Here is a 105,144-nt window from a genome sequence, read left to right on the forward strand (position 1 = left end):
GCTCCATCATCCTCTCATGCCTCCATCTAGCACAACCTCATGAAAGCTGCCTCCCTTCTGCCGCTACAGCTAAGGTGTTGTCCCCAACCTGGGGCTGTGGCCTCGGCCTCACATCCTCAGGATGGAAGAGAGAAGAGGAGGGAAAAGGAGAGACAGGGGTGGGAGGGTGGGGGTGGGGTGGGGGTTGTGGCTGAGACTTTGAGTGACAGAAACTGAGAGACAGGTGAGGTAACAGGTGAGGCAAGTTCTGGACCACCCTCTAACACTTCTGTGTGCTTTGCCTTTCTCCATCCTCCCCAGATTATAAAATCAACACTTGGGAATAACAAGAGGGCCTCGCGGCAGGAGAGCTGAACTGTGGCTGGTATGGGATCAGCTCTCCTTCTAAAAGCATATGAGGCACTGTCCTTCTCCTGGCCTGGCCTCGCAGCTGGACCTGGGGAGGATGGGAGTTAGCTAGGTAATGGACCCACTGTTTCCCATGGGCCACAGGGAGTCGCAGACATTGTAGGAGCTAAGCGACCCATGTTTCAGAAGCCTCTCTCGGGCTGCTGTGCTGATTTCACTGGGAGCCAGGAGATTTAAGGGTGAAGATTTTAGTTTGAGCCTGGCCTTCCTCGCCAAACTTACCGAAGGCCCTGTGACCCCTGGGGTCTCAGCCCCTCTCAAGAACTGGCTATCTAACAGATTTACCCACAGGTAACCCTTTGCCAAGTTCCTCCATGGCATTCCAATACCTTGAGTGAATCCTAAACCTGTGCACAGGATGCCAGAACCTCCTAGAGAAGCCCCACTGCCTGCAGAGCCCAGCTCCCATGTGCCCATGGGCCCCAGCCTGAGATCTTCAGTGACAGGAATAAAGGGCCTGAAGGCAGAAGGGGATGCTGTAGACAGGGGACCCTCTTTCCCATCCTCATGGTGAGTCCTCCATGGGCACCCTTTCAACACCTGGCAAGGCTAGGGGGCTGCAGCCAGACACCAGCCCCAGGAAGACCTCAGTGCTTACATCACAAGATCCCAGCTGCCAAGGGCATCATGTATCCACCAGCAGTGGCCCCTGAGCTAGCACAATGAGGTTGCCTCCCTCTGCTTAGGAGACAGAAAGTATCCTTGTGGATCAGGAGGACGTGCTTGGCACGGAACTCCGCCGATAAGCAGTGGCCTTCAGGCCTGCTCACTTACTCCTTCCATCCCGTGCCCTTCAGAGCTGGGGAGGGGTGTGAGTGTACGAGGGGAGCTGCAGCTGTCTTCACATAGTACCAGGCTGCAGTCTCCAAGGCAATCCATCCTTAACCTTGTTGGATTCCCCGGCTGCAGTTCCCAAGGAAAGGGCCTGCCCCCCTGCCTCAGTGGAGACCTCCATCCCTGCACTGGCCACAGTGTAAGGCTGAGCTCCTCCTCCAGTCTCTCCTGCATGCCAACATGCTTTGCACACTAGCATTTCTGGCAAACTAACAGGACCCTTAACCCAGGATGCTCTATGACTCAACAAACCCCATACTCCAGCATACTACACAGCCCAACATTTCCCAAATTCAAGTATGCTTCACAGCCCACATGCCCCATAGCCCTACATCTACCATAGCCCAACATTCCTACACCTAAGTATGCCCCCACAGACCAACAGGCACCATAGCCTAACATGGCTCACACACCAGAATACTCCACACCCAAGTATGCCTCACACTATATGTAGCATGTTCTATGGCCCAACATTCCCTATGCCCCAGCATAACCACATATCAGTATGCCTTGCACCCCAACATGCCTCTCCTCCCTCCTTGGGACTAACTTCCTGAGAGTGACTGTGTTTCACCCCCAGGACACACTAGACTGACTGCCAGCTGTACCATACAACAGTAGCTCACCACAGCCATCTCTTCTGGCCTCAGTGTCCCCACCCACCAGACTAAGTGCTGGAAATGACACAATCCCCTGGGAGTCTTATAAACTTGCTGCACCCAATAGCCTAGCAATTTTACCCAAGATGTGTGCCCAAGAGCATTTGAAATTGATGATCCCAAGCGGAACCCCACTGTGGTGGTATTGTGTTCCCCCAAATATTGTGTACCCTAATAAACTCATCTGGGGTCAGAGACAGAACAGCCACAATATTAAACATGAGTATAGGCAGTGGTAGCACATGTCTTTAATCCTAGCATTCCAGAGGCAGAAATCCATCTGTTCAAGGATACAGCCAAGCATGGTGACTCACGCCTTAAATCCCAGGGAGTGATGGTATAAATCAGAAAGGTATATAAGGCATGAGGGCCAGAAACTAGAAGCATTTAGCTGGTTAAGCATTTGGTGGTGAAGCTTTCAGGCTTTTGTGCAACAGTTCAGCTGAGATTCATTCTGGATGAGGACTGAGAGGCTTCCAGTCTGAGGAAACAGGATCAGCTGAGGAACTGGCAAGGTAAAGAAGCTGTGACCTGTTCTGCTTCTTTGATCTTCCAGCATTCACTCCAATAACTGGCCTCAGGTTTGATTTTATTAATAAGTACCTTTAAGATTCATGCTATACCCTACCCCCCAGACCATGGAGAAAACCACAGAGAGAGGATCGGTAGGTGGAAGTCACATGCATCATGTGGAAGTCACATGCATCATGCGGGATGACAGACTGCCCGGGAAGCTGTGTCCCAAAAGGGACAGCTGCATGCCTTTGTCACCTCCCAGGATAGTGAATTTGAGAGGTATGTTTGTTTGGGCATTCTAGGGGATTGAACCTAGGGCAGCACACAGGCAAGGCAGACATCCTGCCACCGAGCCCCAGCTATTGGGGGTTGGTGGGTCACACCATGTGTAAACAGGTCTCAAAATCAAGTAGAAATACAATGGAAGCTGCCCAGCTAAGTGGGGGAGGTGTCCCCATTCTGAGACAGTTGAACAGCTGATTCCATAAGGCCTTCCCCAATCAACGTGAGACAGATGAGGGAGAAGGCGCAGTGGGGAGAAGCACTTGTTGTGAGAGCAAGAGGACCCGAGTTCAAATCCTCGACACCTACTATTGAGAAAAAGCCCGGCCTGGGTGTATGCTCTTGCAACCCCAGCACTGGCAGAGACAGGCAGATCCTGGGAACTCTCTGGCCAGCCAGCCTAGCGGAAACCTGTCTAACTTCTGGTTCAGTGGGAGATCATCTCTAGGGAACAAGGCAGAAAGTGATAGAAGACACCCAACATCTTCATGTGTGCCCACAGGTGCAGGGGCTGGTGAGCACAGACACAAGCATGGGACATGTTTGGGAGCCCTAGTCAGATTTGAGTCTCAGAAAACACACTTTTTTTCCTTTTTGTTATTATATAAATTGGCCCATATACTGCAGAGTAGGGATGTGTCAAGTGGTAGCACGTCTCCTGGTCCTTCGTTCTTTCAGTATTCTGATTGCAAACTTGACTGTGACAGCAGAAGTGGAGGTGTAGGCCCAAGCCCCACCAGCTGTTCATTCAGGAAGCACAGTGCCAGGTGCCCACGGCCCATTTCTTCATCTTGCTTTTGTTGTGGAAGAAGCTGATTTCAACCCACCATTTCCTGAAGGAATACACCATAACTGGTCCCATTTTTTTAAACTTTACTTTTTGTGTATGTACGTATGTGCACCATATGCATTCCTGGTGTCCACGGAGGTCAGAAAAGGGTGGTAGATTTCCTGCAACTGGAGTTACAGATGGTTGTGAGCCACCATATGGGTGCTGGGAGTCAAGCCTGGGTCCTCTGCAAGAGCAGCAAATGCTCTTACCTGAGCTGTTTTAGCCCCAGCTGTTCCTGTCTTTACTAATAATCCTGACCTTCTTAGTTCATTTAGCCATGCCATCATGGCCTAGGCCTGAGCCTGGAAAGCAGTATGGACAATTTCTTAACATAAGTACTTCCCAATCCAGGATACCAAACCCAAAAATTACCCTTTCCTCTGAAATTTGAATTCAACTGGATGTCCTGGATTTTCAACTGCTAAATTTAGTGGCTTTAAATCCAGTTTACAGAAAGAAGATAAATTTGAGGCCAGGAGCTAGATCTAGGTCTACACTCTCAGCTGGGAAAGATGAGGTATGTGTGTGTGTGGGGGGGGGGGGGGGCTATGAGAAGTCTTCAGGGTTTGGGGGTGTTTTGTGGCTAGTGATGCCCAGGCTTTTCCTGGTCCTGGAGGTGGGGGGCCCACAGACAGACCTGGACTTTGGATCCAGCTGGCCCCTGCCCCAGGGCTTCATTTCAAGGCTGAGCCTGTCACTCCCTGCAGGGAGATAATAACAGCTTCTTGAAGTTTCTTCCCCTCTCCCCTGCCCACACCAACAAATCAGGAACACTCGGGCTGTGGGAACTCCTGCTGGCCCTCCAAGGCCACCAAGCAAACAACTCGCCAAGTTCCACCCTGGAAGAACTGATTGCTTTGTCCAGTGTGCTCACCTGACTGCCCACCGCAGGGGACCCTGGTGCATCTGGCTGGATTTGAACACAAATGCATGTGCATGCCACCCACAAGAAGACACATCATACATGTACCTGGGAATACACCACATATATGGGCAAGCCCCTCACATGTGCACACACCACACATATACGCTTATGTGTACACATGTCAGCCTGCATATTTAGTTGACTTCTTTTCTGTCCACATGGATCTGGACACCAAACTCAAAGCATATTGAGTCCCAGGACTCCAGCTCAGCATGGTCACTTCCATCGATTCCTGGAACTCGGAAGTCTCTTGGAAAAGAGTTAAGTTTCCCCATGGTCTGAGTCCCAGGACTCCAGCTCAGCATGGTCACTTCCATCGATTCCTGGAACTCGGAAGTCTCTTGGAAAAGAGTTAAGTTTCCCCATGGTCGGAAGGGGTCACCACTTTAGGTCCTACCAAACTCCACCCTTGTCTTCTTAACCAGCTGGGCAGGGAGGGGCTCTAGGCTGATGGTGGCAGGTTCGCACATCCTTGGCTCTTGTCTCAGGCCTGGGTCCCTCAGCATTGCATGGGCCTGTGGACCCTAGTCCTGGCTCCTTGCCCATTTGCTGAGAGAAGTTTGAGGAAAAGTTAGGTGCTAGTGCCACCACAATCAGCACCCATGTCTCCTGGCTCCAGCATCCAGAGTATCTCAAAAGACCTGTCCCTGTTGATCAAGGGAGAGGCCACCTGACTTGACCTGGCTGGGCTGAGAGCTGTCATCTCTCCAGGGAGCTCCCAGGCCATGCAGCAGATGGGACTCATACCCTGGGCCTTGGTATCACTGGAAAGGCTGTGTGCCTCCTGAATCTGGAACAGTCTGGGGATGGTCTGGGTCTTCTGTTGTTGGACTCAGGGATGCTGTCCTTGAACAAGGAAGGGCAGCCACAGACCTCAGTAGACAGGTCCTCTATCTCCAGGTCAGGCCTAGGTTGACCCCAGCTCTGGGATCACATACTGTTCAGTGGGGTCAGAGGGACTGGTGAGCGTGGAGGGTGGTACAGCCTGCACATGGGTGAACTTGTCTGATGGGAGCATGCCTGTGAGTGAATGGAGACTCAGGCTTAAATCTGGGATGTGGGAAATGACAAGAAACCCAGATGTGGGCAGCTTCAGGCTGGGCGGTGTGGAGGGTGAAGGGTGTTCCAGGGCCTTACTGTCCCTCAGCCCTCCACAGCTCAGTCTTGGAGTCATGGCAGAACAATATAGAAAGACCAAGCTTATGGTGTAATTAATACACCTGGCCAAAGTGAGGGGTGGCTGGGTCGGGGCCCAAGGTTGGGGGACTACCAGGATACTGGGGCAATGGAATGGAAGAGAGTCATTACGTTTAAAGAATAATTCAGAAATAAATAAAGGCATGTGCCACCACCTCCTGACAAAAAATAAATTTTTTAAAGAGTGGGGGAAAGCATTCAGAGAGAGTCTGTTCCTGGCAAGCTTCAGCTGGGCACACGAAACAGGCACAGGCAGGACCTGCTGCCATCTGGCCTATGACCCATTTTCATACATTGCTCTAGGATCCCAGGTTGGGTAGAGGTGACTCATTGCTGCCCACACTGTCCTCTGAGGCTGCTGTCTTGGATGGTATCTTCAGGTCAAGGTGGCACTGTGGAGATCAGCACCCACGGGCCACCCTGTCTTTACCCTGCCCAGCCTCCTTTCACTTGGCCAGTTGAAGGGATGAAGCGAAGGTGCTTAGCAGGGGTGGTTAACAAATATCCCCTGGAAACAGGTCAAGCTCCTCACCACGGCATTCTGGCTTCAGCTCCCCCTTCCATCTATGTGTCCCCATTTTTCATGGTGAGAGTATGATGAGAACAAGGGGGCCATAGGAGGTCATCGTCCTCAGCTGGCCACACCCACGGCTCCTCCAGGGCTCTTCTTTTATAAACGCAGATGTCCTTTTCAGTTTGTAAAATGTGATGCTCTTTCACAGGCCGTTAAGGAATCATTATTTCCACTTTCCCGAATTGTAAAACAGTGCGTTATTGTGGGAGAGTCTGAATTGTACAGAAAAGAGGTAATTATTTTCAGCAGTGTTGGGTTTTTTTGTCCATCCACAGTGTGTGTGTGTGTGTGTGTGTGTGTGTGTGTGTGTGTGTGTGAAGACCAGAGATTAATGTTGGCTGTCTTTCTCAAACACTTTGCACCTTTTTTTTTTTTTTTTTTTGAGAAGGGATTTCTCTCTGACCTGGAGCTTGCCCATCAGACTAGATTAGATGGCCTGAAAGCTCTAGAAACCCTTTGTGGTCCTCCCACTCCGACCCCATCCCTGCCTCCCAGAGCTGAGATCACAGGCATGCACCACCACACTGGGCTTCTCTGTAGGTGCTGGGTTCTTGAACTTGTGTGGCAAACACTTTATTGATTAAGCCATCTCTTCAGCCCCCTTTCACTGACTTCCTATACATGTGACCTGCCTTTCTTGGATGCCGACCATGGGGTGGGGTCATGGTAGGTCCTGCTGGTAATTGCTTTCTGTTTATCAAGGCGCCACAGGAACATCCCCAGACACTTTGAGCATCAGAATCCCCCCAAGAGTACTCTGGGTCATGGTTCCCTCCACCCCAGAACACAAACTCATGGGCATCCTTCACTCCAAACAAGCTGTCCACTATGGCAGAGGACCCTGTCCTATGTGTACTAACATCTGCTTCTGATCTCCTTCCATTTGTTTATTAGATCTTCTGGCACGATCTCTGGTTGACCTAAAGCAGTTTAAGTGAAATTTTCAGGTTCTAAGTGATTTGTTTGTTTGGTTGTTGTTTTTTGGAGGGGTTGTTGTTGTTTTGCTTAATATGATACCACACCCAGACCTAAGTTTTAAAATTATTATTTTTAATTGTGTACTTGAGGAGATCAGATCTCCTGGAGTTACAGGCAGTCGTAACTTGGGTCCTCTGTGAGCACTTCATTGCCCAGCCACCTCTCCAGCTCCCTAAGTGAGCTTTAAAGGAAACTTTGTGATAACGGGTTATTGCAGCAATGGCTATCAGTTCACATTTCACAACTTCTGTGCAGTTATTTTCTCTAGAAGCTGTTCGTTGCAGAGGTTAACCCATGCAGAACCATACACCCAGTGATTAAAGAGTACTGTCATGCCATACCTACCTCTCTCTGCTGAGAAAGTCCAGTCTGCACCCAGGACCTGCTGACCACACTCCCAGTCAGTCCCACCCCTTTTAAGGTTTCCCATCTTCAGTCAGAACTCACTCTGAGGCTTCTCATTTCCTGGTCAAGCATCTTATCATCTCCCTTGCTCATTACTCTCCCTCTTCAGGGACAAGCCATACAAGTGCAGTGGCACTCCAGGGTGCCGAGAGGGTCCTTTAACTTGTCTAGGGTTGAGGAGAGCACTGGTTTCCTTGATGGCTCCATGGGAAATGGCTTCTCTGTTCTTACAAAGCATCAGAGGCACCTCATGAGCAGGCCCAGCAGAGACAGACTGCATTGTCTGTAGCTTTGTACATATTGGGGACTCCACATCCCACATCCAGGGGACCTTGCAAATGGTTGATGTGAATATCAACATGAGCCCCTCAAACCCTCGATTTTTCACTGTGCACGCCAAACTTCCTGGAGCGGAGATGCCCAGACTGGCCACATGGGGTCATCCTGAGACTGAAGAGCTAACCCTTGCTGAACACTCAGCATCAGAAGTCTTAACTACTTTCAAGCACTAGTCTAACCCACACCCTGCTGGTATCACCCCGGGGAGCTAGTGCTTCTAGGGACTTATGGAGTCAGTGTTTCTCACTTGCAAATGAGGAAACAGCTTAGCTGGGCCCCCAGGTCTCTGCCGAGGGTTTTAGGACAAAAGCAACATGGAACAAGCTCAGTGACTCCCCCAATATGCCAATCAAATCAGTAATGGTGAAGGATAAAGGGAGTTTCATCAGAGTGGACACATTGGGAAGAAGAGACTTTTAAAGGGGTTCTGTGACCCAAGTCCATCTCAAGGAGCAAGTGAAAACTAAGATGTCACAGAAAAGGGAAACAAAAGAGGGATTAGGGAATACATAGCTGATGGAGCATGTGGTCCTGGTCAGTGGTCTGTTTAGTCAATATCTCAGTTCTGGTTCTGCAGAAGGCTTCACTGTCATCAATTTAGGGAAATGGTTCCTAGGGGCTCATTCCATTTCGGGTGCAGGCCTGCCATCATGAAAACCATTCTTTCGGGGAAGTGTGACAAGTCCTACAAGATTTGATCCCATGGGCTTCATTTTGTTCCTTTTTATGATGATGTTTAGTGAGAGCTAACACCCCTAGAATGCAGTGTAACCAGAGTGATGCCAGAGGGAAACATTAGAGGTGACAAGAGCCAAGAGGGGACAATGGAGTCAGTGACGCAGTGAGGTGTTTTTCCTAAAGCTCCCCAAATGTCTATAAGACAGACATGGAGGCTCAACGCCTGAGTGTCGGAGCAGGAGTCCTGCAGAGGCTGAGGCCATCTGAATGGGATTGTTTCCAGTCTGAGGCCAGTCTGGGTTATATAACAAGACCCTCTTAAAACAGGCACACACACACACACACACACACACACACACACACACACACACACACAGCCAAACCAAATCAAAACAAAAAAATGCCTTTAATCCCAGCATTTGGGAGGCAGAATCAGGTGGATCTCTTTTAGTTTGAGGCCAGCCTGGTCTACATAGTAAATTCCAGGACAGCCAGAGCTATTATACAGAGAAATCCTGTTTCCAAAACAAAAACAAAACAAAGTGAATAACCTGCTTGGTGTTGTGGCCTATGCATTTAATTCAAGCACTCAGGAGCAGAGGTGGGTGGATCTCTATAAGTTCAAGACCAGCCTGGTTTACATGAGACCATATTTAAAAAAAAAAAAAGAAAAAGAAAGAAAAGGAATTAGGATTACAAGTGTGTCCACTACGTCTGGAGTGAATCCTTTGTTTTTTTCTCTCTCTTTTTTTTTTTTTGAGCTGAGGATCGAACCCAGGGCCTTGCAAGCCCTCTACCACTGAGCTAAATCCGCAACCCGATTCCTTTCTTATGACTGTAAGTGTGTGTTGTACCCATTTTGTGAAACCCCCAGAGACCACCAAGGAGCCCATTTCCAATGCAAGCACATAAGGGTCCTTTTATTCATGTTCAACCTGAGCCACCGCATGGCAGATGGAAGGAAATGTGGTGATGGCCATGAGCCCAGGTGTAGAGAGTTTTTACAGTGAAAAACCACAAGCTGGAACTTGGCAATTTGGGATTGGGTAGAAGGGATATGGGGCAAAGTAATTTTTTGAAACTATTGGTCTAGACTTTGGGTGCAAAACCACATTTTAAATCATTGGGTTAGAATTTAGGTGGGGAACCACAACCCACTGAACAGGATCTGGACTGCTTAGCAGGACTATCTAGATATCTTCAAGGGCCATAAACAGCAGACAGGATGTCTGCAGGAGGATACTGTTCTGTATCCGTTTGAGATGTCATGGCAAATTCCTGAGGTCTTCCTGAGGTCCTTCCTGGAACTGAGTACAGCTGGTGGTCTGAGTACAGCAGGTGGTCTGAGATGGTGGCCCTTTCCCTAAGATGGAGCCTGTAAAGTCAAGTCTAGGCCTTCACAGCATATACCACCACATCTGGAGTGAATCCTTTCTTGTGACTAAAAATGTGTACCACCACATCTGGAGTAAATCCTTTTAAAAAAAAAGATTTATTATGTATACAGTGTTCTGTCTGCATATATTCCTACACCCAAGAAGACGGCACCAGATCTCATTAGAGATGGCTGTGAGCCACCAAGTGGTTGCTGGGAATTGAACTCAGGACCTCTGGAAGAGTTCTGGTGCTCTTAACCTCTGAGCCATCTCTCCAGCCACATGTGAACCCTTTCCTATGGGCACTTAATTTATTCTGGTATTTTCATATTCTTTTATAGTTGCAGGAACAACTATAGAATGAGTTTTGAAAAGCAAATGAAGCAAGGACTGAGGCCCGGGGCTCCATTCTCTGTAGCCATCTTTTCATGGGCTCAGCTCCTAGCCTAAGTTAATGCATGGAGACATTTCCACCAAATGGGGGAAGTGATAGCTGGTTCCTTGTACCTCACCAGAAAGTCTCTAGTTTCTCTGAACTGGGGCTGAAACTGGTTGAAACTGGGTATTTCCACAAGCAACCACTGAAAGCGAAGAGAAAATCTAGCCACAGTATCAGTCTCCACTCACTTCCTGGAGGTTCGGAGACCGCGTTGCAGGCTGACCTCCAGCAACCACCTCTGCTTAGTTCTGAGGAAACCAGGCATCTCTGGCCCAGCTGTGGGAGGTGAAGGCCTCAGCTGCCCTCCAAGGACATCTTTATTTGGTTCCAGGAGGATATCCCTAAGGATCTCAAACTCTAAAGTTCTTGGGGTCCTGCTGCATGCCTTTAATCTAAGCACTTGGGAGGCAGAGGCAAGTGGATCTCTATGAGTTTGGGAATGGCTTGGTCTACATAACGAGTTCCAGAACAGCCAGGGCTACATAGAGAGACCCTGTCTCAAAACAAACAAATAGCGACATCAACTCAGGGTCAAGACGTCTTGACATACTAGGTCAAGTCCTTGAGGGAAGAGACCCTGAGACCAAGGTAGAGATTGTCAATTAGATTATTCCCTCTCCAGAGAATGCCCCAGGAGTCTTCCTGGAACCATGCCACCAGGTCTTGTAATGAATTTTCTATCCAAAGATACTGGTAAATGGGGGGGAGGGCTCTGTGATGGGGGCTTCCAGTCTTCTGTCCTCAACTTTTTTTTTTTTTGAGACAGGGTCTCTATTATGTAACTTTGGCTGTTCTGAAACTCGCTATGTAGATCAGGCTGGCCTCGAACTCACAGAAATCTGCTTGCCTCTGCCACCCGAGTGGTGGAATTAAAGGCATGCGCCATCACACCAGGTTTGTCCTTGGTTAGGTAAAGTCCTCAGGAGACCTCCAGCTCCGTAGCCTGGGTTACTCCTGTGCTTGCAGCTCCACAACTCTCCTCCAGGTGGCACCCTAGGTTCTCAGTCTCTCTCTCTCTCTCTCTCTCTCTCTCTCTCTCTCTCTCTCTCTCTCTCTGTCTCTCTCTCTCTCTGTCTCTCTCTCTCTCTCCTCTCTCTCTCTCTCTCTCTCTCTCTCTCTCTCTCTGTCTCTCTCTCTCTCTCTCCCTCTCTCCCTCCCTCCCTCCCTCTCTCCTCATCCACTTAAGGAAACCAGGTGCCCCTTGCCAGGACAAACATATGAGGCCAGCAGCCTGGTGTATTTGGGTGGCTCCAGCCACCCTATCCCCCCAATTGTAGTTCATAATTGTTAATTTTGACAACTTAAATCTGGACTCACTTGGGAGGAGTCTCGATGGAGGGCTGTCTAGATCAGGTAGGCCAGTGAGTATGTCTGTGCGGATTATCTTGATTACATTAATTGAGGTGGGAAGACCAGACCATCCCTGGGTTTGGATCCTGGACTGTACAACAAAGCAAGCAAGCCGAGCACAAGCACGTATGCATTCTCTTCTCTGTTTCTGATTACCAGGCCACAGGACCAGCTCCCTCAAGCTTCTGCTGCTCTGGCGTCTCCACTATTGAAATAGACCCTTTCTCCCCTAAGTTGTCTTATCAGGGTATTTTTGTCACAGTAACCAGAAATTTAACTAAGACACAGTCCCTCATGGAGACTCGAGACATACTGATAGCATGGGTGGTGCTTCTGAGAGGACGCTGGCTACGAAAAGGGAGTCAAATGACATCATGGTTCAGGATGGAAAAAAAGAGGAACCCCGGAGCTGTGGGGAACCACCAGGGTTAAGTTCTCAGTCCTGGTCTTGGCTGGTCCAGGGCAGAGCCAGCCGAAGTAAAGAGAAGCAGACGATTGCCAGCATATCCCAGAGCCCTCAGGCATGGCAGCCAAGGGTTCAGCATCTTGTGGGGCTGGCACCACTAAGCCACCACTGTGGTCCTGACTCATGCTCTAGCATGACGAGTATGTGGCTTCTTTCAGGTCACCTCAGAGTGAGTCTCCTAGTTCCTCAGGCCTGGGGAACTCCAGCCCCAGTCAGGCTCCTGCCCTGCCCGTTCTTCTCCGGGTGCTTCCTGGGGTGCTGGCTTTGGGTGGGCAAGCCAGAGCTTGCCTCTGAAACACCTGTGGTACCAGTTACCTAGGCCCCACTTGTTTACCTCTGTTTGTCCTTGGCACAACACACACTCCAGTGTTGAGTGAGTCCCGCCCCAGGGAGTGATATGATCACCCTGAAGCCTTGTTTTCTGTTTTCCCAGTTACACCTTCTGCCCTAAACCCCATCAGTTGGTCCAGGCCCAGCCCGTGAGGCCTAGTAGGCAGTGCTGGACCAGAGAGGAACAGCCAGTGCAGGGCACATTCCTTGTTCTGCCAGCATGGGAACCACAGCCTCTCAGCCTCCTGGACTGCATCTCTGTCATCCATCTTGAGGCTACCATCGTGACACCTCTGCTGGCCATCACACCGTATATATTGTCACATCCATAATCTCACAGTTTCACAGTCCCAAGGTATCACATAGTCAAATACACAGCCACACACCGCCACATACTCTCCCAATGCCACACTGTTATATACAATCACACTTTGTCACATCAGCAGGTACAGAGTGTTACCTATAATCATACACAGTATCACACTGTCACATACACAGTCATACGTATTGTTACATATGTAGTGACACTAAAGCCCACAACACTGGCCTCCACTTCCTAAAGCCCTAATGCTGCTGGGGGCAGTCTTCCTACTCATCACAGAGGCAGCCTCCATGTGTGTGCAACAGTGTTTGTGTGTGCTGCATGTCTGTTCATGCAAGCCTGTACACATACATGTGCATGCACTTGACCCCGAGAAGCTGGCCTGTACCCTCACTGCATGAGGGGACTTGGAGGGCTGGCCCGGTCTAGAGCTGCCTGGGCCTGTGCTGACTGAGTACCTTAGCCCTTCTCCATTCTTTCTGCCTCCCTGAGGTACAAGCATGGCTTTATAGATAGTGCTGTGGGAGCCCCATCTGGGGGGTTCTACAGTGATTTAGGGATGATTTCCCTGCTTGGACACTAGGAACCTAAACATGCCACAGGCACCAGAGGTGTCCCCCTCCACGGTGTGCTTCGGCTAGGATTATGGGAAGACAGTAGGAGCCACTCTCCTGAGGTCCCCTGCCTCAACTTGGAACAAGGCTCCGAGCACTAAGCTTTCCCAGTCAGCTGACCAGAGGTGACTAGTGCTGACAGAGCTAGTCACTGAGATACTGTCTTCCTGACTAGTCTGAAAAATGACTCAGTGGAGAGGATGATAGGGCCTGTAGCTAGTGACATGCTTCTGACTCAGGAAAGAAACCGTGCTTGGATCTCCAGCGGAAGCTGTAAAACCATGACATCAGTCTGAGACCTCTGCTACTACTTCCCGAGATCCTTCAGGGGCCAGCCATGGCCTAACGGGCTAGAGAAGGCTAGTTATGCCCACTCCCCTGGGATGTGGCTGCTGTCCAGGAAGGTGAGGATGTTCCAGAGGCCAGAGGTACCAGCCAGGTCTTGAAACCAAAGAGTAGCACAGCTTGCCCTGGCCATCTAGGCCCAGGGTTCAGGCCCACCTGGCTCCCCAAACCTTCAGGACAAAGTAGGTAACAGCCTACTTTAGAAGGGGTGTAGCATCCTCCCTCTCCCCTAGCCCCTCCTCCTGCCATGCCCTGCGACCTTCCCCTCTGTGTCCCCCTGCAGTGGAAAAGCCCAGCAGGCTCAAGCCTGAAAAATCTCTCCCAGGGGTCCCATTGGCGGACTCTCCCAGAAAACTCTAGAGTGGCTGTCACCCTGGCAATATGGTTAACACTTCCCACCCACCCCGGAAGGCAACTCCGAGACATTGCACGTGCCAGGACCTTGTGAGCTCACCAATGCAGCAATCAATAATGAGGACAAGACACTGGGGCATTGGGAGAACCAAACTCAAATCTGTCCAAATATGTCTCCAGCCCCAGGGTGCTCTGGCCTCTACAGCTGCCCACATTCACATGTCTCACTCTGAAGCTGCCTGGTCAGTGAGAGGCTCCAGTTGGGTTCAGGGTCAAGGTCTGAATGGCTCTGGATGGGGTCCCCTCCAGATTTGACGCTCCTCAGGTCTCATCAACTCCCAGATCCGTTGGTCTTTCAGCTGTACCAGATGCTCCAATCTCATCACCTTCATCTGCAAAATCTTCAGAAAGCATACAAGTTTGAAAGTATCCAAAGATGCCCCCTACCTGCCAATTAGGCCATGGGCAGTTCCATCCTTTAGAAATGAATGTCCAACCCCAGGTCTCATGGCTGGGGGCTGGACCAAAGGCCCTTTGTGAGGGCACTGAGAAAGATGAACACCAGGATCCTTGGGGAAACTTCTACAGCCAAGGAGCCTGAGGAGCTTAGGGGGCTGGCAGACCAAGGAGGGCTGGGTTTTCCTTCTGCTCCCTGCAGGGATCTCCCTGACATCTCTGCCTGTTTCCCCTGTATTAGCCAGAAGGGCTAGACACAGGGCAGGGCAGGGCAGGGCCTGAGCTTTCTGTGTTGTGAGCCCAGCCCCTAGTTGGGAAGATCTCCAGGGCACATATGCCAAATCAGTAGCGGGCTAATAGGTGTGTAGCTGTTGGACTCCGTTCAGCGTGTACTTTCAAATGTTGATGACTCAAGAGTAAGTGAAGGAGGGCTGTAGATAGGCCAGTGGTTAAGGTTAATAGTGCATATTCTTGCTGGATTTGGTGGTGCAAGCCTTTCATCCCAGTACTTGGTGGGTGGGGAGGTGGTAGAGGCAGGTGGATCTTTGTGAGTTTGAGGCCAGCATGATCTACAAAGAGAGTTCAAGGACAGCCAGAGCTATGTAGAGAGATCCTGTCTTAAAAAAAAAGAAAAGAGTATGTACATATTGGTAACCTCTTGGAGGGGATCAGAGTTCTAGTCCTACTACCCACATCAGGCAGCTCACAAACACCTATAACTCCAGCTGCAGGAGGGTCTGATGCACCTGGCCTCCATGGGTATCTGCACTTAGGTACACATACCCACACATACACAAAATTCTAATTTTTTTTTTTTGAGACTGCATCTCTCTATGTAGTCCTGGTTGTTCTGGAACTTGCTATGTAGACTAAGCTGGCCTTGAACTCATGGAGATCCTCCTGCCTCTGCCTCTTGAGTGCTGGGATTAAGGGCATGTATCACCATGCCCAGTTATAGACAATTTCTAAAAAAACTAAATAAAAAAGAATCAGTGAATGAAGATGGGGCTGTAAAAGCCAAGGATGGTAGCACACACCTATAATCCTAGCCCTGGGGAAGCAGGGACAGGGCATCACTGAAAGTTCAAAGTCACTCTGACTCTTTAGCAAGATTCAGTCTTACAACACTGAAAAGAAAAAAAAAAAAAATGAGTCTTCAGAAAGAGCAGTCAGAGACTCCCCACACTGTTCTGCCTTGGGCACAGTGGCTACAGGCTTACAGGCTGGGGTGTCTGTGGCCTCTCCATGCCTGCTTCAAGGATGACCTTGTCTCCAACCTTTTCCCGTCAGAAACAGAGACCCCACCATGTTCCTTGGGCAGAAAAACTGGATCTGTCTCATCTCCATGTAGTGTGAAGGAAGGCATATGTGGAGTAAGGTGGGGTTCCAGCAGACAATGGAAGACAAGGCCCCTCCTTGGACCCATGGGGTGTGACACTGTGTTCATAGCCAGTACATAAAGCCTATTTTCTGGACACCTTCCCATTACTCTTCATTTGGTGACAAACTGAAAAGCCAGGGAGCTGTGGCTAGGTCCAGCAATGGATTCCACCCCATGTGGCCCAGCCACAGGCTTGATACATAACATCCTGTCTATCACCATATATTTCTCCTATGACTCCTGGTGTCTCTTCAACTCCAAAGTTGTGTATCTCACTTAGCGACAACTTATAGGTAGTACTCAACCCTTTAATGGCAAGTTGAGTGTCAACCCTTAAATGGCAAGTTGAGTGTCAACCCTTAAATGGCAAGTTGAGTGTCAACCCTTAAATGGCAAGTTGGTGTGTTTCCGCTCTGGGTCTCCAATGAAGAGGTACAGTTCCCTTGGTCAGCAGATGAGCCTGGGCGGCAGTGGGCAGAGCTGGGCTATGAACAAGCAGGGCAGACAGAGGCAGCAGCTTCAGTTCTCCTCACTGCTTCCTCTCTACTTTTGCTCACAATTCCAAAGCCACAGTGATAACACATCACATTTCCTGTTTCACAAGATAACTTGTCAAATGTTTGGTACATACACAGGAACTGAGGTGATACTGCAATTTCCGACAGGCCCTGTGACCCTGGGGTCCATTGGCCCAGACTGTCCACTCTCCTCTACTGCCTCAGCTCTTGTGCTCCCGGGATACCAGGAGAGGTAAAAAATAGTAAGGGGCACTGGAAGTTTCTGGTGAAAAAGTAGCAGAAGAGATGTGTGCGTGCAGAACCAAATGTACATCAGAGAGCAAGGTATGCACCATACAACTGGACATATACTGTAGGACTAGGTGTGCGCTCACAGAGCCAGGAGCACATCCACAGAACTGGATGTGCATGCACAGTACCAGGCATTAGCCCACACAACCAAGTATACACCACAAAACCAGGTGTGCACTGCAGGACTAGATATGCACTACAGAAAAAGCCATGTATCATAGAGCTAGATGTATACTGCAGAGCTAAGTGTGTTCCATAGAACCAGATGTGCACCAAAGCCAGGTGTGCATTGCACATCTAAATGCTCACAAGGATCCCCAGGTGAGTTGTTTCCAGGGCCCGGGCCTTTGGAGATGGGGAGAAAGATGAGGCCCATTTCAGGCTCGTTATGGGAGGGGGCAGGGAGGCAAGAGCCTCTCAGCCAGCATCCCACTCTATCTGCTTTCCAGATGTTCACTCAGCACCTGCTTCCTGAGATGGGCCTTGGTCCATGCAGCCATCCTGTCCCCTGTGCTGTACTTGGGTATGGTGTGGACAGACCAGTAAAGCTGATGTTGAGTATATTAGGGAGTCACCATATCTTTCCTGCCTCTGAGAAGGACTAAAATGTTTCAGTGACTGTTTTTTCTTTTCTTTTCTTTTTTTCCCGAGACAGAGTTTCTCTGTGTAGTTTTGGTGCCTGTCCTGAATCTCACTCTGTAGACCAGGCTGGCCTTGAACTCAGAGATCTGCCTGGCTCTGCCTCCCAAGTGCTGGGATTAAAGGTGTGCGCCACAACCGTCCGGTCCATAGACTGTTTTCTAAATAGTACAAAGAATGTGAATTTGCTCTGGTCAGGGCCCTGCACACTCCATATGCCCTTCATTGGGTCAGTGCCAGCTCTGCAGTAACTCAGCCAAGGAGTCTGAAACTGGGGCAATGGGTCCCTCTGCATCCTTGTTGGGCAGCAAGGATGTCCAACAGGACCATACCTTGACTGTCTCCTGCAGAATGGCTAGTGCTTGCTCCTTATCCTCCAGCTGCTGCTGGATGCTGGCCAGGTGATCCCAGAGCCCTTCAACTGGGTCCCTGAAAGGTAAACACTGACCTTTAATCCAGGATAGGGCTCATAAGGAGGTGGGCAGGGAGAATATGAGAGATAAGGGTCCACCCTCTGCAAGCACAGCAGCCCATTTTCTCCAGATCCCTTTGATTCTGAAGGGTCTTCATGCTGAAGGGGGTTGGAGGGCTCTGTAGGCCTGTATGACAAATAGACACCATCAGCTCAGGACCCTGCTTCTGACAGGCACCTACTAGTGAGAGTAAACGTGGATGAGTGTGTGTGTGTGTGTGTGTGTGTGTGTGTGTGTGTGTGTGGTGGTGATGGTGGTGGGGGATAAAGGACTTGGTCCTAGCTTGCTGTCAGGGCCCTTTGCATAACCCTGTAAAGCTCAGAAATGGCTTCCCTGCATGGTTCACAGGCTCCCCCCTTGGATGGTTGCTCTCTGGGTATTGATAGAACCAGGACCTTAAGTACTCTGCCTGCGTAAGTGAGGGTGCCTTCCTCAGAGGCCTACTAGCTCCTCTAGGCCCAGGAGGCACTTGAGCATACCTGCCCTCTTTTGAAAGGTTGTGAGCTCATGGTTGTCATGTGTCCAGCCTTTAGGAATGTAGTGATGTTCTCCACAGGAGTCCCAGAGGGGCTCTGACAGGCTACAATTACCCACATTAGGATCTTGAGTCCTAGTGGTATATGGGTGGGTAGTAAGCCCTACCCAAGGTCGAACAGCATCCACATTGGAGAGTCCTGGATCCTGCAGAGTACAAAAGTTGGGAAGTAAGGTGTAGCAGGGATGGATATGTCTGGTCTCCACTCTAGGTGGGGTCAGTGGGTAAACTGGGAAAGGCTTGAGGTGGTTGTAGTTGGAACAATTCTTTTAAGTGTTTTCACTGCCCCAGGATAGATGGTTCAGGATGGGAAGGAGATGGGGACCTGGGAAGATCCCAGGCAGCAGGAAAGTCAGGAGTGACTGTAAGTGGGTATATAACCTCATGTATTTTGTCTTTTTTTTTTTTTTTTTTTTTTTTTTCCCAGAGCTGAGGACCGAACCCAGGGCCTTGCGCTTGCTAGGCAAGCACTCTACCACTGAGCTAAATCCCCAACCCCATAACCTCATGTATGGACTTCATTTCATTCTGGACCACAGGGACATTCATTTCTGTTTCATTCTCACACAGACAGATTATCTGACTGTGCACCAAGGGCAACAGACACTGCCGACTTGCAGGCTGAACTGATGTGCAGACACTTACAGCTGCACTAGCTGAGCCTACTTGATGAACAGTGCCAGTCTCCATTTTCTTCCTCAGTGCACACAAGACAGACTCGATAACCCCAGGCCTGTTGGACACCACTTTTTGGATATCAGCCTCTGAGATACAGAAGTGCAGCTTTCGAAAGACTTTCCTGCAAAGAAAGTGGGGGTGCACTCTCAAAGCAGTGCCGCCGAGGGCTAGGAGGTGAGCCCTCCTGCAGTCCCATCCTCGTGCTCATGGGCCATGCCTTCCAGCTACTGGAGAGCATCCAGCTTCCTCGGAGAGGGGAGGCTAACAAGGTCTCCTTTTTGTTCTACAGCCCAGGGGCCCATGGCTATCTCCTTCCTGGCCTAGTGGGCCTATGTCTCAGGAGGTCACAGAACTCCTGATGCACTCTGCTACGTCAGGCCATCCTTGTCTTCCTGACTGCTTGACCTCTGCTAAGTCCTGCTTTTTGTTTTCTTCCTTCCTTCCTTCCTTCCTTCCTTCCTTCCTTCCTTCCTTCCTTTCTTTTTCTGACTCTCTCTCTCTCTCTCTCTCTCTCTCTCTCTCTCTCTCTCTCTCTCTCTCGGTTTGTTTTGTTTTTTGTTTTCAAGACAGGGTTTCTCTGTGTAGTTTTGGTGCCTGTCCTGGATCACACTCCGTAGACCAGGCTGAACTCACAGAGATCTGCGCGGCTCTGCCTCCTGAGTGCTGGGATTAAAGGCATGTGCCACCACCACCCAGCCTGTAAGTCCTATTGATACAGCCCAACAGTCCCTGAACTCTGCAGCTGGGCCCTTTCAGGCACGATCACCTTCCTTGAGGTTTCATTTCAACTCTACCCTCTCAAACATGAGCCCATGGGACTGTGCCCAGGTCTGAGTCCTACAATGCCCCTAATCCAATCTGAGCCAGTCCTGAGGGTTCTGACTTCCTCCATACAGCATCCTGGGTACCCACACATGTTCCCCACCTTGCTCTGCTCAGTCACTTCCTCGTGGCCCTCTTGATTTGACCACATCTGACATGTCATTTTGTCCTACTCCAGTTGTTCTTGGTATCAAGTAGCACAACAAACATACAGGCAGGGGCTTGTCTGAGGACAGTTTGGGGGTGGAGTGAAATGTACCTCCACTAATCTGTAAGAGAACATGGCTACCTGGTGGGCTGTAAGAGAACCATGGCTAGCAGGGGGTCCCCAGAAACCCTGGTTGTGGTACAGTTCTGTAGGCAAGGACCCACAGTAATGTCAGAGACCCACAACGAGAAACTTGTCCCAAAGGGGCATTAGAGAGTATCTCTGGGTCAACCTAGGTGGGCTGAGCTCCCAGGCCTTGCCTGTTGAGAAGGCTCCAGTTGCTCAGCTTCTGGTCTGTACTGCAGGCGGGCACGTAGCTGTGCAAGTCCACCAGCCGAGGGTGGAAGTACTTCACAATCTCGGCCACCAGCACTGTGGGAATGCAAGGTGAGCTTGGCTTCCCTGGCTAAGACCCTGGGTTGCAGTTGTAATCCCTGATTACATGAGATGTACAGAGAGAAAGGGGAAGGGCACAAGCTCGTCCTGGGGAGCCCGTGATTGTCCCTGAGAGTCCTCGATACCACACCTAGACTCCAGGACAGAACAAGTAGTAGGATGGTCTGGGGAGCTACCTCGGGGTGAGAGCCCTGGAGGAGCTGGAAGAGCATAGGAGGCCACAACTGCCACTACCTTTCCTAAGGAACTAGGTGTGTGGACTCAGACACCGCCCCCCTCTCCTCCCGTGCCCTGGTACTATGGGGCTGGAGTCAAGGGAGGCCCTCAGCTATGAGCCCTCTTCATCATAGGCCCCATTGCGCCTCGCCCTCTCTCGCACCACCATCACTGAAGTCCCGAGCCAGGTGGCGCTTGGGGCGGCTGAGTGGGAGCCGGTCCAGCCAGGCGCAGAGGTTGTGAATTTCCTCGGGCGGTGGCAGGAGCGCAGCAGAGCTCTGCTTGGAAGCATTGAGCATGGTAAAGGTGTGGGTCTGCAGCAGCGAAAAGCAGCAGAAGAAACCAGAAGGCATAGGACCGTTGCTGGGAGACGAGGCACAGCCGGAAGAGGCGGGGCCCGCACCGCACCGGCCCTCCTCTATCCCAGGTAGGATTGGTCCTCCTACATGTCAGGCAGAGGACGGGACTAAATTACGGTGGATGGTTAAAATTACGGGAGAAGGTAGGTGAAATCGTTTGATCCGGTGTAATAAAAGCAATCTGCTTTTTAGAAAATGGTCTGTAATCTACTGATAAAATCTTTATTAATGAATAGTGTTTAGCAGTAAGTTACACAACCATTCTGTCCCAACCCCGAAATGATGGTGACTTTTGTCCCATCACCCCACCCCACCTCCAGAAGATAGGCTTTTTCTCAGTAAGTCTCATTGGCCAGCGGGATGTAGGAGATACAGGAACTGTGCAGAGCTGCCCCGGACTTGGGGAGGAGTCACTGGGTGAGGGCGGGTGCGGAGGTTGCTGGGAGGGGTCTCCTGGCATCCTGTCTACACCAGAAGACAGGCACACCTGCTCACTGCAGGTGATGCTCCCCAGCCTAGCAATTGCAGACATGTGGCCTAAACTGGCCAAGGCCAGGGAGAGGACACTGGTTCAAGAGGGCAGCTGGATAGCAAGAGCCACATAGAAATTATTTCTGAGGAATAATCACTTGTAGGACCAGTGATTGCAGGTGTTATGCCCAGAGACCGCCAAAAGACCACCATGGAGACCGAATCCCATATATAAAAGCAAAGAGCCTTTATTTCAAGCTCGAGCGTGGTCTCTCTGTGTGTCTGAGAGCAGCCCAGGCAGGGTACGGTTTTATCATAGTAGAGGTTGGGTGAGGGGATTTCCAGGGTTCAGGACCCTAATTGGCTGACATTTGTCTAGGGGTATATTGGTAAAAAGAAAAAAATAGGTATGTGCTAGGCTCAGGGACATTTGTCCATCTTATCTAATCTTATTTAAGGGTTGGAATATTTGGGATGCCAGGTACTTCCCCTTAGATGCTGGCCCATTACTGGGTGGATCCCTGGGTAGTATCAGCTTATGGCTTTTCCTGGATCTGGGTGTTGCCTGCCTGTAAGCTTGTCATGGCAGCTGTGTGGTCAAGCTGTTTTGGGCACCCCCTACCCCAGCAGGTCCAGCCTGAGTAGGGGCTGTTGCTGAAAGAGCAGGTCCACAGGAGCACTGGTATCTCCAAACTTCTACAAGCCTACAGTGGTCCTGGGGTGCCCTCACTGGTCACCTCTTCTGGACAGGGACCTTCAGAGCAACCTTTGGACCACCAGCTCTCTGCCAGGAAAAAAGGGAAATTGATGTTAAAAGCATCTGGTATGCCACAAGAGGTACAGCTAAATATTCCCATTTATAATTCTTTAAACTTAGAGTCTCACTTCCCCAACAGCAGAATTAATGACCTCGTCCACACAAGATGATTGCATTAATACTTCACATATAGTGTAGACTTCTCATTGCCATATGAAAAGGAAACACCGACAACCCCTCATAGTCCCAAGCACTGAAAAGTTCTTGCAGACTACAAGGCAGACATTAAGCCTGTTACTGAGGGCTTTCCCCACTTTCTTTTCAGATGTCAACAAAACTTACCAGTCAACAACAACAACAACAACCCACCCCAGCCTCCAGAACAATGCCAGTCAGCAGGATGGTCCCAGCAAGACAGACCCCTCCTGATGGGGGCTCACCTGAGTCACTCCAGGCATGGGCCCTTCAGTCCCAGGCTTGACTGGTGGTGTTGGGGGTGCAGAGTTTGGCTTGACCTAGGAGGAACCAAACACAGCTGATGGAGGGCATCTCCCAAGCAGGCCAAGTACTGCTCTCAGCTTTATCCTCCCAAGGCTGTCCTGCTCATCTCCAGCCTAGCTCTGAGGCTCCTGTCTTCACACAGCTCTGTAGGAAACCCCTCTGTGGCTGCACCACTCAGAAGATAAAAACTGAACTTGTCAGCGCTCTTCTTCCTGGCTAGCTGTCCTAACCCATCTCACAGTCTCCACAGTACCCTACAACGTTACCAGAAGCTCAAGATAAGGAATTAACTACTAAAACACACTTCTTTGCATGTCCACATTCCTAGAGAGGATGGTAACCTGCATTGGTAGGTGTCAGGATATCTTGAAGGCTCTGCTGAGCTGTCCTCCTGGGTGAGGTACTCCTCATCTAGTTTCCCTAATCCTTGCTCAGAAATTCCTGTGCACTGCCTGCATTTTGCCTTTAGGACTTCTCCTAGGGTTCTCTTTTCCTTCCTTGCTTCCTCCCTCCCTCCCTCCTTTCCTTCCTTCCTTCCTTCCTTCTTCCAACTCCTCCTCTTCCTCCTCCTCCTCCTTGTCTTTCTTTCATTGTTATTGTTTTGTTTTTTGAGGCAGGGTTTTTCTGTGTAGCCCTGGCTGTCCTAGACTCACTCTGTAGGCCAGGTTGGCCTTGAACTCAGTGATCTACCTGTCTCTGCTTCCTGAGTGCTAGGATTAAAGGTGTGCACCACCACCACCTAGCTAGAGTTTTTCAGCTGTTTTGTAAGTATAAAATTAGTCCTTGGCCAGACACAGAGAGGCACATTTTCAATCCCAGCACTGAAGAGGCTGAGGCAAGTAGATCACTGTTTGAGGCCAGCCTGGTCTACATAGAGTTTCAGGCCAGCCAAGGTTACATAGTGAGACCCTGACTCAAAAAAATATACAGACTCCCTCTCCTCAAAGAATGTGAAAAGAAAAACAGAAAATCACACCTACTTATACTTAAGAGGCTGAAGCAGGAGGACGTTTAAGGACCAGCCTGGACTACATAGTGAGTTCCATACCAACCTGGGCTACATAGTGAAACCCAATTTAGCAGTCCATCGCCTTAACCACTCGGCCACCTTGTCCCATGCCAATTTAAAAATCAAAACAAACAAACACAAACCAGGGGCCTATGAGATGGCTCACTGGGTAAAGGCACTTGCTGTGCAAGCCTGGCCATTTGAGTTCAATCTCTGCAACATGTAAAAGTGGAAGGAATGAACCAATTCCACAAAGTTGTCCTCTGATCCTGATTGCATGCTGTGGCATGCATGCACACACCACAGCATACCACACACACATAGTAATAATAATAACAATAATGATAATAATAACGAGCAGCAGCAGCAGCAAGGGTCACTGACTGATCATCCAGTAAAGGAGCTTGCAGCACAAGCCTGCTGACCAAATCGTTTTTTGATTCAGAGCTGAGGACCAAACCCAGGGCCTTGCGCTTGCTAGGCAAGCGCTCTCTACCACTGAGCTAAATCCCCAACCCCTGACATAATCTTGATCCCCCAAAGCAAGTAAATGTCAGCTTCACAAAGCAGTCCTCTGACCTCCACATGTGCACCATGCTATACATACCCACCCACATATACACACAATAATAAACACGTGAAAGGAAGAAAACATATAACCACTATAGCAGGACATAGTGACGGATTGTTAAAGGCCAAGTGTCCAAGTTTCCAGAGCTGTGGAGTTCTAAGAGGCTCCAGATGATCTCCTAAGCACTCATTCATTTCTTTCCCTAGGCATTAGTTCACAAAGATAGCTCCCAGCAGAGATCTCATTGACATTCAGACCCCCATTCCATCTTGGTTACTTTCCATGTTCTTCTCGCTAAAAGTGTATCACCTACATCTACTTACAATAAGAAAATAAGAAGTAGGCAAACTGAGGGACCCTCAGAAAACTGTGAACTAGCACTTTCAACATGGGAAATGTAGACTGAAAGCCACATGAGAGCCACAAGTGCCCAGAAGAGCAGAGATGGTACTCAACAAGGCCTTGGGTGGAGCAAGGAACAAATACTCTTCAGGTCTTACAGGTCAGGTGGGCAGCTGCCCGTGCAGTTAAGGCCTGTGTCAGAGCTCAGGGGCCAGTTGGTGGCAGTCCTGCTGCCACCCTGCATTTGCTCCCTGGGACAGGCAAACCCACACACCCACACACAGGTTCTCCACCAGTCCAGCCATAGTTCCAGAGTAGCCCCCTAGGGCTGGGGCTAGGGCAGTGTCCCATGGGTTCCAAGTTGGGGAACCTGCCCAGGAGTTCTGGATTCTCTGCCTGGAAGTGACTACATCATTGCTTGTCTCTTTTTCTCCCCAGGAGTGTGGCACCCAAGCCCACCACAGGGCTCTCCAACCCTCTATTCTAGATGGGGGACAGCAGCCTGCCAGGTAAGAGCAGGCCTCCAGGCCCTCCAGAAGTGGTTTCTACCAACCAGCAACCAAACCCACAGTGACACCAAAGAGGCTGCCCCTTTTAGGGCTAAGAAAAGGAGCCCTGCTGGGAATGACTTCAAAAATGCAGGGTGGGGAGAACTGGAATGAATCTCTACTTTCAAAGCTTTGGTCAGTTGCATTTTGAGACCTTCCAAATCCTTATAGCTTCCTCCCAAGCGAAAGTGTGGGGTGGCTTGTCCCTGGAGCAAAGGGCCACAGGCTTGCAGGAGGAGAGGGTCTCCTCAGAGTTAAGGCTGTCCCCTTACCTGCTTGGGTTTCAGCGTTGGGAGGGGCTTGGTGGGAGGAACAGGTTTAAGCTGCTGGGAAAAAGACAGAGTTAGGATCCACAAACTTGGACCAGTTCAGTGCTGGGGGATAGAGCATTACCTCCTCCCTCCTAGGCTACCTGAATCTACCCTTAGGTTCAATTTAGGCAGGGCTAATTTCTCGAGGGCCCCAGGCCCACAGAGTCAGCCACTAGATACCACCTCCCAGGAGATTTCCATCTCCTCAGAACACGAATGGCTGTTTCCCAAGGCTTACCAGATCTGGCACCTGCTGGGCATAAACTGGAACTGGGAGTGGTGGACAGGACACAGCAGCTGGAGGCTTCAAGGGACAGAGATGTGAGCCTGGGCCCAAGCAGTGCTAAAGCCTCAACCCATGCCCACCAGGTCCCCTGTTCTAGGACCCAAGGCTCTTACACTTCCCGAACGGTGCCCTCCCTGCCCCCACTGCACCCTTTCCTGCTCATCCTAGCTAGATGCATGGCCATCCCATTCCCCAGCTGTGTTGTCACACTTCATGATTAGGGAGGAGCAAGGGCTTTCTCCTCCTCTCGCAGCTCAGGTCTGCGAGCCCTCCAACCCACAAGTCCAAACTCAAAGTGTAGATCCTTAGGACCAGGTCTTGACTTAGTCCCTCTCACTCCCTTAGGGTGATTGAAATTCTTATTAGGATTCAGGCTATTGCAGAGCTCATGGGTTAATTTGCACAAAAAGGCTTCATATCCCTAATAGATCTCTTCACTATCCTTAATGGGCTGCACCTTGAGGCAGAGGGATGGAGAGCCTGAGTTCCCTGTGGTGATATTTTGTGTACTTGCAGGGCATGAATTCATGAAAAAGCTGCTTGCCTGTGGCTTTGCAGCCACCGGCTCAGGCCAGAGCTACACTCAGCCAGAGTCCCTACCCTGCCCAGCTAGGTTTTCCTTTTCTTCCCCAAGCCCTCTGAGGGAGTCTGGGTTTTTTTCTGTTGTAGCCTCTCTGCAGCAGACTCCCCAGGCTTTTGGGCTCCAAAAACTGTAGGAGTTAGCCACTTTTGCACACATTGCACACCCCCCCCACACACACACACACTGTGCAGACATCTGGCTCTTTAGCTTCTTCCCTCTCCTGGTTGTGGGCTGTCCCTGGCAAACTACGTAGCAGCCTTGGAAAGCAGCTCAGGCTTCTACAGTTCTACACAAATCAGTCAGCCTCATATCTTCACCGTCATCTGAATCATCATCAGCAGCAGATGTAGTAAGACAACTGGGAATTATTAGAGGCAGAAATTAGTTAAAAGAGAGAGTTTTTTCCCACGTTAAAAGAATAGGAAACACTATTACAATGGAAGGAGTTGGGTTTCTGTATGATAATATGCTGGACAATTTGAAAATGGAACAATTAAATGAGGATAATTAATTTAAATAGGATTTATGTAATGTCAATTATAAATATTATTGTTTGATCATTAAGAAAGTTGGTTAATATGAGTGCCAAAATAAGAGTTTTAGAAAAACTTACTAAAACAGATATTAGAGATATTCAGACTCAGACAGAAATTTAAAGAAGAACCAATCTCAACATTGTATTATAAGGTTAGAGAGGAAAAGCCTAAGGTTTCCAAACACCCAACTTTAATTTATCCTTACAGGAACTGCCAAATGATAGATATCCCCAAGGCTGTGTAAGAGCTGAATGGATTTCTATGCAAATGTTAGATTTGAGGAGATTCAAGAAAGTGATAGTCTCATATGGCATGCATTCACCTTTTGTGAAGCAGATGTTATACTTGTAGTCAACTTGTAATAGAATTACCCCTCAAGACTGGAGAGACTTCGTCACAGCAGTCTTGGAGCCTGGTCCTCAGTTACAGTGGAGGACCTGGTGGAAAGATGAGGCTAAGACCATTGAACAACAAAGTAGGGACAGAGGTACAGAAGACCAACTTCTCCCAAGACCAACTTCTTGGAGAGGGAGATTATGCTGATGTAGAAAGGCAATGTCTATATGATGATCACACCCTGACTTTATGCCACATAGCAGCCTTGAATGCTTGGGGCAGAATTGAAGAAGTGGGAAAGAAAATTGAGTCATTTACAAAAGTTATACAGGGTCCAAAAGAAACCTTCACTGACTTCTTACAAAGATTGACTTCAGCAGCAAATATGATACCAAATTCAGAAGCTAGACAAATAATAATTGAATTTCTGGCTTTTGAAAATGCTAATGCACAATGCAAAAGAGCAGTTAGGCTGTTAAAGGCAAGATTAGCACCCTTGGAGGAATGAATCAGAGATACAGTCAATATTGAATCCCATAACTATGGTGATGCTTGGATAGGAGAGGTGATTTCTAGAGGTTTGAAGAAAAATCAAAATGTCAAGTGTTTCAGTTGTGGTAAACAAGGTCCCCTAAAAAGGGATTGTAAACAGGGTGTTCCTAGAAACAATGTTTTTACTAAAAATAATCCCAACAGAACACCCCTCCCTTCTGGGTTATGTAGAAGGTGTGGCAAAGGCAGGCATTGGACTAATGAATGTGGATCAACAAGGGACAGACAAGGTAACCTTTTGCCTTAGGGAAATGCCTTGGGTGGGGGGGGTCTTCCAGGCTCTGTATCAAATTTGGTTCAGTTATTTCCTGTCATTGTGGAGGAAACTCCTTCCTAGAGCAATTAAAACCCTTTTTTAGATTTACTGAATATGACATTTAAAATGTTTAAGTTTTTCTGCAATGAACCATGATCACACCTAACAGAGACCTTTGAAGTCTTCCAAAAGATGATGGGGCCCCACAATGCCGATTCCACCAGGATAACACCACTAAGTTGACAAACATCACCCAAAGATCAGCATTGGACTGCAACTGCTCAGGACAGTTTCCAGGTGTTTAGCTGATTTGATCCAGCCTCACAGACTACTCTAGCCAGGACTTGAGACAAGCCCTGCATTTTCCCATTTTGCAGAGACTGAACAACAAATGATACAGCTACCTCTCCCAGGACTTGACAATTAACCCAACTATTTTTCTTTCCAGGGTCCCCTAAAGATGCCTTTGCCCCCAGACAGCAGGAAGTAAATTTAAGAACATGATGCCCACATTTCCAAAAGGTGTGGTAGGGGGTTTTTGGTCACTTAGTGGGTTGTCATTGTTTAGGGTTGTTGGTTACAAGTTGTTGGTAATGGTCAGGAAAAAAGCTGAACAAAGGAGATTATATTCAGTGTTCTTGTTTGAAAAAAAATAAGAGGATACAGGTATGATAGGGAAAAAGGGTAGATTACTGAATCTACTCTGAAAAGAAAAAAGGGGAATATGGATATGATAAGATAAAAAAGGTAGATTATTGAATCTACTTTTAAAAAGCAACTACTAGTTTTAAATATTTTACATTGGTTTGGATTTTTGTATATTGTACACAAATTGTGTATATTGATAGAAGTTTGAGATTAATTTTGTTAGAACATACTGTACATACATTTCTACTCTCATTCAAGGCATTGTACCTATACATCTCATTTAACTATGTAATGCAAATTGCTAGTCCTTGAAATTTATTATTATAAACTATTTAGGTTAATAAAGAAATGCAGGTTAGTAGTTAGTCATCTATTACAATCAAACTTGTAATCATAATAGGTATGTTTTCAAGGTCAAAGAGAGATATATTTTAGATAGCTAGATCAACACTTCAGAGATCTACATAATACGACATTTAAGATGCTTTAATAACATAGGTTCTTTTTATTTTTATGACAATGAGACATGTCTGCTCATATCAGCACCAATCTTTTTTGGAGAAGATGATGGGCATCGAAGAAACTCCATATAGAATTTACTTTATTTGTGGCAAATGTTAGCCACTGAGCAAGAAAATACCCTTGCCTCAATTGTTGAAAGTATGCTGTCCGAAATGGACAAGCAGGACACAAATAAAGGGCTGCTGATCTTTGCCAAGACAAGGCAGGACAGCCCTTCAGAAAACCCTGCTTCACAGATAAGTCTTGGCCTGTAAGCTGAAGATAGATGTCCCAATGTTGCAGAGGAACCTTGAGTGACTGTCCAGGCAGCCAGCTGTTTCTATCATTTCTTGCATTTTTTTGGAAGTTGCTTGCTTGCACTTCCTGTTTACTTAGATAATATTATTTCCTTCTTGGGTCTCTGATGGAGTTGAAGACTAGATAGTTATATTTATAGTCTTCCATGTTAACAAATTCAGATAAGAAATTCAATAAAGAAGTGTAAAGTGTGTAAGTTTGAGAGACATGAAAAGATAGTTTTCAGTTGGTAATACAAATTAGGATAGAAAATGAATTAGGTACAACACTTTGGACTCACCAAACAAGGATAAATAATGGAGTATTTTCTCTGAATTTGTCAAATTTTAGTAGATTAGACATTATTGATGTAATTATTGCCTGTATATATTGTACACAGTGTATTTATTGTATATAGTTTTTCTTATATTAGTTATAACTTTGTGTATTTTAGACAAAAAAGGGGAAATATAATATTTTGTGTATGCTCTAACAAATAAATCTTGCCTGAAGATCAGAGGGCAGAGCCAGCCACTAGTTACCAGAGAGGCCAGGCAATGGTGGCACACACCTTTAATCCTAGCACTGGGGAGGAGGAAGCAGGAAGAACAGGAGTTCAAGGCTACCATGGGCTACATGAAATTGAATCTGTCTAAAAGAGAAATAGTGAGATGTTGGTGGTGGCTCACGCCTTTAATCCCAGCATTAGGGAGGTGGAGACAGTAATATAAGGCAGGTGGAAACAGGATCTCAACCATTCAGTCTGAGGATTCATAGAAGTGAGAGCTTGCCCCATTTCAGCTAAAGAGTTGGAAAGGTGAGAGGTGGCTGTGGCTTGCTTCTTTGTCTTTCTGATCTTTCAGCATTTACCCCAATATCTGGCTCTGGGTTTTTATTATTAAGACCAATTAAAATTTGTGCTACAGTTCCCCTCATTTCAGCCCCATGAACCTATCAGAGGACAGCACTTACTGCAGGAGGCGGCCTCTTTGGTGTCACTGTGGGTCTCAGGGGCTGGCTGGTTGAAACCACCTCTGGAGGGCTTGGAGGCCTGTTCTTATCTGGCAGGCTGCTGTCCCCTGTGTAGAATAGGGGGTTGGAGAGCCCTGTGGTGGGCTTAGGTGCCACACTCCTGAGGAGAAAAAGAGACAAACAATGGTGTAGTCACTTCCAGGCAGAGAATCCAGGACTCCTGGACATGCCCCCTACCTCCAACCCCAACTCAGGCTGGCATCTCTGCCCTGGTACACCCTACACAGGATGTAAGCTGTAGTCACAGACACATGTGTGAGCCCAGGATGCCAAGGAGCAAGTCTCTTGACAGGAAGATGCTTGGTGGCCCTTGGAAAAGCTGTCCTTTGGTAGTCAGCTTGGGGATCAAAGTCTTGGTGCAAGGCACAGTGGGAACCTGGTGGGGCATATGTGGCCTGGCTAGAAGTGGGCAGGTTATCTCAATTCTGGACTTATCATACCCCTATCTGTTGCCCACATGGTCCCTTTAAAGCCTCTAAGAAGAAGAAACAGAGATTCTAGGAATCTCCTGAGCTTCCCACCCAGGCCTGTCCAATACCTGGAGAACCCCAAGATACTTGAAAGCCTCGGCCTAGGTCTGCTGATGGAGGCAATGGTTTTTCTTAAGTAGCAGCAAAGCCATTTCCCAAGTGCTGAATACAGGAAGTATGTGCCTCATATGTAGACATGTTACAACTGCCATGTCCTCACCTCCGCTGGACTTGGCTCTGGGCCTTTCGGTAGATGATGACACCTGCCAGGATGACCATCACAGCCAGCAGGATCACCAGGAACACCAGCAAACCAACTGGAAAGCTTCCAGATGCTGTGGGACATATGGTCACATGATCATCCAGGACTGGGACCAGCTGAATCAAGAGCTGGGAAGGGCCCTTGAGAGATACTGGCCCAAGGAACAGTCCCCCTTGACCATGTCCTAGGTCCCACACCCCACATATGGTCAAGTGCCTGAGGACTCCAGCAGGGGGCCCAGTACATTACACCAGCTCTTCTGGCTCTCTGGCAATTGTCTAGTCAGTCCCTTAGGCTGTGGAGTTGTGGACAGCTGTAGGCTCAGTGGCCACTGGGGAGGAAGATACTGTGGGGGTTGTGCAGAGTGGCCCTGGATGCCTAAGCCAAGGTTATCTAGCCTTGTTTTGAGCAGGACATGTGCTGTAGAATATTATTTTAAGGTGTGTTACTTTTGTTTATGTTGCATTTGTTTAACTCTGTGAAGCTGTGTTACTTTGTCTGTCTAAAACATCTGATGGTCTAATAAAGAACTGAATGGCCAATAGCAAGGCAGGAGAAAGGATAGGTGGGGCTGGCAGACAGAGAGAATATATAGAGGGAGAAATCTGGGAGGAGAAAAGGAGCCAGAGAAGGAGCATGACTCCAGGGGCTAGCCACCCAGCTACACAGCAAATCACAGAGTAAGAAACAAAGAAAGGTATACAGGAATAGAAAAGGAAAAAGGCCAGAGGCAAAAGGTAGTTAGGATAAGTTAAGAAAAGCTGGCTAGAAACAAGCCAAGCTAAGGCCAGTCATTTATAATTAAGACTAAGCCTCTGTGTGTGATTTATTTGGGATCTGGGTAATGGACCCCCCAAAAGAGCAAAAACAAATGACAACATTTTGGTGTTCCAACATGGGCCCAAATTTCCACATGGGGTTTAAGAAAGCTGAAAAAGAAAAAAAAAAAGAAAGAAAAAGAAAAAAAGAGGATATGGCTCCTTTAAGAGTTTCTGCCTACTGGCTAGTCCTTGAACAGTCAGTAGGTTAGGTAAGAACAAAAAACTAAGTAACAAATGCCTGCTACAGCTCAAGCATCAGCAGTTTAGAGCTCTAGGAAGGTTGAATGCAGTTCTCAGTCATGAACCTCTGACCCGGCCTATGAGCTTACAGTTTGGCTCTCCTGACCTGAGAAGTGGGTGGAGTCAGCCACCAAAGCCTCAGGCAGAGGTCCCAAGCTGCTCTGCTTAGCAGCTTTTTTAGCTCATGCAGACAAAATAGGCTGAAATATATTCACTAAAAGAGGTCCAAATGGAAAAACCTCTAAACAGGTTCCAGTGTGTTTTACAATGTGCGAAGGCTTAAGAAAGAAAGAAAAAGGGTATGGACAGTCATAGAAAGGAATAGTTAAAAAAATAAAGTCTTTAAAGAGAGAAGTAAAATAATAAAAAATAATAAGCCACATAGAGATACACAAGGATCCTTAGTGTTACTGTATTGATTTTGAAGTTTTTGACTGCTGAAAATCAAGGACAGCTGCTAAGAGACATGGGCTTGAAAGAGGGACTGCTAAAAATAAACCAGCCTATATACTTTAGAAAGGTCTTAGCCTTAAAAGAAGTCAAAAAGCACATTTGTCAAATGGAAGTAAAAATGCTTTGGAGGAAACGGTTTGTTTTGTTTCCACAGGAAACAAGAGGCTGTGGATTTGTTCCTGGCTAATATGGATCAGGTTTGATCAGGGGAGACCTCCTGAACCTTGACAGGTGATATCTATCAACAATGGTTATAGTTGATCTTCCCAGGTCTTGGCCATTTTATCAAATTTTCTCTCTGGAACCCTAAAGATACTTTGTCCACAGACAGCAGGAAGCAGTTTGGAGAAAACAACATCCACATTCCCATGAGTTGGGGGTGTGTGAATGGTCTTTGGTTATTTGGTGGATTATGGATATTTGTTATAATTTAGGGAAATATAGGAATATAGGATAAAAGGACAACTATTAATCTCAGATATTTTGCATTGGCATGGATTTTGATATATTGATACAAATTTAAAGTTAATTTTGTTACACTGTATATATGTTTCTACTCTTGTTTGGGGTATTGTGCTTATGCAGCTCATTTTAAAAATGCAATGTATAATTAAGAAATGAGGTTAGTAGTTAGTTTATAATAATCAAACTTGTAGTCACAGTAGGTATGTTTTTAGGTTAAATACATATATTTTAGATAAATAACTGGTCTTAAAACACTTCAAAGACCTATAAAAGATGGCATGTAAATGTTTTGTTAACCTAAAGTTTTCATGACAATGAGACACATCTGCTCCTGACAGCCAATTTACTTCAGAGATGATGGGCGTTGAAGAAACTCCTTATGGAATTTGCTTTCATTGTGGCAAGGTTAGCTACTGGGCAAAGAAACTGCTCTTGCTTTTGTCTGCTGACAATGTGCTGTGCAGAATGACATGCAGGACACACAGGAAAAAGACTGTTGAACTCTGCCCAAACAAGGCAGAAGAGTCCTTCAAAATTCCTGATTCACAGAAGAGTCTGCCAGATATTCTGCAGGACACAGAGGAAAGCAACTGACGAACTTTGCCAATACAAGGCAGGACAGTCCTTCAAATTTACTGCTTCACTGAAAAGTTTGCCAGATATTCTGGATCTGTAGGCTGAAGATGAATGCCCCAGCGTTGCAGAAGGAACTTTGGGTGACTGTACAGGCAGTCAGATGACTCTGTAATTGCCAGAGTTTTGGAAGTTGTTTGCAATACATTTTTGTTTACTCAAATAATATTATCCTTCTGGGGCTCTCCACTGCTGGCTCTGCTGCATCTGCCATCTGGACTTCTCCACGCTAGCAGTCGGCTGCCACTTGCCCAGAGAAGTCAACAGAATTGGTGAGAGATTTGGCAAATCCTTTAGGAGACTAGGAGAGAATTAAATATTGAAAAGAAAAATTTTTTTTTCTACATTAAGAATGGGAAACACAGCAATGCAGGGTGCTAGGACCCTGTATATTGCTGCCTTAGAAGGCTTGAAGTTAGAATGAGAATATGGGTAGATTAGTGATTTGACCAACACTGATTATACATATTATCAGTATGGTAATTAATATCTTATATCAATAATAGCCTTGGTGGGTTTCTGTGCTAAATATAACAAGTGGATTAATAGGATGCAGGCCTTGGAAAGATATAGTAAAGAAAAAAAGAAAAATGCTCAGACACAGACAGAGGAATTTAGAGCAGAATTTGACACACCATTGAATTGTGACACTGGAGAGGAATGGCCTTATTAGAACACCAACTTTAATATATCTAGTTATTGTTCAACAACAACCACCAGATAACATGTATCCCCAAGGCTACACAGAAGTTAATTGGAATTGTGTAGATAAAGAAATTTAAGGAAGCAGTAGTTTCATATGGTATGCATTCACCCTTTATAAGACAGATGTTAAATTCATGGGCAACTAGGAATAGAATTACTCCACAAGACTGAGAAGACTTAGTTTCAGAAGTATTAGAAACTGGTCTTCAATTACAATAGAAAACTTGGTGTAGAGAGGAAGCCAGGGCCCTGGAACAATGAGGTAGGGCCAGAGGTCATGAGTTATGATAGAAAGTAAATTATGTATAAAACTTTGGAGTCACTAAGATGGATGGATGGTGGAATGCTTTCTCTGAATTTGCTAAATGTAAACTGACTGAATATTGTAAATTAATTCTTATGTAATAACTGTTTTGTTGTACATAGTTATACTATGTTAAAGTTAAAATCTTTCCTTTTATTTAGACAAAAGGAAGAAATGTTGTAGAATATTATTTTAAGGTGTGTTACTTGTGTTTATGCTGTATTTGTTTAACTCTGTGAGTGAGGCTGTGTAACTTTGCCTGTCTAAAACATCTGATGATCTAATAAAGAACTGAATGGATAGTTGGGGCTGGCAGACAGAATATATAGAAGGAGAAATCTGGGAGGATAAAAGAAGGAGCCAGAGAAGAAGGATGACTCCAGGGGCCAGTTACTAAGCTACACAGCAAGCTACAGAGTAAGAAACAAAGAAAGTTATACAGGAATAGAATAGGAAAAATGCCAGAGGCAAAAGGTAGATCGGATAAGTTAAGAAAAGCTGGCTAGAAACAAGCCAAGCTAAGGCCGGACATTTATAATTATGAATAAGCCTCTGTGTGTGATAGGTGGTGAGCCCCTAAAAGAGAAAAACAAAAAACAAAAACCAACAACAGCATTCCACAAATACTAGCTGTTGTGGTCCTCAGGAACTTACCTGCTTGTTTGCCTGGTATATTTGCCAGCCTCTGTGCACAGTGGGGTGGGGCCCAACCCGCATGGCAGTGGCACTCCCTCTTGTGGTTGCATACCTGGAGGGAAAGCTGGGCCTCAAGGACAGGTACTCCACAGGGCAGCAGGGCAGGTTGCAGCACATATAGGGTTCTCCTCCATCCACCCACATATGTCAGTCTTGGGCACATAAGGAGTCTCCCTAGTGACCATACTGTCCATTGGCCACAAGCTCAGCAGAGGGTGCCTGTCCTACCTCAGCCCCAGAGAGGTCTTGTTGATGCCTCCATCAGAAGGATATAGGCTAGTTTGAGCCCATATTGGTATAGCTACAACTATCTCTGCCACAGTTCCATCAGACAAGGAAGTGCTGGCAGCCACCTAGCTTGAGGGCACTGACAATGACAATGGGAAGGCCATGCCCTAAGGTCCAAGGCCACACATACCCCATGGTTGTTGCACTTAGCAGAGCAGTTCTCAGGTCCATATACATGGAGGCTCTGGCAGTGTCCATTCATGCAAACCTGGAAGGTGGAAGGGGCTCTTGGGTAGCTGGCCTAGACCCAATCCCCACCCCACCCTGCTATCCTCAAACCCAAAGTAAGTCCAGGACAGCTAGTGTGTTCACACTCCAGGATGACCATATCCACACACACACACACACACACACACACACACACACACACACGTGTGAGGATATGGTGTGTGTGTGTGTGTGTGTGTGTGTGTGTGTGTGTGTGTGTGTGTGTGTCGGGGGGCTCAGTCATGAGGGTGGTACTGGACTGGCTGACCCTGGGGACACTTTGGGTATGGTGGTCTCTAGACAGGTGTCTCCACTTGCCTGGCTCTCTTCTCAGTTTTGACTAGGGCATAGTAGAGGCTCCATGCACATGCCTCCACCAGCCAACACTGTCTGTATAGGACATTATCAGAGACTCATATGGGCACATTTGATCTTCAACAGCCCTGGTTAGCTTTCAAGTTCCTATCAACTCACCTTCCCCTCCTCACACTTGGTGCCCTGGCGTACTAGCTCATAGGTGCCAGTGTTGCTGTCTGTGGAGAGGGCATTGCAGACTCCATATTGGGAGGGGAAAGTGCAGGAGGAACGTTCATGGGGCTTCTGGCCTCCCTCACAGTACAACACCCCACATCGGTTCATCCTGCAGACAGAGGGCAGGCTGTGGTTACAGGTATCCTAGTTGTGCACTCAGGGGCCTGGGTGTTGCAGGAGATGGTCCCAGGACCTCTCCTTCTTCAAGGATGATGGGTTCAGGTTGATAACCCAAAGGAGGGCAGACTCTAGGAGAGCCACCTGCCTCACAGAGCAGGCCTCCTCTGTGGGGAATTCTCTGTGGACCAGCCTTGCCATTGAAGACATAACACATCCAGCTTCCAACAGTTTGACCTTGATACTTACCTGTCAGAGTACAGATTGCCACTGCAGCCCCGAGGAATGTTAAAAGTAAAACAGAAGTCTGATGCAGCCCAGGCACCTGTAGGGCCAGGAGAAGTTAACTTGGTTTAGGTCATAGACACTCCACAAGCTGGCCCCCATCTTATGCTCATGCCTGCCTCACCTGGCCCCCACAGATCCTGGCACTGCTGTGCCAGTGTGGGGCAGCTCCCATCAAAGCAGTAGCCCCCTGGGCAGGGTGTGCCATTCTGTTGGAAAGCATCTTCAGGGCATTCTGGCCTCTGACCATCACAGAACTCTTCCAGGTCACATCTGTCCTTCACAGGACGACACAGCTCACCAGCTGGCTTCACCTGGTCCCACAGAGAAGCTTACTGTGGGACAGGCCCACATGATGCCTTCACAGGTATCCTGTTGCCCTGCATTTGACTGGGGCAGATCCTGGGTGGAGTCCAACTTACCTTGCACTTATAACAGCAGGCACCGGAGGCACACTCTGCCCCCTTGACCAGCTGGCAAGTGGTGGCATCACAGCAGGGGTTCTTACAGTCCTAGAAGGACAGTAGTTTGAGCAGCTTCATCCTAGCCAGACCTGGCTCCAGGGGAATTAGCATTTGGTGATAACTGGGCAAGGGGCTGCAGCCAATTTATCTCTAACTTCCTTATAGGTTATTAGGGGCTCAAAGGGAAATGAGGTAACTGGTGATCCCAAGGGCTACCACATGTGGTGTGGGCACATAACATCAGGCCTGAGGCTAACCTAAGCAAAAGGACCTGGGGTTAAGGCCCCTACACTAATGCTGAGGCTGACCAGCAAAGGGCAGGGATGGGATAAGACAGACCTGAGGTGTACCACAGTCACATTGCTCGCCACGCTCTAAAAATCCGTTTCCACACACAGGGCCACCCACGAACCGGTTGACATCTGGGGCATTGGTCAGACAGCCTGTCTGGGGCTTCATCACGAATGACTCTAGGTCAACTTGGCTACACCTGCTGAATTTCTTGGGGAACTCGGAGCTAAGGGCAAGGGATGTCACCATTAGGAAGTTCCACATGCCAGTCTGTCCCTTCCCACCCAACATGTCCCATGAGACCTTACCCAAAGCTTTCAGTCATGATGCAGCCACCACCCTCACGTGGTATAGGACAATAGCAGCCATGGATGTTTTCATCATGGGTCATGCCTAAGTTGTGGCCCATCTCATGGGCCATGGTGGATGCTACACCAATGGGGTTCCTGAGGTGGTCCTATAAGGATATGTTCATTAGTACTGTCTTGCTACCATCTACCCACATACCCTCTGCCACCCTAGGTGCCAATAGGCATGATACTGCTTCCTGCTAATACCCTAACAAAAAACCAGGTTCCAAATCCATGAAGTAGGTGACTGCTTCATGGTGTCTTAGGGACCCAGACTGACACTTCTACCCACAACTCAGGCTCTATGTTTGACTGTTCAGCCACCAGACAGCTTGGAAAACTTGGGTGAGAGAGAATTCCTTTTACCTGGTTCACACCTCCTGAGTGCCGGGAACACATGGCAGACACCTTAGCCAGTCCAACAGTGGTCCCGGTGAAATCAACCCCCCTAGAAGCAGACGTGGCATGTAATGCTTTGGACATGGTTCCTGGCCCCTCCTCATCCCTTGCACAGCTCTGCTCAAGTGTCCCGCCCTAAAGGCCAGGCTGTATGGAGTTTGGCTCTAGAGTCTTGGCTTTGTCCCATTGTGGTGGATGGGTGTGTGCCCCCACTCACGTGATAAGTTGCACGTTGTCATGTGGGTGCTGCCCTAGCAAGTTCTGTTCCCTCCAGTTCAAGAAGTTCTCCAGTGTATCATCGGCACTGGGGCTGATGAAGACCTTGTCCCTTCTCCAGATCTCCAGGCCCACCAGGACCACACGGAAATTGAGTTCCTGATAAAGCTGCAGAGGATGAGAAGTGCCCCCCCCCCCCCGGGTCAGGCCGGGAGTGTGGATGGACAGGGGCATTACATCCATTTCATCACTGGGAGGTACTGAGTCTAGGTGCTGGCCAGGTACTGAGCTCAGTATAGAGCTAGTTCCCCTCTTGATTGGCTATCTTGCCCGTCTACCCTCAACAGCCGCACTTCTCTTCAAGTGTCAGCACTTGGGGCAACCCACCTTGTCCACGTGGTTTACTACCTCCAGCACTCGCTGGCGCACGGCCTCTCTGCTCCCCAGCTTCTGGAACTGGAAACAGAGGATCTTTAGGCTGGGGCCTGGCAACCTCATCCCAGCTCATCCAGCCCCCTCAGCCCCTGCATCCCATACCTCTCGGCTGTCTGTGACCACATACAACTCCACATAGCGGGTTTCTCTGGGTATTAGCCAGTTCTAGGGAAAGAATCTAATCAGCATTTTTGGCCCTGTCCCCAACTTACCCCAGAGCCCAACTCTACATTGGGAGGCAAAGTCTAGACATCTCCAGTGCAGTGGGCTTTCTCTATAGCTGCAGGGCTGAGCCAGGACTAACCTCTATGCATGGGCCTGCTTCAGAGCAACAGACAGCCATGCCTAGGCCCAAGCATGGGGTCTGCAGCTGACTGACCAGCAGGCAATACTACTGCTCACCCGGGGCTGAGACCTGTAGACTCCTAAGGCCCACGGTCCTAGGTCATCCAGGCTGGTGTTGACCCCACAGGTTCCAGCTTTCTCATTCAGTTGCTTTGCCTCATACATTGCATGTTGCCCCTCTTCATCACCATCCAGAGGCTCAATCAAGTGGACAGTGGTCCCAACTTGGAAAAAGCCCCTGAGGGAAGAGCCAGGTGAACAGAGGGTATAGTCAGCTTGTTCCTACCTGCATAACCGAGAGGACAGGTGGTCCATGTCTGCTGCCCCAGAACAGCCCTTGTGAGATGCTTGGGGACTCAGGAGGCAAGAAGGCACATGGGTTTGGGCATGGCTGGCAATTCCTAATGGAGTCTAAGAGCCCCAACCCTTCCAAACACAGAACAGGAAAGACATTCTTTTTTCAAAATTTCATGCCAAAGCCCTTTTTTCATTGCCTCAGTTTACCCTTCAGTAGAATGGAACTTCCTGCCTGGGTCTGCAATACATACCTGAGGCCAGCACAGGTGCTAAGGCTGGCAGCTGAGCCCTGGTACCCTTCCACATGGCCCTGGTAGAGGCAGTGGTCCTGAAGAAGAAGTGAGAGAGGGTCGTAGGTCTTGCTGCCATAGTCTCACTGGCCCAGGGAAGGCTGCCCTGGCACTATACCTGTCTATGCAGCTGCTCTTTCACCTCAGAACCATTGGCAGCTGAATAGGTCTCTATGTAGCTTGAGCCCAGCAGGTCCCTGGGAGAGAAGCAATGAAACTCCCTAGTTCCACCTCACCCCAAGCGGCCCTTGTAGGGAGCCTGGGCCGGGATTCTGGCACACAGCAGCCTGTACTTCCCACTGGATTCAGGGACTGACCCAAGGGCCAGAATCTGCTTACCGGTTCTTCTGAAGGTGCAAGGTGAAAATGTGCCCTCTGGTCCCAAGAGCATAGCTCAGATTCTCTGGGTACAGGCCCTGGATGGGGAGTCAGAGTGAATGGCCTTCAGATTAAGACCATGGTTTTTCATAGCAGAGAGCCCCCAGAAAGGCCTCCCTAGGAGACCTTGGGGATTAATCAGTTTTAGGCAAGGAAGTAGGTGGCTGGGGCAGGTTGAGTTGTTTGGGAAGGACAGGGAAAGCAGGTCTCCCAGATGAAGCAGAAAAACATAAAGCTCCTTGACCCCTTTTTGTTCACAAGGATAAGGATGATGATGATGATGATGATGATGATGATGATGATGGCAGCTTTCCTTCCCAGAGAAAGTAGGTAAGTAGTAAGGTAGGTAGCCTTAGCCAGAATGCCACTAAATCCAGGGCAACATGGGGGTGGGAAAGGTAAAAGATATCCTCAGTACCACTACTGCACAGCTGGCCATGGTGTCTACCCTGAGGTTCAGGGCAGGTGTGTGTTATACACTCTATGACCCTTCACTCATACACCCACGTGTACAACGAGCTAGCCCTAGGGATAGCATACACCAGGAAAAAGGAAAGCCCAGGCAGAGATATTTCCTGGAGATCCAAACAAGGATAGGGCCAGGAATCTTCCTGGAGGTCTTTAGGCTATTCTTATTTCCCAGCCCCAGGAAATCCCAGGTCAAGAGGTTCTCAAGGCATTTACATAGCTTTAGGGTGAGCAGTTGCTAACTAATCTGACAAACTACTGCCAACTGAAACTGGGGAGTGGCCCAGGGCAGCACAAGCTGCTGTACCTTTCCTGGGTAAGAGGCCTCTCCAGGCTGAGCGGGTCCTAGTGCCTACCTGGAGGCCCTAGACTCTGGTTCCAGGTGGTGGCAGAAGGAACGAAGTAGTGAGCACAGGAGGAAGGGACCATAGTCATGCCCAGATGCACAGCCAGATTTATGTCCTGGAGGTGTGCAGGGCAGCCCCCAGAGACTGCTGCTCCTTTTACAGAAACAGGTTATGTGGCCAAGCTAAGGGACTTACCTCGTGGGAGGACAGGTCTCTACGGGAGCGGGGTGTTGCCAGGCGCCGAGGCCATACCACCTCATACCGTTTCACATCTGGCAAAGGTGGTCCAGGGGCTATGACTATAGGAGAAAGAGGGTCAGAAGACACAGCAGGGGCTATACTACCTCAAGAAGTTCTGGTCAGTGTTATTCTTCTTATCTGGGGAATCACCACATAGCTAGGTACCAGCAATGGGATCTGGCCCTGTGATCCAGATAAGAACTTGGTGCTTAAATTATCACCAGATCCATCACATTAGAGTCAGTCTGTCTGAACCTAGCACACCCTTGCACCCTCTCCCAGTGCCTATCTAGACTTACCCAGAGAGAACACATATATAGGCCCTTTGGTCAGCCTGCCAGACATCTAGAGTTGACCTGATCACATCTTTAGTTACATGATAATATCTGATTAAGAAAGCACCCCCTCCCTCAGGTTTTTCTCTTCCCAACAGAAAACATGAGTGTCCATCAACAGATGAGGGACCCTCTGTAGGCAGGTCCAGTTTTAGAGACCACCTATCCCAAAGAAGTGTCCTCTTTTGCATAGACAAAGGGTGCAGCTTCTTAATCCCAAACTTTCAGGACTGAGAGGTAAGAGGAGAGACTACTCCAGCCAGAGGCCTCTCAGGACAGAGGTAAGTCAAGCCTTGCAGCAGGAGACAGGACCCCATGTTGCTCAGGACTTCTGAGCTTCTGTCCCTGCCTGACTAGAGGATTCAGCATCTTCCATGGTCACCCAGGTGAACCTTGCTGCCTGGGACTTCTCCAGCAGCCAGGAAAGCTAGCTACCCTGTAGGTGCCACACCTCGTGGTGTCACTGTTCCTGTAACCAGCTCAAATGGAAAGTCCTAGGAGCCAACTTCTCTTACACTTCACTTTTGAAAACTCCAAACTCTTTATCTACCTATTTTCTTCATACCCAAGGACCAACTCTAGGGAGGCAAGGTGACCTGACCATGGTAACACGGCAGACCACCAAACCCTGAATGGGCTCCTTGAAATCAAGTAATCATCACTCACCTGGTGTCCATAGGACGCTGAGTAGCCAGAGGCAGAGCATGATTGGATCTTGGGCTCGCTGACCCTAGAGGTTCCACAAAATACTCTGGTTTGAGCACTGGGGTAGTTATTCTTTCTGAGAGCCCTTCCCAGTGATCAGGACTGGCCAATCGCTAGGTCATGGGGGCGGGGTGGGGTGGGGCTGGGCGGGGCAAGAGGTGTACACCTCTGTACCAGCACCCTGCTGGCAGTAACCAGCCTCCAGAGCAGTCTGAAGTTACAGAGGCCCTTCTCCTGTGGCTTCTGGGTAGCTTTGCATCTCCTACTGTTCTCCCATAATTTGGATCCAATTAATGGGAGCTAGAAATGGTAAATGGACCAACTTGGGCAACTCTACAATTCTACAAGCTCCCAGTCCTGGTACAGAAACCAAAGCCTAGCCTTCCAGCCTACCAGAGCTGTGGGGTGCTAATTGGGTGGTCTAGTTGGAGGAAGATGACTTTTGACAGGGAAGTGACTTGTGAGCCTGAAATTTCAGAAGGTGGGGACCCTATGATTTCCTGGGCAACTGAAAGCCTTGGGTAGGGGCAAGGATGGGCAGTGTGGGCCTAGGACTACCCTGTGGGAGCTGACATTTCCCAAAGTCCCTGCCCAGCTCTACCAGGCTTTTAAGGCCTCACTGGGGAGGGTAATGGAGGGAGGAACCGATAGGTGGATGTCTAGGCCCAGGTGACCAAGTGACAGCAAGTAAGAAGTCTACCTGGCTGATCCTTTGGGGTCCTATCCTAACCCCATTGAGGAGGGTCCTAATACACCACTCTTCTTGTACAGGCCTGAATTCTGTCCTTCATGTTCCAAAGGTAGGGCTGTCTCAGAACCAGAGCTCTCAGTACCCCTACCATGGCCTGGTTCCCAGCTTCTCCATTACTGTGGGAACTCCATTACTGTCTATTACTGTGGGAACCAGGAGTGTTGGGGATGTGGTCAAACCTGTTTATCATTTGTGGCAATGTCTTCTACTGTGACCCAGCCTTGTGGACACAGATGTGGTTAGACCTCACAGGGGTAAGGAACCTAAGGGGTAAGGGGAAACAACCAGACTATCAACAGGGCCTGATATCCCCGAAGGGCAGCCAGGCTGGAGTCTTGGACCATATCCCAAGGACACTGTACCTAAGAATTTAAGCTGAGGCACAAATGATACCGTCACCCCACTGCCCTTGTGAATGAGATAAGATCAGAAATATAGAAATGGCTTAAGAACCTCACCAGCAACCTGCTACCTGAGGCGTCAGCCCACAGCGCTTAAGGCTAGAGCAGACACCAGCTGCAGGAAGCAGCGGGCAGAGCTCTTGGGTAACGCTGACTTCCACATACACAGGACCTTCCTACATTGCAAGTTAGGTGACAGTGAAAATTCAAGGCAATAGTGTCCTTAATCAAATAAGAGGCAAAATCAAAAGCTGTTTGTTGCCAGTATGCACCATTGTCTTATAAGTTCAACCATCCATAGTAAAAGGCAAAGGAACAGGGCATAATGAAAAGCCAGGACCAGGTGGGGCCAATTTTATCCTGCACTGGTAGAAATGCATTAGAAATGATGGGTAGTCACTCCACCACACAAGACAGATTCAACTTATTGCCAACTCCATCCAGCAGAAGCTCTGGAGGGTTTGGAGTTGGGCCCCATGCAAACCTAGAAGTTGCAGATCAACCCGAGACATGGGTTTTTGGGCTCCTGGAGACAGGCCACTAAGCTCTGCTCAGTCTGGCATTTATTCTGACACTAAATTGGCCAATGGACATTTACTCAGGCAAGCCCACACATGCTGTAGACCAGAAGAAACTGTGTAGCTGAAAAAAACAAGCACTCCAGGGGGGCTCTGCTTAGCTAGCCAGTCCTGACTGGGCCATCCACCAGTCTTATCATCTGCACAGGACCAAGAGATCTGCCTCTGGTTCTCACTCCTCCAAACACTTCCTCACTCCTCAAGCTCACCTGGGGCAGATGTTGAAAACTGGATTCTGAAAAGGACACATGTACTTATAGAAAGGGCAGCTTAGCTAGAGCAGGTCACCCTGGATCAGGGAACTATCATATCAAGGACATACTGTCCATTCCAAGACTAGAACAGCCATTGAGACAAGACAGCTACAACACACAACTTGTTAGCTACTTTGCTGAGCAATTTCCAAAAGGCAAGGCCTGCATCTAATGGATAACGGGCATCCAGACCCTGGTTGAGGCAAGAGTAGCTTCCAGCTTGAAGCTTAGCCTGTCTCCAAGGATAAGCCTCAGAGTACACCTTAAGGTTTTTTGTTGAAGAGCTTCAGTCAGCAATACCCTCAGTCAGGAATAATGCTGCCCCCTAGTGTCCACAAAGGCAGATCCAAAACATGTAGAGAACAGTCCCAACCTCATGCTACACCTCCCCTACACAGCATTTTCTAATTATATTGCTCCTTTCACAAACGTGTTTTTACTGCCTGAGGCTAAAAGCACCCCCGCCCCTACATACACACAAACAGACTGGACTTTAAAAGCAAACAGTTAAGTCTGGGGACACTTTACTCTTGTACAAGCAGCTTCCATTTTTATTTTTTATTTTTATTTTTCTGTTTATCTGAGAGGGTTTCTCTATGTAGCCTTGGCTGTCCTGGAACTCACAGAGATCCACCTGCCTCTGCCTCCCAAGTGCTGGGATTAAAGGTGTGCGCCACTGCCTGGCTCCATTTTTATTCTTTTTGCAAGTACATGTACTTATTTGTGTGTGCGTGTGTGTGCATGTGGAAGTGGAGACTGACATCAGTTTACTTCCTCTATTACTCTCCACCCTATTTTCAGTTTTTATTTATTTATGGGTCTCTTGAGCTCATGATTCAGCTAGACTGGCTGGCTGGTGAGCCCCAGGAATCCTCCCCCTCCGTCCCCAGCACTGGGAATGCAGTGCTCCATTACACTCAACTTTTTATGTAGGTGGTGTGCTGGGTAAACTTTACATCGGTTTCACACAAGCTAGAGAGTCACTGTAGAAGTGGGAACCTCGGGCTGGAGAGACCGTTCAGTGGTTAAGACCACTTACTGCTCTTCCAGAGAATTTGGGTTCAATTCCCAGCACCCACATGGCAGCTCTCAACTGTCTGTAATTCTAGTTCCAGGAGACCCGACACCCATGTCAAAACACCAATGCACATAAAACAAAAATAAATAATAATGATGATAAGAGGGAACCTCAACTGAGAAAATGCCCCACCAGGTACATTTCCTTGATTGATGTTCGGGACATAGGAGGGGCCAGCTCACTATGGACAGTGCTGCCTCTGAGCTGGTCCTGGTCCTGGGTGTGATGAAAAGGCAGGCTGAGCAAGCCATGGGAGAAAGCCAGTAAGCAGCACTCCTCCATGGCCTCTGTATAGTTCCTGTCTCTAGGTTCCTGCCCTGATTGTCCTGGATGTTGGACTAGACTACAAGCTGTAAAAATCAAACAAACCCTACCCTCTCTGAGTTGCTTTTGCTTAGGTGTTTCATCATAGCAATAAAAGTCCTAACTAAGACAGATGGTAAGGATCTGAACTCAGGTCCCAACACTCGCAGAGACAGCACTTTACCGACTGAGCCACCTCTCCAGCCCTCTGGAAAGCTTCTGAAAGGAAATCAGCTTGAAGAGGAAAGATGGAAACTCAAACCACATTTGTTGTTGTTGTTTAGGGTTTTGTTTGTTTGTTTTTCGAGACAGGGTTTCTCTGTGTAGCTTTACGCCTTTCCTGGATCTCGCTCTGTAGACCAGGCTGGCCTTGAACTCACAAAGATCCACCTGCCGAGTGCTGGGATTAAAGGTGTGCACCACCACTGCCCGGCGAAACCACATTTAAACAGTAATAACACACAACACCCACGTTCCAGGAAGACATTTAAAAAGTGAGCTCATTGTGCAGGGATGGCCACCCTGGGTGTTGGTGCTGGGGGCCCCCTTGGGACAGGCACTTGGGGGGCAGCCTTCTGACTCCTCTCTGCAGACAGACGTTCCAGGCGTTCAGCATAGAAACCATTGAAATCCAGCCTTTAGGGGATAGAAAGGAGAGTTAGGGAAACTCTAGGATAGAGCAGAGTCCAGCCTAAGCTGAGAAGATACACAGGATCTGCCATGGGTTGTCCATGTGGCAACCCCACTTCTCCCAATCATGTAAAGGTCAGTGAGACACAACCCAGGGCCTCTTCCAGGCAGAGGGAGGGGCATGCTCTATCTGCCAGTACATGGGTACACTAGCAAGTCTCAACCCTGGTGGACTCTACTGAACACCATGGGTTAGGGGTCCCATCACCCAGCATCTCCTGGCAATGGGAGTCTGAGGCTACCCCAGGCTTTGGAAGCCTGGCAATGACTTTCAGTGCTAGTGTTGACCCTAGAAACTAGGGTATTATAGGGTGGCACAGGGTGCTAGATGGTCCCAATGTCCAAACTAGCACTTTTCAAAGGGCAATTGAGGGATGATACCCAATTCCTGGATGAAGTCAGAGACCCTTCCTATCCCAATGATAAGCAAACATCCCCTCACTAGAGTATTCACAGCTGGCCCCTCTTCCTTCTTTGGCCTTTGCCCGGATTGGGGTGCCTGCTGCTGGGGGCTATGGGGAGCAAGGGCTACAGTAAAAGCAGATGGCAGAGCTAGGCTTCAAAGTCAGGTGTTACTTACCTGGAGATGACGCTGGCCATGCCATGTTCACAGTCACTGGTGCTGTAGACACTTAATCGGGCCAGCAAATCAAGAAGATGGGCAGAAAAGTTTTTGTCAAAGTTATTGATGGTGGCCTCCAAACCAGGGGCCAGCTGAGGAGTATCCACATGCTCGGACAGGTGCTGGAAACAAGCCGCAGGAAGCTCAGTAGTGGTTACCAGGTAGGTACTCAGCCTCTCAGCAAGCTACAAAGATGTTCTTCCCCTTTTTGTTTCTTTGTTTTTTTAGTTTTGAGACAGACTGTTGCTACCATAGCTCATCGTGGCTTGTAATTCCCCTACCACAGCCTCCTGAGTGCAGGGATTACAGGCATGTGCCACCACTTCTGGGTCTCTTTTTTGGAGACAATCTCATGTTGTCCAGGCTGGCCTTGAACTCACCTTGAATGCCTGATCCTCCTGCCTCTACCTTCCAATGTTGGGATTGCAGGTATATACAATCATACTCAGCCTCCCTAGTTTTTTGATGAAAAGTTGTGATGCTTCTATGTTATAAAAGATGGGAAGTTGGGGCATCAGAACACAGCAAATGGAGAAACACTTAGGGTAGCAGGCCCAGCACACTGGGGCTTCTCCAGTCTCAGTATCAAGAACCAACAGCGAGGTACTATGTGCTCTCTGTAGGTCTGATTTCAGAACTAGTGTGCTTACTCGTGGCCATTAAGTTGCAAGGAGGATAGACCTTATTTCCTATTGTCCATGGCTTCTGACCCTCACATGCTCCTAGACCATCTCCCATTTGCTAACACGTGACCACAAATCCTAAAGGCTGCATAGGTCATCTGCATCAGCTGACTGTTCTAATCAGAATATGCACTAAACACTGATTGCAGCCAAGCAAAGCTCTGAGCTCTAGGACAGCCAGGCCTACTCCACACAATACCGTTGTATAGACGGCTTTGCCACACCCTGGAGTCCAGATGTCTAGAGGCTCAGTGTTGAGAAGAGGAAAGACTCTAGTGGATGTGTTTCCAACCTAACTGCAGGACCTGTTTTTCCCCATCACATGGGTGACAGCCAGGAAAGGACGATAAATGGTTATGTGTTTTCTTTTTTTGTTTGTTTGTTTGACTGTTTTGTTTTTGAGACAGGTCTGGTCTCAAACTAGTTATGGAGCTGAAGCTGGTTCTGAACAAGTGGTCCTCCTGTCTCCACTTTCTAAGTGCTGGGATTCCAGGTATATGCTACCACACCCGGCTTTATATTGGTCTTCTTTAAGGTTTTCTTTTCTTAAGTTTACAGTGATAATACTGTCACAGCTGACTAGGAAGAGGGTCTTTCTGGACAAACTCCAAAGCCACATACCTTCCTGGTAGGCTCTTTCCGGGGGCGATCTTCAATCCGTTCAGTCTCTGTGGGTGGCCCCTGCACACTACCCTGCTCCAGTGTCAGCCGGCCTAGCTCACTGTCCAGTTTCATGCTCTGTGTAAATTTCTAAGGGTGGGCCACGAGGAAAGGTTATGTTTAGTTCCAGATACGGTGCTCCATAGGAGACAGTGGGTATCTAAAGGTACACACTACCCAACCCAGAGACACAGGGACACAAAGCTGTAGACAGGATGTTAGTTCTCAGCATTTGCAAGTCTACATTTCTCAATGATTATCAATTAATTTTCATAAAATCATAGTTGTTTCATGTTTTCTTATATGGGAATTAACATGGGCCCTAAACATCTAAGGATCGGGCTTCACAGCCTTGTCTCCTCTATAACGCATCAACACCTACATCTCTACCTCCTGTCTGTTCCAAAGTGCTGCCTGAAAAGCACCTGGCTCCAAGTGTCCTCCAGCCCAGAGACCAGGCTACTCTTCTGTCATCTGATATTTTTGGCATTATTTTGGACAACTGCTTGTGACAAGTTTGACCAAACTTAATACTCACTTTGACAAATGAAATGCAAAGGCATTCAGAAGAAGCCTAAGACAGAGACCAGTACCAGGGATACTTCAAGAAATAAGGCAGGGCCCCTAGAAAGCTTCATAGCCAGAATGGGATGGATTGGCCATAAAGACCAGGAGCTCTGCAAGGGCAAAAGTTGTGGGACAGAGCAGAATTCGGCAACAGCCTAGACATTAAACATTCCCATGTTGCCTCCTTGTCCTCACCTGCATACAATTGGTAAACATGACGCACACAGACATGAGCTTGGAGAAAACCTTCAGCAGCTCAGGGTTGGTCAGCATGCAGTCCTTCAGGCAGTTGTCAAGGAAACTTGTGTGGTGGCCAAGGACATCATCAATGTTGGAAGCCTGCAAACAAAGGCCTGAGACTTCCCTGAAGATACTGTGCATGTAGTTTTCAGTTCTGCTTGGTACACTACTGCTTGTACATTTCTATTGTCTCAGTAGGTCTGTGACCTCTTAGAAACTACTTGTCTCTATCCCTTCTTTCTCTGTCTCCTCTCTCATGCCCCATGTTGGAAGGAAGCCCTATCTGCACATGAGAAGGAAGCAAGCAGATGTGAGACTGCGGACATTTTTGTGGCCGCCATGACACCTGGCTAGCACATGATGGCGCTATAAAATGGACTTTGGCTGGGAAAGAGCCTTTCAGATGCTACGTATATTTCTGTAGAAGAGAAACTCACAGATTTCAGGTTTTTTTCAAGGATGTGCCAGGTCGGTTCCATCACTTCAAACATCATATAGTACTGAATATTCTGGACAAAGTTGAGCATCCGCTGCCGCAAAGTGAAAGCACCAGCAAACCTGAGTGCATAAACCACAGTTACTGAGGAGGAACCGCAGCATCATCACAAAGTACATACAATACATAGTGATGGCTCCTGCCCCCAACTGCAGAGGAGACTCACTCTCATGACCCTAGCTCTCATGTGCTCAGAGTTCAGACACAGGAACAAAGGACATTAACATGGAAGATGCCTCAGTGCTAAAGTCTGAGGACACTCATTTCTGGCTTCATTGGGATATCAAGTAAATATCCTACTCAGCACAACTCTTACTCCCCTGCATCCTGAAAAGACAGTGCAACTAGCCATACCATGGAGACAGAGCAGGATCTATAGCTAACTAAGACACTCAGAGCAGGTGTGGAGGTTTGGATGACATGTTCTAAGTTGGTGGCTGTGTATGGAGGCTTAGGATGTGCAGCCTTGTTGGAAGTATGTTACTGGGGGGTTGTCTTTGAGATTTCAAAAGACTAGTACCATTAGAGACCTCTCATGGTCTCCTGCTTTCAATTCAAGCTATGAGTACTTAGCTATTGTACCAGCTGCCATTTCTGCCTGCTTGCTGCCATGCTCCCCACCATAGTGGTGGGGGACTCTTACCCTTTTGGAACCATAAGCCCAAAATAGACTCTTTCATAAATTGTTTTGGTCATGGTGTTTGATCATAGCAGAAGAAAAGTAGCTAAGACATCAGATAGGTGGTATAATACCAAAAACTACCACCATGGCTGGCTCCACACACTTGTTTTTCCAGGATGGTTTCTTTTTTTTTCCAGACTTCTTTTTAATTATGTATATATGTGTTATGTATGTGGTATCCCCACATGAGTGCAAATGCCCACAGAGCCCAGAAGAGGATCTTGGAGCTGGAGTTACAGGGCTGTCCCAATATGGGTGCTGGGAACAGAACTCTGGTCCTCTGTAAGAGCATTATACACTCTTAACCCCTGAGCCACTGCTCCAGCTTCTTGAGGCAAATTCTGGGTTTTTTTGTTTTGTTTTTCCAATATAGGGTTTCTCTGTGTAGCTCTGGTTGTCCTGAAACTCACTCTGTAGACCAGGCTGGCCTTGAACTCAGAGATCCACCTACCTCTGCCTCCCTGGTGCTGGGACTAAAGGTGTGTGCCACTACTGTCCATCATCCTGAGGCAAATTCTTTTTTTTTTTTTTTTTCTTTTTTTCTTTTTGAAGACAGGGTTTCTCTATGTATTTCTGGCTCTCCTGAACTTCCTTTGTAGACCAGGCTGGCCTCAAACTCAGAGAGATCCATTTGCCTCTGCCTCCTGAGTGTTGGTTAGATTAAAGGCATGTGCCACCATGGTGTGGCCTCAGGCAAATTCTTAAGAAATTTTGAGAGCCAGGCAGATCTCTGTGAGTTCAAGGCCAGCCTGGTCTATAGAGTGAGATCCAGGACAGGCACCAAATCTACACAGAGAAACCCTGGCTCGAAAAACCAAAAGAAATCTTATCCTTAACTTTCCTTCCAACATTAGCTAGCTCCACACACTAGTGTACAAAAGGTTGGTTACCAGAGCACTTCCCAGCACTTGTTACTCTATGTACTCAAGAAGAGGGAATGCAGGGATGGGCTTGTGTGATGCAGACAGAGCCTGAAGTCAAGTCTATGAGGATGTAGACAGTGAGTATGTAGCTAGTGGGAAAGTCAGGAAAACAGGTAAGCTACAAGTGACTTTCAAACAAAGTTTTCCAAGACCTAAAAAGCAGAGCCATTCTTAGAGTGACATGGAGGGCAAAACAGGACACACCACTTGGCAGAGTGTAGCGCGTACTGCTTGGCAGTCTTGTTGCTGATCCAGACACTGCAGAGCTGCCGCTCCACGTGCTTGCAGTAGAACATGTGCCGGAAGAGCATCTGGTAGCGGGTGAGCGCCTTCCTGCAAAGAGGGGCATGTTAGGAACCTGGGCAAGGCAGTCTGTGCTTCTGACTGTCTGCAGGCTGGCACCAACAGACAGCAAGAACAATCCAGCATCCTGCAGCATGAGGCTGCACAAGCAGGCAGTTCTGACTCCTACCCAAGCCTGTACTGAGCTGGAAAAGCAACTAAGTTTCTTAAATACTATTAGAGGTTAAATATCAACTGTAAAGCCTTAACTAAAAAGTTAGGTCAGACGGGGTACAGCTCAGTGGTATGCACTTGCTTGACCACAATAGGCCTGGGTCACGAAGACCTTACCTATTGATAATCAGGGACAAGGGCCACTTGACCATGTAGTCAAAGGAGAAGGCCTCCAGACCACTCAGTGTGAGCTCCGTGGGGTCAGCATGAGTCATTGCCTTCTCCTGCTTGGTCTCGATGGCCAGAACCCGCAAAAGCTGAGTGATGAGGTCATGAGGCATCAGGTCAATCTTGGGGAAAAAAGAAAAGGACTGATGCATACAAATTGTCTTAACCTTTACTTACCCCTGAATGGAGTTGGAAACGCAAGCAGTTTCTTAAATACTATTAGAAGTTAACCACCTACTGATAATCCTTAATTAATAAGTTAGGTTAGATCCAGGGACAGAGGCCCATGTCTTTAATCTCAGCACTTGGGAGGCAGAGACAGACAGATCTCTGTGACTTCAATGATATCCTGGACTACATAGAAAATCCCAAGACAGGGCTATGCTGAGACCCTGTCTCCAAAAGAAAAGTTAGGTTGGGATATATGTAGTACACTGGTGAGCACTCACCTGCCATGTGTGAGGTCCTAGGTTCTGTCTATAGCACCACACAGTAAAAATTAAATCAAAACACCTACCAAGAGGAAGAGGAAATACAGGAAGCTTCCTTTTTAAGCACTTTTTGTGTATATGTGAGTATCTCTATGTGTATGTGTGTATGTATAACATGTGAACATCTAGTGCCTGTGAAGGCGAGAAGAAGGCACCAGATCCACCGGAACTAAAGAAACAGGCTGTTCAGTGAGTGCTGTGTAAGCCATGAAGTGCAAGGCAGTAAGCAGCATTCCTCTCTGACCTCTGCATCAGCACCTGCCTTCAGGGTCCTCTTTGTTTGAATTCCTGCTCTGACTTCCCTCAGTGATGGAGTGTGATGTAGAACTATAAGCTGAAATAAACCTGTCCCTGCAAGTTGCTTTTGGTCATGGTGTTTATCATAGCAATAGAAACCTAAGATAAATCCAAATCACTGAACCATCTCTCCAGGCCTAAAATAACATTTTAAATGTTTTTGATGTTGTTGTTATAAATGAGAAACCATAGTGGAAACTGAATAAATCTTAGGAGTGAAGACTTTTTATTTTACCTGTGAAGATGAAGCATTCTCGGTGAGTAATAATGACAGTTATTATTATGGACAAACAGTACTGTCTACAACATTAATTATTAAAATACTTATTAAGAGCCAACCACATGCCAGTGTGACACAGGTTCCTGTAAGACATGAATAACATATAAATATAAATAAAATATAAAAGACAAGAAAAAGACAACACACAAAGAATAAAGGAAGAAAAACACAAACAGCTCATGAACAAATCAAGTGCTCACCATCTCCTAACAGTCATGAAAATGTGGACCACTCTAATCCTGCTTGTCAAAGTAACACAGATGGGGACATCAGGTAAGCAGACACGTGACTCTCATTTGCCCCATGGCCAGCATCTGAGATGGCTCTTGTGTGGTTCACCTGGATGATCAGGCCACAGACTGTCACTAGGACTGTACCCCATAAAATTATTCCTGTACCTAACAAGAGATCCAGAAATATATGAAGTGAAGAAAAGCAGAATTGCAAGGAAAAATGAAGCTCTATGAGAACAATGGAGACTGAGGCCCACTCTCAGTAATAGAAGCAAGTCACCTGGACAGCACTAAGAACCATCCAAGACCTGCAAAGCAGAGGAAGAACCCATGTGGAATCCCAAGACACACCGTGACACTTGACTACTGATACTACATAAAGCATGCTCTTCAAGCTGAAGTAAAACTAAGTAACGGTGCTGGAAATATGGCTTAGTGGTTAAGAGCACTGGCTCTTCTTCCAGAGGACCCAGGTTCAATTCCCAGCACCCACATGGTGGCCCACAACTGTCTGTAACTCCAGGTCCAGGGGATTGGATGCTCTCTTCTAGACACACATGCAGGCAAAACACCCACACATATAAAATAAACAAAATTTAAAAAACAAAAAAATCCTAAGGAAAAGGAGAAACACTGAAAATTAACAAATAAGTGGAAATTAAACAAAATGAATCACTAATGAAGGAATCATGAGGAAATTACAGAATCTCTTGAAACAAATGAAAACAAAGCATGCTAAAATAGCCTAACTTCAAAACACAAGAAAATAAGAACAGAATCTAAGTCCAAAGCTAACAAAAACAAGTTAACAGAAACAAAGAATAGAAAGGGAGAAAAGTACTAAAACCAAGATTGAGTTCTTACAAACATCAATGGAACTGACAAGCTTTCTCCCTACACGAGGGAGAAAAAAGACTCGAACCACTGGACTCAGAGATGACAAGTGGAGCTCTTCCTGCCAGCTTCCTACACCCTAAGAGCTCTCTGCACTGCATGACAGCAAACACAACACCCTGTTGATGGTGACAGAAATGTACAGGTGTCCAGAAAGACTCTGGAAGCAGAAGTTATGAAAGACCTTGACCACCATGATATGGAGACTTGATGCAGTATCTCCCAGAAAAAAAGAGCCCAGGTACAGAACTCAAGTAACTTACCCACTCCCCAAACCTAAGAACACAAAGAGGAAGCATGCATCTCCACACACTCTGTGAGGTGAGATGAACCTTATCTGACACAGGTGCGGACCAAACCCACAAGAAAAGTACACACCGGTGTCCCTTGTGAGACCAGACACAAAGCCAAACAAAATGCTTACAAGCCAGTGTTCTCTGAAATAAGGGTGAACACACAGTGGGACACCTTGACTGGGCCCTGTTATTTGCTCACTCCAATGTCTCAGAAGCCATGTGACATGATGGCTAACACTGCACTCACCTTGAGGTCATCTTTGAAGGGGTCAGTGTTGGCAGTGCTCATTCGCAGGGCCAGCTCCAACAGAGCCTCCAGGCGTGTGGGTGTTATGTCCTCTACTGGCTTCCTGAGCTCCTCCTCAGTAAGGTCCATGAAGTGCACGAAGAAGTCCCCCTGGTCCATCAGGAAGTAGCGCTTGATGGACCTGTGCCGGGGGCGGGGGGGGGGGGGGGGAATTGTTGAGCACATACCCTGACCCCAGCCTTCAACATATAAGGTAGAGGCTTGGCAGCTCTCAGTGGGACATGGAACTACTGCTCAGGGATGGCAGGGGAGAGGCTGACAGCAAGGAGCTGAGAGACTTGTTGGCTTGGACAGTATAGAGAACTAAGACCCTGCCACCTCACACTGGGGTCTGTGCAGAAACAAACAAACAAACAATCAAACAAAAGTTGCTAAGAGGAACGTTCTACTCTCAGCCATATGAATAGGAAGTGAAGTTCAACCTCAGATGGGCCACCAGCTCCTTCTCCTCCATGAGGAAGTCCAGCAGCACCTTGCTGGCATAGTTGAATGCCTTCTCAATCTGTTCCACATATGCCCGCTCTTTGAGTGTGTAGATGATCTCTTTGGCTACAGGACAGGTGACATCATGACCACATTCTCTGACCACATTTAGATATTTTCCTGGAGAAAAAAGAGGAAGGTGGATTCAGTATCATTGTACATGTTGTGTCTTAGTCCTGGACCTCTGTAACACCAGTCACACATGAGGTAGTGGGCCAAACATGAGGTAGAATTTGTTTCCTGTCACTGAAAAGATTGTGCAATAGTGACTTGCATGGCTCTTCAGAACTATACTTCACGGGAAGGATTTTGAAAAACCTTGAGAGTTAGGTTGCTAAATCATCTCCTAGTCCTTTCTGACTCTGCTCAGCTCTGAGAGCACAGCATACACGACAAAGGCCTCGAGGACTTGCCTAATATCTCCATCAGGCCCTAACCTGAATAAAGAAACTAAAAGATGCAGCTGGCCTGGGAGGTGTGAGTTCCTCATGGCTTTTCCTGCTATATGATGGAGTTTTAGATATTAAAACCCCAGGTAGAAAGCTATGTTTAAGACAGACAGCTTCCTCATCAGGGGGCAGAGGGGCTGGAAGGCTGTAGAGAGAGATCCAAGCAGTAGTCACCTGTGCTGAGGATCTTGCCCGCCACCTTCTGCAGGAAGGATGGGATCTGCTGCGGCAGCACAGTGTAGCGCTGGTCCCAGTACTTGTCATTGTAGTCCTCCTGGATCTTCTCCTTCCGCAGCTCATGCTCCTCCACCATGAACTCACTGCAAGTCACACAGTGTCTCAGGGCACTCCAGGACAAGGCTGGCCAACTCTGAGGGGGCCACATACTTCCAGAAACAGCATGCACAACCACTGCACTGTGAGTTGATAACCCTAGCCTCACTTGGGAGCAGGGGTCTACTTTGAGGCAAAGCTAGGTGACTTCTTCCTTACTCTTCCAATATGGACAAAGGATGGACACAGAATGATTTCTCCTGCGTGTGTGGGTGCGTGTGTCACCAACAGAACCAGACCCTTTCTTTACATAGAGTGTTAAGAACCATTTGCCTGTAGTCAGATGGAAACTGCATTCCTTACCACACTGGATTCTTTAATTTGGCCCCTCAGTAAAGAAACACAAGGCCCACTCTGTGGTAGAATACATGCAAGGCCTGGGTTTCATGCCTAGCACAAGAGAAGAGAGTTCTCTGTGAGCTAGTCATTTGCTTACAGTCACAGGCATCCTGCTCAAGTGGCACACACAACCACATAGAGGCCGTAAGGACATGGGCTCCAGATTTAGACACCAATGTTCCTTATTCAACAGGATGAAGCCACTGAATGGCAGCTGAGGGAGTGACACACTCCCTCAGCTCCAAGATGACTACTGTGTTGAGGACTTGTATCTGGAATGTCCCTTCTCAGAGGCTACCACACAGTGGAGAGTCCAAGTGAAAGGTGTCTGGCACACATAGGTCCTACCTGTATGGGTCATGAATGATGCCCCTGTAGATCCACTTCTCCAGGATCTCAAAGTAGGGTGCACTGGCCGCCTTGGTCAGATAGAGGCAAAGCTCTTGTGCCTGGCTGTCCCCTGTGTAGTTGAAGCTCCTATCATGGAGAAGGCTCAGCGTCGACCCGCCCACACACTCGCCTTTATCCACTGAGGTGGCTGTGGGCAGAAAGGGGTGGCTCACTACCCAGATGTCCATGCACCCCTGGCAGGCAGGCAGGCAGGACCCCTACCAAGACACCATGCTCAGATGCTAATGCTACAGTTGCTAGTGAGGCCTATCCAGAAAAGCTCCCGGCCTGATATGGTGGCACACACCCAAATCTCAGCACTCAGGAAGCTGAAGCAAGATGACTGAAAATTAGAGGCCAATGTGGACTACACAGTTGAGTTTGCTACCAACCCAGAATACAGGAGAGCCTGACTCAAAAAACAAGAAAAATACTCTGGAGCTTTCCTTCCATAGTTCACTAAAACAAGATGTGGCAAGGGCTTTGCCTCACCACCCTGCCACCAGAGAGTGAAATATGAATGGCCACCCACAGCCAGAATGGTCTGCCATGCACTGCCTTAGGAGCCCTCCACCTGCAGCACCTCCACCAGCAGTCCGCACCAAGAGAGGCAAGGATGTCGACGGTACGCATGGCTGGCTGGATGTAGAACCAGAGCTTCTGCAGTGACAGGAGGCCCTGCCTGTGCAGCTGTTCCAGTTGTGTGACCAGGATCAGGTATTCCTTGACCAGGGTCCTCATGGCAGCAGCCAAGGCATGGTTCACCTGCCCATATTCGAATGAAGACTTCTCCTCAATGAACCTACAGCAAAGATACATGGAACATCCTGGGGAAGAGCTAAATTTCCAAATACAAGTTGAGCCCATTCCAAGTTCCCTTCTTACCCAAGAAGCAAATTACTCACTCCAGTACTTATAGCAATAGGAATCTGTGGCATTAAGAGTTAAACTGAGCCAGGTGGTGGTGGCGCATGCCTTTAATCCCAGCACTTGGGAGGCAGAGCCAGGCAGATCTCTGTGAGTTTGAGGCCAGCCTGGTCTACAGAGTGAGATCCAGGACAGGCACCAAAAACTACACAAAGAAACCCTGTCTTGAAAAAAAACCATAAGAGTTAAACTGAGTCAGGATAGGGATTGGTGACACGCAGGCTCTTCAAAATTTGTTAGGAAGGAGGGAGAATCACAAGCCAGGGAAGGACCTGTTTCATTAGGGAGGTGGCTGGACATACTAGGGACCCACCTGGTTACAGTAGAGTAGCTGGCAGCCACAGGGAGGATTCTGTTTACCAGCTCCCGGATGGACAGGTCCAGATTGGGGTCCACAAGGAAGGTACGGTTCTGCCTCCCAGCCAAGGGCTGAGCAGTGATGTACCTGCCATCCACACCCACAAGCACATAGAGCAGATCTTCCACCACTGCTGATTCCTGGGAGGCCAAGGGCAGTGTACCTGCAAGGCAGAGGTAACACTAGACTAAGGCTCCCCATGCCACTGGCTCCACAATCTTATTTACCAAAATTCTCTGTAACCTCCTGGACACAGATGGATAGAAAAAGGAAATGGTATGGTCTGAATATGAACATACTCCACAGGTTGTGTTGAATGTTTGATCTCCAGTTGGTAGCTCCAATGGTAGGTGTGGAGATCTCAGGACACAGTACTTAGTTATAGGAAGAAGGACACTGGGGGTGTATCTTTGAAGGTTATACAGGATGCCCAGCTCTTTCCTTAATCTGCTTCCTGTCCACAAAATGAACAGACTTTCCACCACACACTCCTGATGAACAGCCTTTCCACCCAGGGCCTTGGTGCTTGCTAAGCAAGCGCTCTACCACTGAGCTAAATCCCCAGCCCTTTAGATGGGTTTTACAGTGACCATTGGGAGTCAAAAATAAGTAAAATAAAATACAGAGCATGAAGGCTTAAAATATTGCAGTTTGATCAGAAAAGCCCATGTAGGATTGTAGCTAAAGTAGACATGGTTTCTGAAGAGATCAGTACCATTAAAAAGAAGCCAATCAAAAAAAAGAAGCCGCCAATTAAAGAGTGTCTCCAAGACACAAAAGGACTGATGCACATATGAACTCACAGACTGTGGCAGCATGCACAAGACCTGCACAGATTGAAACAAGACAGGCTCCCAGCACTGAGAGGGAAATGAACACAAAATCCCACCCCTAGCCAAGAAGCAATTTGCAATTGACATTTGCTGGAGAATGAATTTTCTCCAATGGAATGGTTATATCAACCACAAGGCAGGCCCCATGCCCAGGACTAGATGGACAACACAAAACTGACTTCATGAGTCATTTCATGGGCATTTTGTTTTGTTATTTTTGTTTCATTGGTCTTTTGCTTGTTTTGATTTTGTTTTAAAAGTGAGAAAAAGAACATAAAGTTGGGTGGGTGGGGAGGTGAGAGGACCTGGAAAGTGTTTGGGGAGAGGAAACATAATCAAAATATATTGTATGTCAAAAAGGCTCTCTGTGTAGCTGCCTTCCAGCTCCGAGATGACATCTAGCTTAGATCCATGCCTTTGAATTCCAAGTTCCATTGCTCACTTTACTCCACTGGCTTTCTCTTGACCAGTAAAACCACAATGCTAATCTCCATGGCTGGTGACAGTCTGTCTGTGTTTGGCAGGATCCTCTAAGAACAGCTGGCCCTCTGTAGAGGTTATTTCTCATCCTACCATGCCTGGTTCACTGGCAGCATGAGTCCTCAGCAGTGAGAGCAGGGAGCAAGTGGTGCCCCAGTACTCCTGTCATGACTGAAATGCTGTGAATCACCATGCTTACTCAAAGGACTACCAGTAGCTCTTCCATGCTAAGCATGAGTCTGGCAGATACTCTTCTGCTTCTAATCAACACATGTGCCAGCCCCGTCCTCCTATCAACATGCCTGAAGAGGGAAAAAATACCAAACAAAATTGAACCAGCATCATACACCGTATTAAGGGCGACAAGGAAGGACAAAGAACAATGGGCAAGTATTGCCAGATCTTCAGCTGCACTCTGAAGGAGCAAACACCCTGAGGTAGTAGACCTGGCTTATCCAACTGGTATGCGAGGCCTGAGTGAAAAATGGAGCTAAAGGGCCAGAAGGGGCCGGCCTGGTCAAACTGTCAGGGTTTCTGTGTGTGTGTGTGGGTGGATCCAGGGTTGTCACGACAGGCTTACCCAAGACTCAGGCCTTGTACTGAAAGTGGGCTCTAGTTATGCCTATAGTTATATGTACAGGAACTACAGGAAGGGGAGGAAGATGAGGTTATCAGATCCATGCCCCTGCATGATGTCATAGCCACCAGGATTAAGGTAATGAAACAGAAAACTGGTTCCTGGGACACACTTATTGAATTTCAATGTTCAACAGCTGTAGGTGTGAGTACACCACTGGGGACGTGGCAGGTACAGCAACAGAGTGGGAATAGGTGACATAAAGTTTACCCACCATTTGGAAGGGGAGATGGAGGCGACAGGTCCAGGACTAAACCCCAAGGAGCACAGGCAATGGGAGAAGACAGAGGAGCTCACTGGAAAAACTAGCTGGAAGGGCACAGAGCTGGGACAACTGGAGAAGTGTTGATTCACGATGCTAAGTATTGCTGAAGAGAGTGAAATCCAACAGGAATGAGTCCTGAGGGACACACAAATATGCAGAATACCAGCTAAACCCACAGTCTGCAGAAAGGTAAGGTCTAAGGTTGAGGCTCTGCCAGGGACAGTGACTATGCTGACTACAGGGGTCCATGTGTAGACAGGAAAGCAGACAGGAAGAAGATACCTCTACCAGGTGATGGGACAGGTGACAATTAGGTAAATACCAACACTGCAAACAAGAAGTTCATGACATCAAGCCAGCTTTCTCTACCTTCCCACTAACTTTCAGCAGAATATGTCTGCTTGGGGACAGGAGAAAACACTGTTATTTGTCCAACAGCCCTATAAGATATTTCTAAGGGTGACAGCAGACCTCTGCACCAACACCACACAGAACTCATGAGCGGTGGCAAGGCACACTACTCCATGTTCCTCTTGAACTGGGGCTGTCATCAAAGGGGCAAGATACCACATGTATGTTATGCCAGTGCACAAAATTTCATATTTCGATCTGAAAAAACATTGTAGGATTGCATGCAGCCCATGGTATGCCAACACACACATCTCAGATTGCCAAGAACCTGCCCTGTAACACCAGTGCTATTAAGTAGACACAACTTTGAAGGCCTTTGTGAGCACAGTGCTAATATTTGATGGAATCTGTGGTAATCACAAATCACTTCAGAAAAAGGTGTCCTCCTGGTCCTCGTACCAGCCCATCTGTGCACAGCCTGGGAGGCCAGCTTCTGACAGTCCCAAAGATCTGGCAGGAGGAATGCAGAACAACCACTTCAAGTCCTCTGGGCTTCAGTGTGACACCCATAATTTCTCAGCCTGCTGCAGCATATGTAAGCAGGGAGAAATTCTCAGGTGTCAGAAAGATATCCATCACATACCTATAGGCAAAGCTGTGTCTGAGCTTAAGCCCGAACCAATCAGGAAATCTCCAGCCAGTGTTGGCCTCTCATATACCCACGCTGGGAAGACCGGGAGGGGCTGGCCTGAATTTTTTTTGTTCTGTTTGTCTCGAAGCATCTTTCTTGTAAGTTCCAGAGACTAGTAAGGACATTTTAAAAAACAAAAAGAAAAATATACCATAGTGCAAACAAAACTAAGATATCTATGGAAATTAACACATTTTTGAAATAGAAAAAGTCCATTGTTTTAGAACACAGACATTTGATCTTACTTAAAAAGGAGACATATTTCTATCTGCCCATCACAATATCTGGGTCTAGGAACAAGAGAGCTAGGCCCCGGAAAGTCTCTCTCTGTCCATCAAGGAGTCCATAGGTGTCAGGGCGTCAGCTATGGGGACCATGCATTTTACCACAGAGCTGTTTCAGATCAGGACACAAGGCAGGAAGTCTAAACTGATTTTCTTAGCAGGGACTAGGTCTAACACCACTTGCTGAGTTAAGACTCGGGAGTCAGCAACTGACATACATCCTTGCCATGTGAAGACAGCCCACCACAAAGGCTAGATTCTAGGCCATGCACAGAGCACTGGCCTTCCTGGGAGACTAAGAACGCTAGGCAACTTTTGGAAGCACCAATTGTAGGTCACACAGGGTGAGTGGTATGGGGGCAAAGTGACAATTGGCATGGGGATATGCCTAAAAGACTTTGCTGTGTCCTCTGTGCTCAGCACACAGAAGGGAGGCTGGGGCTGTGAAAAGAGGTCTGAGGGTCTCAAAGGTAGGCATGTGGTGGCTATAAGAGGACACTGGAAACTCACAAAAAACCCAGTGAGAGGCAGAATAAATCCAAGCAGCAGCAAGTACCATGGAAAAAAATAACCTAGAGGAAATAACTGGTAATTTAAAAAGTACTACCTTGTTAGAAATTGTCACATATTCCAGTAGGGAACCGTAGCTGGTTCTGGCTCAGATGCACTGCAGGTGGACTTGGTCAGACCTTCACTGCATTGTTTACTCTTATGGGTCAGAATTATGACTACAGAACACAATCCAGCCTTAGCCTCACTTACGGCACATTATTTTTTACTAAGAATAGAAATATCTGCATAGCTAGCAGCCAGTGTTGCTGCAGTGGGTGGAGCTGTAGACCATGGTAGATCTGGTACCTGCTGCAGTGTAGAGCCTGTGGCCACACTGCCAAGCTGCTTCCTCAGTTCTTCTAGCTCCTGTGTAGACATCTTAGAGGTTGTAACAGGGATGTTGAAGCTGGTGGTGCTGCTGATGGCAGCATTAGCTGCAAGCTCAGCTCTTTCCTTTGCATTCTGTTGCAAATACTGCAGTGTCTGAAACCACATAAAACCATACATTCATACTGGGCCACAAAAGCTTGCTGTGCTCTACCACCTGTCACATCACCAAAACAACAGGGGACCGAAAGCTTACAGCCTTCTTTGATAGTCATTCCCTAATTTCACCCCCAACGGACAAATCTTCCTCTACATTCTACCTACAACATCTGGGCTGCAGTACCACTTCCCCTTTCTGTCCTACAGCCTGGTATACACCTCTGCGCTGATGGAGAGTAGGGCTCAACACACTACTCACTGGCTCCATACTGACATATGACACATGCAATAGGTAGGGACCAGCACAGCATTAGAGAAAAGCAGATGTGCCACCTCATGCTACTACTTTCATGTTTCCTGGTCTGTGCCCATCCTGAGTTATATTATGACTTACTATTATGGTTTGGATATAAAAATGTCTTCCTAGCTGGGCAGCAGTGGCACACACCTTTAATCCCAGCACTTGGAAGCAGAGCCAAGCGGATCTCTGTGAGTTCAAGGCCAGCCTGGTCTATAGAGCAAGATCCAGGTCAGGCACCAAAACTACACAGAGAAACCCTATCTCGGGGGGGGGGGGGGGGTGGGGGGGGTGGGGGGGGGGTGGTTGTCTTTCCAAAAGATTCACATGTTAAAGGCTCAGTCTCCAGCTGGTGATGGTATTGAAATGGGATTGGATCACAAAGACTCTAACCTTATCAATGGATTAACTCACTGATAATACAAACTGAACTCTTCACGCCATGAGGTCAGCAGCTCTGAAGCCTCTTACCAGGCTACTCCCTGAGGTTCTGCCTCAATTTGGGCCCAAAAATAATGGGGACTGAAACCATAAACAATACAACCACTTCCCTTTAAGTTTACAGGTATTCTTTTTTGTTTGTTTGTTTATTTTTGTTGTTGTTGTTCTTTCGAGACAGGGTTTCTCTGTAGCTTTGGAGCCTATCCTGGAACTCGCTTTGTAGACCAGGTTGGCCTTGAACTCACAGAGATCCTCTTGCCTCTGCCTCCCGAGTGTTGGGATTACAGGCAGGTGCCACCACCACCCAGCTCAGGTATTCTTTCAGTATGGAAAGTGTAGATGTAACCGGCTTGTTAAATAAGAAACACAGAACCGATTGCAGAGTTAAAAACCACGAGGTCAGAGCAAGAGCAGAAAACCTTACCCTTCACTGCTTCTGCTGTTCTTCCTCTCTGCCAGGTTGCGTGTAGCTACTGCAATTAGCGATAGCTCCCACAGGCCTGAGTTGTTCGTAGCACCGGCTTTTTAAGCAAGTAACTCCAGCTGCGGCTGTAACCGCTTGTAGCTAAGGCAGGTTGGGCCTGAGTCCTAAGCTGAGCTAGGCCCGGGGTAGGCTGGGGCTAGGCCCAGGCTAGGGAGCCGGGCCCGCCCAGGCGGGAAGCCGGACCCACTGCCAAGGCAAGCGGTTTTTTAATGAATTCTTGCCACGTTGGGTGCCAGGAAAGGCTAATGTTTCACCAAACACATGCCTTCAAAGTGTTGCCTTCAGGAGGCACAGCTGCCAATCAGTGAAAGCAGGACAAGGATATGCAGAAGTAAATGCATGTAAGGTATAATCTGCACCCCAGGCTCCTTGAGGACCACAAGCCAGGACTCTGCAGAGACACTGGGGGGTGTTTTCAATGTCTCCAAAGCAGGTGTGGTGATGCAGATGAGGCAGGAAGCTTACCTCTTTGTCTTCTGTGAGCTTCGATAGCAGGTATACCAGTGGGTCAAGGTTCCTTGTATTTTTAGACTTCAGTTCATCATATTTCTTTAAAAAGTCCTCAGGAGTACGAGAAAATTCTGCAATTTTAACCTCATATCACAAGCACAAGTAATTTAATGATAGGAACAAATCAAATACTTAAAAAAAAAAACCTTAATAAAAAAAAATAAACAAATCACAGTTGAAATAGGTGAGCTAAATAATGCCATCTCTGAAATAAACAGGAAATGAATGTCAATGCTCCACCAAAAGCAGTCACCCTTCTTTTATGATTTCTCATATCTTACGCTTCACAGGCCTGGGAACGCTCACAACTCTCCTACAAGTTCATGCATTCTTTCATACTTGTGGCCTCTTGAACTTACTGCCTGTACCAATTCAGGGATGTTTCACTCAGCAATGTTTAATGATGTGACAACAAATTAAACGAGTGTGTGCTTCCTGAGCTAGGTTCCACTCAATTCGTCTGACTGTACTGGTGCCATCATTATACTGTTTAAGTGACATTTCACAATGTCTGTTTTATTGTATTTTAACTTTCAAAAGATTTACTTTTATTTATGTGTCTGAGTGTTTTGCTTACATATATGTCTATGCACCATGTGCATGCAGTGCCCATGAAGACCAGGAAAAGGCATTGGAGCCCCTGGAACTAGAGTTATATATTGTTATGAGCTACCATTTGGGGAACTGGAAACTGAACCAGGTCCTCTGCAAGAGCTACAAATGGTCTTTTTCCCCCCAAGGACAGGGTTCCTCTGTGTAGCTTTGCAGCCTGTCCTAGAACTCGCTCTGTAGACCAGGCTGGCCTCAGATTCACAGAGATCCACCTGCCTCTGCCTCCCAAGTGCTGGGATTAAAGGCATGCACCACCACCACCTGGCTGCTGCAAGTGTTTGTAACCACTGAGCTATCTCTGTAGCGTCTATGTTTTTATGTCTAAAAACACCTATATTTTTAGACGTAATTTCAAATTCAAAGGTATCTTTTATTAAAGATGCATAACTGAATTATGAAGTCGGGTGTGGTGTGGCACACACCTTTAATCCCAGATAGATCTGAGTTCAAAGGCAGCCTGTTTTACATATGTACATAGTGAGTTTCAGACAGGCCAAGGCTACACAAAGAAAGATAAAAAGAGGGGTTGGGGATTTAGCTCAGTGGTATAGCGCTTGCCTAGCAAGCACAAGGCCCTGGGTTCGATCCTCAGCTTAAAAAAAAAAAAAAAAAATTCAGCAATGAAAAAAAAAAAGAGATAAAAAGAAAAAGAAACTGAAAGAAATTTCAATGTGATTAATATGATTAATATCAGTAGTTTTCCTTTTCCCACCCAGTAATTTTTACATACATTAAGTCTCCTCCTTAATATATGTAAACTGTGGAGGAGAAATAGAGGACTGTGTAAGTGAGAGTTCAAGACTACTCTCTCTCTCTGGACATCCACTGATTCATCTATATAATGGAGTAAGTAACATGGAGTTATTCCTGAGAACCAGAAGCCTAGCAGAGCACAGCGAATGCCAGGTTCAAAGGAAGCACCCATCAGGTGCTGTTGGCCCAGCACTAGCCATGCTGTGGGATGAAGTGTCCACACCCATGGCTGCACCTTCAGGCTCCAATCCCTATGGTCCTGTATCAGGAATAGGTGCTCACCTTGGCACTGTGGGCAGAGACTGTGGTTGTAACATATGGAGTCCGGTTCTTCTGCAGCAGGTCAATGTAGACCTCAGCCCCGTCCCCACCATGGATGCGTAGCAGGCTGAGCAGCTCATTGACATCATGGTGAATCCGAAATTCACTCATAGTTTAGCTCTGAGACACCAACATAGCAATATTCTCCTGAAGGCAGGAAGAAAGCTGTTCATAAAATTAAAACCTAAATGTCTTTTGACTGATTCAAGCCTTCGACAGAAAGGCTTGATTATGTCAACCATGAGCCTCTCCCTCTCCCCGGCAGTCTGCTCTACAAAATCTGCCAGCCACTGTCACTGCCGCTGTCACTGCATGCACCTGTACCATAGCCCGTCAACACAGCTTTCAGTAGTTTCCCAACTCCCACCACCACTTGATCCGGCTGTGCCAGCTAAATCACCGAAATGGGTGGACAAACTTGGCTCTCACTTTCTGGTCCAGCCCATCCTCATGTAACCACAGGCCTGCAGGAGGCAGATCCGATATTTTGTCTCAGCTTTTCTGGGCCTGGCTGGGCAGACACAATGATCCTGCCCATTGAGAGAACTTGCACCGGCCTAGGCTATTGTCTCTGTCCTGATGTAGTAAACCTCCTGCTCATAAGACCCAATTCTTAAGCCCTACCCTGTGAGTCGGTGCCTCTGCTCACATGCCTGTCTGGTACTCTTTGTTCACTCTAAAGCCTTCAATGTTTCTTTTTCTGGTCCAGGCCCGACAACATACAAAGATAGTTTAGGTACGTAAGAATATGTGGAATATTCCACATATTCCAGCTTTACTGATGCTCTAGGACCAGCTGTACTGAGGTCTATGCACTGGCTAAAGTGGTGGAGATCAAAAAGATTTCTGAGGCTGTAACCCCAGAACTTGACAGGCTGGGCAGGAAGATGACAGTCAAAGCCAGTCTGGGATACAGCAAGAACCTATCTCAAAATCAAACAGAGCTGTATTTGACGTCACAGAGCAACAGCAGAAGACAGCATGCCAATTTCTAAACCAATGTTCTACTGGTTAGGAAAGGCATGGTGATTTCTGTGACACATCTTTTTTTTTTTTTTTTTTTTTTTGGTAAAGCTGAGGATCGAACCCAGGGCCTTGAGCTTGCTAGGCAAGCACTCTACCACTGAGCTAAATCCCCAACCCCGGTATGGTGACTTCTATCCCATCATCCCAGTGGAAAGTGGTTGACCTGTGGAGACTGTATATAATGTCCTACTGGGTAACAGATGTACCAACATCCTGGTACTAATAGCTGAGAACATGGGGTCTTCCAGTGATGGCTGAGCTAGTCAGTCAGTATCAGAATTGCTATTAAACAGCATTAAAGAAAACAAACACTAGCTACAGATTAAAAATTAAGCCCAATAAAAACTTTATGGATATTATAGGAACACAGTAATAAACCCATGTCAGGATTCTTAATTTGAGATCCACAAACAGTAGTGAAGTTATGCCTGGAGATGAGACTTTACTATTCATATCTGTGAATTTTCTGAGCATTCTTGTATATTCACAAAGGTGTAACTCAGAAGTTAAGAACTGCTGTACTAGCATCTCCAATTGAGACAGGCCTTGAGTTAAACAGTGTCAAGGGCAGGAGACTCAGCACACACTCCCACAGTATGCTAATGTACAAACAGTACCATCTTAGAACTCTACCTTGAGAGTTCCACACTGTAAACCCATGTAATACAAAGCAGTGTCTTAGTTTATCACCCTCCACCAATGGTCAAAACAGGTGTCTCCAAGAACTAAATCAAAATGGAAAGCCTAAAGCGGGTATCAAATCCCTAGCATACACACTTCCAAATCAAGAGGTGTTCAGTGTAACCACAATAAAAAGCACACAACAGCAGAGTGTGGGCTGTGGAGTCTTACGCAATAGAAACATGATTCCTTCACCTGTGGGGTGTGGACACCAGTCAAAACGCTAGCTAGCCCCTTGCATGCTGCTCATGAAAAGAGGGCTTAACAGAGCTCCCTAGAGTTGCTATGGGATTAAATAAAACAAATACTGCCTCAACATGTTTGCTCTGTTTTCTGGGAACTGGTTATGCTCACTAAGTAACGTGGAACTGCTTAGTTTTAGAGAGACAGTAAGACACTGACAGTATCTTTAATGCGGGTATCTTGGGGCTGGATACATGGCTCAGCAGTTAAAAGCATCTTGCGGAGGACCTGGGTTGAGTTCCCAGCTCCCATATGGTAGCTCAAAACCATCTGTAATTCTAGTCTCAGGAGAACTGACACTTTTCTAGCCTCTGTTGGCACATGCTGCACAAACAAAATGGCAGACAAAACACCCGTACATTAAAAAAAATAAAATGTTCAAGAAATATGTTTAAAAAAATATTGGTAGGTCTCAAAAGAGGCACTTTAAGCTACCTGGCAAGCAGAACGCAAAACCCCAAACTTTCCCCACATATGGTCTCTTCAAATTCAGCAGTAACCATGAGGCTCTGCAAGGCCTGAAGGCTGTCCTGCAACACGCTAGATGGCAAAGAGGTCTGAACAACCAACACAAAGCTCTGCCCACCAGACACAGGGCAGAGTACTACCATGAAAGGATCATTTGTTTAAAAATCATATCCAAGGGTTGGGGATTTAGCTCAGTGGTAGAGCGCTTGCCTAGCAAGCACAAGACCCTGGGTTCGATCCTCAGCTCAAACAAACAAACAACAACAAAAATCATATCCAAGTAAACGTGTAAATCCTCAAATATCACTACTTCCCATGTATTAATCCAAGGAACCTGCCATGCTTCCTGATTTATAGATAATTTGGGGTGGCGGTGGCGGGGGGTAGGGGGGGGGGTTCTCTCATCTCTAAACAGTTGCTTCCTTTAAGGCTTTAGATATGTCCTAGGAGACATACCTAAACTTTCAGTTGTCACAATGAAAAGACACTCTTGGCAGTTACTGGGCAAGGGACACAGACAGTAATGTCCACACAATTGTTTCTACATACAGGAAGACAAAGTCACAGTTGAAAGGTCCAACTGTAGAGAAGTCTGATCAACCCTCAACAGCCTGCTTGACTTTCTCATACTCCTTGGTTCCTATCTCTATCAGTCACCACAGATGCACTTGACCGAACACAACGTATTTAGCAAAGTCTGGAGCAACCAATTATGAGCAAACCAGGTACATGTTTTCAGTGACAATGGCTAAAATGGAGTTGGGGTAGAGGTAGAAGAGGTGTAAAATGGGGATTCTGGAGCAGCAATTCTCAATCTATGGGTCAAGACCCCCACGACCCTTTCACAGGGTCACATATCAGATATCCTGCATATCATATATTTACATTATAATTTACAACAGTGGCAAAATTACAGCTATGAAGTAGCAATGAAATAATTTTATGGTTAGGGGTCATCACAACATGAGGAACTGTACTAAAGGGTCACAGCATTAGGAACGTTGAAAGCCACTAAAGGCTCCTGGATAATAGTACAAACCAGAGTGTGCTGGTTGGTTTGTGTCAAATGACACAAACCTAGACATATCTGGGAAGACAGAATCTCAGCTGAAGAACTGTCTCCACCAGGCTGGCCTGTACATTTCTTTGGTAGATGATTAATGCAAGAGGGCCCAGATCACTGTGGGTGGGCCTTTGAGCAAGTGGTTCTGGGGTATATAAAAAAGCAGGCTGGCTGGGTGGGATGCAATCAGGAGGCAGAGGCAGGCCAATCTCTGTGAGTTTGAGGCTAGCCTGGTCTATACAAGTGAGCTCCAGGACAGCCATGGCTGTCACACAGTAAGTCAGTAAGCAGCTTTAATTTCTGCCCTTCTGCCCTACTCTTCATGGAAAACTACGGCTGTAAGCTGAAATAAACCCTTTCCTCCCAAAGCTGCCTTTTGTCTCAGTGTTTATCTCGGCAATGGAAATCTAACCAAGACACGGCCTGTCAAAAACATTTTATAACTTGCAAAATGTCAAGAATCCAAATGCTTTTACAGAGACAGACCAGTGAGAGAGATGACGTCACCGCTAGCCCATAGGCAGCTAGATGGCTAGAGACATGGACACAGACCTTCATTTCTAAGGCATAATGACAAAAAGTTTTTTTTTTTTTTTTTTTTTTTTATGGTTAAGGGTTTAAGTTTTATTGTAAATGAGAGAGAGAAAATATCCAGAGACATCTGGAAGAGTCCAGAGCAGAGAGGAAGAGAAACAGACTGGACATGGCCAGGGCTGTCTGAAAGAAGGGAGAATAGCCCCAAAAGGTTTTCGTTTGTATCTGTTAAACAGTAGTACCCCTTCTTCTTCCTTGATATTACCTTCATACAGGTGAGCCCAGCTCTGCCCTAAAGCTCCCGAACGTGTCAGCTGCACATCTCAATCGCCTTCTTGTTTAGGTTAGGGTTTCTTCCCACGTCTGTCTCTACTGAAGGCGGCCCTGACTCCTTCACTCCAGAGGACCCGCAAGCCAGCTCCACAGTCACCGCGGGGCTCTCGGGAGAGAAGTCACATTAACCGTGAACTTCCCACGGCCACTGCCTCCAGCTGGACGCCTGGCGGGGACACCAACAGCCAGAGGCTGTCGCACCGAGGAGCTGTGGGACAGGCCCGGGTTGGCAGTCGGAACTGCCGGTGGCAGATGCCCAAGAGAATCAGACTCCTCACCGCTGCAAGTTAGTCGGTTCCCGTACCCGGTCGCCCGCACCCGATTCCAGCCCCGCCCCTCCCCGACAGGTTCCCGCCACAAGCCAGAACCAGCCCTCACTCACCTCCGCGCGCCGCGTTCCGCCCCGCTGGGTTGCCACAGGAAGTTAATAGACGTCACGTCCGTCCCCGCCCCGCCGACGGTGGCCGAAGGGCTGCGGCGGCCGTGGAGATGTTGCTTCCCTCTGCGCTCTATTCCCGTCTGGCTGGGGCGCCCGGGTCAGCCGAACCGCTGCCGGTGGAGCGGAGCCCTGCAGCTGGGGCGGCGCCCTTCCGGTTCACACCGCGCCCCGTGCGCTTCCCGCGGGATCACGAGTTCTTTGAGGTGCGTGAGAACCTGGGCGTAAGGTTTCCTGAGCGCCCCCCGCGCAGGGCGGGGCCTAGGGGGCAGGACTGTCGCTGGGGGCGGGGCTAGGCTAGGCGGAGCTTGTCTGTGTGGGCGGGACTTAGGGGCTGGACTTGTCTCTGTAGGTTGGGGCGTGGTTCAAAGCTGCAGGGCGAGGCTTCAAGACCCGGGTCCACCCCTGGCTTTTGGCGCGTGTATCTTCCGTAGGATGGGGATGTGCAGCGGCACCTCTACCTGCAGGACATGCTCACGCAAGTGTCCGAGACGCCGGAGAAGTCCATGTGAGCAGCTTGGCTTCGAGGCCTTTCTCTTCTTGCTAGCGCTACCCTGGCTCCTCCTCTCCCGCCCGCGTACAGGCTAGAATCCCTTCCAGATGACACCCTAAGTATCATCGGCTTAGCACCACCCTGCCCGCGCACTAGCATGGCTTGGCAGGGTCCTCCCTCCCCTAGTCTATTAGTAAGGTTTGGGGTGGCACAGGAACTCTGAACTTGTTTCAGGCTCACCAACAATCTGGGTCGGAAATTCCTCCTAGAATTCCTGCCGGGGTGGGGGGGCATCCCTCCAAGTAACACGCCTCCTTTCCCAGGGTGCCTGAGTTCACCTGTCAGGTGGCTGGGTGCTGCCAAGTGTTCGCTGCCCTAGAGGACTACCAGCATCACTACCACATGTTGCATGGAAACACCTGCTCCCTCTGCAGCCGTGCCTTCCCCTCTGGGCACTTGTTGGATGTCCACATCCTGGAATGGCATGACTCTCTGTTCCAGATCCTGGCCCAGAGGCAAGATATGGTGGGTGTTGGCTACACTGAGCACATCTGCAACAGTGACTGGGATCTGGGCTTAGGGCAGGGTGAGAGTGGAGTTGACACCTTGTTCTTTGTAGTACCAGTGCTTGGTTGAAGGCTGCCCGCAGAAGTTCAAGACCAGCCAAGACCGGAAGGATCACATGGTGAGGCTCCACTTGTACCCTGCGGATTTCCGATTTGATAAGCCCAAGACAAACAGAGGGTACGTAGGGACCCAGTTGTGACTACCCCCAGTCTTAAGCCTGGGAACAGACACTGGAGTCAAAGCTAACTTAGTTTTTATTTATACACAGGTAGCTGAAACTCTGAGGACAGTGAGTTAGTATGCTTGGGGTATGCGTCCGTGGAGACAGGAGAGCACTTCCTGGCTGGGAGCAGAGGGAGTGGTACTAGCAGGTGCTTGTACTGATCTGTGCCCTGCATGCCCCTCTGAATCAACCAGCAGGGGCATTTGGGACTGGCCCAGTGCATGTACTCATCACACTTCTCCCATGGGACCTCCTAGGTTTTTGTTTCTTTCTCTCTGCTTACTTTCACAAACTTGTCAACAAAGCTGTCTGTTAACCTGACTGTTTATACTGCCCAGGAAAATAACTCCTGGAATAACTCTTAGTGTAATACTTCTTTGCTTCCTTTCAAGCATGATTCCTTTCTGTGAACTCTCCGTAATCATTAGATATTGCATTGATTGGGGTTGGGGAGACAGCTCACTAAGTGGAGTGCTTAAGCTTGAGGTTCAATCCCTATCACCTATCTAAAAAAGCCAAGGGTCATGGTGTGCACATATAATGCTAGCACTGGAGAAGAGGAGACAGGTCTCTGGGCTTAGGCCAGCCAGCCTAGCCTAAGCTGTGAGCTCCAGGTTCCAGTGAGAGGCCCTGTCTCAAAAAATAAAGTAGATGGCTACTGAGGAATGACACCTGAGGTTAGCCTCTGCCCTACACACACAGGCATACACCACACACGTGGGTATACACATATAAGCACACACAATGAGTAAATAAATAAAAATTTAGTGAAGTCTTTATTTTCTCCAAATAGTGCACCTGTCTATGTAAAATAATTAGAGAACCCATTGCATTGTGGAATGCTTCGTGAGAATCTGAGTCTTCAGTACTTCTCTACTTCTACAATGCTGGATTAGCTGGTTGGTAGTAGGGGACAAGAATCTATGTTATCTAGTTAATTTTAGTAAATCTCTCCCTCATGGAAAGACAGTTGGGGACTGGGAATACAGCTCAGTAATAGAGTACTGTCCGTAATACCACATCAGATGGCTTACAACTGCTTGTAATTTCAGCTCCATGCCCTTTTCTGTCCTCTAGGCATCCATACATGTGGCACAGAGAAGAACACATACATATACATAAGTAGAAAAATAGAAAAGCTTAAGGAACAATACTGGTGGGACTGAGCATGGTGGAACATGCCTTTAATTCCAGTACTTGGAGAGCAGAGGCAGGCAGATCTCTGCATTTGAGGCCATCCTGGTCTACATATCAAGTTCCTGGCTAGCTGTCTTTTTTCTTTTCCTTTTTGCAGGGGTGGGGTAGGTGTCTCACTGTGTGTACTGTAGCTCTGGCTCATCTGGAACTCACTTTGTAGGTCTGGCTATCCTCCAGAAGTCACAGAGATCATCTGTCTCTCCCTCTCCAGTGCTGGGATTAAAGGATGCACTACTGCACCTGGCCCCAGGTGTCTTTAAAAGGGGGAAGGATGGGGCAGCAATGGCGCATGCCTTTAATCCCAGCACACAGGAGGCAGAGGCAGGTGGATCTCTGTGAGTTCGAGGCCAGCCTGGGCTACAGAGCGAGTTCCAGGACAGGCACCAAAACTACGCAGAGAAGCCCTGTCTCAAATCCCAGTACTCGGGAGGCAGAGGCAGGTGAATCTTTGTGAGTTGGAGGCTACAGAGTGAGATCCAGGAAAGGCGCAAAGCGACATAGAGAAACCCTGTCTCAAAAAACCATAAAAAGGGGAGGGAGTGTTGGAGAGATGGCTCAACAGTTACGAGCACTAGGTGTTCTTCTAGAGGTCCTGAGTTCAATTCCCAGCAACCACATGGTGGCTCACAACCATCTGTAATGAGATCTGGTGCCCTCTTCTGGCCTGCATACATACATGCAGACAGAACACTGTCTACATAATAAATAAATAAATCTTTTTAAAAAAAAAGAAAGAAAGAAAAAAGGGGGGAAGGATGAAGAATCATTATGTTTAAATTTATAAATTATCAGACTTAGCTGTATGAATGCATGACCATGCCATAAAGCATTCTTCTTTTTCCAGTAGCCTGAAAATTTCATTGTAAGAGTAGAATATGCCAAAATAGTAAACAAACAAACAAACAAACATTTTTGCAGGAAAAAAAATAGTATCTTCCTTGAGAGTTCAGTACTGGGGAACCAGGTACAAGTGCTGCCCACTGCTTTGTCCTCTACAGCCCAGCCGTGCCAGCTGCTCCAGACCCACCAGCCAGAGACCTGAAAGATGACAGTGATGCCATGGATATCTGCTCTGAACCTGCTGCCCCACCTCCCTGCAGGCGGACCTACAGCCACAGGTCAGTGTGTACATCTTTCCGTGTGTATTAATGACTGTAGGTTTGCAAGTGGGTACCACTGAGCAGGAAGGTGGGCTTCATTGCTGGTGACAACCTGAAGGTTGTAGTTTGCCTCCTTTCCTGACCCTGGAGCCCAGCATGCCAGCACCACCCCCTTGTCACTGTCACCTCTGCCGAGTGGAAAGGACCTTCTGCTGTGTTTGCCTGGCAGACTGTCTTTCTCAGATTGCACCCACATCAGCTTTAACTATTACTTTGGGGAAATTTTTGAAATTGGTGGTGGGGTAGCCCAAAAATCCAAACCGGCAGGAAGATGGACATGGATGCCCCTCATTTGCCTTCCAGCAGCCATCTTTCATGGTTGTTTGGACCTTGGCCTGTGAGTACCCTGCCTGCCTGTGGTGATTAGGTTTCAGCAATGGGGATAACAGGAAACGGATGCCATAGGGGCCTCTGCGGGAGCTAACCTTGCTGGCTAAATTCTTCTAAGCAAATGCACATTGGTACCAGGAAGAGATCCCACAGGAAGCAAGCCTAAAACCAGGAGCTGATCCTAGGACCCAAGAGACCAGACTCCATTTCCTGAGTGTTCCACAAAGCAAAAGGAGAACATTCCAGAATACAAATGTGAAGGAAGTAGAGACAAGCTGCGTGTTGTTAAAGATAATGCCATTGTTTGAGATGACCATTTTTCTGTTTCAGAATACCTTCTACTGTCTGTTTTGGCCAGGGTGCAGCCAGAGGCTTTAAAAGCACTAAGAAAAGAAACAAACACCACTGATGGATCCTGGCAAGGAAAGCCAGACGGACTTTCGGGGAGTGGTGTGCCAGGGCCTTTCTCTTGCTTCTGGATAGCTGCCCTGAGCTGGACCCTTGCCACCTCCTTATTTATGTCTGAGCACATGAAGCAGCCAGTGTGTAGAAACTCAGAATCTGCAGATTCCAGAAATAACCAGGACACACTAAAGGAATGAGATGGAGAAACCACCTACCTGCTTTGTGGGGGCTACTCTAAGAATGTCACTATTAAACATATGAAATAAATTTTTTCACTGATGATCAGAAAAGGGAATGATTGTGAGCCATGACTATTTTGCTTTCAACAGAAAGTTTTAGGGAGATGTGTGTAATTCCTGCATCCCACAAAAGCTGTGAGGAAGGGGTCCGGAACAGCCACAAGTGAATCCAGGATCCTATGCTCGAAGAGACAACTTTGTTGTCCTTGTGCCCTGTGCGTCCAGTTAAACTCCACTGGGACATGGTATCTGGAAAAGTGCAGGAGGAAACCCTAGGAGAGAGATTGGACACACACACTGCAGGGATAGTGGGGCAGCTGTGGAGTAGATATTGAGAGACCTCACGGTGCAGTCCTACCAAAAGCCTTAAAAAAAAGAAAACCCAAAAAAACCTATCCCAGGTCTGTGGCCAGCAAAACCCATTTTTCCTGAGATACCAGAAGCTTGGGAAAGCCAAACACAGGAAAGCCATCTTTACCAAAACCATGCTCCATCGAACCACAAGCACACCAATAACAAGCCCCAGAGTAGTTCTAAGATCAGTTAGTTGTTACTAATGTCAAATTTAAATAGCAGCAATGAGAGGTCGGAGGAAACAGAATGTAGAGCCCTCCTGGTTTGAAGGCAGCAGAAACCGCCTATGAGATGGCAGAATGCCAGGACTAGTAGAGTCCCACTTCCATCATTCACAAAACTAAGGAAGGCAGGAGCACAGTACCTCACAGACACCTTCAGTAAAGAGATGTTTGGGGTTTGGTTTTTGGGTTGGTTTTTTTTTTTTTTTTTTTTTTGAGATTTATTGTCTTTATGTGTATGTGCACATGATGGATAGCAGGTGGCCTGGAGTTATGAGGTCTGGTATGATTGATGGGAATCCAACTCTCATCCTCTAGAGGAGCAGTGCATGCTCTGCTAAGCCATCTTTCCAGCTTTCAAAAGAGCCAGCCGGGAATTCTCGAGTTGAGAGTATAGTGTTTGAACTTTAAAAACTCACTGAAGGACTCCCAGGGAGAGCTGAGACGGCACGGGGAAGACTAAGTGAGCTGGACCGATCAACTGGACAATGCAAGTCAAGGAACTGAGCAAGGTGAAAAGACAAGGTTACATGGCTCTCATCTGTAATCCCAACACTGGCAAGACCGAGAGTTCAAAGCCAGCCTGGGTTATGGAGTAAATCCCAGATTTGATGAAGAGCAGGACAGGAATAGAAAGGGTGATCTTAAAATTCATATGGACGCAGGAAAGAGTAATGCTAGAGATATCACCATACCTGACTGCAAGTGAGAATACAAAGCTGTAATAGAAACAACTTGGTAGAGGCGCAAAGCAGGCAAACAGACTAGTGAGAATTAAGTCGTCAGAAATAAGCTCATGCAGTACAGTCACTTAATCTGAAAATACATGGGAGAAAAGATAGACTCTCTCACATACGGTGCTGGGAAAGAGTGGGTTCCACGTGCAGAAGAAGACCAGGTCCTTGACTCTTGTCCGCCAAAAGTCAACCTGGGTCAAAGGTCTTAATGCAAGACCTGGAATTCTGAAACTGTTAGAAGAAATTAGAGAAAACATGTCAAGATAGGGCTGGGGATTTAGCTCAGTGGAAGAGCGCTTGCCTAGCAAGTGCAAGGCCCTGGGTTCGATCCTCAGCTTAAAAAAAAAAAAAAAAAAATGTCAAGATAGGATTGAGGATTTAGCTCAGTGGTAGAGCGCATTCGATCCTCAGCTCAAAGAAACATGTCAAGATAAAGGCATGGGCAAGGGCTTTCTGTTAAGGACCTAAGCATCTCAGCAACTCCAAGAACTGACAAATGAGATTTACAAAAAATAGAAGTAGCACCATGAAGAAAACAGACAGCCTACAGAAGGGATGAAGCTCCTTGCTAGCTGTCTGATAGGGTATCACTATCTAGAACAGTGGTTCTCAGCCTGTGGATCATGACCCCCCAAGGGTCACATATCAGATGTCCTACATATCAGATATTTGCATTATGGTTCATAAAAATAGCAAAATTACAGTAGTAATGAAATAATTGTATGGTTGGGGGTCACCACAACTTGAGGAACTGCATTAAAGGGTCATAGCATTGGGAAGGTTGAGAATCACTGATCTAAAATATAGAAACAAGTCAAGACATTAAACACCAAAAGAATAAATAATACTGTCAATAAGTAGACAACTGGTTTGAACAGTTGTTAGAAGTAGCCAATAAATACATGAAAAAGTGTTCAACACTGAGATTTCACTTGACCTGTCAGAATTATAATCATGAATAAAATGAGAACAAAGGCTGAAGTGGCTTAGCACTAGAGCGCATGTACTGTGGTAGGATATGTTGTGTGTGTTCTGACAAATAAAGCTTACCTGGAGATCAGAGGGTGTAGCTAGCCATTAGTTAACCATAGGAACTGGGTGGTGGTGGCTCACACCTTTAATCTCAGCACTTGGGAAGCTCACATCTTTAATCCTAGCACTCAGGAGGCAGAGACAGGAAGTGATAAGGCGGAGTGGAGACAGGATCTAGGCCCTTTCTGTTGGAGGATCTGGAGAGGTAAGAAGTCACAGGTGGCTTCTCTCATCTTGCAGGTTATTACCTTGATTATCTGACTCCTGTTTTTTATTGATAAGACTAATTAGGTTCACACTTCAATGTACTGCACTTGGAGAGGACTAGAATTTGGTTCCCAGCACTGACATCAGGCAGCTTACAACTACCTGTAACTCTAGCTCCAGAACCCAATACCTTCTTCTGTTCTCCATGGGCACCTACACTTATGTGCATATAACCCCACATTGACACACACACACATGCACACGCACACGCACACGGGAAACTTTAAAAAGTAATATTTTGGGGTTGGGGATGTAGCTCAGTGGTAGAGCACTTGCCTAGCAAGTGTAAGGCCCTGAGTTTGGTCCTCAGCTCTGAGAAAAAAAAAAAAAAGTAATATTTTGAAACAAGGTCTCACTGTGCATGCAGTCTGGCTGACCTGGAACTTGCTATGGAGACCAGGTTGGCCTTGAGCTTACAGAAATCTACCTGCCCCTGACTCCTGAATTGTGGGATTAAAGGCATGCATTATTGCACCTGACAATAAAATTAATTTAAAAAATAATCAATGAGTGGCTAGAAAGATGGCTCAGAGGTTAAAAGCACTGGCTGCTCTTCCAAAGGGCCTGGGTTCATTTTCCAGCAACTACATGCTGGCTTACAAGCATCCCAGGGGATCCAACACCCTCTTCTGACTACACTACACTACACTCACATAGTGCACAGACATACATGTAGGCAAAACATCCATACACATAAAATAAAGTCTCAAAAAAATTGAAATGTAAGCAAAGTCTAGAGAAGATGTGGGAAAAGGAACTTTTAACACTGCTGGTGCAATGTAAATTATACTACAGGAATTAAAATGGAAGTGACTCAAAAACTAACAACATGAGCCACATCTCACTCCTCCGGGGTACACACACACACATACACACACACACACACACACACACACACACACAAGAGAGAGAGAGAGAGAGAGAGAGAGAGAGAGAGAGAGAGAGAGAGAGAGAGAGGGACAAGTGGACAGATGATTGTGGAAACATGTTGCAGTACCTTAGACACAGTCACTATCTGATCCAGCCACTCTTAGGTATATACACCAAGAGAAACGAACACACATTCACACACACACACAAAATATATATGAATGTTCATAGCAGCATAATTCACAGCAGGCAAAAGATGAAAGCAATGCAAATATTCACCAACTATCAAAGTGATAGACAAATGGGTTATATACATATAACAGGAATATTTTTCAGCCATACAAAGAATGAGGACCCAGGCAGTGGTGGTGCACACCTTTAATCCCAGCACTTGAGAGGCAGAGCCAGGCAGATATCTGTGAGTTCGAGACCAGCCTGATCTACAGTGTGAGATCCAGGACAGAAGCCAAAAAACTACACAGAGAAACCGCCTCAAAAAACCAAACCAAACCAAACCAAACAAAAAGAATGAGGAATTGATATCAACATACTGTACTACAGAGGAACACTGAAAACTAAATAAATGAGAACACACACACACACACACACACACACACACACACACACACACACACACACCTTTCTGTATGATTCTTTTTCTAGCAAAAGTCCTTAATGGTAAAAGCAACACGGATAGTTTGTTAGCATAGGGCTGGGCGGTGGGGAGGAATAGGGATGATGGCTGAAGGAGAGAGTTTCTTTTGGTGATGATGAAAATGTTTTAACATTGACTGTGGTGGTGGTGAATTACAGACTGAATGGGGGAACCAGAAGGCTTGTGAGTTGTATGTCAGCATAGCTTTTTAACAGAACAAACAAACTGAACAATCATGAGAGTCCAGCAAACCCTCATGCTGCTGCTCTCATTTAACCTGGAGGATTGCCCTTTAATACCGTATGAGAATTGAGAATTATATCCTTCAAACATGTCACCGATACCAGCCAAAAATAGGAACATAGGGATACTATGCTGTTGAAGTTTACCGAAGAAATTCTCATCTCCTTCCATGAGCATAACATCAGAGTCGGCCACAGTCTCTATTAAGTTTGGCTTTTGATATGCCTTGTTCAACAAGCAAATCATGTGATTTAGTATACTACTCTACCATGTAAGGGAACTTCTCTTCCACAGAGAACAGGGTCAACTTTAATAGTGAAATACTGCTTCTTTAACTACAGTAACTTTCTTCGACATTCACCTGTAACAAGTTTACAGTTGTTGGGGCTGGAGAGATGGGCTCAGCCTTTAAGAGCACTGGCTGCCCTTACAGAGGTCCTGAGTTCAATTTCCAGCCACCTCTTTGGCTCACAACCATCTATAATGAGATCTGATGCCCTCTTCGGGCATTCAGGCATATATGCAGCCAGAGCATAATAAATAAAAATCTCTTTTTAAAAAAAGCCTATAGTTATCAATAATATTATGACATGTTGGTGATCTTTTCCCCTTGTAGGAAAACCTTCTTAAGTGTCATATATAAGTTTGTTATTATCTAAAGTTTGGCAGCTCCTCCTTTAATGAGACTACAGATAATTTCTTATAGGATTGTTGATACAAACTGCACTTTTCTGAAATTCTGGCATGATCTCAGTGATTTTGATCTTGCAGCCTGTCTTTCTCTTCAAGGGCCAGCACCATGCCCACCACCATTGAGCATACACCTGGCACTCGATACTGTGCCCATCCGCACAGCCACATGGTCCACGGACAGGCTCACAATTGCATCCTGCATGTCCCCTTAAGTGTGAGCCCAGGGGTGCAGCCACTTTTTTGTTTCTGTTGTTGTTCTCTATGTAACAGTCCTGCCTGTCCTAGAACTCACAGAGATCCACCTGCCTCTGCTTCTGCCTCCAGAGTGCTGGGATTAAATGCGTATGCCACCATGTTCAGAAAAGGAAAATCCTACGACTTTTCACTCTGCAGGTTAAATGAGGAAGCCATTTAATTATTTTAATATATTCAGGAAAAAGGCATATGATTAACCACAATATCCATTCATAAAACTTCTTAGTAACCACCTCCAATTATGAGTCCTAATAATCTGGAAATGGTGGCTGTGAATTTACTGCCAATACCTTTGAGGTTAGAAGCATCTCCTTCTAAAGCAAAGATGGGTCCATGACACTTGGATATTCACACAGGTTCCCAACAGCCCAGCAAGCTAGGACTTGGAGGTAGACTGCTGTCTAGTCCTGAACTTTGGTCCCCCAAAGCTGCTAGTAAAGTAAGCACAGGATTAGACCCAAAGTCACCTGCCAGAACATGTCCCTATTGTTGTATAAAAACAGGTATGCTCAGAGTAGAGATGAGCCCATGGTTCTTCTCATAAAGTTTCAAAGATAACACCCCTTGAATGTTTAGGGGAAGATTGTGGTTGTGTGGTTTGGCTTTCTAAAGCACACACATTATAAATGTGAAGACATTTCTTTCCCTCCTTTGACCTTCTCTGGAACTTAGCTTCTCTCTATTACCAACCATCTCTGTTTAATGCATGATGGTTTTTTTATTTCTTTTCTTTTCCTTCCTTCTTTCTTTCTTTCTTTCTTTCTTTCTTTCTTTCTTTCTTTCTTTCTTTCTTTCTTTCTTCTTTCTTTTTCTTTTTTGTTGTTTTTTGAGACAGGGTTTCTCTGTGTAGTTTTGGTGCCTGTCCTGGATCTTGCTCTGTAGACTAGGCTGGCCTCAAACTCACAGAGATCTGCCTGGCTCTGCATTCCGAGTGCTGGGATTAAAGGCATGTGCCACCACTGCCTGGCTGATTTTTTTTTTCTTAATAACAATCAATTGCAATTCGAATGCAATGTGCCAATCAGGAACAGCAAAATTGTGTATATTTAGACAATACTTCTTCACAGTAAAACTGAGATTATCAGACTCTGGCACCAACTGTATGGCAGTATTCACAATGTTTCAGGGAAGCGGTGACCCACTTAATCAAAGGCTTCCCAAGAACACCACCAGACTGGGAGCTGGAGAAGAACGGAAGCTCAGAGAGAACAGGAGACAGTTGCTTTTCCCCAGCACGTGGCTTATGTTACTCAGCAGAAGGATGCTCAAGCAAGGAAGAGATGACATTGTCCTTTCATGCCCGCCCTATGACCTTGTCCGCCTATTGTGCATCAGCTGTGCAGAAATCCCCAGGAGGAGATGCTGCCCTCCAGATCTCTTGCATCATCTAGGGTCTGCTAGTCATGTTTAAAGAGTCTCTTATAGAGACTGACGGGACTAACCAGGCTCCACCCAGAGTGGTTCACAGCACAGTACCTATGCCTTCAGGTCTCTATGCTGGAGAACCTAGACCAGTCCCCTAGACCCAGAGGGGACAAAGCTGATATGGGTGGCCAACCCCAGCTCTGTTTGGAAGCTAGTAGGTGCATGAGGCCTGGCTCCCTCCCTGGGGGTGATTCTGACCTTAAAGGCCCCAGGGCTGTTTCCCAGAGCTCAGGCAATACTCTGACCTCCCATACCCATCCAACACATCAGGTCACTCTAATGGGAAGGTGAGACACACATACTTGATGAGTAAGTTACAGTCCAGACCTCCATACCTATGCTCTGCCCAAGGTCACCTGCAGCCCACACCATTTCATTACTTCTCTATTTCTTGTTTTGCCTGCTTCAAGCCCAGAGAGGCATGGTCCATCCTCAACAGCTTTTAGGTCACTTTGTTCAGGGGCCTCCCTGATACAAGTTTCCCAAGGTCAGGGCCGGGTCTCCAAGTCCACCTTCAGTGGTTCAGAATTGGCAGCTGAAAGAAAGGGCTTAGACTGGAAGCCATGACTCTGGGATTCAGAAGTCTATCCACATAATGCTGAATAGCAGAGGCCCAAAGATCTGCATTGTCACAATAAGGAAATCCTTTCACAACTGGCTCTGGGCCACTTCTGGCCTTTAAAGACCTCAAACTCAAGACATACTATTTGAATTCAGGATTAGATCAGTGAGTATGTACAGCATTGGGTCCTTCCTGGCTGGGACCAGAAGGGATCTGAGTTCTGTAAGAAAGCTGGTAGTCAGCTCTCCAGAAAAGTGTGCATGTGCCTCAGCCTTGTCCCAAAAGCAAACACTGCTGGGCGAGGGGAAGAATACTTGGCTGGATGATGTGAAGGTATGGATACATCCTACCTGCTAGACCACCAGAGCCATGCCCACCCTCAGAGGGAGGACTCTCAGAACCAGACACATAATTGGACTGGATCAGTGAAAGGATCTGAGGAGAATATTCCTGGCTGAGACTTTTGGGTCAGAGAGACAAACTAGCAAGCTGGCCAGTCAGCTGACCAGGCAGCTGAACAGCAGTTTTTGCTCAGCCCTTGGTGGCGCGTGCCATCACATGCTCTTGGGCAGCAGATAGAGATGTGCCACACAGGTCTAGATCCACTGTGAAGTGGTAGGGTGGCACACACCCTCTTTCCTGAAATGGACATTTGATTTTCATTTTCCTGTCATTTCGAGATGGTCAGTGCACTGGCCGTGGCTGCACATGATTGTGCCCAGTGCCACTCAGCACCTCGGATCTGAGAGCGGAACTGAAGCAATGATGGGAGGGATCTAGGAGGCGGCTGCTTGCCTGGGTGTGGTGGCTCATGTCTGCAATCCCAAGACTCAGCAGGGTGAGATAGGATTGCTTTGAGTCTAAAGCTAGCCTGGGCTACACAAGTAGTTCCAGGTCTGCTTTCCAAGGAGCAGACTTGCTGGTGAAATCTCAGGACCCTTCTCCCAGATCCTCTGCACACCAGCGTTTGCACACCAGCAGAGGGTCTGACCTCTTGAGAGCAGCAGTAGAACTGGGCTGAAGTTGAAACAGCCTGGGCAGAGGGATCTGTACACACACCCGAGACACAGCCACTCTCCCATGCAACTGTTCTTTACTCTCTGCATCCGACACCCCTAAAATTGAGCCATTTGACTTAAAAAAAAAAATCACATGACTGGGCATGGTGATGTATGCCTTTAATCCCAACACTTGGGAGGCAGAGGCAAGTGGACCTTTGTGAGTCTAAGGCCATCCTTGGAGAATAGCAAGCTCCAGGCCAGTTAAGGTTACATGGTGAGATTCTGTCTAAAAACAAAACAACAACCTATCTGGTTTCCATTTTCCAAGAGACACAGGGCTGAGGAATGTCGGTGGGTATCAATAGGCAATTCCATGCAATATCATCTCTTCTGTTTTATTTGGAGCAAATGGAGCAGTGACGGTCACAGGACAGCGGTTTTCCTGGAGTAGTTGTTCTGGCTTAGGCTGCTGAGCACAGACAGCCCAGTCTTTCCCCTCCTCCCAACCAGAATATCCTAGCCCAGGGCCATCACCGGGAGGTCCTCATGAACACACAGCAAGCTCACTTCTGCAGCCCAGTTCTTCCTCTCCAGCTCCAAAGCAGCATCTGGAAGAAGGGGCTTGTCCATGGCCGGGCTGTGACGCCAGGGGACCTTTGTGAGCCCTCAGCATCTCGAAGTTGTGGCAGAAGCTTACTGTGGAAACAGCCACAGATTTTACCAGCGCCATTGACAGGTACCCAAAGGGCCTCAGTCTGTCTTGACAGGGTTGAGAGTCCTACAGGGGGAATGGGACAGGACAGCGCAGATGTTCTTTTTCCGTTCCTCAAATAAAGGTAGGGGTCCGGATTCCTAAACAAGTCCACTCTTTTCTAAGGCGCATCTGGATTATAGGGGCCTCTGGCACTCACAGCAAGTTCTTTGGGACCTTCTCAAGCCCCGCCTCCTACTGCGCCCACAGTAAGGCTCTCAACCCTCAGTCTCCTCTCTTCATTGGTTGGGCACCCAAGAGGCTAGGGCTTGGTCCCTGCAGGCCGCTGCCTTCTGCGTGACAGCTACAGCCCTCTAGTCTCGAAGCCCAGCAGGTGCTGCCCCAGCTACCACCCTTATTTTTGGTGCTTGGTGCCAGCGGCATATCACCTTCCCCACGCTCCCACCCATGCAGCGTTTGCCTCCGGCTCCTTGAACGGTGTATATTCTAAAAAATTAACGGTGTATAATGTAAAAAAATAATAATAATGGGGTAAAATGTACCACATTTAGAGTAATAATAATTTCTAAGTTTCTTCCTAGCAATCCTACTATATCATTTTTATTTTAATTTATTTTTATGAAATTATTATGCCAGTCCAAAAGAGCCTCTCTAAAGGCCTCGGTGCTGCTTTGTACGAAGTAGGAAGATTTACTTTTATCCATTTCAAGGACTGTATGAAGCCCTTCAATGTCAGAAAACAGATTGATGTGAACATGGTTTTAGGAAGGTTTAAAATATTTGTAAGATGCCTGCAAAGAGGTTCCAGTCATCAAATATAACGTCGTATGAAAAGTAAAAAACGAAACACTAAAATGAAAGGGATACCTAAAGGTCAGAAATTACCAGGAGCATCAGCGGCGGGCGGAGCTGTGGCGCAGGCCTGAACCCCAGAGGCTAGAACTTGGTTCCATGGGCTAAGACAGGTAGTACATGCCATAAGCCGCGACCGGCCCGGCGAGGATGCCAGGAACCGCGCCGCCGCCGAAAGAGGCCGCGGAGCTGTGCAGCTGGGTGCCCAGCGGAAATGGCAGGGCAAACGCCGGCAGCAGTGGCTTGGCTGCCAGCTTCAGCTTCTCCAGCTCAGCCTCCTGCAGCCGCTTGGCCTTGGCTCGGCGGTTCTGAAACCAGATCTTGACTTGAGTCTCAGTGAGACTCAAACTGCTGGAGAACTCGGCGCGCTCGGCAATGGACAAGTACTGCTTCTGGTGAAACTTGCGCTCAAGCGCCAGCAGCTGCGCAGTGGTGAAGGGTGTCCGTGGCTTGCGGTTGTTTTTGTGTTTGCGGAGGGTGCAGGGTGGAGGGCTGGGGGCACCTGAAAGGAAAGAGAAGCACAGGGCGAGCGCTCAAACCCTGGCTGCACACCCCTATCCCGACACTGTCCCAGCCCCTACAAAGGAAGGTAGGTGCTCCGTGGCCACTCCGCTCAGAGGAGCGAGGTCCCCAAAGCCACGTGGATAAGCAAAGCAAGGGGGCAGGGAAGTGGAGGGGAGGCGCTCTAGACTCTCCCAATCCGTGACCTCGCACCCCAAGGAAAGGGGAGACTGCCCACTTGGAAAGAGCTAAGCTGGGGCGGAAGGCGGCTGCAATAGCAGGATGAGTAGAGGTCAGGGCTATATGCAGACTAGTTAGCTGTCGCGAGCACACGCAAAGTCGGTAAGGGGTGCAAAAGCATGAGCGACAAGGAGTGGAAAAGCATTAGGGATGTCTGTCCTGGGCTGCGGACCTCGCCCAGGAAGAGACGTGGACGTGGCTGTTGGGCCGGTGCACAATGTCGGGCTCCCATCACCAGTTATCCCATCACCAATTTGTACCAATTTGTGGCTGGGCGGGTTAGTGGCTAGTAATTAAGTTCGGAGCCACAGCGAGCATCGCCCCCGGACTTCCTCGCCTTGAATGCGCGCACGCTTTTCAGGGCCTGGGACCCGGGCACTGAGGACTTACGTGGGGGGCACGTGTGAGTGACCGGTGGGGGCCATGCTCCAGGCTTCGAGGCACCCGGCGGCCTTTCCTCCCCCAGTTCCCCAGGCTCGGAGCCCCGAACGTGCTCAGCCTCCAGCAGTGACTCGACGCTGAAGGGGAGTGGTCCATGCCCTACGTGGCCCCCGCCGCGTGTTCCGAGCCCCTCCGTGTTCATGTCGAGTGTCGCCCGGGCCATGCATGGGATGGCGGGTGCAGGGCTACCCGCCCGGCTGGTACTCGCGGGACGCAACGGCGGCTTGTTTAGCCAGGATCCTGGACTCGGTGGCTCTCGAGCCCCTCCGCACCCTATAAAAAGGTGGCTCCGCTTTCATGCGCCGCTACCCAATGGTCGTTTCAGCCGATGTGCGGACCTCAGTGCGGGTTGGATTCACTGCTTTCGGGGGCGGGACCGACAGAGAAGGGCGGGGCCGCTGCCTGGGAACTGAGTGCCCTGAGACCTGGGGTGGCATTGTCATACCCACATCAGGTTTTCAGGACCTACTGCCGTCTGTGGATGCGCTTATCGAGCTTCTCCTGCGGGAAAGGCTGAGGGGGAACCCATGCACCGACCAGGAGATGGCCTCGGCCTCCTGGAGCGGAGGAAAGGACTGCGCGTATGGTGTAGCCACCGTCTAGGCATCAGTTCTTGACCTTGCTGGGATCTTGAGCCTAAGCGCTTAGACAGAGCGCAGTTTTGAGCTCGCGCCTCCTACAATGGTGTGTTCTGGGGTTGACCGGCTGCTTTTCTTGCTGAGAAACTGGCTCACGACTGTTTTAGTCATAGCGTCCTCTCTGCACTCTGGGGTTCGAATGTTACCAAGAGTCTGCTTTCTGATCCTTTGGGGTCGAATTGTGGTGTCTTTAGTCTCGGGTCTCCCTTAGGGCTTCTGGAGTCTCCAAACATTTTCCCGGCCATTAGAAACTTCGAGGGCTGCGCTTGCGTCCCAGCTTGGGCCAGTAATCGGCTGGACAGACATGTCTCCGATCCCGAAGGCAGAGGCCAAGGGAAGGTGGTGGAGGAAGACCTCTTACTAGCCTTAACTGCAGCTAAGATGCAGCTCAGGTTGCAAGCACCTCAGGCTGCTCAAAGCTGAGAGTCCTCAACTAGATGCCGGGTGCATGATCATCTTCTGGGTGCCCTGTATTTGTCCGGTTGAATCGCTGAGGCAGATTCATGAAAGGCCTCTAGATAGGTGATGCAGTCTTTCCCTGACCCGGACAAGCAGGGTGGGAACCTCTCGATCCGGATCTCAAAGGCATCAGCTGAGGATTCTTTGGGCTCGGGAAGGGTGCGGCTAAGGCCAGATAGACTCTCTCGCTGTTGGTGATTCTTGTCCCCCATACCTCACCGCTCTTCTGTTTTAAAAACGTTCTCCCACGCTGCAGAGCAAACTGGCGCCGCAGTTCTTTCTGAAGGAAGAAAACCGGGCTTGGATTTTAGAATAATATCGGAAATTGATTTAGGAAATCAAGTCTGATTAATATCCTAGGGCATAAAAGCAGCATTTACTGTTTATATTTATTTGTTATTTATTTCCTATTTTTCCATATAATTCATTTGATCATATTCTCCCCCCAACTCCTTCCAGAGCCTCCCAACCTCCTTGTTCTCTTTTTCTTTCAAAACAAAACAAAACCGGAAAACAACAAAGTAACAAAGACAAAAAATCAAAACAAACTTTAAAGAAAAGAAAATCAGTAAGAGAAAAAAATGCCAAAACAAAACAAAAATAACACAAAAACCATGGGGTCTATTTTGTGTTGGCCATCTACTCCTGCGCATGAAGCGTGCTTTGGAGTATGGTAGACAAATCCAGTTATGTATACTGCACTGGAGAAGGCTAGCATCCCTTTTCCCCAACAGCTATCCATTGCAAACAGCTTCTTGGCTAGACATAGGACTTTGTGTCCACTTGTCCTTTCAGTGCTGGGATTTTGTCTGATTTGAATCTGTGCAGGCCTCGTGCGTGCTGTCAGAGTCTCTCTGAGTTCATATTTCTATCAGTCTGGTCGCGTCTGGAGGACACTGTTTCTTTGGAGTCACCCACCACTTCTGGCTCCTGCAGTCTTTCTGCCTCCTCTTCTGTGTGGATTCCTGAGCCTTGAGAGTAGGGATTTGAAAAAGACATCCTATCTAAGGCTAAGTGCTCCAAAAGCTCTCTCTGCGCATTGTCTAATTTTGGATCTCCTTGTTAATTAATATCTACTGGAAGAAGAAACTGCTCTGATGTGGGCTGAGTGATTCTCTGCTCTATGGGTGGAGCAATATGTCATTAGGAGTCACTTTGTTGTATGTTCCTTTTAAAATTTTTTAATTTATGTGCATTGGTGTTTTGCCTGAATAGATGTCTGTGTGAGGCTGTCATATCTTGGAGTTACAGACAGTTATGAGCTGTCATGTGGGTGCTGGGAATTGAACCTGAGTCCTCTGGAAGAGCAGTTAGCGCTCTTAACCACTGAGCCATCTCTCCAGCACCTGTTACAAGTTCCTTTAGCAGAATAGTAATAGTAGGTTTCCCCCTAAGCATATGACGTATCCAGTCTCAGGTTCTTAACCACTTTAGCAGTATCATGGGTGGGTTCCATCTGATGGAGACCTTAAATTCAATCAAAAAGTGTTTGATTATTCCTATAAAAATTTGTGCCACTGTTGCATATTTGGTTTTTTGAGACACGATCTCTTTATGTAGGCTGTGCTGGCCTTAAACTCATGGAGCTACACCTACCTGCCTTTGCCTCTCAAGTTCTTGGATTAAAGGCATGAATCACCATGACCAATTTCTCATTTACTTTTAAAAACAAACTTAGTTTATTGCTATTGTGTGTATGATTGAGAATATGTATTTGCTAGGGCATGGGGTGGAGGTCAGAGGACAACTTTGTGGAGTCAGTTCTTTATTCTCACCTTTATGTACATTCCAGGGATTAAATTTTGTCAGGCTTTTGAGGGAAGTGCCTTTACCAACGGAGTCATCTTGCCAGCCCCCACATCATTTTCTTTCTTTAAAAATGTTTCAGTTTATTTTATAAAGCTTTTTTTCGAGACAGGGTTTCTCTGTGTAGTTTTGGTACCTGTCCTGGAGCTTGCTCTGTAGACCAGGCTGGCCTTGAACTCACAGAAATCCACTGCCTCTGCCTCCTGCATGCTGAGATTAAAAGCATGTGCCACCACCGCCGGGCAAATTTTTTTTAAAATCTTTTGCTTTTTTGTGGTTTAAACATATTCTATAGGGAAAAAAGTAGATGCACATTGTGAATGTCATAGTCGGCAGCATCAGCCTTTACATTGTACTCTCAGGTCTGGTCTGTATTTTTTGTTTGTTTGTTTGTTTGTTTGAGACAAAAATCTCTGTGTAGCCTTGGCGGGTGTCTTAGTCACTGTTCTATTGCTCTGATGAGACACCAAGACCAAGGGAACTCTTATACAGTAAAGCAATTAATTGCTTAAAGTTTTAGGGGCTTTAGTCCATTATCATCATGGCAGGGAGCATGGCAGCAGGCAGGCATGGTGTTGGAGAAGTAGCTATGAGCTACATCCTGAAAGAGAAGGTGGGGGAGGGGGAGGAGAGGGAGAGAGGGAGAGGGAGAGGGAGAGAGAGAGAGACTGGGTCTGACATGGGCCTTTGAAATCTCAAAGTCCACGCCCCAGTGACATTCTTCCTCCAACAAGGCCACACCTCCTGATTCTTCTCAAATAGTGTCACCCCCTGATGACTAAGTATTCAAATACATGAACCTGTGGAGGCCATTCTTTTCCAAATCACATCAGCTGGCCTAGAACTTGCAATGTAGACCAGGCTGGCCTTGAACTGCCAGACACTCCCACCCCATTTCTACCTGTGTTGGGATCAAATGTGTGTGCCACCACAACCAGCTCTGTATTCTTGAGTTCTGTTCTGGGGCAGTCACATCATTTGGAAGCATGTTGGTCCTTTCAGGTCTGCTTTTTAAGATTTCTCAGGCAGGGCTGCCACAGTTCTTGACCAGAGTCAGTTCTTTGACTGAGGCCTGGTCCTCTATCTATAACCTCTCAACCCCAGCTAGACTTGGGAAGCATTGTGGGAAGACCTCTTTCCCACAAACTTACTCAGCTTTCTGATATTAGAATAAAACACCTTGCCTGGTCCAAGATCTCAGCATCCAATACCACAAGGAAGAGAAAAGAGAGCTGCTTTACGTGCAGGGCATCCAAGGTCTTAAGGGTCCTGACTGGCAAAACCCCAGGGTCATGTACTTCAAGGTCATAGGCAGATGTAACAGTTACCTGCTACCTGACTAGGGGTGGTGCTTCAAGGTCAAAGCTAGAACAACTCCCCACTACATACAACCTCCTAGTAGTGCCACAGATTTGGTAAATGAACCTTTTTAGGGTCAAAACCTAGGTTCTGGGAGCCCAAACAAGATCACTCTTCTCCAGCAGGCCAAGAGACAAGGGATAGTGGAAAGCAGAGAAAGGGATTTATTCAGTGCGGCCACATTCCTTATGGTCATATTAGTCATATTAACATAGTAATTGTTGGGGAGAGGAAACTCTTCCAGGGTCAAAGCTGCTGCCAGCTGTGCAGAGAGCTCCTGAAATGCAGCTTTTGTGAGTTCTCATCTGTACTGGGTTGGGCTTTTCAGCAAGGCAGCTCCCTTTGATTCACCCCCACTCTTGTAAGTAGCCCCTTACACCCCTACTCTTGTAACTCTAGATTGGAATAGGTCTCTTGGTCTGCCTGTGACCCCCTTTTTGGTTCAAATAGCCGTTTATTCCCGTCTTCCTGGTGTATGGGGGTGAGGGGTGGATCACACAATACCAGCTCAGCAAGTGTGATGAGTCCCCAAAGACTTTAGGATGGGATGGTTGACCTCCCCGTCTAGTGCCTGGAGCCAGCTAATGGCACAGCTTGGGCAGTTTTTCTTGTGCCCTATGGCTCTACCTTCTGTGAAGCCAGGTCTGTGTGTCCGTCTGCCCAGCCTCTCCTCCATTCCACCATGGGCCAGTGTAGCAGGCTTTTTCTTTGGGGACACCAACCAGCTCCCAAATCATGACACAGTGACTTAATATTAGTTATGAATGCTTGGCTTTATCTTATGCTTGCTTCTTATAACTTAATCTGTTTCTTTTCATCTATGTTTTGCCTTGAGGCTTTTTACTTTCTTTCTGTATATCTTACTTTCCTGCTGTCTCCTTTACTGGCTGGTGGCTGCTTGACTTCTGGCCTTGGGTGTGTCCCTCTCTTCCTCTCTCATTCTCTCCCCCTTCTCTTCTCTCTTCTTCTTCTTCTCTTATTTATTCTCTCTGTCCACCAGCCCCACTTATCCTTCTTCTGCCTAGCTATTGCCATTCAGCTTTTTATTAGACCAATCAGGTGCCTTAGGCAGGTAAGGTGAAACAGCAACACATCTTTACCTAATGAAACAAATGCAGCATCAACAAATGTAACACATCTTTACATAATTAAAATAATATCCCCCAACAGACTGGTTGGGCTCCAGCATCTACTCTAGGTATGTTCAGATTATTTAACTCTTGCTGGCCAGCCCTTGACACACAGGTGATACCAAAAAATTACCAAGATTATTCTTGGGTCTGTAAGCCCAAAGAGAAGTTTTTTTTTTTTTTTTTTTTTTTTGAGGCATTTAAAAAAATCAGAGCTTGAAAAACGGAAGCAAGAACATATTTGTGGTCATAATAGGTGACAACCCTGCACTCCTAAACTCTGGGGTTGGGACTAGGATAACAGGCTAGGACATCCCTGCAGAGTGGTCCCAAAAGGGGATCCCTCACCTGGGGAGAAGCAGTGTTGCCTTTCAGAGTGATGGGAAGGAGGAGCATGCATGCATGCACACACACACACACACACACACACACACACACACACACACCAATGAGAGAGACAGCACGCCTCCTCCCATTCCTGGACCCCCAAAGTTCTCATAGCCAATAGCCCCCAGGCTGGACTTAACTCTACCCTATTCCTGACTCCTTGAATCTCAGGAGCAAGATCATGGGGACCACAAAGAACTACCTCAAACCTTCCATCAGTGCACAGAGGAGTACTGTGTATTCAGGTGTGCTGGGCATCAAAACCTATAGCCAGATGGCTATTAGCTCCCTCAGGCTGCAGGCCGGGCAGGTGCAGTTGTTCACAAAAATGTCTGTAGCATCCTGGCAGAGGTTGGTTGGTCCTGTGGGTTAAGGGTGCTGGTGGTCAGCCAGTTGTCTTGAGAAGTGAGGATGGGAGCAGGCCTCTTAAGTGGGAGATACCCGGTCTCCTCATTCCTGTAGATCCTTCCTTCCCTTGCCTCACCAACATGTGGGTGAGAGGTGCCCTTAGGTCAGCTCAGAATGGGGTGAGCGGGGGTTAGAGAATGCCCTTGCACCATTCAACCTTCTTAGTGTCAAGGGAGCTCCCCAGTCCATCCTGTCTTCATGAGCCTGCTCCTGACCCCCCACTCCCCTAACTCCTCCGCCAGCCCCGCTAAGTTACTCGGTGGTGATAATGGGGATGGACAGTGCTTGTCCTTCCCACAGGCAGCTCCACCAGCCAGCACGCTCTAAGATCCTGGCTCCACTTCCAGCCGTGCAGAGAGTCCCTGTGGCCACTGCACCCTGCCATCTCTTGGCATCTGCAACCGAGTTTTTGTCCCGAGGTGCTGACGGCCGCGCCCCCAGCGGCGGCCAGATGTTGTGAGCGTCCGGCCCCTTTAATCACTGCCCGGCGGCTGCAGGCTCATTGTTCAGGGTCCAGTAGGATTCTCCCAGGCGGCCCCGCCGCGCAGGGCAGTGTTCAAAGGGCCTGGATAAACAGGCGGTACACTGCACGGACAAAGCACGGCCGTCTCTGGCGGGGTGGGACCTGGGGAATCCGAGCCGCCGGCCGCCAGGCTCTTTGTGCGCAGCTTAATGAGCTGGAAAATACAATTGGCTTCCCCGGCTGTGAAAATCGTTTAAAGGACCGCGGCGTCACTTGGCTGCTGGAAGACCCCGGAATTGATCTCTTTTGTCCCCAGGGCCCCAGCACATCCTTGCAGGGATGGCGACCAGGCTTTGCCTCTAGCAGAAAGACCCCAAGCGGACTCTTAAGTGGGAGGGGACCCAGGATTCCAAGCTTAAAACTCAAGTCAGACCGCAGCGCTGTTCGCCGGCCTGCCCCATTCGGTGCTGGCCTGAATTTAGCTCCTGGGTGTGGATACCCAGAGGTGTCATCTGCTTGTTCAGCCCTGCCCAAAGGCCCCAGAAGACACCGACCATCCTAACTCTACTTGGACAAAAAACGACAGGCCCCTGACACCTCTCAGACCCGAAAGCAGGTGGTTTTGCCTTGCTGCACGTGTTTCTGAACCACAGCCAGATTAGAGGATCCAATAGGTTAACAGATTGCTGAGTTAGAAAGTAAAGTGTCCGACATTTTTGTGCCCATTTTTCTCATTTTTCAGGCGGACTCACTGTATATACTAATAAAGAGGCTAGAGCAGTCAGCCCCAAGCCCCAAACAGTCATGGAGGAAGTGAACAGAGGGCAATCTACCTCTTGCCCCGCTCACCTCCAGCCTCTATCCATCAACTCCATTGCTGTCCAGGTTTGAAGATTGGTGACCTGTGCTCAGCAGCTCTTGGGAGCTTTGGTACGGGGGTGGGGGGGTGGGGGGGTGGGTGGGGGGGTGGGTGGTGGTGGTGTACCAAAAGTGTGGGAGATCTTCATGTAGAACAGAGTGTCTGGCTGTTCTCTCCTAGGTCCTGGAGTTGAGAGCTAAAACATTAGAATCTCATTCCTGGAGTTTCCTAAAGCCCAGGGGAACTGGAATCAGTAAATGAAGAGGCCTGCAAACCCAGAGAAAGGCCTCAGGACTGAAATGCTGGGTGGTACTGGCCTCAGGAAAACTGGACTAAGTGTGGTGCGTTTGCCAGGCCTTTCCTCTGGTCCCTGTTGGTGGATCTCTTGGGTCCCACACACTCCCTCAGAATCAGAGTACAGCCTCTTCAAAGGTATTTAACTGTGGGAAGAAAAGGACATCAGCCAAGTACAGGGGCATCCCTCCTAGCTGGGTTCTTACACTGGCACACTGATGCTTCAGACCCCTAGTTTAAATAAAAACAACCTTCACTCTGGGTATTTTCATTCCCCGCAGAGTGGACTGTTTCCTTCTCCATCCGGAGGAAAGAGCACTTTCTTCCCTAATCAGCAGCCTCAAGTGGATATTATATGCTAGGAAGTTAGGGCTGTCTGGGAGCTCTGAACAGAGTGGGTTGTCCACCTAAGTTTAGGCCTTGGGCAAGATTGGCAGGAAACAAATCCCTCTCCTTCAGGGAAGGTTGCAGGTTCCATTCAGCCTGTGTTTGTAACTGGAGTTGGAAGAAGTGTCTGTGTATGGACCCCTGCCACGCTGGGCCTCCCTGTGTCCCAAGCCCTGCACTGGCTTTGTCACAGGGCAAACCCCAGGCCCAGCACCAGCTAGGACCAGTCCAAATGTCAGTTATATCAGGATTTAAGGAGTAGAGTGAGCATCATGGGTGTTACATAGTCTCACCCTGCAAAGGTACTGACTGGGCTGTGTAATGGAGAGGGGCACATCTTGGTTTGTTTGTTTGCTGTTTTGAGACAGTCTCATATAGCCCATACTGGCCTTGAGGCTATCCTCCTGCCTCAACCTATGTGCTAGCTTTTCAGCTATACACTATCATGCTTAGCTGTGGAATGCACTTTATAAGTAGAAAGCTTACAAAGAAGGCTGAATGTGATCCTTGCCAATGATGCCAGCACTCAGGAGGATCGTGAGTTGTAGGCTAACCTGAGACACAAAGCGAGAGCCTATGTAGTAAGGGATAAAGAAAATATACAATCAGCTGGGTATGATGTGACCATTAAGGCCCTGCCCACCTCTCCCTTTCTTGGACCTGGACAGGGAGTTAAGGTGTGCAGAAAAGCCAGAGCCACTGGGTTACCTTCCTCCTACACTCCAGAACTGAGGAGTCTGGGTCAGCCAATGCAGAGAGGCCTCAGCCCACTGGGGACTTGTAATCCGGCTTAATCCTGTCAGCAGCCCAGCCCCATCCCTGCAGGCACTGGAAGGCCACACACAGTGGATTTAGCTGCTTAGAACCTGACTTTTGATCCCTGCAGACACTAGGCCCCATGGGATCTGGGGCTCCAGCACACAGGTTTGATGCACAGTATGCCTGCTGACAGGCAAATGGCCAGTCTTGCCTACTTCATCTAGAGTAGGATTGAATGCAAAAGGCAGCACTAGCTTGGCCGAGGCTGAGCCCAAATAACAAGGAAGAGTCCTGTCTAGTTATCTTTAGTTGAGCAGTCAGCATCAACAGGATGATCAAATTGAACACAAGTCTTGTATTGAAAACAAGGACATCACTAGGCATGGTGACATACTCTTAATCCTAGCATTTGGGAGGCAGAGGCAGGCAGATCTTTGAATTCCAAGATGGTCTGGTCTACAGGGTGAGTTCTAAGACAGCCAGGGCTACACAGAGAAATACTGTCCTGAAAAACAAAACAAAACAGAAACAAATAAAAAAGAAAACAAGGATATGGTGGTCTCTATGGCCATAGCCTGAACTTCTAGGAATGGCCAAGTTGGAATTATTCAGATAAGAGCTGAATGAAAGGCAGGTAGCTTGCCCATATCACGCTGGCCAGCCCATGAAGCCAGACCAAAAGGAATGGTGATTGTGTGGCCATGAGGCTCATCTGCTCTCTATAGAGGCCTCGGGGTAAGTTCCTTGAACTCAAGGACAGCAAAAAGTGAGGAAGAAACAGCAGAGTGGGAGACCTCCCTTAAAAGCTGTTTGGCAAAGATAGCAAATAAAACCAGGCAAGAGGTGTGGTGTGGTCAAGGATTACCTGAAGAGGAGAGATTCCTGCAGGTTTACATGCTACAACTGCCTAGGATAGATGAGGCCAGTGAGTGGGAGCAATGGACAAGAACGGAAGCAGGAGCCTTTCCTGGGTGAAAACAAAGTTTTGCTTTGTCCTGAAGGGGACAGTAGTGGCATGAAACTTTGGATGGCCATGGCAGATGCCTATTGGAATTGGGATATAGCAGCTATATGGTCCCCTGGCCGGCCCGACCCAAAAGACTAACCCAAATCTTTACAGCTGAGAACATTGGTCCTTCAGATCTTGCCAGCTTGGAGGGTCCGACCCAGGGCTGCTCCGCAAGATGGATCTGGCTCAGGTTCTTCCCGGCTTTCCTACCAGGGTGTGGAGGCCCAGGGTGAAGGGAAGGGAGTGCCTAGGATACTGGATGCCTGCAGTAGAGCCCCGAGGGCTCGCGATTGCCAGGCTCTCGCGCCGGGGCTTTTGTCATGCACATGAGGGCGCAGAAGCTGAGAAAGGGTCCCCTTCACTGCTGAGACACACCAAGGGCACTTTTCTTCCCTAGTCTGAGGCTTGGCACATGCCTGCTGCTTCCAAGTGGCCTCTCATTCAAAGGGCCCGGCCCCCATTCTTTGTCCCCCTAGGTGCCCGGCCCGCGGCCCCTGGCAGCTGCTGTGCGTTCAGAGGCTCTATAGAGCCGGCTCTGCAGGTGAGCTGCCGGTCAAAGGAGCTTTCAGGCGTCACCAGGGAGCGGACTTCGAGCGTGTCGCCACTCGCAGCGCGGGCACAATGGCAGCTCCACTCAATGGCCACCGCCCCGCCCCTCACGCGCGTGCTGAAGGGCCCAGCCACAGATCCGGAGGAACGCGCCAGCGGGACGGGTCTCCCGGCCTCTCCTACTTATTCTCTCCAGCCCCTTCTTCCCCCCCCTCCCCCTCCCCGCTCCGCCCTCTTACCCCTTCATTTCCCTTGATGGCCTCCCATTCATCCTTCCTCCTCCGCCTCTTCTCTTTTCTCCCTCCCTCCTCTACCCCCTAATTGCCCCTTGGAGGCGGCACCCTCTGCGCCCCGCCCCGCCCCGCCCCACTTAGGGAGGCAGTTGTTTCACCTGCTTTTTGCCCAATCCTTTCGATTTGGTTGAGTTCAGCTCAGTTAGTAGCTATGCTGGATGAGACAAACGGCTGGAGGTGGGGGGCTCAAGGCTAGGGAAAGACCTCCTGCACAATTCTCCTCTCGCTCAGCAGTGACCCCAGAATATGCTGACCTCGTCTTTTGACGGTCTTTGGAATGTAAAGAAGATCAAGATCTTAATGGGCCTAAGACAATTGGGAGCTGTGTTGTGCTGGGAACCTTAGGGGTGGGAGCCCAAGGTCCTGTCCTAAGAGTGGAGGTGGTGGCTCAGGAAGGAGCCCCTGGGGTCAGGGCCTCTTCCCCAGCTGGTCCTCTTTTTATCATCTGCTCCACCGGAGTGCCTCTCAAGAGGGCAGAAATGAATTTATGTACCCTACATGCCAGGAGATCCCAGGAATAGAGTGTGGAACAGAGGGTGGCAGGTAGACAGGGTTCGGCAAAAGTTTGGTCAAAGTTGCTGTGGACAGTGCGGGCTCAGTGCACGTTAGCCTGGGATCCCTGCTCCCTGTCCGGACTTCTAGGAAAAAGATGGGCAGAGATGGCCAGAAAGGCACAACACTAATCACTACTAGTGTTCAGATGCCAATGTACCTGGGGCTGGGCAGGAACTATGCAGGCATGGGATGTCTGTCCTGTATATATGGTCCATCAAAGATGGAGCCTCCTTAGGGAGGGTCTGCAGAACTCTTGAGACTAGAGGCTGTGCTTGGACTATTGTGGGAAAGCCTCGGTACTGGAAGCACTCCTGGGGATGGTGGGTCTTGCTAACCCTGCTGTCTTCCTCAGATGCAGTAGTCAGCAAATCCCGCCAAACCTCTTTTCCCTGTTCTCTGTTCCACTATACCTGACAGCTCATTCCCTTGTTATTCCAGGTTCCTTCTCAGGACACCCCCAAGTCCTGACCATTGGACTTGCCCACATGGCCCAGTTCTTCTGTAACTCTTCCTCTGGTCGTGTCCACTCTCCAGTCCCACCTCCAGGCAACAGTAGGTAGGTGCTGGGAGCACAGGCACGGGGCTATGACACATTCAGCAATTAGGATGTCCGCATGAGATTTGCCTTTCAAACATGCTTGGTTTACTCACATAAACATTTCTTACAATACCGTGCTATTATAAAGGTTACAGTAATCTCCTGTAAACAGACATCTCACCGAGGTGGGGCAAGTGGGCACCATGCAACTTGTAACTCCAGGTGGGTGTGCCATATTCTCCAGACCTCATAAAGATCTGCTCTATGCAAGTAGGAGTATGGGAGAGTGGTGGTCTGCCTCCCAAGCCTGTGCACAAAGTCAGGAGACCAGGCTGCCCCAAGGTGCCTGTTCTAGCTCATCTCACAAGGTTGGTATTAACCTGCCACATTGAGCCCTGCCCTTGTTCCTCCCTGGGCATCCAGCTTAGCTAGGCATCCTGAGGCTCCCAGCCCTAGCAACAGGTGATTAAGCACCTTCTCAGCCCCAGGCTGATCTCCACCCATAGTGCTCAGGCTGTCTGAACAGGGCTTCTTGGCCATGGGTCTGAGCTAGTACAGAGAGAGCCCTGCTAGTCCAAGAGCTGTGGGGAAGCCTATGACCAATGTCTCCATGGGCTACTTCAGAAAAGAAAAGCTTAGAAAGTACAATCTCTATATGCCCCATTTTTTTTTTAACCAAAGACTCTCAAAAATGCCTCATGGCAGTGGAGTGGGCCTTGCTTGCCCAGAAAGCCACAGAGCCAGCTGCAGGGTATCAGAGGAAGATATAAGCATGATAAGTTAAGGTCTTTGGTCTGGGAGGCAGGACAGGGAAGCCAGGGTCTATGGGGCATGCTTCCTCAGGTTGGCCCCAAGTTGGAAATGGGGATAGAAATTAGGGAAGCTGGCAGTTTTGGGTGAAGCCCTAGAACCCTGGAAGAGTTGCTGTGCCCAGGGTTCTCTTCATCCAGGAATTCGCAACCATGGGTGTTTCTCTGAGAAGGCTTTCTCTCATGAAACAAGAAACAGACTGAAGGCAGTTCCCACAGCCACACGGGCAGACAGGTTAACTCTACCCACCTTAATGAGGGTGTGGGAAGTCCTGTTCATGAGTTACAGCAGTGTGGACCCCAAGTGGACCTGTCAGTTCCCCAGAGCTGGGTGCTGACCAAGGGGACTGAGACTGGCTTAGTGAGTAGGACTTTCTCCTTCAGTAGTGTCTCGGCATCCTAATCTCTGCATCTCCTCAGAGTCTGACAGGACAGGAAGTCCACCTCCACCACTCTCTGGTCCAGCTAATGCCCTGAAAGTCCCCTGCACATTAGCACCTGAGGGTGGCCCACCTTGCTTCCTTGCAAGATAGTACATGTCCTCAGCAGCCCAAACACACCTGTGCCTCTGATCTTTGTTGACAGGGACATCTGGCCCTGTGGAGGGTGACGTATATAGCACCCTGGATACCTAGGCTTCTGGGAAGATGTGTTGGTACCCCAGTGTTCAGAAGTACCATATACTCTGAGTCCCTGCCTCCAGTCTTGGGCATTTGTTTCTTGTTTCTCCTTGCTGTTCCTTTCCTTAGTTGGGGAACTTTGGGAACACCCAGCTTGGCAGATCTCTGCATTTGCTGCCAATATGTTTCTCTGCCCTTTGCAGTGGTCTTGAGAAGTGATGCCCCTGTGCTGGCTCTGAAGGTTTCCTAGGAAGAAAATGCAGAAGCTGGTCCTCTAAATCTGTGTTCCTGTCATGAGATGACTCCTGGACTCTGCCATAGGCTCTCTAGCCTTGTGCATTTTGAGTCTATACATTGAGAGTCTGCATAGAGCTGGCCACAGCTACCCATTCTTTGAAGAAATGAGGGGGTATGGGGGAGGCCTGAGTTTGTTCTCATCTGAGCACTCCCACTGGGTCAGGCAGGTTAGACTTCCTCACACAGAAGCAAAAAACCTGTGTTCTTTCCAATGTCATCATTCACTGCCCACGATCCTTCATTTTTCAGCTCTCATAATCCTGCAGTTGAGACCGAAGTTGAATAGCATTGCCACCTCCTAGAGGCCTGCTGCAGTGCCACCTCCTGGACGCAGATAAAATTGCACTTCCTCGGTGGGGTGCATCTGCCAGCACTGTCTGTGGGATGTGCCTGAACACACTCTTGTTTTGTTCTGCCTGTGTGTGTGTGTGTGTGTGTATGTGTGACCACTAAGCTACACCACCAGCTTGAATTAGGTCTTTTGAGGGTGCAGACAACATAGTATCCATTTGTCCAAGACATAATTTCCTGGTCACTCCAGGGGAGGTATGGGACAGGATGAAGAAGGAAGAGGGTTGGGTACTCCTCCAGATCCTGCTGGCATCATTATAGATGCACTTGACGCCGCCCCCTAACCCCCACCAAGGCAGGACTTATTTATTTTGTGTGTATGTATGTTTTGTCTGCATCTATGATTGATGCCCACAGAGGCCAGATGAGGGCATGAGATCCCCTGGTACTGGAGCCACAGATGGTTGTGAACTGCCATTTGGGTGCTGGGAACTGAACTCTGATCCTCTGGAAGGGCAGCAGCCAGAGCTCTTAACCACTGAACCATCTCTCCAACACCTTCAGAGAAGGAACTTTGATGTCAGTGGTAGACCTGGAGGCCTCTTCTCTGGGTATCCATTTTACACATCTTCAAGAACAGTTGAAGGGTGATTTCCAAAGAGAAGCAAATGCTGTTGCTTTGGTGACACTGGGCATGGAACTCAGAGCCTTCTGCATGCTAGGCAAGCACTCTACCACTGGACTGGACCCCTAGCCTAAAGATCAACCAAATTTGAAGTCTAACACTGGACTGCTATTTTCAGCACACATCAGGCTGCAGCTAAATGTTGTGATCCTGCTGGGAGCTGATAAAGAGGCTCAATGTCATCAGCATCCTGGAGCTAAGACTTATACAGTGAGGTTCTCCATTAAGAGGACAGCATCAGGCAAGTGTGTGAGGAGCAGGAGAGAGAAGATTTTATGTTAGGCAACAGCTGTGGCCTGGCATGTTCTTGCAAGTAAACAGAGCTACTGTAACTTAAGAACTGAGGCTAACTGAGATCAGCATGGCCAAGGAGCTGATGATGGACATGGATGCTCCCCATAGACCAAGTTGAGCTTTTCCAGGGACTCTAGCCTCTGGACTCTGAGATGTCCAAAGCAAGTCCTCCATCCAAATACCCAGGTAGAGGGACCTCCAAGGAGCTATGAGGTGTCTTCCAACTTCACAGACTTCTAGGGCTTACTAGACTCAATTGTGCTCCACTTGGTCCTCAGGCCTGCCTCAGCTTGTGGAAGGGACCTCAGATACCAACACTTGAGTGTTGGAACCTCCACAGAGCTAGCCTTCCATCTACACCAGGGCCAGACCCAGGGACTGCAGAACAGGCACCCAGGACACTGAGGGGTAGACCCCATACTGTGTGGGCAGTCCCTGCCATGGCCACAGTTCCACTCCAGAGAACAGGTAGGCCAGAGTACAGGAGTTTCATGGCCTTCTGGAACTCTGATTCCAAGGCTCAGCACCAGGGTGTGTGTGAGGGGGGCTGGCAGGGGCTGAAGGAAAAGGTTTGACTGCCTCTGTGCTGCATACACAAGCACAGGCACACTCTAACACATGTACACAGCTAGGGAGGTGCATAGCTGCATGCACATACATCATCTATGTACACATACACAAACATGCCCACACATACCTCTGCAACACCTCTGGGCAGTTAGGGGCTACAATGACATTCCTGTCCCTGCAGCCAAAGGCTCGTAGCCAGGAGACAGGGCAGACAGGCAAAAAGGACACAACAAAGGTCTGTCACTTCAAAGGACCAAGATTGTTTTAGAATCGTGAAATGACACATTTGTCTACACAATAAGGGAGAAACGTAACACGAGCCGTGTTACACTGCCATGGATCTTTCATATGGGCTGTGAGAAGCTGCAGGACGTACTGCCTCTTTCTGTTGGTGACAAGGACAGCAATGTGCCCTGTCTCAGTAGCCTGGAGCCCTGCCTAGCTCTCTCTACTCCAGCTGTCCCCTTCTCCCACAGCTGTGGTCTGCAGGTCTGCATCTCCAGAACCTTGGATTCATGGATCCACTGTACAGCCCTGGGCTACCCTATGCGATTCTGAGTGCACCATACCTGGAGAATGTGGGAAGGATGCTGAGGAAGGGATATGGGTTTCTCAGACCCACCCCACCCCTAGGAGCCTCATCACACCAAGTCTCTGTAAAGTATCTCTTGCTGTTGGGCCTGTGGACTCTGGAGTGCTGGGACAGATGAACTTGCCAGGCTGCCAGCCACCAGGTTCTCCTGTGTGGTCAAGGCCAGCTAACCGGTCATGATATTCTACTCCACTGTTGATAAGGTGAGTGCCAAGGCCTCCACAGTGACTCCCCCCTTGTCCAGTTGGTTTTTCATGAGACAAAGAGGAAAGCACTCCAGGCTGAGGTTACTGTGTTGTGACAACATTCTCATTATTAGACTACAGGCCTGATTCTGGTAGAGTGATTTGAACTCAATATACAGGATCCTGATTGGATGTCCCAGCACTCTTTAGCCACAGAGACCTCCAAGCTCTGTCTGTCTGTCTGTCTGGGCCTTGCTCAGTCTCTGTGATTAACTGAGTCTCACCTGCATGGGAAGGATAGGCCAGGGCCTTCCTAGCCACACTCTTCCCTGAGGCCAGTGGGGCACCATCCTCAACTTGTCCAGGAAATGGGTCTAAGTTGCAGAACTGGTGGGGCCCTTCACTGGTCAGAAAGACCTTTGGAACTCTGTAAGAAACACTCTACAGCTTAGAAGGGTCACAGACTGTTTCACCCTCTACTCCATCAGGTGACAGGGGCTGCAAAGTATGTACCCTTAGTGGGCAGAGCCCAAGTGACATCAGGGGCTCAACAGAACTGTTCTGTGGCAAGTGACTCACTACTCACAAGAAGGTCCCAGGACTGGTGCCTGATTCCATAGCTACCAGCTTACAAAGAAATGGGGTCTCCAGGTCAGGCCCTGAGGGTCTATACAACTCCTATGTATAGCACAGCTGGTCAAGTCTGTCCCAGTCTATCTCATCCCCAGCTGATGCCAAGTTGTGAGATGCACATTGCTGGCTTAGGAGACCCTCCTGGGTCTAGCCTCATGGTTCTGTGGCATGTTTGGAGCAAAGCCCAGACTATGGCATCAGATCAGCTCTCACCATTCAGGAAGCCCCTGTATATCCCCAGGACAGCTGCCACTTTCTGCTCTTCTCCAAACATTCCTTATCTCACAGGTGAACATGGACTCGTGGAGCCTGGAGGTGAGAGGGGCAGGGCATTGGATCACAGGATTCCTGGGAGAAGAGTATGTCCCAGCGTTAGCTTAAAAAAAAAAAGAATTTATTTTATGTGTATATGTTCTGCCTATATGTAGGTCTCTGCATGATGTATGTGCCTGATGCCTGTGGAGGCCAGAAGAAGGCATCAGATCCCTTGGGACTGGAGTTACAAATGGTTGTGAGACACATGTGGGTGCTAGGAATTGAACCTGGATCCTATAGAAGAACAATCAGTGCTCTTAACTGTTAAGCCATCTTTCCAGCCCACAGCTTTAGCTTTTTATGTCTTCATGAAGCCAAGCACCATGAGATCATAGGAGTAGTTACAGGGTGGGGGCTATTCTAGGATCACAAGTGTTGGGAGCTCAAAGGTCCTTGTGCACACAAATCACCAGGGAAACCGGGAATGTTAAGTAAGCAGGATTGTCTTTTCAATGGAAAATATGTAAAACCTCTTCTTCCATCCAGAAAGCTTGGAATTGGAAGTGGTTAATAGCCTGATGATTTTCAATATCTGTTGGGCTAGGCCATATCAATCTTCTACAACCAGGACCAGAGGTGGCTAGTAATCTAAATGACCATTATATTACCTGTACAGCCATAGGCTTCCCCAAGCTCCCACAACCAGGACCTGAAATACCTAATAGTCTAAATGATCCTTACATTATCTGTATACCAGAGGCTCTCCCAAGCTCCCACAGCCAGGACCAGAGATGGCTAATAGCCTAAATGTCCTTTTTGCTATCTGTATGACTAAAACCAGGACAGATCCTTCCTTAGTTCCTTAAGCTAGCACAGGTAGCCTATCTCTAGAACCCATCTTCTTGGAAGAAATGACATGTACCCTGAGTTTGATGTAATTATGCTTCCTGCGCACTGTATTGTATTGCATGGGGAAACTTTTTCCCCAAAAATTATGCTGTATTTAAATTTGTTGGCAATAAACTGCCCGGCATCAGACACCCTGAGGTTTGGTCCAGGTTGATGAAGTCAATTTGAACTGAGTTTTCATTCTCACCTCTTTGAG

General features: G+C 48.1%; 5 protein-coding genes and 1 pseudogene across 11 annotated transcripts; 1 reads left to right on the forward strand and 5 right to left on the reverse strand.

Moving 5' to 3' along the window:
• Nucleotides 1-14,333: 14,333 nt before the first annotated feature.
• LOC118579365 (sperm flagellar protein 1-like) lies at nt 14,334-21,165 on the reverse strand. Its single transcript, XM_036180556.1, has 7 exons — nt 21,000-21,165; nt 20,485-20,596; nt 19,162-19,315; nt 18,461-18,662; nt 18,020-18,107; nt 17,841-17,937; nt 14,334-14,624 (listed from the first exon to the last, which is right to left on the reverse strand). Exons 1-7 carry the CDS (start codon nt 21,133-21,135, stop codon nt 14,496-14,498), a joined length of 918 nt encoding a protein of 305 aa, XP_036036449.1. The 5' UTR covers nt 21,136-21,165; the 3' UTR covers nt 14,334-14,495.
• Nucleotides 21,166-22,227: 1,062 nt separating this feature from the next.
• On the reverse strand, nt 22,228-45,343 carry Adam8 (ADAM metallopeptidase domain 8). 3 transcript variants are annotated; one of them, XM_036205206.1, is made up of 24 exons: nt 42,731-45,343; nt 41,685-41,788; nt 40,636-40,712; nt 40,415-40,493; nt 40,258-40,334; nt 39,767-39,947; nt 39,467-39,529; nt 39,317-39,385; nt 38,931-39,097; nt 38,681-38,762; nt 38,273-38,421; nt 38,013-38,190; nt 37,632-37,721; nt 37,334-37,523; nt 37,174-37,249; nt 36,751-36,916; nt 36,200-36,277; nt 35,740-35,833; nt 31,423-31,537; nt 30,673-30,832; nt 25,944-26,009; nt 25,667-25,717; nt 22,864-22,938; nt 22,228-22,450 (listed from the first exon to the last, which is right to left on the reverse strand). In XM_036205206.1, exons 1-24 carry the CDS (start codon nt 42,768-42,770, stop codon nt 22,400-22,402), a joined length of 2,478 nt encoding a protein of 825 aa, XP_036061099.1. In that variant the 5' UTR covers nt 42,771-45,343; the 3' UTR covers nt 22,228-22,399. The 3 variants fall into 3 exon arrangements, with proteins under 3 accessions (XP_036061099.1, XP_036061095.1, XP_036061105.1); XM_036205202.1 differs by having other exon boundaries at nt 25,667-25,720; XM_036205212.1 differs by lacking the exons at nt 22,228-22,450; nt 22,864-22,938; nt 25,667-25,717; nt 25,944-26,009 and adding an exon at nt 27,450-27,547.
• Nucleotides 45,344-46,603: 1,260 nt separating this feature from the next.
• On the reverse strand, nt 46,604-71,521 carry Tubgcp2 (tubulin gamma complex associated protein 2). Of its 4 annotated transcripts, XM_036198201.1 has the most exons (19): nt 71,187-71,499; nt 70,737-70,910; nt 66,418-66,603; nt 64,726-64,854; nt 62,858-63,034; nt 61,668-61,827; nt 58,414-58,621; nt 57,776-57,975; nt 57,132-57,321; nt 56,286-56,431; nt 55,602-55,782; nt 55,120-55,300; nt 52,331-52,503; nt 51,902-52,030; nt 50,034-50,154; nt 49,552-49,695; nt 48,751-48,879; nt 47,405-47,568; nt 46,604-46,770 (listed from the first exon to the last, which is right to left on the reverse strand). In XM_036198201.1, exons 3-19 carry the CDS (start codon nt 66,565-66,567, stop codon nt 46,635-46,637), a joined length of 2,718 nt encoding a protein of 905 aa, XP_036054094.1. In that variant the 5' UTR covers nt 66,568-66,603; nt 70,737-70,910; nt 71,187-71,499; the 3' UTR covers nt 46,604-46,634. The 4 variants fall into 4 exon arrangements, with proteins under 4 accessions (XP_036054094.1, XP_036054086.1, XP_036054101.1 ...); XM_036198193.1 differs by lacking the exon at nt 70,737-70,910 and having other exon boundaries at nt 71,187-71,521; XM_036198208.1 differs by lacking the exon at nt 70,737-70,910 and having other exon boundaries at nt 66,418-66,621.
• Znf511 (zinc finger protein 511) lies at nt 71,239-75,900 on the forward strand. The gene is made up of 6 exons (XM_036198225.1): nt 71,239-71,446; nt 71,675-71,748; nt 72,057-72,258; nt 72,353-72,477; nt 74,719-74,838; nt 75,541-75,900. The coding sequence occupies exons 1-6, from the start codon at nt 71,294-71,296 to the stop codon at nt 75,617-75,619; spliced, it is 753 nt and encodes a 250-aa protein (XP_036054118.1). The 5' UTR covers nt 71,239-71,293; the 3' UTR covers nt 75,620-75,900.
• A 2,054-nt stretch (nt 75,901-77,954) lies between these two features.
• On the reverse strand, nt 77,955-81,128 carry LOC118577462 (annotated as a pseudogene).
• Nucleotides 81,129-85,447: 4,319 nt separating this feature from the next.
• On the reverse strand, nt 85,448-87,108 carry Ventx (VENT homeobox). Of its 2 annotated transcripts, none has more exons than XM_036170234.1 (2): nt 86,865-87,108; nt 85,448-86,235 (listed from the first exon to the last, which is right to left on the reverse strand). In XM_036170234.1, the coding sequence occupies exons 1-2, from the start codon at nt 87,076-87,078 to the stop codon at nt 85,838-85,840; spliced, it is 612 nt and encodes a 203-aa protein (XP_036026127.1). In that variant the 5' UTR covers nt 87,079-87,108; the 3' UTR covers nt 85,448-85,837. The 2 variants fall into 2 exon arrangements, with proteins under 2 accessions (XP_036026127.1, XP_036026126.1); XM_036170233.1 differs by having other exon boundaries at nt 86,031-86,235; nt 86,791-87,086.
• Between the last annotated feature and the right edge of the window lie 18,036 nt (nt 87,109-105,144).

This window comes from Onychomys torridus, chromosome 1 (genome assembly GCF_903995425.1).
Source record: "Onychomys torridus chromosome 1, mOncTor1.1, whole genome shotgun sequence".
Lineage (NCBI taxonomy): Eukaryota > Metazoa > Chordata > Mammalia > Rodentia > Cricetidae > Onychomys > Onychomys torridus.

What these genes read in the sequence shown, in the direction of transcription:
- Ventx (XM_036170234.1), bottom strand. Translation starts at nt 87,078, where the DNA reads ATGGCCCGGGCGACACTCGACATGAACACGGAGGGGCTCGGAACACGC. An exon ending in CACTCACACGTGCCCCCCAC is followed by an intron (nt 86,236 to 86,864) that starts GTAAGTCCTCAG and finishes CTTTCCTTTCAG; the next exon opens with GTGCCCCCAGCCCTCCACCC.
- LOC118579365 (XM_036180556.1), bottom strand. Translation starts at nt 21,135, where the DNA reads ATGCTCAATGCTTCCAAGCAGAGCTCTGCTGCGCTCCTGCCACCGCCC. An exon ending in AACTGGAGCCTTCTCAACAG is followed by an intron (nt 19,316 to 20,484) that starts GCAAGGCCTGGG and finishes CTTTCTTTGCAG; the next exon opens with GAAAGTCTTTCGAAAGCTGC. An exon ending in TTCTGCAGGAGACAGTCAAG is followed by an intron (nt 14,625 to 17,840) that starts GTATGGTCCTGT and finishes TGCTTTCTGAAG; the next exon opens with ATTTTGCAGATGAAGGTGAT.
- Znf511 (XM_036198225.1), top strand. Translation starts at nt 71,294, where the DNA reads ATGTTGCTTCCCTCTGCGCTCTATTCCCGTCTGGCTGGGGCGCCCGGG. An exon ending in TGGCCCAGAGGCAAGATATG is followed by an intron (nt 72,259 to 72,352) that starts GTGGGTGTTGGC and finishes TGTTCTTTGTAG; the next exon opens with TACCAGTGCTTGGTTGAAGG. An exon ending in AAGCCCAAGACAAACAGAGG is followed by an intron (nt 72,478 to 74,718) that starts GTACGTAGGGAC and finishes TGTCCTCTACAG; the next exon opens with CCCAGCCGTGCCAGCTGCTC.
- Tubgcp2 (XM_036198193.1), bottom strand. Translation starts at nt 66,567, where the DNA reads ATGAGTGAATTTCGGATTCACCATGATGTCAATGAGCTGCTCAGCCTG. An exon ending in AGCTACTCTACTGTAACCAG is followed by an intron (nt 57,976 to 58,413) that starts GTGGGTCCCTAG and finishes TCTTTGCTGTAG; the next exon opens with GTTCATTGAGGAGAAGTCTT. An exon ending in TTGAAAAAAACCTGAAATCT is followed by an intron (nt 49,696 to 50,033) that starts GTGAGTTTCTCT and finishes CTTTGTTTGCAG; the next exon opens with GCTTCCAACATTGATGATGT.
- Adam8 (XM_036205202.1), bottom strand. Translation starts at nt 42,770, where the DNA reads ATGCTCTGCCTCTGGCTACTCAGCGTCCTATGGACACCAG. An exon ending in ACTCAGGAGGTGTGAACCAG is followed by an intron (nt 38,422 to 38,680) that starts GTAAAAGGAATT and finishes ATATCCTTATAG; the next exon opens with GACCACCTCAGGAACCCCAT. An exon ending in CCAGGATCTGTGGGGGCCAG is followed by an intron (nt 37,250 to 37,333) that starts GTGAGGCAGGCA and finishes CTGGCCCTACAG; the next exon opens with GTGCCTGGGCTGCATCAGAC.